Raw genomic sequence first — 144,179 nt, 5'->3', positions numbered from 1 at the left:
AAGCAGGGCAGGGCAGACAAACAGGCAGCTTGATCAGGTAATACACATGTTATCACTCTCTATCACACGCATGAAACTGAAGATTTGGCTGGCTTATAACAAGTTTGGCTTCCACCCAGAGACTGACCACATGAATCACCTTGCAGGTGGACAAAGACAGGGAGAATGCCATGGCCAAAACCAGGATGCTGGAATGAGGAGCAGGAGCGCTAGATGCTCCTGATACTGTGTTGCTAAAACAATCCCACTGTGAGCTGCAGTGTCTGTGATGAAGAGTATGTGAGACACAAATGAAGGAGGATTTGGATCAGTCAAATAAGGTAAAGTAGCTTTTTTGTTTACTTTATATGGCTTGTGCATCATATAGTAACTGGATTTGGTACTTGTTTTGATTGTCACCACTGGTCACTAGTAGTGTAGTGACTTTGTTAATTACTCTCCTGCTGCCTGTCCTTGGTTAGATGTATTGAATGTTGAGATCAGTGACATGTTATCCCAGTTGAGGTTGCCATAGAGAGGTGGTCAGGGGGCCCTCAGAATGTTTTTATGGGGCCCCATGGACAGTATTTACACCCCTGCCACTATCAATGGGGAATTTTCATAAGTAGATCCCAGTAAATGAGCAATGATTTTAGCACATTGTGAGATGTAATATTCAAATTAACAAAGCCCATATTACATCAGAAAATAAAATCAAGTTAACATCAAAATAGAAGCAGTCCTGTGTGTATGGAGGTGGGGCAGGTATCTTTTATTTTTCGTTCCTATAACCAGGGCAGCCATCACAAATGTTGAGGCTTCTTTCACAGCTTTAGGCCTGGGCTTCCCTGGGCTTGACCCCAACATTTCCCAGGGCCCACCCACTGGATGTCCCAACGAATCCCACAGCCCCATATATTCATCAAAGAAACAGCCCAATCCAGCAAAGAGATGGCCCAATCCAGCAGCAACATCCCCATATATTCAGCTACTAAACAGCAGCAACAACTTGTTGGCCTACATGTGTATGGACTGTCCCCCCTTGATGGTAGCCCTGTTTGTAACAAAATCAAAAAATTATAGCTGTAAATCAAAGATGATATCCAACATACAGTGGTATACTGTAATACCAAAATAAAATGTAGGTAGACCCCTGAATGGTGCATATTCAAAATTATACCAGGTTACAAAAAATAAACATGAAACATGGCAGAGAAAAGAGAAGGCATTTTATGGCAGAAAAAAAGTTCTCTGGATTGAAGTCGAATATTGCAGCTAAAACTGAACAAAGCCTTTCTTTGAAAAGGCTATTCATTTTATCTTGTTATTCTTTGCTGAAGTTTATCATGTGATTTAGGTATTCAGAGTTTCAGTTCCCCTTTCTTCACAATCTGATGTCAAATGTTTAATTTGAATATACCAGAAAAGTTTTGTAATTCCTAACAGATGTTTGAAGTTTAATTATTTCAGTAAGTATAGTAAGAATCATTAGTTTTGACAGTAACACTTCCACAGCAGATACTTCAAGAGGCTGTGCTGTCAAAGGTGTTTGAGCCATCCTCTGTACTAATTGGAGTTTACATTAAAAAGAGAAGGGCACTTTTGCTCTATCCAGGTCTATTTTCCTCTCTTAGAAGATTCTTTTTCATCCCCAAGACAATCTAGACAGAAGCCAATGTCTTGTCTTGGCCGAATGGATATCCATGGGGCCAAGACAACTTTCATACTCCTGCAGTAAACCAGAGAGATACAACAATTAGTCAAGGCTGTACTTGTAAGCAGTGGCATAGCATGAGTGAGGCCACAGGGGCAGTTGCCCTGGAAGCAAAATTCCTAGGTGAGCACAACCATATCTCCAAACCGTCCCTGAATTTGTGGGTTCATCCCATGATTCCAACAAAATCCCAGCATCCTGTGGATCCAGGCTGAGAACAAGTTCAGCACTTGGCTCCACAAAATCACCTGGTAGAGGTGTGCTAGTGCCAGACACCCAGGGCACCTGCCCTGCATCTCCTGCAGGATGTCCTGGGTCCCTAACTCTGTGATATCCCCATCTCCCCACCATCTGCCTGTAACAAGTCCTGTAGGCTCTGATATGTATCATGCACAAGAGGAGGACAAGTAGCCCCTGTATTGAGCTGCGCTGATCTAAAGCCTGTTTTATGGTTTCAGGGCTAGACAATTTCACTGGGGGACCATATGACCTGGGGGGGGACAGTTACCAAAATTTGTGCTGCGGGTGGTTTTATCCTGAGGGGAGCAATGGGAAGATGAGGGAGGGGGTTGGTTGATATGAAGATTTGTGCTGGGGGCGATTTGGGAGGGAAAATGATTTGTGCTAGAAGGGAGAGGGATGGTTGAAGGGAGAAAGATTTGTGCTGGGAGGGGTTGCAGAGATTTGCTGGAAGGGGTAGAGGATTTTGGGGTAAGATAAGGCACAGATTTTCCAACTATGTATCATATGAGGGGAGGCCAATAAGTTGTTACCCTCACCAAGATCCAGATGTGCTAGGGATCTGAAATTTGGTACATCGACTCTTCCTTCTCTACATATCCACCTCCTATGGTTGCACACTTCTCACATCTGTGGAACAGACCATCTGCATAGAAGTATGCAGATTTGGAGGAAAACCAGCTATCAACTTCACTAATGACTGCCTCATCATTGTGAGGGGTGGGTGATGAAGCATGTTACCATGTTTTACTCATTTCTTTAGTCTCAGGATCATATAATATATATATATATATATATATATATATATATATATACACCCAGCTTTCATCCATGGTCACTAATCTGTTTAAAAAGGCCTCATCATCTTTGTGGTACAGGTCCAAAATGCTTTGTGCACATTCCACTCGTTGCTGTTTTCAACTTTGTCCGGCATGACACCTACACCATTTCTCTTGGCTCTAACTATAATTCACCAAGACCTACAAAAATGGTCATGAACAATACTAAGATATCTACCTATAAACCTGCAAAATTTAATATCCCTAGCACATCTAGATCATGGTGATGTAAGAACTTATTGGCCTCCCCTCGTGTATACAGTGTGTGTGTATATATATATATATATATATATATATATATATATATATATATATATATATATTACACACACAGTTCCTTGAAAAAGTATTCATACTCCTTTAAATTTTCTAAATTTTGTCATTATACAACCAGAAACCTAAATGTATTTTATTGCGATTTTATGTGATAGACCAACACAAAGTGGCAAATTATTGTGAAGTGGAAGGAAAATGAAAAATGGTTTTCAAAAATGTTTACAAAAAAAAATGTGAAAAGTGGTGTGCATTTGTATTCAGCCCCCTGTACAACGATACCCCTAACTAAAATCTAGTGGAACCAATTGCCTTCAGAAGTCACCTTATTAGTAAATAGAGTTCACCTGTGTGTAATTTAATCTCAGTAGAAATACAGCTGTTCTGTGAAGCCCTCAGAGGTTTGTTAAAGAAGCTTAGTGAACAAACAGCACTATGAAGGCCAAGGAACACACCAGATAGGTCAGGAATAAAGTTGTGGAAAAGTTTAAAGCAGAGTGTTAGGTTATAAAAAAATATCCCAAACTTTGAACATCTCACAGAGCACTGTTCAATCCATCAATCGAAAATGGAAAGAGTATGGCACAACTGCAATCCTACCAAGACATGGTCATGCACCTAAACTGACAGGCCGGGCAAGGAGAGCATTAATGAGAGAAGCAGCCAAGAGGCCCATGGTAACTCTGGAGGAGCTGCAGAAATCCACAGCTCAGGTGGGAGAATCTGTTCACAGGACAACTATTAGTCGTGCATTCCACAAATCTGGCCTTTATGGAAGAGTGGCAAGAAGAAAGGGATTCTGGGAAGAAAGTTAGAAGAAGTCCCGTTTGTAGTTTGCAAGAAACCATGTGGGGGACACAGCAAACATGTGGAAGAAGGTACTCTGGTCAGATGAGACCAAAATTGAAAATTTTGGCCTAAAAGCACACTGCACATCACTCTGAACACACCATTCCCACCGTGAAACATGATGGTGGCAGCATCATGTTGTGGGGTTACTTTTCTACAGCAGGGACAGGGAAGCTGGTCAGAGTTGATGGGAAGGTGGATAAAGTCAAATACAGGGCAATCTTAGAAGAAAACCTGTTGGAGTCTGCAAAAGACTTGAGACTGGGGTGAAGTTTCACCTTCCATCAGGACAACGACCCTAAACATACAGCCAGAGCTACAGCAGAATGGTTTAGATCAAAGCATATTCATGTGTTAGAATGGCCCAGTCAAAATTCTGACCTAAATCCAATTGAGAATCTGTGGCAAGATTTGAAAATTACTGTTCACAGATGCTCTCCATCCAATCTGACAGAGCTTGAGCTATTTTGCAAAGAATGGGCTAAAATGTCACTCTCTAGATGTGCAAAGCTGGTAGTAACATCCCCAAAAAGACTTGCAGCTGTAATTGCAGTGAAAGGTGGTTCTACAATGTATTGACTCAGAGGAGCTGAGTACAAATGTACGCCACACTTTTTATTTATCATTTATTTTATCATTTATCATTTTCCTTCCACTTCACAAGTATGTGCCACTTTAATAAAGTACCAGATGCTTATCCGAGCATGCAGCCCTTTAGGTCAGGATGGGGGGGTGAGCGTGTTCCCCCCCTCTGAATCATAGCAGGCCACATGCCCTAAACATGGGGACAAGGATTTCTTCCTGACCACCCTAGGCGGTGGGTGTGGAGGTCTGCAGGCAGGGGGCTTATCAGAATCTGGAAGCCCCCTTTAACAAGCGATGTTCGGGCCAAGCTTTTGCTCGGCTCAAACTGTTTGCCCAACTCTAGTTCCTAGGCATTTTAGCCATGATATTTCGACATAATCCCCATGTGGAAAAATAATTATACCTATAGTGTTTTCATAAACAGTTTACATGTGTTCCTTGTTAAGTGTAACCATGGTATTTCCCCCATAACCCCATGTAGGAAAATAATTATATGTATATTGCTATCAGTAATAGGTTCAATATGTTCCTTGGAATGTGTAACCATGATATCCCCCCATAATCCCCATAAAGAAAAATAATTATACCCACGTTCTTATCAGAAACAGGTCAACTGTGTTCCTAGGCTTGTTTAGCCATGATATTCCACCCATAATCTACATGTAGAAAATGAATTATACCCATAATGTTTTCAGAAACAGGTTAAATATTTTCCTTGTTAAGTGCAAATGTGAAATTCCCCCAATAATCCCCATATAGAAAAATATTTATACCCATATTCCTATCAGAAACAGGTCAAATGCATTACAAAGGATGTGTATCCATGATATTCCACCCATAATCCCCATGTAGAAAAATAATCGTACACATATTTTTATCAGAAATAGGTTAAATATGCTCCTTGGAATGTGTAGCCATGGAATTCCCCCCATATTCCCCATACGGAAAAATAACTATATGCATATTCCTATCAGAAATAGGATATATATATGTTCATTTAAATATGTAACCACGATATTCCCCTCCCCCATAATTATCATGTAGAAAAATAATTATATCCATGTTTTTATCAGAAACAGGTCAACTGAGTTCCTAGGCATGTCCCTCCATAATCACCATGCAGAAAAATAATTATACACATATTTTTATCAGAAATAGGTTAAATATGTTCCTTGGAGTGTGTAGCCATGATATTCTCCCCATCATCCCCATGTGGAAAAATATATATATATGCATATTCCTATCAGAAATAGGTTAAATATGTTTCTTAGAATGTGTAGCCATGATATTCCAACCATAATCCCCATGTAGAAAAATTATTATAGCCATGTTCTTATCAGGAACAGGTCAACTGTGTTCCTAGACTTGTTTAGACATGATATTCCACCCATAAACCCCATGTAGAAAAATGATTATATGCATATTTTTATCAGAAACAGGTTAAACACTTACCCACTGGGCATTTAAACCCCCTTCCTAACCAGACCAATTTTCATCTTTCGGTACTCTCACATTTTGAATGACAATTACTCAGTCATGCAACACTGTATCCATATAACATTTTTGTCCTTTTTTCACACAAATAGAGCTTTCTTTTGGTGGTATTTAATCACCACTGGGTTTTTTATTTTCTGTGCTATAAATGAAAAATGACCAAAAATTTGGTAAAAAAGTGAATTTTTTTTTGTTTCTCTTATAAAATTTAGCAAATTAGTAATTTTTCATCATAAATTGTGGCCAAAATTTGAACTGCTACATATCTTTGGTAAAAATAACCCAAATCTGTGTATATTATTTGGTCTTTGTGAAAGTTATAGAGTCTACAATCTATGGTGCCAATCATTGAAAATGAATCACACCTGATGCACTGACGGCCTATCTCATTTTTTGAGACCCTAACAAGCAAGGAAAGTACAAATACACCCCAAATTACCCCTTTTTGGAAAGTAGACATTCCAAAGTATTTAGTAAGAGGCATAGTGAGTTTTTTCAAGTTGTATTTATTTCCCACAATTCTTAGCAAAATTAAGATTTGTTTTGTATTTTAACAAAATTGTAATTTTAACAGGTTATTTCTCACACACAGCATATGCATACCACAAATTACACCCCAAAATGCATTCTACTACTCCTCCTGAGTATGGCGATACCACATGTGTGAGTCTTTTACACAGCCTGGCCACACACAAAGGTCCAACATGCAGGGAGCACCGTCAGGCGTTCTAGGGACAGAAATTACACATATAATTTCTTGACTACCTCTTGCACTTTTGAAGGCCTTGGAGCACCAGGACAATAGAAACGCTCCAAAAAAGATTCCATTTTTTAAAGCAAACACCCCAACGTATATTCTATGAGGCATAATGAGTCTTTTGAACATGTAATTTTTTTTCCACAAGTTTTTGGAAAATGTGGAAAGAAAATGAAAACGCATTTTTTTTTTACACAAAGTTGTCCATTTATACAATATGTACATATCCAAAATTACACTCCAAAATATATTCTGCTACTTCTCCTGAGTATAACAATACCACATGTGTGAGACTTTTACACAGCCTGGCCACATACAGAGGCCCAACATACAAGGAGCACCATTAGGTGTTCTAGGGGCATACATTTCAAATCTAATTTGACTACCTATTACACTTTTGTGAGGCACTGTAGTAGCCCTGATGAGCACTGTAGTGGCATGGATGTGGCACAGATGAGAACTGATGTAGCATGGATGAGGCATGGATGAGCCGTGGATGGGGATGGCTGAGCATGGGTGGGGATGGCTGAGCATGGATGGGGATAGTTGAGCATGGATGGGATGGCTGAGCATGGATGGATAGATGAGCATGGATGGCATAGCTGAGTATGGATGGCATGGCTGAGTATAGATGGCATGGCTGAGCATGGATGGGCATGGATGGATGGCTGAGTATGGGTGGCATGGCTGAGTATAGATGGGATGGCTGAACGTGGATGAGTATGGATGGTGTGGCTGAGTATGGATGGCGTGGCTGAGTATGGATGGCATGGCTGGGATGGCTGAGCATGGATGGGTGGATGAGTATGGATGGCATGGCTGAGCATGGATGGATGGATGAGTATGGATGGCATGGCTGAGTATGGAAGGTATGGCTGAGTATGGATGGGATGGCTGAGCATGGATGGATGGATGGGGATGGCATGGCTGAGTATGGATGGCATGGCTGAGTATGGATGGCATGGATGGATGGATGAGTATGGATGGCTGTGAGGTATGGATGAGATGGCTAAGCATGGATGGATGGATGAGTATGGATGGCATGCAGTGGCGGTTAGTGACGTTTTAGGATGGGGGGTGCCAGACTCCACACCTCCTTTTTGAACCCTCCCACTTCTCATAAGCCCCACCCCTTATATAATCCACCCACTCCGTCCCCTGTATTCCACTAGCTTTCACCCATGGTGTCAGGAGTATTTAATGAGAGAAAAAAATCAATACAATGAAAAATTAAGAAATTTCTACATTGCTTTAAACAGCTTTACAAAACCAGGATCTGACATCATATGTGACAGAATCATCAAAGACTGCAAATAAAAATGTCACTATAAAACATCATACTCAAATTAAAAAGAATTTTAAAATGCTTTAAAATCAAATTTAATTTAAAGTAATTAAAATTAAATTACATCCAATTGGTTAAGAAACAAGTGGGGTATCATAATACAAACAGCAATGTGCAAAATACTCTAGCCCATAGCAACTAATCAATAAGTGCCTTTCATTTTTCTGGTATACATTATGCATTACATATTGTAGGTGCTCCTTTAAATGGCCATATATTCATTGGTAACAGTAATGTATGGCGGTGGGTGGAACATGTAGGAGAGGGTGTGGAGTGTATGGCGGTGGGTGGTACATGTAGGAGAGGGGTGCGGACTGTATGGCAGTGGGTAGTACATGTAGGAGAGGAGTGCAGTACCACCTTCTGAGCCACTGTTATACCACCTTGGTGGATCACTTTTCAGAGGGAGTATGGCAGGTCTGGAAAAGCTCTAAAAGAAAAAATCAAATTTTTTTACCGAAATCGACAGGGGGTCTCAACAAGGCAGTGTACAGGAGGTCAGCAGGGCACAAGATAAATTAAAAGCTGCTGAACAGTGTAGAAGTAAATTGTGCATCCCATTGTAATTTAGCTGATCAGCTGGACCTGTGTTGGGGGAGAGAGCAGATAATATATATGCTGAGCAGTTGGAACATTGGGATCAGCAGAGAGATAGGATGGTCTGATAAGAGGGGGAGTACAGGAGTGAAGGACTGCAGAGAATGGGAGACTAACCCAGTACAATCAGTGGGACTGAGAAGAGCAGAAGATTAGAGCAGCTTTGCAGAGACAGAGGGGAGCTATATGACAGGGAGAGCAAGTGGAGAAGCATCTGGAGGGAGGGGGGGAGTGGGGTGAGAAGTGGAGTGAGAAACAAAGTTAGAGAAACAGAACAAGTGTGAGAGAGAGAGAGAGAGAGAAACTCCGATCCCTGCACTCACCTTCAGGCTCTTGTTCACTGTGCTCGGGCTCAGCACTCTCAGCTCCACGCCCATCCGCCCATCAGTGGTCTGCTCCCCGCCTGACACAGGGTCCTGGTATTTCCACACTCAACTCTGACTCCACAACACTGGAAGTGGAAACTGGAAGTAACGCCATGGTGCCAAAAAAGCACTGCCTAGTTCTCCTCCGGTCCTGGCCAATTAAGATAAAGGACAGGAGCCAGAGACAAATGAGTAGGGAGTGGGAGTGTTTGCAGGCGCAGAGCTTGCGCCCTGAACACGCCCTGAATGCGGGCAAATCAGCTTCCCAGCTTGCAATCAGCTGACTGCAAGCATGGGAAGCTTCCTATAGACCACTGCGTGTCCGGCACCTGGTCACTCTTAAAGTGACCATTTTTTTTTAGAACAGCTTGGGGGGGCGGCACCCTGGCGCCCTTTATGAATGGGCTGCCACTGATGGCATGGTTGTGAGTATGGATGGCTGTAAGGATGGTTGTAAGTATGGATGGCTGTGAGTATGAATGGCATGGCTGAGCATGGATGGATGAGTGCAGGAATTGGCACAGAGCAGCGCTGTGGGCACTACAGATCCAGCCCACAGCGCTGCTGCAACGGATCTCTCCCCCTCTCCTCTCACACTGTACCTATCGGTACGGAGAGGGGGGAGATTAACTGGGCATGCCCCGGCTTGTTTGCAACTGATCGCTCCATCAGTAACGCTTATTCCCGGGTGCGCGCCCCAGGGGGCACACGGGAGCGTGATTCTGGGAGGACGTCATAGTATGCCCTCCCAAAGTTACCCGGCCGCCCTGCAGCTGTTTTTCAGCTATGGGCAGTAGGCAAGTGGTTAAATATGTTGCTTGGAATGTGTCACCATGATATTCCCCCCATAATACCAATGTAGAAAAATCATTATACATATATATTAGATGTACATATATACCTATCAGAAACAGGTCAAATGCATTACATAGGATGTGTATCCATGATATTCCACCTTTAATCCCCATGTAGAAAATAATTACAATTATTGTACAGATGCAAGTATATAAATCAGTGAGTGAACAGTTAAACATTAGCAACTGCCTCTTGCAACATAGTATCAAGCACTGCAGAAAAGAATAACATATTTTGAGTAACAACAGAGTCATTACCATATATGTGTGTAAAAAGTACGCTGACATCTAGTGAGAGTTCTGAGCATTGCAGCCAATAATCCCATCATCCCAATATGCAGTTTAGTACGTCCCCAAACTGAAGTTGAATACCCTCTTAGGTATTTCTTTGTTGTGACTGCTTGAGACTTTGCTATAACACCTCTGCTGAAGGGAAAATACTTATATTAAATAGCCACTCTTATATTATTGACTTTTCAGTGAAATATGAGGGCATAAATCATTCTGAACAGATAACCTTATTCCTGAGTATATTTGCCTTACACTTCACAGCTGTGTCCAAAGTAACAAACATCAGCATATCTGATGTATGGTGCTGCACTGGGACTTTCTGGAGAGGCACTCCAGCCAAACCTTTTTCATATCTATGGGTGGCTTTATGAAGCTCCAGGACATCCTGGGCACCAGAACAATGCAGCGTATATTTAGGCTGCATGGGCAATTACGCCCATGTGCATGAAGCATTTGCTCTCAGACAGGAAACTAGCTTATATTAATCTATGTTGATTCATTCCATCTGCCTGTTATGTACAGAAAAAGGGCAGATGGTTGTAAAAAGACTGGCTGGTAGGTTATTAATTGGCTCCTGTCTAAATTGGCGCTAGTATGTATATGTATGCATGTGGGGTAGGGAGCTTAGATTGTAAGCTCTTTGTGGATGGGGACTGATGTGAATGTACAATATATAAAGCAGTACATAAATTGTCAGTGCTATATAAATATCTGTAATAAACAGGAAATACTACATGGCTGCTACTGTACCTGCATATGTTCAGTAGTGTAGTGCCTCCCCAAAGGCTGCAATATTAAATGGGAGAAGTCTACATCTAAGGTCAGTTTTTCAATGTATACAAGTTGATATAAGGAGTTCATATGGGAGCTTTTATAAATCCATAATTTAATAACTTTTTAAATAAATACCTTTGAAGACAATCAAATTTGCTGTAGAAAAACCAAGTATTAAAATGTTTCTGATTAGTCATAAACAGCAAAGATATGCCAGGAGGCAAACAAATTATATACTGTATATGTGTGTTTTTTTTTTCCTGGCATCTTTTTGCTGTTCATAGCAACTAATCAGATTAATTCTAATACTTTGTTTTTCTACTGCAAATTTGAGACTGCAAGATTGTCTTTAAATAACAAGGTATGCCATGGCAATATAATACGGGACCCCCTGAAAAGATAAACAACAGTGGATTAATGCTTGCATTCCCCTTACTGCCCCCTGTGGTTTAAAGTGGAGTTCCAGGCTTTTTTTAGTTTATTAAAAGTCAGCAGCTACAAAAAGTGTAGCTGCTGTCTTTTAATAAACAGACACTCACCTGCCCCACAGTCAGGCGATGCGGCTGCACGGAGCCTCGATCCTCTCCCCCTCCTCCCTGCGGCGCCGCCATAGAAGCTGTGGGCACCAGCCGTGACAGCTTGCGGCGTCGCGCTGCGCTCTCGGAGTGGACAGGCAATCTTCTGAGATCTGTCACGTGTCCCAGAAGAAGTTCCTAGGGAACTGAAGTTGGAAGCAGGAAGTGGGACAGGGAGTTAAAACTAGGCACCTGCTCCCCCCCCCCCCCCCCCCCCAAAGAAATTACATGGCAAATGTGGCATGTAAGGGGGCGAGGAGTGCTTAAAGCGGAGTTCAACTTTTGGGTGGAACTCCGCTTTAAATAGTTATTAACAATAAACAAAGGCTCGCATCAGGGCATGGAATCTGCATTGTATCCAATGCTGCTGGACAGTTACATAGTGCTGCTTGAGTTGAAACAATGTTCTAATATGAGAAAAATAATCTCTTGGATATATTGTTGCTGTAAATGATAGTTGGTGCACTGAGAAAATACAATGGGGAAAAAACAGATATAAAAAGCCTGGGAATGTGGGACTTTTAAGGTGCTTATACTTTAACCTCTCTTAAATCTCTTTTCCTCCAGATGCAAAGAGTGGATCATTTATAGGCACCTTTGTCACATCTCTTCTTGGATGGGTGTTCTCTATTTATTTGTGGATATATCAAGAACTTTTGGACTTCTTTTTATATTTTTCACATGCACTTGTGATTTAAGTTTTTGTTCATCATTGATTGAATTGTTATATGTTTGCTCACTGATTGTTTTCATGTTACTTAGTGAGATCCATCTTTATTTTTATTTTCATATATTATATTAGCGCTGCACTTTGCTGTTTATTATGCTGTAAATGATAGTTGGTGCACTGAGAAAATACAATGGGGAAAAAAACAGATATAAAAAGCCTGGGAATGTGGGACTTTTAAGGTGCTTATACTTTAACCTCTCTTAAATCTCTTTTCCTCCAGATGCAAAGAGTGCCTCCCCCCCTTAAAGTGAATAGCTCAACACCAAGTTCACTATATGGACCACTTATGCATTTATACTTTCTGTCATATCCCCCTTAATCTCCTCTTCTCAAGAGAGAATAAATTCAGTTCAGCTAATCTTTCCGCATAGCTGAGCTCCCCCATGCCTCTTATCGGTTTAGTTGTCCTTCTCTGCACTTTCTCCAGTTCCCCCGATATATTTTTTGAGAACTGGTGCCCAAAACTGAACTGCATATTCCAGATGAGGTCTTACTAGTGATTTGTACAGGGGCAAAACGATCTCTCTACCCCAATATGTCCAATTTTCTCTTACTTTATCCACTTTCAGACGATCCCTGAAAACTCATCTCTTCAGAGAAGCCTATCTGGCCCCCACCTAACAACTGTACATTTATCTTCTCAATCAGCACATCGCCCACAGTTATTACCTCTTGTATCTCTTGACCTTCTCTCTTAGATTGTAAGCTCTAAGGAGCAGGGCCCTCTGATTTCTACTGTATTAAAGTGTATTGTATTTGTACTGTCTATCCTCAAGTTGTAAAGTGCTACGTAAACTATTGGCGCTATATAAATCCTGTATAATAATAATATAATAATAATAATAAGCACCTTAAAATCCCCAAATTTGCCTCATGTTTTTCTTCTATTTTTGACATTGGAATGTGGTGCCGAGGTTACCCAGCTATACCTAATTTTGTTTAGTATAATAGGACATTGTTGAGGCTTTACTGAGTGAGAGAAAATCACTCAATTCCCCAAATCCATCCTAACGGCCTAAGGGCCAATGTAATCAATCAGCAACCACCCATGGCTGCTTGAATAGTGACTGCATATGATAAGATGGAGTCACTGTTCAGCTGGCAATTATCCACCTGGCTCCTTCACTTTTTTATGGATTTCTGTCAAGCCAACTGGTGCCACCCGACCCACCAATGCATCGAATTTTGGCCGACTCAGCAGAAATCAGCCGAAATATGAGCTGCGTATGGCCAGATCTCCTTTACAACTGAATAGTTTAGCTCAGCACTACATTTCATAACTGTACTGGCTCATTTGGTGGGTCGTTTAAAATCTATGTGGTTGCACTTTGACAGCACCTAATGTGTTTTTCATGTGCAATTTCCACCATTCAAATTTAAAGACACCCGCAGGGTGATCATTTTAAAAAACTAGACATGTGCAATTCATTTTGTTATGAATCGAAATTCGGAGGAAATTTCCGTTATTTCGAAGATTTGGATGTATCTGAATTTCCAAATCACAACAGTAATGAATTTCAGCTAATCCAAAATAAATTATAATGAAAACAATAAAGTCATTTGGATGACATGATGCAATAGTTTGGGCCTTTTGTTGATGTTTGAAGCATCTGAAAAAACATAGCCTATTTTTTTTTGCATTAACATTTTTCATTAAACTATTGCAATAAATACAGAAAGGTATAAAAATGAAATAAGATGATTCCTAATTTTTGTGTTTGGGTTGGATGGAGGTGGATCCATTAGAATCTCCGAATCATAACATAAGGAATGAATCTGAAATTAATTTTGTTCCATTCTTTCTTTCGGATGGACGTGACTCAAGTCAATATTGTCCAGTCACCTCATTCCATTTCTCTTTGTGGGTCGGACTAGCAGAAGTTACTCAGAGTGCATAAGTAAGCCCCCAAAATAATGAATTAACACATTAAAATGAATATAGCCAATCTTCCGAAATACATTTTGAAAATATGAATTTATTCAAAATAAAGGATATATAAAACAAATCCGAATATATACAAAATGAATTATTAAAATGAATCATTCTAACATAACAAATATGACAAAACTAAATGATTTACCTAATGAATGAAAATGAAATTAAACACATTTTTCCATTGTGCACATCTCTAACAAAAGCTATGTAGATTGAGGCCTAAAGAAATGTCTTTAGGCCTCATGCATGCAAACGTCTAGAGGCTATGATGTTCAATCACGTAAAATCCTTGGCACTTAACCTAGTTTTATTGGAGCGCTTTTAAATTTTAGGAGGAAGATAGGAGGCTTATATCCAGTGAGCCATCATTTTCTGGCCTCCTGCCTCACATCAACAGGGGTTACGTCACCCACACCCCCCTCTAACCTCCCCCTGCCCCCCCTTTTTTTTTCTTTCCCCCCACCTTCCTTTTCCCCACTCCTTTAACCTTTTGGACCCCTTCTTCTCCTTTAAGAGCAGTGGAATACGGTTAACAAAGTCTGCACTCAGTGTACCACATCCCTTGGTACATGTGTTCCTGATTCCCTATAGTTCATACTCTTGTCATTATGTTTTGCATTATGACTTCAGTTTATGTTGTACAGAGTGAAGTCTGTGCCAAGTGAAAATCAACACTCTACAAACCGCCACTATTTCTAAACTGCAGCTGCGGTGATTAGACCCTGTTTTTCTAACACATTTAGGTGCGTGTAGACACTTTCAGGAGCTTCAAACATTTTTTTTTACATTAATTTTTATTGGTTTCATAAGAGAAAAGAAGTGGTACATACAAGGTACTAGGGTACCTGCTAGGGTACATATACAAGTAACCATAATAGACACAAATAAACAAAACAGAGATACAGAAATTGTAAAAAATTGCAAGAGAAAGGTCTTAGCTCAACAAGGTACAGTTATCATTAAACTGAAAATTACATGGTAAGGTTTATTATTCAACATAATAAAGGTTTGGATGAACCAACAAGAAAAAAGTATAATTAGCTTGCTAAAGTCTAATCAGACCATATCTTCCATTGTTTTTCACATGTTGTTCTAGTTCCTCGGGTATTAGCTGGCATAGCTTCATCTGTGATGCACTTTCACAATCTCAAGAGCTTCTGAGATATTTGGTGCTAAATCTGATTTCCATTTTACTTGTTATAAGTAGTCTAGCCTCAAGCAATATGTGGGTGACCACAGTACGGCAAAGGGGGGGGGGGGGGGATTTATGAATGCCGAGGTTAAGGATTGCCAATGCTGGGTCAGGAGATGTAGGTATTCCTGTGATAGCAGAAATAAATTTGAAAATGTTTCGCCAGAAGCTAGTGAGGTGTTTACATTTCCAGAATATGTGCAAGAGATGGCCGTTTTCCCCACATCCCCTCCAACATAATGGGGAAGAATTTGGGGAAATTTTTGAGATACGATGAGGGTAAGGTACCAGAGTAATGCAATCTTTTGGGCTAGTTCCCAATGATTAACACAATGTGAAGCACTGTATATAGATTTAAATGCTAAAGACCATTTGGTAAAAGAGTAAGATTTATGCATGTCCAGTTGCCATTTTTGGTAGGGGGGCAATTTGATGTAAGTAATGTAAGTGATGTAAGTAAGTTTATCCTGGAATAGGATGTAAAATATAGAAATGCCTTTGGGAAGGAGTAGTTTGGAATTTAGGAAGGCCCAGGCCTTGGAGTGTATAGAACATTCAAAGCTCTGAGAGGTTTTGAGGAAGTGAGATATTTGAAGGTATAGGTAGTAGTCAGAGAGGGGGAGGTTAAATGAATAGATTAGGTCTTCGAACAGTTTAGTTCTATCTTTATCTTGAATATATTAGAGCGATACCCTAATTGTGCCAATTTGTAAGGGAAATGTTTGGGATTACATGTTCTAGTACGCTAATGGGAAGAGGGATATTGGTTAGTGTAGAGGCAGGGCATTCAATTGCTCTTAATGCACTCCAAGCTAAGAGTGAGGCTTGTATTGTAGGTGGGAGTTGGTGTATAGGGTAGGGTTTTAGAGTATCTGCCATTAGAAGGGAGGGGAGCTCTGGATGTGGACCAATGAATGCTTCTATTTCTCGCCAGAGAGTGTCAGGAGAAGGAGAGAACCATTGTTTGAAGTGTGTAAGTATTGATGCATAAACATAATCCTAAAGATCAATATCGCCCATGCCTCCTGCAATTCTATGCTTGGTGAGAAGGGCTCTAGAGCATCTAGGGCATTTGGATTGCTAGAGAAATTGTTTGAGGATATTCTGGAGGTCTCTAATGTGACTAGGTTTAGGGGGGATAGGTAAAGTATGGAATATGTAAAGATTTTAAGCACAGCATTTAAGAAGGAGGCTAGGTGTCCAGACCAGGAAAGTTCTACTTTGACTAGTCATTTGGTTTCCTTTGATAACTTGACTATTAGGTAGTTAGCATCTAGTAGATTTGCAGGATCTGCTGTGAGGATAAGTCCCAGATATAGGATGTTAGAATTAGTCCATGTATAAGGAAAAGATATTTGGAGCATAGTTGTGAGAGAGGGATGTAGGTTTAAGGGGAGGATAAATGATTTGGAAAAGTTGACCTTATAGTAGGAAATATCTAATAGGGAAAACCATTCACACAGAACACACACTTGCAAGGACAGTAATAAGTACAGATAGTATGGAAAGAAAAAAAGAAACGTAAAAAAAAATTACAAAATTCAACAGTCAAGGTTCTTGGAAAGAGTACTTCTACATGACACCAACTTACGCAAATCAGTACAGCACAAGGAGAAATCACAGTAAGGAGAAAGTTAGCTTACCTTAGCCAGTTTCCAGCTTGTGTTGTCCTGTTCGGCATCTCAGCGGCGTCTGCAAAGTATCAGTTTCCGGCTCGAAGGACCAATTGACATGGAAAGCCCAGAACTTAAGGACTTTCAATAACGTTGACTGCTGAAGCCAAATTATAGATGATGTATTTAATATACAAGCCCATAGTTTTAGCTATAGGCAGGGAGAACAACACAGTAAGTACATGGCATACATTCAATATGATTGTTCTGAAATGGCTGAGAGCCTTAGTACAATTTATACATTCTACAGGGGTGGCACCTTGAATAGGACTCTTTTGAAGTACCATTCAACTCTTTGGTGATATTCATTGATATACAAATGGTCATTTCACATATACACGTCACTTCCCAAGTTCTGTGAGAAAGCCAGAGATAGAACTTTTCACAGCTGAAGGTGTGAATGGCATTTGATCACCAAAACAGCTGTTAACTCATATGACTTCTAAACATTTGTAAAAAGTACCTCTGCTTAATCAGAATACATGTTTTGATAATCATAACTAAATGTTTGATAAATAAATAGTTATTCCATTTACCCTATCAGTAGGAAATATCTCTGAAAGTGGAGAGTACTGTGTGGGCAGCTGGTAGGAAAGTAGACGGATTAGTTAGGCAGAGGATTACATCATCCGCAAAAAGGCTTATAGTATGGGTTCTCTTGGGAAAAGTTAGGCCTGTTATGTTTCGGTGGGATCTTATCGTTTTTGCTAGGGGTTCCATAAGGAGATTGAATATGGAAGGTGAAAGAGGGCATCCCTGTCTAGTCCCATTGGTTATATGGAATGGCCTTGAGAGAGTATTAGAGGTATAGACCTGAGTGCATGGGGTGGAATATAAGGCCAGGATAGCAGAGAGAGAGAGATTGGGCCCGAGAATCCAAATTTTTTAACTGTTTTTGTCACGTACCCCCATGTACTCTGTCGAACGCCTTCTCTGCATCCAAAGAGAGGAGCAGAGAAGGAGTTCGACAGATTTTAGAGTAGAGCATGTAACAATATATGCTTGTAGCATTTCAGAGGGGAATTTGGCAGAGTGCATCGCAGCTGAGTACATCGGTATAAGGAATGGGGTTAGGTTTTGTTGAATTTTTTTTATAATATTCATTTATGAGGCCATCTGGTCCTGGAGATTTTCCATTAGTGAGAGATCTTATTGCTATATCTAGCTCAGACACCATAATTGGCACATTTAGGGAGGTAATTTGTGAGGCTGAGAGAGAGGGTAGGTTAAGATTAGTTAGGAAGTCGTAAATAGCACTATCCGTGGGTTGTGGTGTTGTATGATCCTCGGATAAGTTGTATAATGAGTGGTAGTAATCGGCAAAGGAATTAGCAATATCTTTGGGATTCATAATTTTACTCTTGGTTGTGGGATGTATTAGATGCGAGATTTTCATCTGGGATTGGTGTTTTCTTAGTCTTTGGGCTAGGAATTTCCCTGCTCTGTTGCCCGAAGAGTAATGCGCTAGTTTTAGGTGAGTAAAGTGTTTATCAGATTGTTCAGTAAGGAGTAGTCTCAGTTCGGATCGTAATGTGGTTAATTTATGTGCCAGTACCGTGTCTGGGCTCCTTTTGTTTTGCGCTTCTAATAGTTTAATTTCTTTTAGCAAATCTTCTAGTTTCTGAGTCCTTTGTCTTTTTACCCAAGAGCTTAACTGCAGGAGTATGCCTCTGATATAGGCTTTATGGGCGCACCATAAGACAGAGGGGTCAGATACAGAGTGAGCGTTGTGTAAGAAGAAATCAGTTAAATGCTCAGTAATATATTTACTATGATCAGGTGCTTGTAGGATGTGGGGGTTTGCATGCCATATATATGACCGATTAGATAAATATTCCTCCTTCACAACAATAGAGATCGGAGCATGGTCGGACCACGAGATAGTGTGTATGGAGGAGGAAGATACAGATTGCAACAGGTTTCTGTCTACTAATATCAAATCTATTTGTGAATAGGTATTGTGCCTGGGAGAGCAGAGGTGGCTCTAGGCTTTCTGAGGCCTTAGGCAAAACTTAAACATGAGGCCCCACTCATGCCCATAATAGGACAAATAATTCAAGCGATAAAAATTAACTGTATAAGGAGGGTACAGGGGGACGGTAAGTGGACACAGCACAGGGGGAGGGTAAGTGGACACAGTACAATGGGAGGGTAAGTGGACAAAGTACAGGGGGAAGGTAAGTGGACAAAGTACAGGGGGCAGGAGGGAACAGTACAGGGGGAGGGTATGTGGATAAAGTACAGGGGGAAGGTAAGTGAACAAAGTACAGGGGGCAGGAGGGAACAGTACAGGGGGTGGGTAAGTGGACAGAGTACAGGGGGCAGGAGGGAACAGTACAGGGGGAGGGTAAGTGGACAGAGTACAGGGGGCAGGAGGGAACAGTACAGGGGGAGGGTATGTGGATAAAGTACAGGGGGAAGGTAAGTGAACAAAGTACAGGGGGCAGGAGGGAACAGTACAGGGGGAGGGTAAGTGGACAGAGTACAGGGGGCAGGAGGGAACAGTACAGGGGGAGGGTAAGTGGACAGAGTACAGGGGGCAGGAGAGTACAGTGCAGGGGGAGGGTAAGTGGACACAGTACAGGGGGCAGGAGGGTACAGTACAGGGGGAGGGTAAGTGGACACAGTACATGGGGCAGGATGGTACAGTACAGGGGGAGGGTAAGTGGACACAGTACAGGGGGTAGGAGGGTACAGTACAGGGGGAGGGTAAGTGGACACAGTACAGGGGGCAGGAGGGTACAGTATAGGGACAGTAAGATATAATACGGAGCTGCTCTCGCAGATCCTAGCTATTCTGGCAGGCTGTCACTGGGGAAAGAAAGAAAAGAAAAAGAACATCCATCATATAAGTGTGTACCACAGTAAAATGTTATATAGTGTAAAGATATCAATAATAATTAATATATGTACATTCCAAAGTGCTGGTACAATAAATAATAAGCATAAAACATACATGTCACACATAAAAATCCAACAAAACAGTGGTGTGATAAACTTGTGCCGATCCACTGCAAACTATTTGCTCGGACATCAGTGTACCATCACCAAAACAAAGCACATATCGTTTGCTTACCAAAAAAATTTGACTCCCTAAACTTATGAGGTCACGTGCACTTGTCATCTGCTGGATTTTTACAACCACTTCACTCAAAAAAACAACACTGCAGGCATAGTAGCTTGGTCCGGTACCAACCACAGGGAAATGCAAAGAATAAAGCAATACCAGGACAAGTAAACAATCTGTTGCTTTATCCTAGTAAAGTTTTCTGTAAGTACATTACTTTAATAAAGCAACACAGTATGTCCTGGTAATGCATACAGTATGTTTTATTCTTTGCATACACGGGGTTGCTGTGGTTGGTACCTGACCAGGCAGAGTGGTGAAAGGCTGCTCCTGGGAGAAAGTTACTATAACTGCATTGTCACTTTTTGAGTGAAGTGGCTGTAAATATCCTGTAGATGACAAGTGCATGTAACTTTAAGGAGTCAAATTTTTTGGTAAGCAAATGGTATGTGCTTTGTTTTGGTAATGTACACCGAAGTCTGTGCAAACAGCTTGCAGTGGATATGCACAAGATTATCACAGCACAATTGGAGTGTGTGTGTGTTTGTGTGTGTATATATATATAATTCTTGACATCTATCACATTGCACTTTAGGCACTTTCACATGAAGGATCCAATCGGGTCCACCTGTCAGTTTTTCAGGCAGACTTGAATGGACCCTCCATTCTCCTCTATGGAGCGATGGATGTAAATGGTCTTTTGTCCACTTATACCCACCTACCTTCAATCTGACCCAACAAAAACAAACTGAAGGGGGATCCATTACCCTCTGTCTGGGCTGATCAGGAAGAATGTCAGTTGGGTATAAACAGACAGGCGGTCCGTTTACACCTGACTGCCCATAGAGCAGTATAGTCTGTGTCTGTGTCCGCTTGTCATAAGTGGAGCAGATGCGGACCTGTTAACCTCTTGCTCTGCTCAGAGGGTAGTCAGCAGACAGAGTCCCTGCTGAGCAAAGCAGAGTCTGTCCCATGTGAAAGGGGCCTCATTGATGTCTTGTTTTGTCCCATCACCTTTGCTCTGTCTGTCCCCATGTATTCTCTAACTGCTATCATCTCTCTTATTCCCTTGCTCTGTCCTTATATGCTCTTCTCTGCCCCATCTATCCCTCCTCTATCTCTAGATGGTCCCTATTATGTACATGCAGCAGGCTGTGTTATCAGTACAGTCCGACATGATACAGCACCTTACCTCTACCTTCCTCTGAGGATCCATGCCATGCATGCTACTGTGTCTGCTGGCCCCTCCCCCTGGTCTCACTCGACCCCTCCCCCTCCTCTAACTTACCTCCAGTTCACCAAAGAGTATGCTGGAATGGAGGCGGTTCTTCTGGTACCGCCCACATGGGAGGAGATTCTCTTGGATAGAAGCTGCAACTGATCAATGTGCTGAAATGAAAGACCATCATCTGCCTTTCATGTGGGAGGAGGAGGGGCCACGGAAGCTAATGAAAGTTAGTGTGGAGGCTGAAGCTCACAGTGCCCGGCGATGCATGTTACCGGTCTGAAGCTCACAGTGCCCGGCGATGCATGTTACCGGTCTGATGTCTGCTTTGCTGAGCAGGTGTAAGCAGGGCAGTGCCAGCATAAGCACTTGAGGGACCGTCGGCTTCAGTGCCCCCCCTCTCCTGCCCCCCTAAGGTGGCCTTATACTGGCGCCAGCAGCCAGTCCTGCTGAGTGGCTCTAGCTGTGATCCGGAGCTATCAGCCTCAGAGGCGGCTCTATAATTAGACAGATCAGGCGGCCGCGAGGCCCCTCCCAGTGCAGGGCCTAAGGCGACCGCCTAATATGCCTAATTAGAGAGCTGCCTCTGAGAGTGAAAGGTAAAATCACGTTCTTTTGCATGTTGGCATCTCCAAGTGTCATATAAGTCGTCGTCATTCAGGAGAGGTTGTAAGGATGGTGGGGCTCTTTTGGCTTTGGAAGTGGTGTCTAAATGGTGGTCAGCTGTAAGGTTAAAGTCCCCACATATCATTAAGGCACCTTTTTTTAACATGAGGATTTTGCGAAAAGTTTTCCACAAGAAGCAGGTTTGGTGGTTGTTCAGTGTGTATAAGGTAGCAATTGTGTAGAGTTTGTTTAGTTCGCAGATTATAATCAGATATTTACCTTCTGGATCTGCATGGAGCTCTCTGAGGTCAAAAGCTACAGAGTTCTTTATAGCTATAAGGATGCAGAGGCTGCATATATATGTGTGGGAAGAGTTTGTTGTAATTTTGGAGTATGTGATTAACATGAAAATGAGTTTCTTTGACACATAAGATATCCCCTTTAAGTCTGAGCGCCTCTTTCCAGAGGGACGACCTTTTTGCTGGGTGATTTAGTCCATTGGCATTAAATGATACAACATGGAGAGCCATTGTTAGTGGGCGAGTATATGATTAAAAAAACACCTTTTACACTTGTGGAGAGTCCAAGGGTGTAGGCATCTCAGCATTGAAGACCCTCAGAGGAAGAAGTTTGTGAGTTGTTGGTGGTTGACAGACTTGTCGGAGGATGAGATATGGTTTTGTGAGTAGAGCTGGACCTTGAGCGTTGAGGACAATAAAATACAAGAGTATTAAGAGGGCCCTGCTCAGAAGAGCTTACAATCTAATAGGGTGGGGCAGGTGGTACAAAAGGTTGTAACTGTGGGGAATGAGCTGATGGAAGTGGTAGAAGATTAATTGTAGAGTTGGAAGTGAGGGATTAGTGTGTAGGTTAAAAGCTCCAAAGCATCTTGGGAATCGGGTTGTTGAAAAACTGCGTAGATATTGGGGTGATCACAAGTTGTGCTTCTTGTTGCGACATTTGTTGGAGACCGTCTGCCAATCCTTTTGGTCCTCCAGGCGGGAAGGAGAGGGTTGAGAAGAGGGTTCCTGCTCAGGGATTATAACCCAGGAATGCAGTAGTTTCAGTCCTTCATCTAAAGAGGAGATCACTGAAGAAGTGCCATCCTTTATAACAGTTAGCTTGGTGGGATATCCTCAGCGATACATAATGCTGTGGTTTTGCAGAGCTTTGGTGATTGGTAGAAGGGCTTCGCGTTTTGGCATTGTGTATTGCGACAGGTCTGCAAAAATTTGAATAGATGCATATTTGGCTGGGGGTTGCGAGATTTTACGGAATGCCATCATGAATTTATCTTTGACGTGGTAGAAATGCACCCGCATAAGTACATCTCTCGGGACTTTATCAGCAAGGAAAGAAGGTTTTGGTAGGCGATGAATTCTGTCTATCAAGAGCTCATTGTTTGGGGTAAATGGAAGATATTCTTTCATGAGTTTGCATGCATGCTCTCGCAACTGAGCAGGAGTAATAGTTACAGGGACACCATGTATTTTCACGTTATTTCTACGTGATCTGTCTTCTAAACCTCCTACTTTGGCTTTAAGCCAGGCCACCTCATCTGCTTGGTCATTATGTGCGTCAATTAGGGAATCGTGAAAAGAGGCAAACTCCCCCATTTTCGGTTCCACATGCTCCACTCTTTCTCCCATTGGACCCAGCTCAGTTTTAAAGTTCTGCATACAGGTCATCATATCTGTATGGAGAGAGCTGTGGAGGGAGACAAGCATGTCTTTCATAGTGGTATTCAGGAAGGGCTGATTGGTGGTAGGAAAGGAGCTGATAGGATCTATGAGCTCCCTTGTATCATCCAGAGTGAGCTGTGTACTAGGGGATGTAGCAGAGGAGAGGTTAGCCTCCATCCGGGGTTTAGGCTTTGCAGGGCTGCCTGAGTTGGAGGTAGGGATGCTGGGTGATCCCCGCTGGGAGTTAGGCCACGATCCCGTTCCCTGAGAGGATGCAGGGGACCCGCTGGAGACAATCGGTGAGTGACCGCCGGCGCCATTTTGGGCCTTCTCCCTCTCCGCCGGCAGGAAGAAATATGACAGTTTCTTCGGCTGGGGTGCAGTGTGCCCTTTGTGGGTCATAGCGGGAGGGTGTGTGGCTGATTAGGAGGCATATGGGGTAGACGATGGGTCCATCTCTCACCTCAGAAGCGGTGGATTCCCGTCGTTGGAACGGAGCTCTTGTCTCAGGCGGCCATTCAGCTGCGCGTTAGCCACCCCCCCCCAGCTTCAAGCATTTTAACGTTCAGTAAATTAATTGTCCAGAATATTAATTTATTCTGGCCATTGAAATGAATTAACGCTCAAGAGCTAAGTGCACCTAGCGTTTAGGAGTGTTTAGGCATGCCAGGTGTTTTTTCTGCACAAAGCACACTCTCCTGAATGCGATTTTGATGCATTCAGATCTCTGTTCCTAAACGCCCCTGCCTCTAAATGCCTGTAAATGTGTGCATGGACACCTAGGCTAACAGGAGCACTTAGGGTCAGGAAAAAAAAAAAGTCAAACATTTATGAAACGGGGATTTGACAGCTGCAGTGGGCATGAGGCTTAGGAGGTTAGCTACTGGCCAAATCACCATGTGAAAATAGAAGGGGGAAAAGCCAAAGAAAAGAAAACCAATGCAGCCACCACATCTAATGATCTGTAAACTGCAATTTATTACAATTTTGGTTTTAGAATGAAATACCGCTTTATAGAAAGTGAAATGGTTCTGTACAATTTTTAATATTTCAAATATTTTACACACTTGTGATTCCTCTTGTATTATAACTGTGCAATATTTATTAAGCTCTGTGCAAACTGCTGGCTCTATATAAATTCTGTACCATAATAATAGTGTGACTAAAGAAGCAGCAGTGCACAAAAAAAAAACCCAATACAACAACATGGGACTTCCCACATCCTGTCCCTTTAAACTAAGTCAGCTGACTTCTGCAAGAAAACAACCTGACTACGCCCAGACTGTCAGCGCAGCCTAGCCTGCTCATCTGGCCCCTCTAACCTTCATGATGTGTGGATGGCAAGAGGTGACTGATACACTTTGTAGTTGCCATGGAGATCAGAGGAGACAGTCAATGCATCATTGTGCAACCAACACATATCATATAAACCCTGAGGGCTGCAGCTGGTGTACACACAATGATGTTTTATGGGAAATATCAAAGAAGATGTGTTGTAGATCTCTGCACGGCACTTTAAAAACACATATGAATATTATTGTCTTTATTATGATTTTTAACAATATTGTTATATAGATTTTAATCTCCAGGAAGAAAAAATGTCTATGTTGATTCATATATATTATTTTAAATAAAATTGCAAATATTTAAATGGGTGCACACCTTTACGCATTTTTATGTGTCACGCCACACAAAAACTGCACTGAGAGTTCCATACAGTCTGAGAAGAAAAAGAACATACTTCGTTACCCCCAATTACACCAAGCATGAAAAATAAAGACACAAAAGTAAAGCAGCTGTAACGCTTATAAAGTTTTACTGGAGAGTGGATTCAATTTGTTAGTGTATTTAAATCTGCTAATTCCACCTCTCCTCCATAACCCCCCCAACTGACCATGCTGCTGTCCAAAGGTGCCCCCTGTGTTCCTTCATCCAGAATGAGCTTCTGTAGGGTCGGATGGTAGGGTCAGATTGGAAGTGTTCTTTTCCAATGCTTAATTCAGAGTGGAGGCATTCTAATAAAGGAGGTGTACTACTGGCCGGATCACTGGGTGAAAGCAGAGGGGAAAAAAGCCTAAAAATAAAGAAATTAAATCAGCCACCTCATCTAATGATTGATAAGCTGAAATATAATATTTTACTATAATTTTGTTCTTGGGTTTAATATTGCTTTAAACCAGGCAGTGAGAAGGCGATATAACTCCTCATAACCTGTCAAATGCCCTCTAAGATGAAATCTGAACGCTTTTTTTTTTTGCACGCTTTTTGCACAACACTCATTTGGCATTGAACCGATTTCAATGGTCTGCCCTACGTGTGACAAACGCAACACTTTGACACTTTTCCAACTTGTAGCAAATTTATGTGGCAAGTCTCTAGCAGGCACAAAGTTGCAGTGGTGAGTCTACAGCAAGAATTCAGCCACAGTGACCCCTGTGGTGGGATGCTAATGGAACATCATAGCTAATCAATCATAGCTAATCCAGAACTTGCAGCAGACTTGCAGAATGTTTGCAAAGAAAGTTGATCTGAAGTGATGCAATGTGGACAAATTTGTGAAGCCTGGAAAGTCTAGCAATAGCTTAGCAAGTTATTTTCAAACTTGCTGGCCAATTGCTTTCTATATGGGTTTTTGCTGTGTTCTGGTTTGGGTGTTTTTACTGTGCATTTTTCCCTATTTATTGCAAGTGGCTAAATGCATGTTTGCTTCCCTCGTTTGGGGTATTTATGGCACCTTGCACTCTGGGAATGCATGCAAAGATGCGCATTTCTGAATGCGCCCCAGGAACGCAAAGGTGTGAACAGAGCTCAATTCTTGGCATACTACATCCTGAAGGTAGCTGGGAATGCTAAAAATCTTCATTGCATACCATCGCTCACTCTTCACCTCCTCCATTCAGAAAGCGTCTTTCTATTCTTTTCACAGAATACAAGGCTTTCTGTGAATGGAAAAGTTGGGGGCCCTGATGTTCATCCAGAGAGTGTTGGATATGTTGTCTCCTTACCTCCTGTTTTAACCTTGACAATACTGTCCTACTTCATTGGAAACATGTACATTGCATGTGGTTGCAGCGCAGCCCCATTCGCCTGAATAGGTTGTGGTGGTACTGCCCACCAAACACAACAGGAGGTTAATTTTTTCTGTGGCCATGAAGCATGGGATGGGTACAGCCCTGAGCGGCTACATACCCTTGTTTAGGTGTGTGGTTAGGGAGCAGTAAAACTGCAGCTCACCTGCCTGCTTTTACTATTCCCTGGCCCTGGCTGCCTGTGTGAGTAAGCCCTAATACACCTGAACAAACACACCTGAAAATACACATTATGAGAATTGTAAAATGAAACGTTATCTAATCCCAGACATGTGACTGAATTCTTATGGACAGTCAGAAAGCCCCACAATTCCCACGGTCAATCCCTGTCTTGGCATTCTTACCACTGCTTCATAGACTGGTCATTTATGGCATTTTCCACATCAGATGTACAACTGTCAGAACCACACAATGGGCCTCATTCATATCTGAACTAATCTGCAGGTAGAACTGTTTTTATTGTTCATAGCAACCAACGTGCTTCTTGCTGTCATATCTAACCTGCACTAGAAACATAAAAGAGAGTACTGACTCGTTTCAAAATTCCTTAAAACGGAAACACACTTTTGCTTTCCGGTAATGTTGGCAGGTTGTTGTGCCATTCATTTTGAATTGTACCCCAACACAACTACGCTCCTATGCATATGCATCGCAGAGCACCAAAACATACTACTGCTTTAGAAACAAAATGCTACGTGTCTGGTTTTGATCTGATCCTGTGTGTCGGCAGCCCATTCAAGATGAAGAAGCTGCCTTAATACAATGCACATCAACGCACACACGTTAACACAACACACAAGAATGGGCCCTTAGACTAATGGCAAGCAGCCTCTGAATAGATCCCCATTGCTTTTATAGGTGATCCTACATTGATAGGAGTGAGAAGACCTCAGGCTTCAACCCTCTTGACAGTGTGACTGCATCTTGCACAATATTATCTCTGTTTAATATGTTGCAATCCAGATGTTTTTTTCAGGATCATGTTGCTGACATACACCTAGCACTGATCATATTCCAATGCCTGTGTCTTTATATATGCAAAAGTAGAGTGATGTATCACCCTGGTGGACAACCATTATCGAGGAAGTTCTGAAAAGACAGAGCAGCAAGCATTTTGTAAAACTGCAGGACTGCTATAATAGTGCTACAGAGACAGGACTTGGCCCATGGTGTACAGGGTAGGTAAAAATCACCAAGCGGGGTATACAACCGCTTTAAGGTGAAAAACCTTCTGTTCTAAAGGAAATTGAATAAGAAAATTGCATAATGTATGGCCAGCCTTAATCCCAAATTTTGGGTTGTCACCAGAACAGGACTAGCGTAGAAATGTTCCCAGTTCTGCGCAATCTGTTAGCGCTATATAAATCCTGTATAATAATAATAGTTCTGGTGACAACCAGGTATTTCCTCACCTTGGGGGGCTTGCCTCTCACTTCCTGCTGTGGCTATAGGACAGTAAGTGAAGGGAAATCTCCCAAATTGGACACTCTGGTAAAAAAAAAAAAAAAAAAAAAAAAAAAAAAAGGACCCATGGGTTCTAACCTTTCCGCTACTCTATCCAAAAAAAGTTTTGCCTGCAGTTCTGCTTTTACATATGCCTGAAGAAATACAACATAAGGTCCTATAGACCAGACAGCAATACATTATTATAATCATGTTAGCTGAGAGCTGAGCCCCACTCAATATGGCCGCCCCAGGCTGACATTGTTTCCCCCAATCACCGTGACTTCCTGTGCCGGCACGGCCCAATCAGAACCCGTCTCTTTGTTAGCTTTAAACTGCAGCCCCTCGCTTCTGTCCAATGGGCTAGCGTGCCTGGACAGAGGTGGGTGTGGCCTTGTCTGCCTTGCTCGGTGGAAGTACAAGTTAGGTGGCCTCGGTCGCCTGTGCACAGCTGTAGAGGCTGTGCTTGCTGTTGTTGAAGCTGCACGTACAGGAAGGACCGGGGACAAGGGATCGTCACAGGAATGTCCCTCCTGCTGTCCCAAGCTGTCCCCAGCAGCACGTCAGGCAGTATGGAGTCCCAGGTAAGGAGAGCAGAGAGGGGGCACATTCCTGTACTGAGCCTGCTAGTGTCACTGTGTCCCCAGCCTGCTTGGGATGGAGTCCCCTGTGTCCAGACATGTCTTCTTCTGTGCTGGGGGGGTTTGTGATAAATAAGCTCTGTGTATCCTCTCCCTTTCCATCAGGAGTCATGGTTTTGTTTTTCTGTATTGATCCAGCCATACACTATACAATCTGATTGTAGATTCACCAACAACTTTCTGTTGCTAACTAATGCAAACTAAAATGATCCTCAAAAAATATGTTACATTTGTCTTGCTTTGACCTTGTTTTGTATGTGTAGATCTTAGGAAGATCGTACAATCAGATTGTATAGGCTGGCCATATATTGTTTAATATTTACAAGCAAATCAATCAGTTTGGGCAAATACTAATTGACATAATGTGTGACATTGGGAACACTGAGCTCAGGGTTGGGCTATATATTTATTATTCAGCACTTTAAAGAATTTGCTGTTATTATTCTACTTTCTGTGAAAGTTGCACAGAGTACACCAACCGTTCTCACCCAGAGGAACCCTTGTAATAACGCTGGACACCCCTTCTAATAATTATTATACTTTAGATATAAATTACTTCTACTTCAATATAACAGTAAAGTAAAGATGAAGGAATGTGGAGCGCTTAAAGTGATTGTAAACCTCAGACATGAAATATGAACAAAGCATATCCCTCCATAGTGTGTGCTTGTCTTAATTGAGAGCACTGAGTGTCATTTCTATCTGCTACTTCATTTCTCTGCTATCGGCATGAATCACTTCTTCTGACAAGTTTCCTGACACCAAGAGAAAAATGGTGACAGGAGAGCGATGTCCAGCTGATTGACAGCCTCAGGAGGAGGGGGCGGGGTGTGTCCCTTCCCTCCAATCAGCTCTCAGAGCCCTCCTCACTGAGCTCTGTAGGGAGTGACTTCAGCTGTCCGCCATCACCCGCAGAGGTAAGTGAACTGACTTTATAAGCCTTGCAATGCAGGGGGCTCAATTGCAAGGGTAATTCCCAGAGGTCAACTTTATCTTAATGCACATTAAAGTGAAGCTCCCCCAAAAGGGGAAGTTTTGCCTCGAGATAGATAGATAGATAGATATATATATATATATATATATATATATATATATATATATATATATATATATATATATATATATATATATCTCTATCTATCTATCTATCTATCTCCTAGTTTTGACAGGTTCCCGCTTCTGTTCAGATTGCTTAGGTGATCCGTGGGCAGCCAGCTGTGAAGCTGAAAACAGCATAGCCGGCTGCCCACAGTTAGGATGCTGGTGTCAGGAACATGAAGACTAGTGAAGAATTAGCCCGGGTGCGGACAGTGCTGGATCCCTTGACAGATATGTGTCCTTTTAATAAAAGTGAACAGCTACAGGATGTGTAGCTGCTGACTTTTTTTATTTTTTTTCTAGAGTGAACCTCCCCTTTAAGGTGTGACATAACGTGGACTTGGCTGGGTGTGAATGAAATCCACAATAGCATCTATGTCCCTAGAACCACAGGTTCTCTTTAAATGTTGCTACAGTCCAGAGCGAAAGATGGTGGGTAGTGATGTCCAACAGCAATAGGACTGCTTTTACATGGTGCCCTCCCTTTAGTCAGATCCTGGACTGAGTTGGATCCAAATGGAAACCAATGCTGTGTATGTGACAACTGTGTCATTTCAATTTTCCCTTCATATTATCATGAAATCCCTATGGGTGGTCAGATGTAAGAGGACGTGCTTCTGTCAACATCTGCCCACATCCATTCAGGTCAGTAAAAAAAGTTTTTTTTCTTCTTCAGATATGCTTCAAAATATAACTTTAAAGCAAAACTTCTTTTTTATTATTGCTTATTTTAAAAGTGTTGAGGACATTATAAAATATTTTTGTGAGAGCCAGTGAAGGACACTTGTTCCCTCAGGGACATTTAAAGAGGAGCTCCAGTCAAAAAAAAAAAAAAACGCTTGCCATATTTACTGCAGCAGGTCAGCTCTATTGCATGAAATTGTGGTACCTGTATGCCATTTTGTGCAATAGCCACTGGGGCGGGGCGCGCCACTGGAGGCGCGAACGCACGCTGATTGGACAGGGGCTGCCAATCAGCGGGTTTGGCAGACCCAAAGTCCGCCGACCACCTGCGATCATTCCTGGGAGAGGCAGAATGGCGATCTGACAGGGGAGAAGAGGGAGATCTTGTGTTCCTGCTAAACAGAAACACTGATCTGTCTTCACCCAGTCAGGCCATCCATCACAGTTAGCAAGCACCAGCTAGGCACACGTTTAACCATTTGCTTGCCCCTGATGTTAAACCCTTCTCTGCCAGTGTCATTAGTAAAGTATCAGTGCATATTTTTTATCACTGATTACTGTATTAGTATCATTAGTGTCAGGTGTCCGTTTTGTCTGCTGCAGTCCTGCTAAAAATCACTGATTGCCACCATTACTAGTAAAAAAATAAATAAAAATATCAAATGCCACAAAAAGAAATCTCTATTTGGGGGGAGGGGACGACATCAGTTTTATTTGGGTACAGCGTCGCACAACCATGCAATTGCCAGTTAAAGTAACAGTGTCTTATCTCAAAAAATGGCCCTGGTCATTAGGGGGTAAAACCTTTTGGGGCTGAAGTGGTTAAAGTCAGCAGCTATGAAAACTGTAGCTGCTGACTTATAATAAACAGACACTCACCTGTCCCGGGATCCAGTGCTGTGCACACTCAAGCTTTTTGTTCCAGTAGTCTTCAGTCCTTGGCAGCGGCATCTTAACTGTGGGCATCTGGCAATGATAGCCTGCGGCTTCACAGCCGGCTGCCCACTGTGCATGCATGAGGCGCGCTGCACTTTGTGAATGGTCCCGCAGTCTTCTGGGACCTGTGACGTGTCCCTAAAGCTGCTGGGAGGGGGGAGGAGGAGAACTTCAATCTGAGCGGAAGTGGGAGCGGGTACTTGTCAAAACCAAGTACCCCTCAAAAAAAGTGCCATTATTAAGATAAGAGGAGCGGGGGAGGACACCTTTAAAACGCGTAAAAATGCGGTTTAACGACCTGCTTTTACTGCCTCCACCACAAATTTGAAACCAGATCTTTGTCAGTGACGAATAATAACTTCAGATGAACTTTTTTTTTTTTTTTTTTTTCTCTCGTAACGCACAGCAGCCCCTCCTCATGGCAATGTTATGGTGTGAAGAAGGCATATGGAGAACAATTGTTTTCCGTGTTCTTTGCATATCAACACAGCTCAACTGAACTGGTGTAAATGAGTCCTTATTCCAAAAGTGCTTCACTTCCCAAATCTAATTGTTCTACTTTGCCCTGAAATAGTTGCTCATTTTCATAATGTAATATAATTTGGAGGTCACATCGCAGTCATTGGCTAATGCAAATATCTTGCATCAGCCAGTTCTGGAACTTTGAGATAGGACTTGTTTGATTTATAATAATGTGGCAAGGTTTAAATCTGTTTGTCAGTGACGCTTTAATTCCATATTACATAATGTCCAGTACTTGGTGCGTGCTGAGGGATCCATGATTGCAGTTTAATTTTTTTCCATGATCGTTGTTGATGTTTTAGCAAATTAAATTACTGATTTGCAGTACTTGGAATTCTTACCGCCTCAGTTAATTCCTGTTAAATGTCTTTGAGAGAGAACGGTTTCACTTTAGTTAGTAATTGAAGATGAGCAAATCGTATGATAAGTTGGAGAAATCAGCCAAATTTGGCAAATCTCATAACACAACTTTTTTTTATTTTACCCGACTATGGGGGTTATTTACTAAAAGCTTAGGCAGTGCAGAATCAGGGCTCACTTGCGCATAGAAAACAATCAGCTTCAAACCTCAGCTTGTTCAATTAAGCTTTGGAAATGAAACCTGGAAGCCGATTGGTTTCTGTGCAGAAGTGAGCCTGATTTTGCACCGTCATATCTTTTTCCGAGGAGAAGTCCGATCGTGTGTACGAGGCATTAAAGAAATTTGCAGAAAAGTCCTGAATTCCCAATGATTACTAGGTTTTTTTTTTTTTCTCAATTTGTTTATCATAAATGGTTGAAGCCAACAGTATAATATTCTTACACCTAAATCAAATATCTAGAGGTAAACTGCAGCGCTAGAAGTGCATACGTCAATACACACTACCAAGACAACGCTGCATGCTATTGGTGCATGTGCTGATGAAAAGTTAAAAAAATAAAGGATAAAGAAAAAAAAAATAAAACACATGTGCTGATAGTAATGCAACATTTAAAAAAAATAAATAAATAAAAAATAAAAAGTCCACGGGTTAGACTGAGTGTCAGACTATGCCAAGGTGCAATCGAGAAAGTCCTCCAATAGTGTTGAGCTCTTCACACCATACCACACCACATGTGCACACACCACCTCTTCCCCATCAGATTTGAGCTCTCCAAATAAATATGCCTCCCCTTCTCATGTTTGGCAATAAAGCAGTTATCCACAAAGGCTTAATGTTACACCACAACTCTGTAGATCTGGATCAAATCGCTCACGTATGGGAAGAAAGAGGAGAGCTCCACTAGTGCAGTATGTCTTGAGCGCAATTTATTTAAAAGCAACTTCAATCATTACACTTACAATGTTTCAATTAAAAACAAGCATGCATGCCACATGTATCCACACCATTTTAGCAGTTAGACCAATTGCCAAAAGACAGTGTCTCACCCGACTGGAAAGGGCTGCTGGAACGTCGCTTCTGGTTTCACATCCTACGTCCCTTCCAGTCTGTGCAGCCACCATCCAACCCGTTTCATCGAAGGCCTTCAGCTTTTACATCCAGTTTAGGTATTCAAAGCCTTATTTCCTGGCTGTCTCCAGCTTCAGAACTTTAGATCCTGTATCTGGAGAGTTTGGGTGAAGGCAGAACTGATCTTGTTGACCAGAAAGGTGTGGAGGGCAACTGCATTACAGTGATGGCGAACTAGAGTTTTGGAAGGAGAAGTTGGCAGTAGCTGACTACATTTTTGCTCAGTACAGATTTGTGCCCCTTTCACACTGGCTTTCCGATCAGGTCCGCCTGTCAGTTTTTCAGACCTGATCGGATGCTCCATGCACCTCCTATGGAGCGGCGGATGTCAGCGTTGACATCCGCCCATATCCTAGCCATGAAATCCAGATGGATGAAAACCCTATTTTCCAATCCGTCTGGAGAATCGGATCAGATGAAAATGGACAGGTGGTCCGTATTCATCCGATCTCCATAGAGGAGAGCGGGGCTCTGACAGGTCCGTATCCGCACAGTGAGCAGAGACAGACCTGTCATCCGCCTGCTCAGCGGGGATCAGTGGAGCGATTCCTGCTGAGCAAAGCGGAGTCCGTATACGGACAAGCCCATGCGAAAGGGACCTTAGGCACATTGGACGTTTTTACAGTTGCTGTGTTTTGGCTTAAGGGTTTTTTTTTTTTCTGCAGCCAGTAAACTCCCCAGTATGTTACCCTGTGTGTCCATGCACACATAAGCTGTTATCAGCGTTTTTTGTCAGGGACTTTTTCTGGCTGGGAAAAAAAAAACAAAAAAACAGGAGTTTGTTTTTACAGCTGAAAATCTAAGCCTTCATGTACACGGGACATTGTTCAACCTCTCCTGAATGGTTTAACTCGACAGCTAGAAACTGGCATCCCAAAACGGCCATTAAGCCGAGTTTACATGCGAGTTTAGTCGCGTTTAGCTGTGTTTGCGTCTAGAAGCGTTTGAAAAAAAGAAAATATTTTTTTTTTCAAAATAGGCAAAAAATGAAAAACGCCTGTAAACGAAATGCAGCTAAACACGAGTTACCGCATTTAGCATTTGAAGTGCCTCTAAACACAGCTTCTGAACGCCTTTTTTTTTTTTTTTTCTTTCTTGGGGTTCCAAAAAAAGCCTCTAAACGCAACTGCCTAGAAACCACTGTAAACGACCCTGTGTACATTTACTGATAAGATAACAAAGAGGAGAGTTCAGGAATAGTTGAAAAAAATGCCCAACTGCTCCTTAAATGTCCATTTACCAGCAGCAGTGTACATGAGGCCTTGCGCTGATAAAAGCTTAAAAACACACACAAAAAAAAAGTGACTATTCTGCGTTTTTGAGCCAAAACCTCTTGTGGGAGTATAGTTTTGCTAAAAAAAAAGGCAAAAAAACTCATTCTACAGTTACAGCTTTCTACAGCTAAAGCTACTGGCATTTTTATAATGTCCAGTGTGCATGAGGCCTTATGCCGCATACACACAAGCGTTCGATGGGAGCTTGTTGTCAGAAATTCTGACCGCGTGTAGGCTCCATTGAACATTTTCTGTGGGAATTTCTGACAAACAAAATTTGAGATCTGGATATCAAATTTTCCGACAACAAAATCCGTTGTTGTAAATTCAGATCGTGTGTACACAATTCCAACGCACAAAATTCCACGCATGCTCGGAATCAAGCAGAAGAGCCGCACTGGCTATTGAACTTGAATTTTCTCGGCTCGTCGTACGCATTGTACGTCACCACGTTCTTGATGCTCTGAATTTCCGGCAACATTTGTGTGACCGTGTGTATGCAAGACAAGTTTGAGCCAACGTCTGTCGGAAAAAAAGCATGGATTTTGTTGTCGGAATGTGCGATCATGTGTACGCGGCAGAAATACAGAACCTGTCTTTATTTTACTTGGGTGTAAAGGTGCGGGTTCTAGGGTCATCTGACCGTGGCTTTGCTATACTTGGAACAAGTACTCAATTGGCAAAGTCTGGTCTTCTGCCATACATGCTGGTTTCAGATCAGTGGTTCACTAGGCCAGTGTTGCTTAGGGCACCCCAACAGGTCATGTTTTCAGGATTTCCCTCAGATGAAACGGCTGTGGTAATTACTAAGGCAGTGAAACTGATCAAATCGCCTGTGCAAAATAATGGAGGACCTGAAAACATGATCTTTTGGGGCACCTTGAGGACTGGATTTGAGAAACGCTGCACTAGGCAATTAAACCAGCATTGCACCTTTGTGGCAAATCGGCAGTGCAAGTCTTGGGAATGAAAAAAAAATGTAGAGGTACAGAGTGTATTGGAAAACGGACAGGACCTTCTACATCCATACAGGTCCCTGGCTGGCCCAGTGTCATGCACGTTTATATGCATTCAATGTGCAAACAACAAATACTTTGTATGTGTGTCTCTATTTTACTTTTGTTTTAAATCGATTGAGCTGCAAACTCTTAATCGTAATCTTGTTTTTCATTAGAACCGGGCCATATAGAAAGTTATGTACAGCATGGTTTCAGTAAGAAGATTAGAAAAATGTTTTGCAGAAATCTATTTTCACTCTTAAGGGATTATCTTATTTTACAGTGGCCTGGTGTTCACTTTTTCACTGTCTTAACAAATCTATTAGGGAGGCCTAAAGAGGCTTATTACCTAGTGCGCAAACAACAAAGGATATGGCGGCAGGTCCCTATGTGCAGAAAATAATTAATAACTATGCTACTTAAAGTACTGTATATACTTGAGTATAGGTTGATCCGAATATAAGCCGAGGCCCCTAATTTACCACAAAAAACTGGGAAAACTTCTTGACCCGAGTATAAGCCGAGAGTGAGAAATGCAGCAGCTACTGTAAGTAGAAAAGAGGGTCAACAATTCCCATCTGCAGCTGCATGCCTCTCTGTGTCCTGTGCATGCCTCTGTGTGCCGATCTGCAGCCACCATTGCGCCGATCAGCGTGCCATAAAAACATACGGCGGCCATTCCAGTGTTCAAAAGCCGCGCCTCTTCCTCGTCTGTGATAGGCTGAACACTGACTGCTGGGAAAATTGAGTGTTCTGCCTATCACAGACGAGGAGGAGGCGCGGCTTTTGAACACTGGAATGGCCGCTGTATGTTTTTATGACGCGCTGGCTGCCGTCTGTCTACATGACACGCTGATCAGGTAGGCAGAAGGCGGTGACTCGAGTATAAGCCGGGGGGGGGGGGGGGCACTTTCACCCTATATATATAAAAAAAAAAAAAAAAAAAAAAGCTGAAAATCTTGAGTATATACGGTAATCCAGTCCATCCAAAACTGGGTGCTTTACATTGATATATGGAGCAAAAAGCTATATAAATAGGGGATACCTGAAAACTGCACTAAACAAATATTTCAACCCACAGGTTTTTGCAGTTGAAGTTATATGCCAATCTTGACTTTACATCCAAAAGTCAAGTTTTGAGTTAGAGACTCGCACACAAACTAAAAAAAAAGATTGCAGGTAAAAGCGAAGGGGGGGGGGGGGGGGGGGGGGGGAAATCAACTCGCTTAAAAGGTTAAAGTAATGTATAGAAGGTAGGGCCTGAAAGTGACTCAAGCCCAGGGGCCCCCACCACCCTAAGTCCTGCCCTGCCTGTAATAGATGGCCGAACCAAATCCGAAAGTAATAGTCACTTGAGTGACAGCTCTGAGTTTGCTGTGGCCCCAGACAACACATCCAAGATGACAGTGCCCTGCAGTAGTCCCAGGGCTTTTGGATGTCTACACAGGAGGGGCTTTTACAGGTAAATACCATGCCTAAAAATTTAAATACACTTGCAAAGTTATGGGAAGATTGTTCCTGAAATGATAATTTAGGCAACAGGGTCTCTTTTAATAGCCTTGCCAAAAATAAAAGTAATTCCTGAAAAATCAATACGTGGGACTGGAACGGTTTGTCCATTTTCAAAGATAACTGCAAGCCCTGACATTATTGTGGTATTTATATGTCACTATCTCATTAGTATTTTTAAAACCTTTTTGGTCCAATGTCTTATGCCAGTGAGATGTAACTACGTCCGATCCCCTTGTCTGGTCAGTCTCATTAGGAGGTGAATCCATTGGCCTAAGTATTGTTTCTCCGCGGGTCCGAGTGCCCTTTCAGAAAAGTCTCTCTTCATATAATGTCAGTTTATTTAAATTTCTTTTTTTTTTTTTTGTAACCCAGAATTTAAGAGTCCATGTAATCAAAATTTGGCATTTTTCTAGAATGCAATGGGAAACCATTATCTAATGTGAATTTTATTTTTGGGTTTCTGTCATAGTCTAGTGTAGGGTTAAGATAAGCTAAAAGGGATGGGGAAATGGGTTTGTATATTGACATTCTTAATTTATTTGCCTGGGAGTGAAGATAACCAACCTTGATTGATGTCCTTCCTTTGTTTTGGGTGGGATGATGTGTGTGAATGGCCATTGTGTTTAAAAAAAAAAAAAAAAAAGCTTGTTGTACACCTAGGTCATGGTAAAGGCTGGGAAACACATTGGAAATGGCAGGAACCAAGAGATATGGGGGATGTGTAGGAAACTACTGAGCATTGAGGGATTTGTGGAATAGGCAATTCATTGTGTTTGTGGGTAATAATTGCCTAAAAATGACAAATCTGGGATGTAAAGTTGGGTATCTGCATAATGTATTGGATGATATACAGGATTTTTTTTTTTTTTTTTTGCAAACCTTAAACAAATACGTATCTGTTTTGGTACTGATCACATGACTCGTGGCTCTGAAAAGACGCAGCACTAATGGTAGCCTTGCATTTCCCAGGATTTAGGGTATGTTGCTCCAACATGTCATATTCCTAATATGTTGTTAAAAAAAATATCCTGTTTTATTTGCATTGTTTTCTTCATGTGAAATTCTTGGTGATCCAGTTCTCATGCTTTCCTATTTCAAACTGACCTTGGTAGGTATGAGAGCACATCCATGCCAGTATGGCCTGTTTTCAGGCTGTGCTGAGAGCACAGCCTGCCTGTCTTCCAATGGCCAAGACTTGTGCTGACACCCCCCCCCCCCCCCCCCCTTTCCCACACAGCTCTTCACTGGAAGATCGGTGTACTGCTTTCTCCTTGCCTCCTGCTGATACACACGGCCCCCTCTGCAGTCTCCACCTCTAGCTCATTAAGGTCCTTATGCTGCTGAGAATAAAGGTCATGTGATCACTTATAGAAAAAGGGGGGAAAAAAGTTAGTTATTATTTGAATATATATTCATGTACAAATGTTTGTCTTGCATTTCTATTTTAAACCATAATGGGTTGTTTTTACAAGGTAGGGGTTCACATCTACTTTAAATTAGGTAGTACGCATTTTGACTTCTTATTGTAGCATACAGACTGAATTAATTTTAAGTTGCTTGTTCCAGGTCAGTGATTCAGAAAGTATTAGGTTGAGACTACTGGGCAATAGCATTTCCAGGAGGATATGTACTATGACAGGTTCTATATTTCTCTCCAGTAAATGTTTCTTTAAAGGACAGGTTTGTTTATAACCCCCCATATTCTGCATGCCTTGGCTGGGTGAGGAATTCTGTCTTGGGAGTCGAAAGAGGTACCAAGTACTTCCAGATGTGAAGGAGTGACTCTCCACATGTGACAGTGCTTATCTAATCTATCTATCATGCTTCAAAGGTCTTCTAGATAGTGTGGAAACATCAGGATCCCTACTCTTCTCCAGCAGTAGTAGTCTTTCTCCTGGACTGATTGGTGCTTATGTCAGTGCTGTTCAATGCAGTAGTACTCTGAGCCCCAGCTGGCGTGATGACTCCCCATAGGATGGGTCCATAATGGCCTGATCTCCCAAGAAGTGGGTGAAATGATGCTGACCATCATTCATCCTGGAAGAAAGGTGACATCTAGTGGTGGAGAGGGGGATTGCTGCAGGTTTATTTATTTTCTTTCACTGTACAGTTCCTTATTTTTACCCGAGGTCCTGCTCTGAGTGCACATTTACACTAAGCCCCAGTTCAAGCTATAACTCGCTTGTAAATTGCACAGGAACCCCACGGCATTCCTTTGCAATTCACATGTGATTCAGTGCTGTGCGATTTGAGCCCATTCATTTTAAATGGGCTCGAATCGCATGCACCTTTTTTGGAGCTGCACCACAGCCAGATGGCATGGTGGTTTTTTGTATCATGCAATCCGCGTTTGCAGTCCTTTTTGGGGTGTCATTAACTTTGTGTTGGTACCCGCAGCAGATCACAAGCGACTGCGCTTTCCGCACTGCATACGTGTGAACCTATTCTAAATGCTCATGTATTTTATTTGTAGTCTAAAGGTCCCTATGCACGATAAGAAGATTGAAAGAACAATTTTTTTGTATGACGAATGATCGGCTGATTATCTGATCGTTTTTAGTATAGTGCTATCGAAATTTTTATCATAAGTGAACGTCTGGTTTTTGTTTTTAGTTCATACAGTTTTCGTCCAAAACAGCAAGACTACGCATGTTTGGAAACGAATACATTCTAAAACAATTAAACACATTACATCACTTCGGAAGTTTTATTCTGTCGTATGCAAATTTTCAAGAAGTTGAGCAACCTCCTAATTTTTGATATGAGACTAGCATGAAAAAAAAAATGATTATTCGTTCGATAATCTCATTGTGTGTACCAGGCTCTAGATTCCGGTTTGATATAGACAAGACATTGCTTTGTTGCTTGGGTGCTCAACCTGTGGCCCTTCAGCCGTTGTGGAACTACAAGTCTCATGAGGCATTGCAAGCTGCTGATAGTTACAAGCATGACTTCCAAAGGCAGAGGCACGATGGGATTTGTAGTTCCACAACAGCTGGAGGGCTGCAGGTTGAGCACTCATGCCTTTAAAGAGGAAGTCAACTTCCATCTTTGAATTTTACCTATAGGTCAGCCTATAATAAGGCTGACCTATAGGTAGTGTAAATATCTTTTAAACTTGCACACTTTAGGAGATATTTACTGTACATGCAGCCAGTGACATCACTGGCACATGCACTCTGAAGGAACGGCCACCCATTCCGTTCCTTAAGAGCCCTGTACCGTGACCGGCGGCGCATACATGCGCAGGAGTGAAGTCATCGTGGCTCCGGCCAGTCACACAGCCGAAGTCCCTGAGCCCGGAATCAAGATGGGTGAAGATGGAAGCTGTCTCCAGCAAAGACATTGCATCGCTGGAAGGCTTCGTTTTCAGGTAAGTTTCACATAATGTGCTAGTATGCGATGCATACCAGCACATTATGCCTTGGCCTTGCAGGTAAGAAAAGAAAACAAAAAAAAACGTGCAGTGGTTAACAACCGCTTTAATGTTATTATTTGTTTTACTGTAAGCGTAATTTTTTAGCCCCCTTTTTTTTTTTTTTTTTTTTTTTTTATTTTGGTCCCATTGGGGTAGTTCCTCTCACCTTCTGTGGTGGCAACCACCTCCTTGTGTGCTTATTTATCAATCCTTCACTCTTCCTCTTTCCCTTATCAGCTGAATTTTTTAGATAACATGAATGTTCCAATGTACTGAAAATGGATGTGTGGTGTGAAAAGGGTTTTGTCTTCTAAGACAGGATGAATCGTGGGAAGAGATAGCAGGCTGGGCTGTTCATTGTTCTCCTTTTGCGGGGAACCTGGGAGTTGTCTATGATTAGAAACTTCTAATCTGGAAAGGGAAATCTCAACCAAAGCCATCAGACGGAAAAAAATAACTTATGGGTTTCTAAATATTCTCTCCTCTATTCAAAGGAGAAGAGATATAGTTTTGACTTTGTCTGTACTTTTGATATCTGCAACTTTTGACAGGTTTAATTTTGGGAAGGTGAGGCATGGGATGCCTGTCTGTCAGCTCTGGCACTCGCCCGAAAGGCTCAACTCTCCGAGACAAATTTTTTGGCTGGTGTACGATCCTGGGGGATGATCAGCTCTGCATTAATAAACCGTCATTATTTACTCGATTCTATCCACACTGGAACTGTATCTGTCTTTTGCAATTTCCTTCACTTAAAGGAACATTCCATCTTTTGCAAAAAAAAATAATGTACCCATTGTCAATTTATAATTATTTTGCATTTACATTACAACTGCAATCAGTGGATTATTGGTGCAATGCTATGGCTCCTGCAGACTTTCAAGTCCTGAGCTACTAGCCAGGCCTTAAGGGTTACTCGCCACCAGTTACCCCAACCATGTCCTGCTCCTAAACACACCCTCATAAATTCTCTCATGAAATGACACTTAATATTTATTTTTATAACTTAATTCTGCATAAAACATTTAACAGCAATTTTACCTGTGCCCATTAGTACAGCCTCGCCTGTGCAGAGGAAGAGTCGAGCTGGCTGATCATCAGAGCGGGGATTGCCCACTGTAACAGCTTTCATTTGAATTGCTGGGTTCCCGGCGGTGCTCACGTAACACAGTCCCGCCTCCTCACCCTGCGTCGCTCATGTCACTTAGTCCTGCCTCCTTACCCGGCGCCTCCCGGCATTGGACCGGTGTTCTGTCTATCAAATGCGCCAGGTGAGGAGGCGGGGCTGAGACGTGAGGGGCGAGGAGGCGGGGCTGAGACGTGAGGGGCGAGGAGGCGGGGCTGAGATGTGAGGGGCGAGGAGGCGGGGCTGAGATGTGAGGGGCGAGGAGGCGGGGCTGAGACGTGAGGGGCGGGGCTGAGACGTGAAGGGCGAGGAGGCGGGACTGTGTGATGTGAGCTGCACAGCTGTTATAGCGGGCAATCCCCGCTCTTTTTGATCGGCCAGCTCGACTCTTCCTTTCCTCTCCTCCCCTGGCTGGGAGAGCAGCTCCTGTTTAACCCCGCCTGCTGGCGGTGCTCTCCCTCCTTCCTCCTGAGGCAGCCCATGCTCACAGCCCTCATTTTCCACTTGCAAAATGCGAGTAGGCGAGTGGAAAATTTGAGGGCTGCTTTATACTATAGTATATAGTGTAGAGTACTTGTCTCAATTAAGAGCACTAAGTGCCGTTTCTGTCTGCTGCTTTGTTCCTCTACTATCAGCATGAATCACTTCTGACAAGTTTTGCTCACACCAAGAAAAAAGGTGACGGGATGGAACTTCCAGCTGATTGACATCCACAGCTCTGTATACTGTGTGCTATGTGGAGGAGGTGTGTCTTTAATCTCCAATCACCTCTCAGAGCTCTCCCCACTGAGCTCTGCAGAATGAAACCTCAGTTCTCCACCCCTTTTTTTTTTTTTCCTGAACCCTCACACGAGCTTTAAAGGGGTTGTAAATTCAGAAGGTTTTTTTATCCTAATGCATTCTATGCATTAAGATAAAAAGCCTTCTGTGTGCAGCAGCCCCCCTAACACTTACCTGAGGTCCCTGTTTTCCAGCGATGTCAATGAGTGTCTCTGCCTATCGAGATTCTCCTTAATGATTGGCTTAGACACAGCAGCGGTGCCATTGGCTACTGCATCTGTCCATCAAAGTCAGCTAGCCAATTGAGAGAGAGAGGGTGGGGCCGGGTCAGGACTATGTGTCTGAGTGGACACAGGGAGCTGTCAGCTCGGGGGGGGCCCATAGCAAGCTGCTTGCTGTGGGGGGCACTTGGCCAGGAGGGGTCAGGATCATAAAAGAGGGCCCTGAGAAGAGGAGGATCGGGGCTGATCTGTGCAAACCCACTGCAACAGAGCAGGTAAGTATGGGATGTTAGTTATTTTTATAGGGGGAAAAAAAACGAGGCTTTACAATCACTTTAATAATGCAGCACTTTGAATGGATACAGAGAAGAGGACTGCAGATAAACAGGTACAACTAATGTAGGAGGATTTGTTTTATCTGTTTATCACCGAAGGCAAGTCACTTCACTAAGTATATGTAAGGGTTTACAACCACTTTTTGAGAACTAGAGGAACTGTCTATGGCCTGCAAGTGTGCAGACATCATTATCCTTTTCCTGTATTGAAAACTGTGGTCCCTCTGCTACTGTGGCAGATGGGACTTGTAGCCTTTTTATTTACAACTCTGTATATCAATGAGGCTGTTGTGTGTTGAATTCCAATCTGACAGTAATCGGCTGCCAGATTCTGTAAGGAGGGGTGTTTTGAGGGCGAGGAGCTGTGAACTATGACCTTGGGGTTGATTTACTAAAACTGGAGAGTGCAAAATCTGGTGCAGCTCTGCATGGTAGCCAATCAGCTTTTAACGTCGGCGTGTTCAATTAAGCTTTAACAAAAAAAAAACCTGGAAGCTGATTGGTTTCTATGCAGAGCTGCATCAAATTTTGCACTCTCCTGTGTTAACCAGGCCCCATGTTTCATGTTGCACCCTAAATATGAGTATAACTTGAAACATGGTGCAAAAGGTGCAGTTGGCCTTTAAAGTGTATGTCAGAGCATAATGTCCTGCAGCTATCTTGACCACAGTGCGCAACAAATGCTTGCTATGGCTGCAGTATAAATTTGTTGCAACATGAAGAAAATGTGAATGAAAGTGCATTGTAGATGGCACTAATGTCTTTAGGGTCAGAAATAGAGGTCGACCGATATGGGTTTTTCTCTGGCCGATGCCGATGCCGATATTTACAAATCGCGGTGGCCGATGGCCGATATGTGATGCCGATTTTTTTGGGCCGATATATTAGGCCGATTTTTTTTTTTTTTTTTTTTACCTTCATCTCATAAAATCTAACAGTTAGACCCCTTTCACAATGGGGCGTTTTTCAGGCGCTTTTGGGCTAAAAATAGCACCTGTAAAGTGCCTGTCAAACGGCTCCCCTGCAGTCTCAGTGTGAAAGCCCGAGTGCTTTCACACTGAGGCGATGTGCTGGCAGGATATTAAAAAAAGTTCTGCAAGCAGCATCTTTGGAGCGGTGTATACCACCACTCCTGCCCATTGAAATGAATGCGCACCGCTGTCGAATCGCCTGCAAAGCGTTTCGGCAGCAGCGCTTCAGGGGTGCATTTAACCCCTTCCTCGGCCGCTAGCAGGGTTATAAGCGACCTGCTAGCAGCCGAATAGCGCCGCTAAAATGACGGTAAAGAGCCGCTAAAACTAGCAGTCTTTTACCGTCAATGCATGCCCGCTCCAGTGTGAAAGCAACCTTCAGTGATACGGAAATTTTTTTACATTTAAACATTTATTAAACAAAACAAACCTCCAATCAGTTCACTTGTATGTAGAATTTAGATTAAAAAAATATAAAAAAAACCTCTCTTAAATATTAAATACACAAAAACAGGTAATCAAAACTTCTGGATGAAACAAAATGGGCTAACTTTACTGCTTAGTTTTTTTTTTTAATTTATTAGTGTATTTTTTTTTTTTAAATTACATTTGAAAGACTGCTGCGCAAATACCGTGTGACATAAAATATTGCAACAACCGCTATTTTATTCCCTAGGGTCTCTGCTAAAAAAAATATATATAATGTTTGGGGGTTCCAAGTGATTTTCTAGCAGAAAATACAGGATTTTTACTTGTAAGCAACAAATGTCAGAAAAGATTTAGTCTTTAAATGGTTAAACTGAGAACTTCTACACACAGAATTTAGTTCATTCAGAAGTGTAAACATTGTATCCTTCAGGTTCTTTTTATCAGATTTGGCAGGCTGCCCAGAGAGGGGGAGAAGTCGCTTCACACAGGCAACTTACACTGACTTCTATTACAGAAGTCTTTTGCAAGTCGCGCTGAAGCTATATCGGCTTTTTTATCAGCACAATCGGCCGATGCCGATTAAGTAAAAAACACCAAATATCGGCCGATATATCGGCCGGCCGATATATCGGTCGACCTCTAGTCAGAAATGACAATGTATTGAGGGCACAGATTGTAAGGCTTGGCAAACGCATGCTAAGCGCCCAGTACAGTATGGAGTTGGTAGAGTCTGACTTTCTGTTTTTTAAATAAGGGATAATGACTCTAACCACTCTATAGTCTCTGCTTTAATTGGGGAGAGCTGTGTTGAAAATTTTCAGCTGTGTCTAGATGGCTTCCTAATGGCAGAAAAACAACTATTGTGGGTTTGCGGCTGGCTTTGCATGGGCACAGCAGCCCATTCGTTTGAATGGGCTGCCGTGCCTGCATTGCTCAGACAAACATTCATACATCAGTTTGGAAACGCAACGGCTGGTAAATCACATAGTGTTTTGCACAAGGAGTTTTCCCTGTGGTTCCTTCACCCGCAAGCATGCTGCGGTTTGAGATGCGTGGAGATGCCATTAAGAATGAATAAAGCGTTTTTAAACAGCAGCACGTTTTGATTAGGGGTGCGGGAATCTGCAATTCCCACACCTGCAACTACCCTCAATAGTGTGAACCAGGCCTTACTTTGCATAGGCTGTTCATCAGGCAAACTTTCATGGGCAGACTTCATGAAGGCTTTGAAGGCCTCACCTGGTCCCCATAGCTCTTTGGGGATTTAAAAAATTCTTGTAAAATTAATTTGTACTGTAAGAAAAAGATTTATAGTTTGGTTAATACATATAGCATGCTTCCAGTTGTTTTTCCGACTCTGGTGTGTGTGTGTGTGTGTGTGTGTTTGTTTTTTTTTTTTTTAATTAAATGTTTAAAGCCAAAACAAATTTTAAAAAGATAATAAAATTAAATTAGACCCTGCAAGTACAAAAGAATACCTGTTGACCTGCCAGAAATGCTCGTGACTATTCATTTTCTATTGTAAGCTGACAACACAGAATTTATATAGAGCTGAGTTGTGGCAACCTTACCTGGTTTTTCTTTTACTAAGCTACTCGGCCACTCTGTCTTTATCTCCAAAGCATGGACACTAACTGACTTGTAGTCTTAAGTTAAACTAGGAGTATCAAAGCTAAAACCACCCCATTGCAATGTCTCTGCAGTGAAGAGCACCGAGGTTCTGTTCACAACTAGTGTAATTCCAAAGTCGCGCCATTTCGAGTGTGACTTTGGAGTGCGACTTTCATGTAACTTATATACGCTCTGACACTTAAAGCGGAGTTCCACACAAAAGTGGAACTGTTGCTTATATGCTTCCCCACCTCCCTTGGTGTCACATTTGGCTCCTTTCAGGGGGGAACGGGGACCTGTTTATGAAAAGTTCCCTTCCCCCACTTCCGGGGGAAGGGCTGCAGCCCCATCTCCTGGAAGTTTGGTCCCCTCCTCCTTCCCCCGCCGCCAGGCCAATTAGAAAGCGCAGCACACTTCGCACATGCACAGTAGGGATCCGGGAGTCAAAAAGAAAGGCTTCATTGCCTGGTTCCCTTACTAGGAATGGCGGCAGCAGCACGCATGAGTTGATCTGAAGATCGGCTGGGGTGCTAGCATGGCGGGCTCCCTGGACAAGTAAGTGCCCTAACAGTAAAAGTCAGCAGCTACAGTATTTTGTAGCGGATGCTTTTTTTTTTTTTTTTTTTATTTAATCTATTTATTTATTTTAAATTTATTTTATTTTATCTCTTTGGCTGGACCTCCTCCTTTCATTTGCAAGAAAGTCACATCAAAGTAGTGCAGGAGCCTTTTCAAAGTCGCTGCGACAAATCAATGGGCTGTGATTTGTGATGCGACTTTGTGTCCAAAGTTGCACAAGTGTTAATGGAGCCTGAATGGAGAAAAGGTAAGCATAAGGTATCCCAGCACATCAGCACTAGTCCTCCCAGTCTACACCAACAGTTGTGCAGTTGGCGCAACTTTCTGGTGTGAACAGGCCCTTGGTGAAAAAGAGAGAGGAGTTTTTATTTTATTTTTTTTCTCTCCCTGCGCTTTGCAACTGGGCCTTTTGCAAATCTGTTCTGGATATTTGGGCAACCAGATGAAAATAGATTTGTGTCCATTCACTTCAGGCTACATCCGATCCATCACACTTAGGCCTGGAAAAGTTGAAAAAATAGTATTATTTTTTTTTTTAATGATTTCTCCCTGGACCTGGATGGGCTTTGAGGCAAACAAATGCACTTGAATAGGTATTGTTTGGTGGTGGTTCTGCCCGCCATTTGCAGCAGTGGGTTATTGTTTTTGCAGTGGTCATGAAGCATGTTTACATCCCTGTCTGGCCTCACCCCCATCCCAACCACAAGTATAGATGAGCCCTTAAGCCTGGTACACACTATGAGCTTTATCCACTCCAGTTAGAGCTGCTATACTAACGATGTGAAGTTAGTACAGCGATCTGCCTTGCTGAGCTTTTGTGTTCTGACAGAGGGACGGTGTTCTGTCAAATTAGCCAACTCTTCAAACTCCAACCACGTCACTTCCGGTTTATTTAAACCATCAGTAATTGGAGATTTTGACGAATTGCTGTTTGGACACAACACGGCAACCGAATACAGTTCGGTACAGAAAGATTCAGCTTTTTTGACAGCACAGCAGTTAACGAGGACAAAGTTGTCACCGCCTCAGAGGCGGCCATTTTGGTGGATAGTATCGGAGTGGAGTAACAAGCTCCGCTCATAATATCGTGCATAGGACTGTATTCAGTTGCCGGTGTTCTGTCTAAACAGCAATTCGTCGATCTTCAATTACTGATGGTTTAAAGAAACCAGAATTTAAGTACAGTAAAAACCTTGGTCTAAGAGTAACGTGGTTTGAGAGCGTTTTGAAAGACAAGCAACATTTTTAAATTTTTGACTTGATATACAAGTGATGTCTTAATATACAAGTAGAGTCAAGTTACAACTGAGTATAAAAGAGAAGAGAGGCACTTCTACGTTTAGCAATATTGGTTACATTTGGTTTAATGAAGGTAAAACATTTAGCAACTTACATGGTTGATGATTAAAAGAGGCACATCTAAGAATGTAGGCATCATATTGCTACACTTAGAGGCGCCTCTCTTCTCTTTTATACTCTGTAGCTCCTGATGGATTTTGCTTCTAATCCCCTTGTGGAGGCTTCCATTTGTGGATGGACATTTTATGGTTACACAGCCTGGTTACATTGCTATAATCCTTTTATATGGACTATAAACTGAAGGATTTATGAATAAATGGTTGTGGAACGAATCATCTGAGTTTGGGGAAATTTGCTTTTGATATACAAGTGCTTTGGATTACAAGCATGTTTCTGGAACAAATTATGCTTGCAATCCAAGGTCTTGCTGTAGTTGGAGTTTCTGACGAGTTGGCTATTTTGACAGAACAACCCCCCCCCCTCCCCCTCCCCCTCAGAACACACTGATCGCTCCCTGCAATTGGCTGAGAGCGCTGATTGAAAGTCAGTCGGCTGCTGATTTTCCAACATGCTCCTCCGAAATCGGACAGGGTGGCACACACGAGCCGAAAATTTTATTTTTATTTTTTTATTTTATTTTTAATTTTTTTTTTAACAGGCCAATGTCTCCTGACATTCCGCCCGTCTGTACAGGGCTTTAGGTTTTGAACACAACGTCAATTTGTAGATGTAGATCTCATGTAACAATGAGCAGGGGAACTCCTCCTTCCCAGCACAATGACATATTTAAATGTTGCACTGTTTGTGGAGACCATTTGTAACTATGAAAATGGTTGACATTGCAGAGTGAAAGGTCTGCTGTTTGCTTTGTGGGGTTTGTCCTTACGTCTCTGATAATTGAATTGATGTACTGGTTTTCCTTTGTTTCTGTTTCCTGTTTTTCAAATCCTGTATGCAGTACTTGCTTAGCACAATCATACATTTTATATTTAAAATGAATTGGTCACATATAAATCGGTGTGGTAGAGCAGACAAAAGCGATTGTAGAAGTTCTGTTTACACTCAAGTCATGCTGCCATTGCTTCGCCCCGGTTCACACTTCTCCGACTTAGAAAAACGTTCCTGCACTACTTTGGTGCGCGGGGGGGGGGGGGGGGGGTGTGGGGGGTGTGGGGGTTGAAGATTAGATAAGCGGAGCTTCCCTGTTTTGGGTGGAGCTCCACTTTAATTAATGTAGGAGTCTGTCTACTGAATGATTTAAACCCTAATTGAACAGGGAAGTATGTGCCCAGGGATGATGCCCACGAAGTCTTCGTATTGTATATTCATCCCTGGGTGCATACTGCCCTAAAGGTTCATACTGCTAGGTGAACTATCCAGCCACAGCAGCTGTCAGTCTGTCGTAGAGTATGACAGGCTGCTGTTGGTGGGCTGAACATTGCATCGGTGCCTTTTTGCCTGCAGCTAACATCCAAGCTCCATTAATCGAGGCTAAATGCCCAGTGTGCAATGGACCTTAAAGCGGTGTTCCGCCCAAAAAAAACAAAAAACTGAAAGCCAGCAGCTATACATACTGCAGCTGCTGGCTTTTAACAATAGGACACTTACAGTGCCTTGCAAAAGTATTCACCCCCTTGCCATTTTTCGTGTTTTGTTGCCTCACAACCTGGAATTAACATGGATTGTTTGAGGATTTGCATCATTTAATTTACAGAATTTTTTTTTTTTTTTTTTTTATTGTGAAGCAAACACATAGGACAAAATAACAGAAAAAGTCAATATGCATAACTGTTCACCCCCCCCCCCCCTAAAGTCTGGGATTTTTGCCCATTCCTCCTTGCAAAACCGCTCCAGCTCCTTCAAGTTGGATGGTTTGCGCTTATGAACAGCAAACTTTAAGTCTGACCACAGGTTTTCTATTGAATTGAGGTCTGGGCTTTGACAAGGCCATATCAACACATTTAAATGTCTCCCCTTAAACCACTCAAGTGTTGCTTTAGCAGTGTGTTTGGGGTCATTGTCCTGCTGGAAGGTGAACCTCCATCCTAGCCTCAAATCACACACCGAGTGGTACAGGTTTTTCTCAAGAATATCCCTGTATTTAGTACCATCCATCTTTCCCTCAACTCTGACAAGTTTCCCAGTCCTGACTACTGAAAAACATCCCCACAGCATGATGCTGCCACCACCACGTTTCACTGTGGGGATGGTGATTTTTGTGTGATGTGTTGGGTTTGCGCCAGACATAGCGTTTTATTTGATGTCCAAAAAGTTCAACTTTAGTCTCATCAGACCAGAGCACCTTCCACATGCCTTTTTTGCAAACTCAAAACGTGCCATTTTGTTTTTTGCTGAACGTAATGGCTTTCTTCTGGCCACTCTGCCATAAAGCCCAACTCTATGGAGCGTACGGCTTATTGTTGTCCTATGTACAGATACTCCAGTCTCTGCTGTGGAACTCTGCAGCTCCTCCAGGGTTACCTTAGGTCGCTGTGCTGCCTCCCTGATTAATGCCCTCCTTGCCCGGTCTGTGAGTTTTCGCGTGCAGCCGTCTCTTGGCAGGTTTGCTGTTGGTGCCATGTTCTTTCCATTTGGTTATGATGGATTTGATGGTGCTCCTAGGGATCATCAAAGATTTGGATATTATTTTTTTTATAACCTAACCCTGACTTGTACTTCTCTCCCTTATTTGTTTGGAGAGTTCCTTGGTCTTCATGGCAGTGTTTGGTTAGTGGTGCCTCTTGCTTAGGTGTTGCAGCCTCTGGGGCCTTTCAAAAAGGTGTGTATATGTAATGACAGATCATGTGGCACTTAGATTGCACACAGGTGGACATCATTTCACTAATTATGTGACTTCTGAAGGTAATTGGTTGCACCAGAGCTTTTTATGGGCTTCATAACAAAGGCGGTGAATACTTATGCACATGCCAATTATCATTTTTTTTATTTCTGAAAACTAGTTTTATGTATATATTTTTCTAATTTTACTTCACCAACTTAGACTATTGTGTTCTGATCCATCACATATAATTCAGATTAAAAAAACATTGAACCAAAGGCCGTAATGTAACAAAATAGGTAAAAAGCCGGGGGGGGGGGGGGGGAAATACTTTTGCAAGGCACTGTACCTGTCCTGGAGTCCCGCGATGTCGGCACAGCAGCTCCATCAGCTGTCGGGTGCTGCCACCGCCATTGCGGGTAAGGGTACCCGGCAGTGTAGCCTTACGGCTTCACACTGGGAACACTACTGCGCATGCGTGAGGCCCGGCTCCTCTCTCCTACTGGCCCGGCGACAGGGAGGGAGGAAGAGGGAGCCCCGCGGTGATGTCACGCGGCCCGGACTCCCAAAAGTGGGAACAGGTATCCTGTGCCCCCCCCCCCCCCAAAGGTGCCAATTGTGGCACTGGAGGGGGGAGAGGAGACAAATGAGTGCAAGTTCCACTTTTGGGTGGAACTCTGCTTTAGGTGATTATTCATACCAGGTGCAGTGGCAAAGCACATGTGAAATCGCGTGTTTTCTTGCATACATGCACAGGTGCAATTAAAATCTTAATGGCAAACACACGTGCGTTTGTGCCTGCAAAAACGCATTGTACCATGTGTTTTGATGTGGCGCGATTTTAAAAATCGTGCCTGCACTATTTTTGCACATTTCATGTTTGAAATTAATGGGCTGCCGTAAAAGTGCAAAATGGGAACCCACACCTTATGGTGTGAATGAGCCCTAAATAATTTCTACAGGGTAGAGAGTTGAAGAACTTGAAAGAAATCCATGTCCTTGTCATTTCCTAAAAGCTTAAACGAAATTTCAATGTGTAAACTACTAGTCCCATCAGTCTACCATGTAGTGAAGATAAACACAGACAGGCATGTTTGAAGTCCTGCCTGTGGACATTCATGGCTGCCTCCATAGATACAGTGGAGAAGTGGTTCTCAACCTTGTCCTCAAGTATCCCCAACAGGTCATGTTTTGGGAATTTCTCTTAGATAAAATTGCTGTCCAAAATACCAAGCCATTGACTCTGATTTAAAGCACCTTTGCAAGATAAAAAAAAAAACCTGCAAACATGGCCTGTTGGGGGTACTTGAGGACAGGGTCCAAAACCACTGCAGTGGAGAAATGCGTGTAGACATTAAAGTGTTGCTAAACCCTGGACCCTGCATTCACGATATCTGGTTTCCCACAGTACAAAGAACATGCAAATGTAAATATAAACTGCTAAATCTTTTCTCATCAGCAGTATATAGCAGTCTTGTGACTTCTGACCAGTGTCTGGCCGAGCTCTGGTTAAAGCTTGTAGAAGGAGTTTTCATTCTCCCCTGTCTTATGAGGCTGACCCCTGACCCTCTGTCTGGACAGTGCTGAATGGCCCTGTGCTGATCATTCACTCTCCCAAGAAAAAAAAAAACTCTCTAGCAATAAACACCAAGTTGAGCATATGCAGCTTGTCTCCAAGGCTCTGTTCTATCAGCAGATAGGTTGGGGACAATGCAGAGGTTTAACCCACAGTTATACTCCACAGTGAGTATAACAAGCATGCTTTACTGTATATATACACACTGATTTTACTATTGTGGGTTTAGTAAGAATTTGAACTATAACTAAAGGCAAAACTTGTGTTTTTGTTTATTTTATGTTTTAGAGTGGAGAGAGATCAGAACTGTCAGGTTTTTAATTCTGTCTGTGTCCCTCGGTAGGGAGATTTGTCCTGTTTACTGTTATAACGAAGAGTAAAATTGAAAAAATTCCACCTTTGGGATTAGCAGCACAACAAGAGTTAAGGGGATTTCTTCCAATGGGGACAGTTCTGGTCACCCTGTTGACTCTCCCTTTTGGATGGATGCATTTCCTGTTTTTGCTATGGTACAAGAAATTGAGGTGGAATTCCAGTCGAATACTATTTAAGCCTAAACCTACTCCCACACCAATTCTAAGCCTATTCGAACTACCCTGTAAAGGAAAGATGTCTATACTTGCCTATTCTGAGGGTTCTTTGGTCCAGTCACATGATCTGCTCCCAGCACCAGCTTCAGTGTAGAGGAGGGACAGCCGACAACGGATGCCCCATAGTAAGCCTATGGGTGATGTCATCGGCCAGACTCTGCAGCTGTTGTCGGGTATCTCTCCTTTTCACTGAAGCCAGCTGCTGGAGACAACACCTAACCGGACTGGATCACCCTCCGCATAGGTACGTATAGACACCTTTTAATTTACAGCAGGGGTAAAAAAAAATCAAAATTCAGGACGATCCGTTCAATCAAATTTTTCTTCCAGCAGAGGTCCGCATCACATGTTTGTGCGATGTCTCAGACTCTTCCCCATCACAGCCCCCTTGTTTTTATATTGCAAATCTGTTCTTACATCTGTGTCGTCCAATCCCCCGCACATCACAGACCACCACTTCACATCAGTTTCCCCTTTACATTGTTGCCCACTGCCTCTTTCACATTAACCCCCCCCCCCCCCAAGCACTTTCCCCCATTTACATCACATCTCCTCCCCCCTGCACACACAGCACTGCACCCCCCCCCCCCCCTAACAAGGCATTGCCCTTTTCAGATCTCCTACCCCCCCCCCCCCCTTTTTTAAAACCAAGTGCTCTTTACTAATGCTCTCCTACCTTACACAGATCGGAGAGCAGGAGGCACAGCTGCACTGAATGGAGGAAGCTCCCGGGGTTAACTTTTCATATTAACCAGCTGGTGATTGGTTGCTACGACTGCCCGGTGTACTAGCAACTAATCGCCTACTAGTTTATCTGGAGAGTTAACTCATGCAGCTCTCCTCTCCCCCTCCCTCCCCTCCCTACCTGTCGGCTCACGACAGTGCCCGCCTCCGCCCCTCCTGCTGCTGAAATAACATGTATATTGTCATACTATCCACTCTGTGTCCTAATGCTGTGTCCCCATGTGTGTGTGACTTTATAAAATAATGCAGATTATACCACATTTCAGAGCGCCGCTTGGTGCTCACGTGACCGTTCGGCTCCTCTCCTCGTCCCACCTGACCTCAGCGAGGGAATCTCGGCCCCGCCCGCTGCAGTGCGAATCGGAGCTCTGAAATGAGATATAATCTGCATTTTTTTTTTTTTTTTTTTTTTATATTTTTTTAAATATAGGGGGACTCCGCATTAGGACACAGAGTGGATGGTATAAATTAGTCACAGTGGCTTAACAACCACTTGAACTATACTTCCACTTTAAGGGAAATCTCAATACAACACAGATGGGGAAAGACTATGAATTCAGCCACCACATCTAAGTACTGGTAAACTGCAATATAATTGTTTGCTTTTGGGTTTAGCAAAGCATAAAACCTATAAATTGCCCCAAAACAAACACACTTTACGTATTTAGAAGTCTGTGTTGGATGCAGAGGAGCATGGTTTTCTGTACAACGTGGCTGAACTGCTTTACCTTGCATTAGAAGCCATAGAAGAATATCAGCAGCTGCAACCTGAAATCTGCCTGTAGCATTGGGCTGCTGGACCACAGTCTCCCAGTGCACAAGTCTGAAGATTTGCTGTTCCCAGAGTTCTTAATTCATTTTGTTCTGCTTATTCTATCCTTGACTCTTGGAGCTAAAAGTTCTTGACTATGAGGCTGAAAGACTTTCTCCATTTACATCGGTTTCACTTGTTTGTAAAGCTGCCCCGGGCTATTCCACACATTGGTGCCGTGATATGACTGAGGGCTTATAGCCAACAAAATCCATTTGCGGATAAATCCACCGAAGGAGAACTTTCTGAAGTTTTTATTGCTTCCCTCGCCCAAACACAAATCATTATTTGCAATAGACCTCAACTTGAGAATGATTTGTATTCTGTGTGGTGTCACTTTTTTTTTTTCTTCTTTTATATGGTGACTACCTTAGGGATGGATCCGCATCTCTGAACGCAGACCATTTACTTCCAAGGGCACACATGCATTTCTAATGCTCCATTCAAAATTTGTATGTGAAAAGCAACAGACGATGTCTACCTGACATTGATGATTTGTACTGGTTTTCTGTCCATGGCTGCTCGGCAAAACCTGGCCATACCTAATAAATATACTTATCTGGGTGATGTACGGCATGATCCCAAGACTGATGACTTTTTTTTTTTTTTTCTTGTTAGTCAAGTGTGTGTGTGTGTGTGTGTGTGTGTGTGTGTGTGTGTGTGTGTGTGTGCCTTTTATGTTTAAGAGACACATCATAAAACAAAGATATATTCTACTTACCTGCTCTGTGCAACGATATTGCACAGAGCATTTCTTGCCTCCTGTTTTACATTCCCCCACTGGGGATGTCTGCTCGTACGAAGGGGGCATCTCTGCGTGCACGTTGCTGAGCCAGGCTGTGTACATCCATAGACACACACAGAGTGGCTCGGCCACGCCCCCCCCCCCCCCCCCCCCCAGCTTCCTTCTCTCAGGATTTGATTGATCTCAGTAGGAGCCTATGGCTTCTGCTGATCTCAGTGTCTCCTGTTAGACCAGGAAGTGAGGGGAGCAGTGCTGCAGCCGGGACAGTGCTGCATTAGTGAATTGGTAAGGCCTCATGCACACTTGGCATAAAAAAAGTCTGCTTATACAGGCGTTTGGTGTTTTTTTTTTTTTGTTTTTTGTTTTTTTTTTGTTTTTTTTTTTTTCTTTCTTTCAGCCTGTAGAAGCAACACTTTGTTGGCCTATGTGTCCATGCAGATTTTGGTATTTTACAGGCATATTTGTAGAGGAGCGTTTACAGGCTGAAAAAAAAATAAAAAATCATAAGTGTGTTTCTGAGAGGAGCGTTTGGGCAGAAAAAAGAACAAGTAGTGGGATGTTTCTTACTGTAATGCAGGAATTGCATTAAGGTTTTGGGAGGGTGTCAATAGATGTCCTCCCAGAGCGCCACCCCCTGCGTTCCTTCTGGAGCGCGCTCTGTGAATGCTGTGTTCTTCAGACACAGCTGGTCACAGATCGGGGTAAAGGGCCAATCACAGTGGCTCTTTACCATGTGATCAGCTGTGTGCAATCACAGCTGATCACATGTGAACAGACTTTTCGGTTATCGGCAGTCCTTTCCTGCCATGCTGTGTCTGTGGGAGGAAAGGAAAGCTGTTAACCACTTTAAGACCAGGCCTCTTTTTTAGATGTGGTGTTTACAAGTTAAAAACAGTTTTTTTTGCTAGAAAATTACTTAGAACCCCAAAACATTATACATTTTTTTTTTTTTTTTCTAGCATCCTAGAGAATAAAATGGCGGTCATTGCAATACTTCCTGTCACACCGTATTTGTGCAGCGGTCTTACAAGCACACTTTAAAAAAAAACAACACTTTTTTGAATTAAATAAGACAACAGTAAAGTTAGCCCAATTTTTTTTTAAATTGTGAAAGATAATGTTATGCCGAGTAAATTGATGCCCAACATGTCACGCTTCAAAATTGCGTCCGCTCGTGGAATGGCGACAAACTTTTACCCTTAAAAATCTCCATAGGCGACATTTAAAAAATTCGAATGGTGGCATGTTTTGCGTTTACAGAGGAGGTCTAGGGCTAGAATTATTGCTCTTGCTCTACCGATTACAGCGATACCTCACGTGTGGTTTGAACACCGTTTTCATATGCGGGCGCTACTCACGTATGCGTTTGCTTCTGCACGTGAGCTCGGCGGGACGGGGCGTATTTAAATTTTTTTTTTTCTTATTTATTTTACCTTTTTTACTTTTTATTTTTACAATGTTTTTAGGAAAAAAATGTGTCACTTTTATTCCTATTACAAAGAATGTAAACATCCCTTTTTAATAGGAAAAAAAGCATGACAGGACCTCTTAAATATGAAATCTGGGGTCAAAAAGACCTCAGATCTCATATTTACACTAAAATGCAATAAAAAAAATAAATAAATAAATTGTCATTTAAAAAAATTAAAATGACCCTTTAATATCTGTGGGCGGAAGTGATGTTTTGACGTCGCTTCCGCCCTGCAGTGTCATGGAGACGAGTGGGGGCCATCTTCTCCTCACTCGTCTCCATGTCAGCCCAGGAGACAGATGCGATCGGCTCCGGTAAGCGGCGGAGGGCACCGGATCGTGGCGGGAGGGGGGTCCCCTCTCCCGCCACCTATAAAAGTGATCTTGTGGTGAATCCACCGCAGAGACCACTTTTATCTTGTAGCGGACCGCCCGCTGAAGACGAGGATACTGGGGTTTGGGCAGCTAGCTGCTGCCATAACAACGATATCCTCCTTCAAACAGCCGCCGTATAACGACAGTGGGCGGTCCGTAGGTGGTTAACCGGCAAGCCTGTCAACACATCGTTTACACCAATAATCAGGGCACTGGTCATTTAGTGCCACTTCACCAGTGCCGCCTCATTTAGTGAAGAAGAAAACATTTTTTATTTGCTAAATTTTATAACATAAACTGAGAAGAGTGAAGAGAAGGGAGATTAGTCAAGGGCTACTCCAAAAATTGCCCTCGATCGCCAATGGTGGTTAGGACTCAAAATCTCAGTACCCAAATATACAATAGGAAATTTATAAAAATAGCATTTATTACAAAATATAAAAAAAATATATACACAAATTACAACAAAGACAGATAGTTGTTGCAAAAATTCCACATGACAATAGCATTTAAAAATGATAATTTGAGAGCCCCCACAGGTAAGTAGAGGCACAATGATGTTTGTGTAGACGTAGTCCTCAACAAGTTTCGTGGCCAATGCCGCTTCTTCAGGAGGCGTCAACCAAAACATCTATAGAAGGATATCATTACATAGTTACAATATCATAGAAATATGAAGTGTGGCTGTGCTGCCATTAACACATTTGTATTGGAGTATTAAAAGAAGTCCAGCATGACTCACCAATGGAGGCCCAATTGGGCAGCAGACGGCATAATTTGAGACACCCGCTAACGGGCGGTCGTCTCCCCCCCCCGGGGGGATATTGGGACGGACTAGAAATATAAATATATAAATATATATATATATATATATATATATATATATATATATATATATATATATATATATATATATATATATATATATATATATATATATATATATATATATATATATATATATATAAATAATAATATTTGATAGAGCAAGGGTTTCGACACAGAGCCAATGCACTAACAGGAAAAAGAAGAAAATGTGCAAATGAATGTTAGAAGTTAGTGCATTGGCTCTGTTTCGAAACCCTTGTTCTATCAATTTAATTATATCCTTTTTATATATTTCTAGACCGGCCTAATAGCCCCTCGCGTCCACCCCCGGGAGAATCACCTGTTAGCGGTTGTCTCAAATTATGCCTTCTGCCGTCTCGAAACTTGTTGAGAACTATGTCTATACCTACATCATTGGTCTCTACTTATCTGTGGGGGCTCTCAAATTATCATTTTTAAATGCTATTGTCATGTGGAATTTTTGCATCAACTATCTATCTGTCTTTGTAATTTATGTATATATTTTTTGTATATTTTGTAATAAATACTATTTTTCGAAATTTCCTATTGTATATTTGGATACCAAGATAGTCCTAACCACCATTGGCGATCGAGGGCAATTTTTGGAGTAGCTCTTGACTAATCTCCCTTTTCTTCACTATATAATTATAGGATGATGGTACCCACCCCTACTTACCCTATTAACCCATTGAGGCAATACCTTTCAATATAAACTGAGAAGATAAACTTTTTCTTATTTTATTTTTTTTCCCCCCAAATTTTCGGTCATTTGTCGTTTAGCAAAAACATTAAAACCCAGTGGTACCACCGAAAAAAAAAAAGGTCCATTTGTGTGAAAAAAATTGATAAAAATTGAATATGGGTACAGTGTTTCTTTCTTCTTCTTCCATTTGTGTGAACAAAAATGCTAAAAATGTGACAGCGTTAAACGGCAGGAAAGGGTGGTGAAAGTGCCGGCATTGAAGTGGTTAAAATCGCTTTTAATTTTGGAACTGTTATTTGATCTGCTTCTATTACTCTCCCAACTTCTCTGCCAGGTTCACTACTTCGCAGGAGAGATTCATGCGACAGTTCTGTTGGAGTTGCTACAAATTCATATAGCCCTTACCAACACGTACAGGAATCTATTGCAAATTAGAGTGCTAAAGATTATTGATGACACTGTTCTTTGGTTTTTTATACACACACACAAACGAACACACAGTAGGGCCCTGAATTCATCAGACACTGGTGCTTACTCTGGAGAACTTTGGTGCGGTAGCGTGGATTGGTGAGTATACCTTGTCTAGTAGAGGGGTGGACTATTGGCAGACACTGCGGCTTTGCTTTGGATAGAGCGACAGTGCCACTTTGACGAAGACCGGGATACCATATATGTTTGTGAGATGTCATGTAGTATTGGAATATTGCTGATCAATGTCAGACATTTCCAAATTATGCATATCTTCCTATGTAGTTATTTGAAGTATAGCTGTTAGGAAAACACAAGTGAAAGTAACTGAACACTAAGGTCATGAATAAACGAAACAGAAAGGTATCCAGGCATCACATTTCTGTACTGTTGATATGTGGTCAGAGGGGTTTTTCTTAGAACAGGTTCCTTCCAGTGATCACACAGCACTGCATGCTAGAACTCCTGTTTTAAGCATGCAAGCTGCTGTAGGTCCAGGATCAGTAAGCTGCAATACGATGTGCGTTTCAGTGCATCACACTGTTTACTTTTTTTTTTTTTTTCCTACAGTAGTGTGACATGCGGTGCCTTCCAGTGCACTGCAGTAAAACACCATGTGTCTTCATTTTACTGCAACTTATTGCAACGCACCTCCCTGTAGCATTGCAGCCTCTACAGGGCACAGAGAAAACAAGTGTCTGAGCATTTGTGAACGCTAATGCAATTCGGAAAAGCCCTAGGTCACTGCAATATGTTTAAACGAACCTTTAGGACTGGTTCACAATAGCCTGCATGGTAGCGATTTATGTTTCAGCGCTCCACACTGTTTTTTTTTTTGTTTTTTTTTTTTTTTTAACTGTATTAGATGTGTCACTTAGTGATTTTACAGGCTTTAAAAATAATAATTTTATCAGTTCTTCATAGCACTTCATATAAAGCAAAGTGCACCAGGTGATTGTTGCTCAACTCTAGGAAATCTGAGAATTCTCCCCTGCTGTGGGGCTGCTCCCACACTGTTAGTTTCTAGGTTTAGGGGACGTAAACACTTTTACCTACCTGGCTCTCTGCTTCCCCATGTTATGGCAGTAGACGTTCCTTTGTGTCCTCCCATCCAATGCAGGGCTTTGAACCCAGCATTCGTCTTGATGATGTCTGGACTTAGACCTCTGGAGCAGGGGGGAGAAGACTGTGCAGGCATGGTGAGGATTGGGTAAGTAAATCTACTTTTCCATGCCCCCCAGACCTAAATGGGCAGTTAAAGTGTTACTAAACCCACAACGGTAAACTCAGTCTGTATATGCAGTAAAGCATGCTTGTTATACTCACTGTGGACCCCAAGAGGTTAATTCTCTGCATTTTATAAAATGTTTGATCCTGTCTTCTCTGGTTCTCCCCTTCTTCCACAGACTCCAATAATATCTATATTTAAAGATTCCATACTGAGGTTTAGACATCATCTGCACAAATGCCCCCCCCCCCCCCCTCCAAAAAAAAAAAAAAGCATTCATTTGTTTGATTTTACATTTAAAAGAGGCCATTTTTGTCTTGAGGCTCATTCACACCAGGAAATGCGAATGAATGTTGAATTTTAGGTTTCTTACATTTTTTAATACTTTAATTTATTACCCTCCACATCCAACGTACCCTTCTAAGCTATTGTCTAAAACATTGCAACACAACTTGTTGGTTTAAATATACTCTGTTCAAATAAAAATAATATATGTATGTAAATATATTTTTTTTTCCCTTGGTCCATTCATTTTATCTGTACTGAAAAATCCACTTGCGTGACAATACATCGTCTATTAATGAGCCCTTAGAATATGGGCAAATGATTGATGTTATGCAAGTGTGCATGTTCCATGTACGGGGATTGGGTTCCTATTGTATAACACGTCTGACATGTTACTGATCACAGACCTTCTCATGGCGTACCATCCCGCAGTGCCGCTCATACCTGAAGCCCAATCCTGACCACATTATTAATGATACTGCAGTTGTGAATCTAGCCTAGAACCAATGTTTCCAAAAATAGCATTGTATTAGATCTCATCCCATTATGATGGTAGGAACCATTCCTTCTCACTCAATGGGGGTGTTTCCTTTGTCTGTAGGAAGGCCTGGAATTTATTTCTATGAACATTTCCCCTTGAAATGGGGTATCTGTGTTCCTCATCATAGTATTTATAGGACTTTGATATACTGCAATTCGATCATGACTTCCTTTTTTATGATCATCCTATTTTAACAAGTTTCGTCCAGGTTTTTTTTTAATATTGTAGGTGAAAAAAAAAAAAAAGATTATGTTGTAATAAAACTGAAGGTAACATGCCTATAAAACAGATGTTCCCATGGTGTTTATTTTTCAAGACCCAGGTGCATACCTTCAAAATCCAGGAATGTCCATGCATATCGGAAACAGATCACCACTATGCAGATTTCTGAAATAAAATTACGGTTTCTTATACTTAAAGCTGGAGTCCGCCTAAAAAAAAAAAAAAAAAAAAAAAAAAAAAAAATATCAAAAGCCAGCAGCTACAAATACTGCAGCTTCAAATACTGACACTTGCCTGTCCCAGGGTCCAGCGATGTCGGCAGCCGACGCTGATCACTCGTTCGACTCTTGGCAGCTGCCGCCGCCATCCTAGGCTTTGCGGCTTCTCTTCCCGGTTCCCTACTGCGCATGAGCACGTTGCGGTGCGTGTCGTAACTGGTCCCCGCTATCTCCTGGGACCTGTGTGTTTCCCAGGAGACAGCGCGGAGGGACAGGAAGAGGCGTAGACTCCCGTGGGGGTCTATGCCAGGAAGTGGGTGCAAATACCTGTCTTAGACAGGTATCTGCACCCCCCTCCCCCTGAAAGCTGCCAAATGTGACACCGGAGGGGGGGGGAGGGTTCGGAAAAGTGGAAGTTCCATCTTTGTGTCGATTTCCGCTTTAAAGCTAAACTCCACTGCATCTCAGCACCACAAACCAATATGCTATTTAATTAATTTTTAATATTCAAAGCAACCCCCATCAATTGAAGTCTCCATGCTTTATTTTGCTGAGAAAAATAACTTTAAAAACACCCCCTAGCATTTCTGGCTGCAGCCATGCTGGGTAAGGGAAGGTGATTCATGTAGCAATTACTTCCTGGAATTCCTCTGCCCTTATGTCAGGTTTACAGGCAGGAGGGTGTGTTTGGCTAAGAAAACCCCTACTGAAGACTGGGATGTATATCATGTGCCTAGGCCTGGAAACCAGGAAGTAGTATAGTGTTGACTGAGAGGTTGAAGTTCTGCTTTAAAGTGGAAGAAAAGCCTACATTGAAGTATTCTTAAACATTCCCCCCCCCCCCTTCTACCTATCTTGCCTAACATAAAAAATGTTGTATATGCACCGTTAAGGAGCTATTTACTTTAACAGCGCCAGTGATGTCACTGCCGCACTGCACTCTCAATGGATGGCGTGCCGTCCATAGAGAGCTGTGCTGCCGACATAACTCAGCCAATCAAACCCCAAAGGAAGACTGGGTGAAGATGGAGGCCCTGTCAGCGGTGATTATGTGATTATGACATTAATTTGCAGGGAGAATTTTTTTTTTTTTTTTTTTTTTTTTTTTTTCGCAGTTTACTACAACTTTAATTTAACTACAGCAGATTTCGACTCCCTGGCCTGTAGTTACCAGCTTCTTCTTTATTGCCTTTCTTGTGGACAATTTATAGTTGTCCAACAGCCATGGGAAACTTCTCAAGTTGGGCAGGCCATATAATATGTAATTTTGTTTCCACCATGGGTGGAAGTAAAGAAAAATGCTTGATTCCCCCATCAACGCAGTCAGTGTTAATGGGAGAATTCCCAATGATTAGTGTTGCCAGCTATAGCTGGCGGCACTAATTATTCAGACAAAACTGGACAGGCTGATTTGTACACTAATCAATCAATACATTGACTCGTGTACAACATGGATCAAAATTTGGCTTGTTCAGCAGACTGGCTTTATAAGAGATTTGAAAAGATCAGTTAAAGTGGTTGTAAAACCTGAAATAAAATAAAATGATAATAATGAACAAAGCCTATTCATTTGTAGTGTGTACTAGCCTCAATCCAAAGGACCTAGTGGTGGTGTTGTTGTTGTTAAAAAAAAAAAAAATATATATTTTTGTGCCCTCTCCCTCTATGTACATGAGTTGCTTATATATTATGTAACCGAATACCAGGGGATTGCCCCACCCTCTTTCCAGTGCACAGAAAGTGATTGATAGCCTTAGGCAGGCCATAAATTGTGTGCTTTTCTTTCCTGCAACCATAGGTTGCAGGAAAGAAAAGTCCATAAATGGTTTAACCCTCCGCCCAGTTCCTGCTGAAGCGGCCGAGATTCAAACTATCTTTGGCCAGCTTTAGCTGTGCATGTTTCCCTATGAGACTGTATAGAGGCCGGTATGTCCTTCCTCTCCACTCAGATCTGAGATTACACTTGGCTTTGTGCCGTGCAATGTATGACATCAGATCGCCACCCCCTGCCTTCTGGACCCTTTGATCTGTGTGCTTTAGAAAGCTGTAGAGAAGAGTGGGTATATTTTAAAGTGTTTGCATTAAGGTAAAAAAAAATTTCAATTTACCTGTGCCCCCCTTCCACTATACGAAGAGTAAGAGAGGGGCGATGAGATCAGTGCTGTGCACGGCTGCATCTATTCTCCTCTTGCTTCCTCTTCAGGCAGCATTTGAGAAGCAGCAGGAGCCATTGGCTCTTGCTGCTGTCAATCTTTTGCAGTGAAGAGGAAGTGGGGGGGCGGGCCTAAGCGCTGCTCCATAGACACACAGGTCAGGAGTGCACAAGCAACGTTTGTACCCATAGCAAGTGGCTGGCTATGGTGGACAAAAAAAGGAGGAGGAGCCAACATCACAGCCAGGGACCCCAGAAATGGATGATCAGGGCCACTCTGTGCAATACCACTGCACAGAGCAGATAAGTATAACATGTTTGTTATTTTATTTTTTTTTTTTTAATCTGAGTTTAGTAACCCTTTAAGGGTTTACAACCACTTCATAGGTCCAACAGCTATACCCTCTGGGATGCATACCATCAAGACCTATTGTTGTATTAAGCTTTACCCAAACCAGTTCCTCTGCTACCTCTGTTTCAACAATTCCTGAAAATAAACATTCTTCATTAGAACCAACATGATCTTCCAGCTTTTTTTTTTGTTAGTGCCATTTTATTTCTGAGAAGACTGAACAGAAGTAATTGATTAAATTAATTTGGTATATCCAGGTCTCCCTCAATAAATGTTTTGCTCAGTTTTCATTTAGGTGATCCCGAGGTACTTATTCCTTACTGTCACTGATGTAAAAGTAAGGAATTTTACCTCTCTTCTTAATAGTTTTAGTCATATCCTCCTCTTTTTGTGCTTTTGGTAATATGGATAATGTGTTTGACATCCTTTTTTGTCTGTTTTTATATGGGCGGCACAGTGGTGTAGTGGGTAGCACTCTCGCCTAGCAGTAAGAAGGGTTGTTGGTTTGAATCCCAACCACGATACTACCTGCCTGGAGTTTGCATGGTCGCCCTGTGCCTGCGTGGGTTTCCTCCGGGTACTCCGGTTTCCTCCCACACTCCAAAGACATGCTAGTAGGTTAATTGGATCCTGTCTAAATTGTCCCTAGTATGTATGAATGTGAGATAGGGACCTTAGATTGTAAGCTCCTTGAGGGTAGGGACTGATGTGAATGTACAATGTATATGTAAAGCGCTGCGTAAATTGACAGCGCTATATAAGTACCTAAAATAAAATAAATAATTAATATCGGCTACATTTTCTGTTTTCTTGTATCCTGATTTTTTTTTTTTTTTTTTTTTTTTTTTTTCTACTAATCTAATCCTCCTGGATAGTAGACTTCAGTAGTGCCCACTGATTACTGACTCCTGCCATCTTTACTTTTAATAAATGTGACCATTTCAGCAAAATGTCGTTTTTTTGGGGGGGTTTTTTGTTTTAAATCCAAAACATTTGGTATGATTATTTTTTCTTTTTATACTTATACTTTTATACTTTTTTTTTTTTTTTTTTTTTTTTTTTTTTTTTTTTCCGTTCTTGTTTTTATATTAAAGTCATTGGTGATTTGATTACTACAACCCAAATTTTCACCCACCCCAACATCAACAACCAATCCCCATTTATCAGAACTAGCTCTAGAATATTATCTAATGCCCCTTTCCAACATTACCCCAACAGTCATTAGAGGACAGTTCTAAAAAGAAAAACAAAGCCCTTTCCCCGTTTCAATATAGCTGCCTCCACACAGACACTGAGTGAGCAAGGCATGGTAATTGAGTAATGGGGAAAAGATCAACCACCCCTTGCTTGTCTTTTTTTGGGTACAGCTGCCACAGTTCAGGTCCTTTTTTAGGGCTCTTTGCCAGGTACAACTATTTTCACATATTATTTTAACTAAATTTAATTCTTTTTACCCAAAATAATGCCCTTTAAAAAAGGCATAGTCCTTTAAATGATTACATAAAACCTGCAAAGATAGATGGAATTTTCTTTTCATGTCATTTGCTGTGAACGGAAGAAAAGACATTGCCAATGGTTCATACCGTAGGCTGGGTTGCCAATTGGTTGTACAGGCAATCAAAAAAGGCACTGGGCTGGAGTGTCAAAGGACAGGGACTGGACCAGTCACATTGTATTTTGAGGATGCAATGGTGACATGTCCACAACTGGATACTTGCACTCAAGAGAGAAGCAAGCTCAAGTTTCATATAAGATTGCTTGACACAACTACTTTTGATTGAGGGATGACTGCGAATTTAGGGTATTGCTATACATGCACTATGACAGAGTTTCTCCTCTCCCCTTAGTTCACTTGATGCATTCTTTTGGGTGACCTACGCATGCTTCTTTAGGAGGAAACCTGTTGCCGCAATGGAAAGAAGGTTGCGTTGTGCCTACACATCAATTCATCCACTAATATTTGTTGATGTGTCAAAGCTGGCCATAGGTCAGCAGATCTTCTAGGCAACTATTAAGTTTGCCAAACCTTGAGGCTCCATTCACACTTTGTGTAGCCAAGAACATATTTTTAAAGGCACGTTTGCTGTGCAGCAATCGCGGTATAATTGTGCCATGTTTGGGGTGCCATTTAGAATGAATGGCCCCAAAACACGCGATGCACATTTTGCAGTGATTGCCACACGATTTGAAATCTCGGCAATTCCGCCCACAATTTCAAATCGTGTGAATGGGGCCTGAAGTGGCTTCCAGGTTCCAACTCCTATAGCATTTTGCTCAACCCCTGCACAAAAACTAGAGTTCTCCTTTTTCCATGAAGTAGGAATCGCATGACCATCATATGGTCAACTTTATACCTACTGAGACAAACTGAGGGTGGGAGGAGAAATTAAAAGCTGTGTGCAATGATATGCCAGTCAAATTGAGACGTGTATCTAAAAGTGATCTCCAGCTATCCTTGGTGTGTCAACGTTTATTTTTACATTCTGATTCATTGTAATATTCCTTCAGCATTTCTTCCTGTGCAGATGTGCTGTGTAATTAAAGCAGAGACGTAATCTACATCATGTGACCTTACCATCTTGTGTCTGGTCATTGTCTTGGAATTCCTCCCACTCTTTTGTATGAGGAAATGTTATTGCAATAGCTAGAGTGTCTGCTTCATCATTGCTTACTTGATTAGTGAGTGTGCTTAGGTTAGTCAGTGATGCCCTGACCCTGTTCTTTCCCAACACACGTTCCTGCTTGCACGTTTTAAGGAGCTTTAAAATTTTTCTCAGTTCAGCAGGTGCTCAGTCAGTACTTTGCCTTTTGTAGTGATGGTGTTTTGTTTCATCCCAACCCAAGAATCAAGTTGTCGGTTGCCCATACTTGTGTGAGTTTATTCCATTGTGGTCTGTAAACTCACTTATAGGTTAAATGTCAGATACCCAAACTGACTCCAGTGTGCATCATGTGTGGTAAGACCATTAGTAAACTCTTTTTAAAGTGTAAGTTCTCCTTTACAGAAAATCTGTAATGTGACCTTACACTGGACCCCCTCTCCACCCCCCCCCCCCACCCCCGGTCCCACTGTACCAGAGTACCGTGATCTGGGGGGGGTCTGGAGTGCGATGGAGTAGGGCGCTTTTGTTGAGAGCTCTGCTCACACTTGATCCTGTATATCTTATCCTCTCCGAAAATCTGTGGGTTCTCGTTACTCACCTGTTCCTTGTGGACTCCTGCACCCTAACGGATCATGTCTCCCCTGAAGAAAGCTCCTGGCACGAGCAGTCAGCATGCTAGATTCTGATGGCTGGACAAGGAACAACAAGCCGAAGATGGTGCTGGTTCTTCCTCTTGAGTCCACAAGAACCGCAGCTGACACAACAAAGGTACTAGAAGCTATATCAATCTGTCAAAGTACCCTTGCTACTAAAACAGATATGTTCAAACTCAGTGACCGAGGCAGAAACCCGGTTTAGAAAGGCAGAAGTCCTCTTGCATCCCCTGCAGCATACTACGGAAAATGCCCAGCGCCAGATACAGCAACTCTGCACTAATCAAGATGACAAGGAGAACTGACTCCGTAGATGCAATCTCAGATTTATTGGTCTTCCAGAGAAAGTGGAGGGGTCAGACTCAGTGGGATTTCTAGAGGATCTCCTCATTACCTCCTATGGGATGGAGGCCTACGCTGTTATGTATGTTGTGGAATGGGTACACCGCATCCCTGCGCGGCCCCCTCCCCAAGGAGCCTCTCCCCGTATGTTCCTTGCAAAATTCCTTAACTTTAGAGACCGAGACAAAATTCTTTGTCTCACCAGGGGAAAAGGCAACATTCCCTTTCAGAGTGTGCATGTGGCCGTGTTACCTGACTTTTCCAATGAAGTCTAACACCAGAGATTCTGGTTTCAAGATGTTAAGATGCGCTTGCGTGTTCTACATCTGACATACGCCATGTTGTATCCTGCGCGCCTGAGGGTAGAAGATAATAGCCATGTCCATTTCTTCGAGTCCCGCAATCCCCCGTTGTCAGACACTGGGATGCTGCTTCCCCAAGCCGGGGATTGGATTTCTCCATGGCTCAATTTCTTATCTGTATATTTGTGTCACTGGAGAAGAGGCATTCTAATTAGTCAGCACCGTCACAAAGGGTGTCATTTGTGGTTTGCTGAGAAGCCATACATATGTAGAAGAATAAAAAATAAAAATATCGAGACCTGTGTGTAGTCATGCTTCCTCTTCAGCATTCCATAGTTTAGCAGATTAGATATGGGAACAAGAAAATTGTTCCTATAATTCAGTACAATCTTTCCAGAAACATGGTATCTGCTGACTATCAACAAGGACAGAGTGGGTATAGACCACCAATTCTGTTTGTCTTCTGCATATGACTTGTCTTCCCAGCTTCAGACACAGATTACATTTTTACATCCCTTAAACCGCTAGAAATATCTTTACAAATAGAGGCTTGATTAGGCACCAGTTGGTACCACTCTAAATCTATTTCTTCTAGTCACTTTGGAAGCCATGAAAAATGAGGGATACTTGCAATGTGTGACTTCCTGGTTGTTAATTGTTAACCCAACTTGGTGTAAGAAGAAATCCAATGGGTACCTTTTGACTGGATATAAGCATAGCCTTAAAATTGGAAGCCACCTATTCTGTCGTCGGACTGGGTCCCTCTGCATTGCTGATGCTGACCAGCAGATGTCCCCACTAAGAATAACTTTTATGTTTTTGTTCTTTTTCTGGTTTGAAACTGCAGCTTCTTATTTTTTTGCTTGTCACAGTGCCGCTTCTTCTGTTTAAAACTCAAATAAAGCATTACATATACAGTGGCTTGCGAAAGTATTCGGCCCCCTTGAACTTTTCAACCTTTTGCCACATTTCAGGCTTCAAACATAAAGATATAAAATTTTTATTTTTTGTGAAGAATCACCAACAAGTGGGACACAATTGTGAAGTGGAATGAAATCTTTTGGATTTTTGAAACTTTTTTAACTAATAAAAAAATGAAAAGTGGGGCGTGCAAAATTATTCGGCCCCCTTGCGTTAATACTTTGTAGAGCCACCTTTTGCTGCGATTACAGCTGCAAGTCGCTTGGGGTATGTCTCTATCAGTTTTGCACATTGAGACTCTGAAATTCTTGCCCATTCTTCCTTGCAAAACAGCTCGAGCTCAGTAAGGTTGGATGGAGAGCGTTTGTGAACAGCAGTTTTCAGCTCTTTCCACAGATTCTCGATTGGATTCAGGTCTGGACTTTGACTTGGCCATTCTAACACCTGGATACGTTTATTTGTGAACCATTCCTTTGTAGATTTTGCTGTATGTTTGGGATCACTGTCTTGTTGGAAGATAAATCTCCGTCCCAGTTTCAGGTCTTTTGCAGACTCCAACAGGTTTTCATCCAGAATGGTCCTGTATTTGGCTGCATCCATCTTCCCCTCAATTTTAACCATCTTCCCTGTCCCTGCTGAAGAAAAGCAGGCCCAAACCATGATGCTGCCACCACCATGTTTGACAGTGGGGATGGTGTGTTGAGTGTGATGAGCTGTGTTGGGTTTACGCCAAACATATCGTTTTGCATTGTGGCCAAAAAGTTCGATTTTGGTTTCATCGGACCAGAGCACCTTCTTCCACATGTTTGGTGTGTCTCCCAGGTGGCTTGTGGCAAACTTTAGAGGAGACTTTTTATGGATATCTTTGAGAAATGGCTTTCTTCTTGCCACTCTTCCATAAAGGCCAGATTTGTGCAGTGTACGACTGATTGTTGTCCTATGGACAGAGTCTCCCACCTCAGCTGTAGTTCTCTGCAGTTCATCCAGAGTGATCATGGGCCTCTTGGCTGCATCTCTGATCAGTCTTCTCCTTGTCTGAGCTGAAAGTTTAGAGGGACAGCCAGGTCTTGGTAGATTTGCAGTGGTCTGATACTCCTTCCATTTCAAAATGATCGCTTGCACAGTGCTCCTTGGGATGTTTAAAGCTTGGGAAATCTTTTTGTATCCAAATCCGGCTTTAAACTTCTCCACAACAGTATTACGGACCTGCCTGGTGTGTTCCTTGATCTTCATGATGCTCTCTGCGCTTTCAACAGAACCCTGAGACTATCACAGAGCAGGTGCATTTATACAGAGACTTGATTACACACAGGTGGATTCTATTTATCACCATCAGTCATTTAGGACAACATTGGATCATTCAGAGATCCTCGCTGAACTTCTGGAGTGAGTTCGCTGCACTGAAAGTAAAGGGGCCGAATAATTTTGCACGCACCACTTTTCAGTTTTTTAATTGCTAAAAAAGTTTAAAATATCCAATAGATTTCGTTCCACTTCACAATTGTGTCCCACTTGTTGGTGATTCTTCACAAAAAATTAAAATTTTATATCTTTATGTTTGAAGCCTGAAATGTGGCAAAAGGTTGAAAAGTTCAAGGGGGCCGAATACTTTCGCAAGCCACTGTAGATTTCAGTAAATATTGGTCATAGCATTGCATACATTAATTGAATGAGTTCTGTTTAATTGCTCTGCTCATAGCTTTGAACACAGCCCATTTGAAAGTGTGTTTTGTATTTTTGTTTTGACCCCTTCTTTACTTTTGGATAAATGAAAGCAGTGCAAGCCAAGAAAGCCCAGAGAATAGTTGCTATTTAAAGTAGATGATCTGAAAATGTTTGATTTGATGTATGAATTTAGCATATAATGCTTACTAACCATATTGGTGATTTTCTATCTCTGTCTTTACTGCTAAAGTTTATGGCTGTAACATATTTACTGGACAACATCGTTATACAGAAGTGGACAAACTGATATACAGAAGGATTTAACAATGTTCACACAATAAATTGTTGATCTTCATTTCACATGATGGTATAATTGAAGGCATTATTCACAGGTGTGAACCTTCCCAAATACTTAAGTAAATGGGCATTGTGATATTTATTTAAGTCTCAGACCCAGTTAAAATCCAGGAAAAATAAAAACCCTCTTTTGAAGTTGGGGCTGCCTTCACACTACAAAAGTTAAAAGCTTGTTTAGGGACTGAAAGAACAGTTTTTTGCTTACCCAATTCTCTACTCCCCCGACAGCTGGTTCTCCTCTACACTCCAGTGGTACTGTCCAGAGCATTGCTCTTGATGACATCAGAGGACCTGCAACCACTGGGAACTTAAGTGAGAAGAGGTTGCAAAGACAGGTTTTAAGCATGGAAGAGCCTGCAGGAAATTGGTTGTAAAGGCTCAAGATTTTTTTTAACCTTCATGCATTATATGCATGAAAGGTAAAAACCTTTTTGTGTATAGTAGCCCCCCCCCAATACATACTTGAGCCCCATCTCAATGGCGATTGTGCATGAGAGCAGCAGCTTTCCCAGGTATCGTCTTCCGCATTCGGCTGAGACAGCATCGGGAACCATTGGCTCCCGCTACTGTCAAGCACAGCCAGTGAGGAGAGAGTGGGGGTGGGGCCAAGGAGTGCATAATGACTCCTTATTATTAAAATAAAATGCACCATGCAAAAGAGCGTTTTATACTCCTATCCCACTGCTAATTTGTAAAACCTTCACTTTCTTCAGGCAGCTATGGCCTTCAGCATCCAGCGCTGCTGAAAGTTTTAGATTATTATTATTATTATTATTATTATTATTATTATTATTATTATTATTAATAATAATAATTTATTATTATAATACATGCTTTATATAGCACCAACAGTTTGCGCATCGCTTTACAACATGAGGGCAGACAGTACAGTTACAATACAGGAGGAATTGGAGGGTCCTGCTCGTTGGAGCTTACATGCCTTTGCCCTCCCCTGACATGCACTGTGGTTCCACAACCCCCCCCCACCCCAAAACCCCTGCATCACTACAGGAAACTGTCACCTAGAGACTTGTGGAAATATACATAGTGGGAGCCCAAGCATCAGAGATAACACAAAATGCTGAATATTCTTTGGAGGCCATAGCTTTTGAAGAGGGTGAAGTATGGGAGATATATATATATATATATATATATATATATATATATATATATATATATATATATATATATATATATATATATATATATATATATATATATATATATATATATATATATATATATATATATATATATATATATATATATATATATATATATATATATATTTTTTTTTTTTTTATCCCATAATCTTACTTAACTAGGTGGATGCAGCTGTTCCCCAGCGCCTCTGCACTGAGAACCGAACGATCGAACACCGCCGATGGCTCAGTTCTCTCACCTCCCTGAGCGGAAAGCTGCTGCCTGTCAATCAGCAGCTCTCCTGCTCTGCTCCTCCACGCTCATTGGAGTGCTGAGCTGTGGAGGGGCGGTGAGCGGCTGGCTCGCTCGAGAGGCTGAGACAAGCATCAGTCCAGGCACCTGGCGGATCCAGACTTGCAGAGTCGGGATGACATCAGCAGAGAGAGGACTTCAGCCTGCTCTCTGCTGAAAAAACAGGTCACCACCAGAGTGCAAAATTAACCACTTGCCGCCCGCCATATAGCAGAATGACGGCGGCAAAGTGGTTTCAATATCCTGACTGGACGTCATGTGACGTCCGCAGGATATTGGGGCGCGCATCGCGGCGATCGTTGTTGCGGGGTGTCAGTCTGACACCCCGCAGCACTGATCCAGGTAGAGAGTCTCTGACGGAGACTCTTTACCACGTGATCAGCCATGTCCAATCACGGCTGATCACGATGTAAATAGGAAGAGCCGGTGATCGGCGCTTCCTCACTCGTGTCTGACAGACGCAAGTAGAGGAGAGCCGATCGGCTGCTCTCCTGACGGGGGGGTCTGTGCTGATTGTTTATCAGCACAGCCCCCCCTCGGATCCTACCCAGGACCACCAGGGAAGCCGCCCAGGACCACCAGTGAAACCAGCCACACTGGACCACCAGGTATGCCCCCTAGACTCCCAGGGAAATACTAACCAGTTCTTAGATTGTAAGCTCTAAGGAGCAGGGCCCTCTGATTCCTACTGTATCAAATTGTATTGTATTTGTACTGTCTACCCTCAAGTTGTAAAGCGCTACGTAAACTGTTGGCGCTATATAAATACTGTATAATAATAATAATAATCAGTGCAAAGGCAGCTGCCAATCAATGCCCAGGCAGCTGCCAATCAGTGCCCACTCCAGTGCCGCGTATCAGTGCCACGTATTCATGCCCAGCAGTGCCACCCATAAGAACCCATCTTTGCAGCCTTTCAGTGCCCATCAGTGTCGCCCATCAGTGCCACCCATGAGTGCCCATCAGTGCGTCCTATCAATGCCCATCAGTGCTGTATATCAGTGCCCATCAGTGCTCGCTCATTGGTGCCGCCTTTATCAGTGCCTGTCAGTGCCGCCTTATCAGAGAAAGAGAAAATTTACTTATTTACAAAATTTTTAAACAGAAACAAAAGCAAAACTTTTATTTTTTTCAAAATTTTTGGTCTTTTTTTATTTGTTTAGCAAAATATAAAAACCGCAGAGGTGATCAAATACCACCAAAAGAAAGCTCTATTTGTGGGAACAAAATGATAAAAATTTAGTTTGGGTACGGTGTAGCATGACCGCGCAATTGTCATTCAAACTGCGACAGCACTTAAAGTGGTTGTATAGTCTTTTTTTAACTTTTACCTACAGGTAAGCCAATAATAAGGCTTACCTGTAGGTAAAAAAAAATCTCCTAAACCTGTACGGTTTAGGAGATATTCCCCTTGCTATGAGCCGCTGACTGCAGCGGCGCATGCGCACAGGGGACCTTGCTGGGTAAGAAATCTCCCGCACGCATGCGTGGGAGTGACGACATCGCGGCTCCAGCCACTCACAGCGCTGGAACCGCGATACCCGGAAGACACGCCGAGGCAACATGACCGCTCCCTCGGCGTGGACCAGGTAAGATACCGACACCTCGTTCTAAGGTAAATATTTCATAATGAGCTAGTATGCGGTGCATACTAGCTCATTATGCCTTTTGCTTTACAGGGGTAAAAAAAATACAACCGCTTTAAAGCTGAAAATTGGTCTGGGCAGGAAGGTGTCTAAGTGCCCTGTATTGAAGTGGTTAATTGCACTCCTGTGAACCTTTAGAAGTGCAGCCAAAGAAACTCAGGCTGAACTTCTCCTTTAAGGAACAAGTGGTGAGACAGGCAAGTATACTTCTTCATTTGCATGGTGCTTCTTATTAATTTTATTTAGATTTCAACAAACTTACGTGAAATCATTTTCTGATGTACTGGGCTGCAAAATGACAGGGAGACGTAGCTTTTATCAACTGAAGAACAGCTGGGCCCTTGCTCATGTTGAACTGTATGCTGTGAAAGTAGTGAGAGGGCCAAATGCAGTCCAGAAAACACTGGATTGACGTTCCTCTTATGTGTAATTACTGTAGGTAATAAAAGTGCATGTCTTTTGGTTGCTTCACACTGAGGATTTCTTAGAAATGGCTTGAAGACACTTGGTCCCCAGGCTGTGTGCATTCTACACTGCATACCTCTGCCACACTGACAGTTGACAGTTGAACTTGCGCTTTATCGCAGTAAAAGTGGCCATTAAACATTTGTGCAGGGGGGGTGCCTTGGTTCTACTGCTTCCTTTTTTCCTTTATTTATTTATTTATTTATTTATTTTTTTATATGGTTTTCATTTGTTGTATGTCCGGTTACCCTGAGTATACATTCCTGTTCACAAGCTGTTCCTATCAAGAATAACTTCCCTTGTACAACATTTTTGAGATTGACATTCCATCCATACACAATGTGTACTCTGTATATTGTTGGCTTAGGCCCTCTGGGCCATTTGTTCTTTTCTTCATGTTCCTGTTGTTATATTACAATAAAAAAACATTTATCAAGACACTAACCAAAAATGACAGTTCTTTACCCCCGCCCCCTCCCCCAGTTATACTCTCCTTACCACTACCGCTGCCTTGGTTGCAGCTGATACAATACCCAGTGCTTCCAGGTACATGGGAGTGTGTGACCACCTCCTAGTGTGACAGTGCTAGTGCTCAGGTCTAGCAGCCAATCGCTAAGCCCAAACATTGTTGTATGGCAGGTGGAAAACATTGCTCTCTATAGTGTCCAGTACAAGACAAAACTTGGATATATTGGTGGCCCTTTGCAGACACTATCACTTTGCCCTGCATTTCAGTATTCAGTTGCTTTAATTATTTACGTGTATAGAAATAATAGATATTGTAAGCCTTTGTCATTTTAAATGGTTAGGGCTTCTGACTAGCAGCACTAGGGCCACCGATTCGAATCCCAACCACAACACTACCTGCCTGAAGTTTGCATGTTCTCCCTGTGCCTGCGTGGATATTCCGGCTTCTTCCCACACTCCAAAGTATATATGTATGTGTGTGTGTATATATGTGTGTGTATATATATATATATATATATATATATATATATATATATATATATATATATATATATATATATATATATATATATATATATATATATATATATATATATATATATATAATATCATTTTCTGTCCAAGGTCCCCAACTCAATAATATTTATTAGAGCTGCAAAGAAATCTCTCTGCTCTTCTGAAGCCACAGCTGTCAAAAGAAAGGAAGAATAAAACCGGGCAGTCTGCCAAGAATCAAAACATTCTTTAGCAGTTGAACTTAAGTATAAACATTGTAACAATTTGTCAACGGAATAGACATTGTGTGTAAGTGAGGAAAGTTTAACCACTAAACCTTTTTCTGACGTTTGTTGGTTTCAAGTTAAAATCCTTTTTTTTTTTTTTTTTTTTTTACCAGAAAATTACTTAGAACCCCCAAACATAAAATATATATATTCAGTAAATTTAGCCCAATTTTTTTTTGTATAATGTGAAAGATTTAACGTTGCGAGAATCGTGATCTTTTTATTCTAAGCAAAAAAAAATTGTGATTCTCATTTTGGCCAGAATGATGCATATCTATCTATCTATCTATCTATCTATCTATCTATCTATCTATCTATCTATCTATCTATCTATCTATCTATCTATCTATCTATCTATCTATCTATCTATCTATCTATCTATCTATCTATCTATCTATCTATCTATCTATCTATCTATCTATCTATCTATCTATCTATCTATCTCTCGAGTTGGGGACCTTGGATTGTAAGCTCATTGAGGGCGCGGACTGATTGTGTGTAATAATAAAAAACACACACTCTATATTACCAAAAGAATTGGGATGCCTACCTTTTACAGGCACATGAACTTTAATGGCATCCCAGTCTTAGTCCGTAGGGTTTAATATCGAGTTGGCCCATCCTTTGCAGCTATAACAGCTTCAACTCTTCTGGGAAGGCTGTCCACAAGGTTTAGGAGAGTGTCTATGGGAATAACCATTCTTCCAGAGTTCATGTGCTTGTAAAGCCAGGTGTCCCGATACTTTTGGTGTGTGTGGCGCTGCAGATATCGGCTGCGCTATATAAGTACCTGTAATAAATACATTTTAATATATAGAAGAGTAGAATATATAAGTAAGCAAATTTGTTAGTATTGTTTTTTTTCCATTTTTATTTGAGCTGCGATTAGTTTTTACATTATAGAAGCCAGAAGGCCAGGAAAGTGAACAAAAAAAGTAAGTCACCAGGTTTTATTCTCCCGGCATTTTTAGCAATCCAGCTCTTGGGATTTTTCAGCCTTCAGTAAGGACCAGTTCACATCTGTGCATTTGCCCGCGGTGTAGCATATGGTCTTTAATGCAGGACGATGCGGTGAAGGTTCAAACAGAGTTCTTGTGAATACTGTTACAATCCCTTGGTTGAATTGCAGAACTAGAAAAAAAATTGCTGCTTATTCGCGCATCAGAGAGCCAAAGAAGCGAATGGTGCTACATGTACACTAATGTGCATTTTATTTTTTGGTCTTGGTATTTTCTCCCTCACTTTGCAGGAAGCACCAAGAAATTTGTTGGGGTGGGTGATCGATAGGATGGCTACCTAGATTTTTGTGGAAATCCAGTGGTGATATTTGCACAAAGTCATTTGTGAGGTGTCCTCTCTCTAGGTTCAGTCTGGATAGGATTTGACCGCATCATTGGCCTTTGTTCTGGTCATGGCAATCTGGTAGAACCAAAAAAATCTGGTCTGTATGATCCTCTATTGAAGTGGCTGATACAAATAGGAAGCTAGTATTTAATTATGCTTGCCAGCATCTGCAGGGAATTGAAACATGTTTGGTCAAAGTAACCCTTTTATTTCACTCTCCGTTTAATTGGTGAACCCATGTTACTGAATGTTAACTCAAGTTACGTGTTTACCAATCAGAGGCACTGTGACTGGTTGCTGGAACTCCATAAACATACTTTGGGTAACTTGGCTTATAATTATCAGAATTCACAGAAATATTCCAGTAATGGAGCTTTGATGTAATCATTACATCTGACCCTGCTATCTTAAAGTTAACCTGGCATAAAAAATAAAACATTTGCCTTTATCTGGGCCTGCCACACCGGGCTCAATTCACTAAGAGGTAATTACTGAATGATTATTTGAGGTAAAAGAACTCATGCAGTATTTTAAAGTGGTTTTAAAGCCTGAACCTTTTTTACCTTGCATCAGCATCCCCCCTCACTGCGCCTTTTAGTAATGCCCCGTACACGCGATCAGCTTTCAAAGCGATCGTACGATAGTCGGATCGTTAGTACATAGCCTTCAAGAGCCGATCATGACAGTTCATCCGATATTATTCTGTCGGATGTGCATGAAAATATTTTTCATACGATGCCAGATCGTACGATTTTCGTTCTATTCAGTACAGCTATCGTTCGGAAATGCAATACAAATGCATTACAACACGACATCACTTCCGATTTTTTTTATTTTTATTTATTTATTTATTTATTTATTTTTTTTCTTTGTCGTACGGGAATTTTCGTGACTTTAGTAAACTCGTCAGATTCGAACTGAGATTGGCATGCAAAAAAAAAACGGATGATCATTCGTCTGATAATCTCATCGTGTGTATGGGGCTTTACTCGTTTGATCCTGTGCTGTGCAAAAAAAGTTGGCATGAGGTCCCCCCCCCAAATTCCATACCACATCCTTTATTTGAGCATACAGCCTGGCAGGCCAGAAAAAAAAGCATTGGCTCCCACTTTTGTGACATCATTGACACCACCTCCATCAATGACACCACAGAGTGTCTTGCCCCCCTTGTGATGTAATTGACCCCACCCCTGCGTTTTACTTTAAAAAGCTTGTCGGTTGATTATATTATTTCTTTTTTTACCTTGTTTACTTAAGTAGAGGGGGAGCAGCTGTCAGTTGTCAGGAGCCAAGTGCCGTAAGCAGAGTGTTTTTGTTTATTGACAACTGGTCAAAAACTGTCTGTTTTTGTTTTTATTTACACTAGCCATTTTTTGAAGTGAATGAATAGGGGTATATGGTACCCCATTCTCATTCACATGGGGGGACTGGGATCTGCGGGATCCCTTGTTAAAGGGGGCTTCCAGATTCTGATGAGTCACCCCACCCCCTACAACCACTAAGCCAGGGTTGTGGGGAAAAGGCCCTTGTCCTCGTCAACATGGGGACAAGGTGCTTTGGGGAAGGGGGCCTTCAAGACAATTTTTGCTTTTTATTTTTTGGGAGAGGCTCCCCCCCCCCCAAAATGGACTGGGGGGGTCCCCTCCTTCCCCTTATTTTTTGTTTATATTCTGCTGTCCGTGGGGAATCCACTGTGCAGTGCTATATAATTACCTGTAATAAATGCATCCTTCATAATCTGTGCATTTAAAGGGAAGGATTGGTTTCTGCTGTAACGGAGTATGCCCTCGGTCAGCCAGAAGAACTTGTCACCAACCAGGGTACCCAAAGGTAGAATCAAGCCACAAATTGTCACCTATAAATATGCACAGGTGAAGTGTATGCATTTAAATGTGGATGTGAATGTTTATGTACTCCCACAGGTTCATGTGTACGTAATTAGTACCACATGGGTGCAGCATCACGTGTATAGAGCAGCTGCATAGTCAAGTGAAAAACACAGCGCATTACTAATAAACACATTAGAGTGGCATTTATAGGCAAGTGTTATTTCATCAGCAGTTTCTTCTTCCCTTAAAGCACAGAATTACTGATATAACCGGTTTCATGTCCTCCTTGTACCCTGATATATTCCTCTTATTTTGTTGCTTGAAAAATAATGTAGTGTCTTCCTGCAGTCTCTTTACTATGATCAGTAATCCATGTAGTCACACTTTTCCTCCCCCTCGCTTCTTCCTCTGTAATGATATGATTTGCATTTAATAACTGCATCTGAATGTTTGCACTTGAGAGTTGCAGAAGCGAGTGCTAGCAATTATTATTGTTACTAACTTACTATTTTAATGTACACAAGAATTCATGTCCGATGTAAAGCATACCTGTGCTTTGCTCCTTCATAGCAGGTTTGCCTTAATACATCCATTCCCAGAAGCATATTCTTTTCCTTCGCTCCCACCATTCTGTTCAGCACAGAAATCCAAAGACAATATTTGGTACTTGCAGGTTTGAAGGAGCATATGGGATCTCACTCCTTGTGATAATATTGATTGGAGTCTATAGCCTCTCATAACTTATGAAGGGCATTCCTTTTACTCCTGACCACAGAACAGAGCATCATGGAGGCCTGCAATGAAATTCATCTTAAAGTAAACCTGTCATGGTAGAAATAGAGGCTGTCATTTCTGCTCTTCTGAAAATGCTAGTTACCTGGCTGGTATGCTGCCATAAAAATATGTATAGGGCTCTCTGGAGGATGTTGACTGTATATATGATTACTGCAAAGGGGTCGGGGCTTTCTCTGATTGCTGCAGAATGGTCAGAAACCGCATTTGGGTTAGCTGCGCAGGGGCTGGCGGAGCGTCTCTGCGGTGGCTGCGCAGGGGCTGGCGGAGCGTCTCTGCGGTGGCTGCGCAGGGGCTGGCGGAGCGTCTCTGCGGTGGCTGCGCAGGGGCTGGCGGAGCGTCTCTGCGGTGGCTGCGCAGGGGCTGGCGGAGCATCTCTGTGGTAGCTGCACTTCTTGTAGTCCTGAGTGTAGAGACCATGATCCGAATACTCAAAGCTTTCCTGCTCTGCTCTGCTCTGTCCTGTCTTGGGTTGGTGTTGGTGAGGATGTTGCTGTGCAGATGTACTCTACCCCGGAACTAGCACAGCCAAGTTCAGCAAGCAGTGCTCGATGGAGCCATTGCCATGCATGTTAACACCCCTCTTGACCAGCTTAGTTTAGAAAAATCGCTAAAACCAGCTGAGAACACAGCCGTCTGGTAATACAGAACAGGAAAATGAGTTTAACTTGTTTTTAGACAACGCTATAATTCTAGTACTCTACAAAAATTCTACACTTTTTTTTTTTTTTTTCCCCATTTTTTTTATCTGTATAATTTTTCCAGTCCTTTTGTGGATTGCATTGATACATAATATTTTTTCAGGCTTCCTAGGAGGTTACATTAATTTCTCAGCAAATGTTTTGCTAGGAGTAAAGTAAAGCATTATTGTGACTACACCATTGTTTGGTGCATTGATGTAACTGAAAACAAGAAGACTTCTCCCAAGTCAAGCAGGAATCTATTTACACTCCTTACAGCCTGGCTGTCTCCGAATGTTACAATATTACTAGTTTCTGTTGTGGAATAACAATGTCTGTATTCCAACAAGCCCGACTGATCAAGATATCTGACTTTAGAAGCGATTGTTATCACAGTGGCTGTGGATCTGACCCAAGGGAGGCAGCAGGGGTGTGCTTTATCGCGTTTATAAGCCATTCACTTCTCTTCAGGATTTAGTGAATATATATTTTCTATTATTCAAGAATAAACCTCTACAATGGAGAAAAAGACATTCCAGCCAAGAATATAAATCCCCCCCCCCCCTTTTTTTTTTTTTCTTTTTTTTTTTTTTAATTATTTGAAAAATTACGAAACTTTTTTTTTTCTGTTCTTAAAATTAAAATACAGTTAAGGGGGGGGGGAAGTATTTGAACCCCTGCTGATTTTGTATGTTTGCCCACTGACAAAGAAATGATCAGTCTATAATTTTAATGGTTTATTTTAACAGAGACAGAATAACAAAAAAAAAAAATACCAAAAAAACGCATTTCAAAAAAGTTCTAAAATTGATTTGCATTTTAATGAGTGAAATAAGTATTTGACCCCTTCACAAAACATGACTTAGTACTTGGTGGCAAAACCCTTGTTGGCAATCAGAGGTCAGATGTTTCTTGTAGTTGGTCCCCAGGTTTTCACACATCTCAGGAGGGATTTTGTCCCACTCCTCTTTGCAGATCCTCTCCAAGTCATTTAAGGTTTTGAGGCTGATGTTTGGTAACTCAAACCTTCAGCTCCCTCCACATATTTTCTATGGGATTGAGGTCTGGAGACTGGCTAGGCCACTCCAGGACCTTAATGCGCTTCTTCTTGAGCCAGTCCTTTGTTGCCTTGGCCAGGAGTTTTGGGCCATTGTCATGCTGAAATACCCATCCGTGACCCATTTTCAATGCCCTGGCTGAGAGAAGGAGGTTCTCTCCTAAAGATTTGATGGTACATGGCCCTGTCCATCGTCCCTTTGGTGTGGTGAAGTTGTCCTGTCCCCTTAATGGAAAAACACCCCCAAAGCATAATGTTTCCAACTGCATGTTTGACTGTGGGGATGGTGTTCTTGGGGTCGTAGACAGCGTTCCTCTTCATCCAAACACAGCGAGTTGAGTTGATGCCAAAGAGCTTGATTTTAGTCTCCTCTGACCACAACACTTTCACCCAGTTCTCCTCTGAATCATTAAGCTGTTCATTAGCAAACTTCAGTTGGGCCTGTACACATGCTTTTTTGAGCAGGGGGGACCTTGCGGGCGCTGGAGGATTTCAGTCCTTCACGGCGTAGTGTGTTACCAATTGTTTTCTTAGTGACTATGGTCCCAGCTGCCTTGAGATCATTGACAAGATTCTCCTGTGTAGTTCTGGGCTGATTCCTCACCCTTCTCGTGATCATTAAGGCCTGGTTCACACCTATTGTATGCAGGTTGCAGTCTGTATATTCCAGGTGCATTTTGCGTTTTTTCAATACACATTTTTAATCCATTTTAGCCTATGGAACCAAAAACCAGAAAAAACTGGCCCTTTCCATAAAATGCAGAAATGTGAACATGACCCATAGGAAACTAATGTTAAATGGACTGTAGTGCATGTCTGCAAAACTGAAAATGCAAACAAAAATGCATAGGTGTGAACTAGGCCTGAAACTCCACAAAGTGAGATCTTGCATGGAGCCCCAGACCGAGGAAGATTGACAGTTAATTTGTGTTTCTTCCATTTGCGAATAATAACACCAACTGTTGTCACCCTCTCACCAAGCTGCTTGGCGATTTGGTCCTGTAGCCCATTCAAGCCTTGTGTAGGTCTACAATCTTGTCCCGACATCCTTGGACAGCTTGTTGGTCTCGGCCATGGTGGAGAGATTGGAATCTTCTGTGGACAGGTGTCTTTTATACCGGTAACAAGCTGAGATTAGGAGCACTCCCTTTTAAGAGAGTGCTCCTGATCTCAGCTCGTTAACTGTAGAGAAGACCTGGGAGCCAAAAATCTTGCTGATAGGGAATCAATACTTATTTCACTCATTAAAATGCAAATCAGTTTATAACTTTTTTGAAATGCGTTTTTTTTTTTTCTGGATATTTTTGTTGTTCTGCCTCTCACTGTTAATAAACCTACCATTAAAATTATAGACTGATCATTTCTTTATTAGTGGGCAAACATACAAAATGAGCAGGGGATCAAATGCTCCCCACCCCCGCAGTAAGTTGCTTGGCTATGATGCTGGTCGGTGTCTTGAATACTGAATTTCCGAAAAGAAACAAGTACGCTGATCAGGAATTGGGATCACTCTGAATTTGTTTGCTGAAGACCAAACAAAAAAATAAATAGAATTCTAATCTGAACATGTTAATATCTGAGCACTGCTTGTAACACTGCCCCCAACTGGCTGATCAGTCACATGTGATCAGTGCTGTAAAGCAGCTCCAAGGCTACTTACTTGGTGCATGCTGAGCCAGTAAGGTTTAAAAATGTAATAAAAATGCCCAAAAATCTCTCTTTTTAAAGCCCTTAATGTACACACTCATGCATTATGTGCACGCATATGAAACCGATGAGTGTGTCACACATTTTAGATGTCCTTCATTCATACTTAATCAATGAGTTGTAAATTACTTTAAAGCTTCATCTATAGCAGCCTTTCTCAACCCTTTTTTAGCATTGTGGAATCCTTCAAATAAATTTCCAGTCGTAGGGAACCCCTGCTAAAAATTACTATATCTACAGCTCCATGATACATTAGTGTGATAGTCAATGGGATAATGCTCCTTAAACTTGTGGTCATTGCGAAGAATGACCCCCTTAAAGCGGTTGTAAACTGCTGGACTTTTTTTTTCTTTTTACCCTGCAAGGTAAAGCCATAATGTGCTAGTATGCATCGCAAAAAAAAAAAATTTTAAAATCCCAAAATCACAGCTCTCTGTCATCAAGAGCAGTGATTACGGTTCTGTGTGTTAAAGCCCAGCCCCCTAACGGTTAGAATCACTCCCTAGGACGCACTTAACCCCTTCACTGCCCCCTAGTGGTTAACCCTTTCACTGCCAGTGTCATTTACACAGTAATCAATGCATTTTTTATAGCATCGATAGCTGTATAAATGACAATGGTCCCAAAATAGTGTAAAAAATGTCCGATGTGTCTGCCATAATGTCGCAGTCCCGATAAAAATCGCAGATCGCCGCCATTACTAATAAAAAAAAAAAAAAATTCCATAACACTAGCCCCTATTTTGTAGACGCTATAAATTTTGCGCAAACCAATCAATATACGCTTATTGCGATTTTTTTTTTTTTTTTTTTTTTTTTTTTTTTTTTTTTTTTTTTTTTTTTTTACCAAAAATGTGTAGAGCAGGGATTAGCAGACCTCCAGCTGTTGCAAAACTACAAGTCCCATCATGCCTCTGCCTCTGGGTGTCATGCTTGTGGCTGTCAGAATCATGGGACTTGTAGTTCTGCAACAGCTGGAGATCCGCTAATTGCATATCCCTGGTGTAGAGTACATATCGGCCTAAACTAAGGGGAAAAACTGTTTTTTATATATATATTTTTGGGGGATATTTATTATAGCAAAAAAGTAAAAAATATTGTGTTTTTTTTGTTTGTTTTTTCAAAATTGTCGTGTTTTTGTTTTTTTTTTGTTTTTGTTTTGTTTATAGCGCAAAAAATAAAAACCGCAGAGGTTTTTAAATACCACCAAAAGAAAGCTCTATTTGTGGAGAAAAAAAGGACATCCATTTTGTTTAGGTAGAACGTTGCACGACTACGCAATTGTCTGTTAAAACGACGCAGTGCCGAATCCCAAAAAGTGCTCTGGTCAGGAAGGGGGTAAAATCCTTTGGGCTGAAGTGCTTGACCTCAATGCTGTCAGTGGGAACTTATCCAAGAGGCAGAAATTGTTCATTGTTTAAAGGGGTTGTAAAGTTATTTATTTATTTTTTTTAAAATAACAAACATGTTATACTTACCTTCACTGTGCAGCTCGTTCTGCACAGAGTGGCCCCGAACCTGGTCTTCTGGGGTCCCTCGGCGGCTGTTTTAGCTCCTCCCCGCAAGCATTTACCACCTTCATGCGAGCTCCCTCGCACGGTGGTGAGTGCTTGCGGGCGCGCTCCCGTGATACAGCCGGCGGCTATAGCCGCTCGCTGTATCACTCGGCCCCGCCCCCCGGCGCGCCGCGTCATCGGATGTGATTGACAGCAGCGCGAGCCAATGGCTGCGCTGCTTTCAATCCATCCACTGCAGCCAATCAGCGACCAGGCTGAGCTGCAATGAGGACGAGCAGCGAAGATTCGAGGCGTCAGGTAAGTAAAACGGGGGGGCTGGGGGCGGCGGTACTGTCAAAAGTTTTTTCACCTTAATGCATATGATGCATTAAGGTGAAAAAATTTTTACCTTTACAACCCCTTTAAGGAACCCCTAGAGTTCTCCTAGATTGTAATCTCTAGCAGGGCCCTCTGATTACTCTTGTATTGTAACTGTACTGTCTGCCCTCATGTTGTAAAGCGCTGCGCAAACTGTTGGCGCTATATAAATCCTGTATAATAGGGTTCCATGAAACCCTGATTTGTAGACTATATTTTGGGTACTATAGTTTTTGCCATTTCATAAGCATGCAGTTTTAAGGCTTGACATGTTTGGGACAATTTTTACATTTTTTTTCACACACAGGTTAAAATCCTGCCCCCTTTTTTTTTTTTTTTTTTTTTGCTGTACTTCTGTGGATCACAGGAATGCAGTTTTTTTTTTTTTTTTCTGCGCTCCTGTGACCCGTTTTCAGCAGACAGCGGGCTGACTTCACAGAGCCTGTCAAGGCTATAGAAAGATTACAACAATATGGTCGGAATCCGCCCTGGACCAGCACCCGACTCAGTGAGCCAGTGAGAGCCTGAGACAGATGCCCCCTCCACAGCCCAGTGCTCTAATGAGCGCTGGGGAGGGGGGGAGGGGTTATGCCAGAGTAGACAATGGTGACTGACACCATTTCCATAGGCATGTCAGACCTATGTGCACGTTTGCATTTGCACAGGGCACAGGGTTACTTTGGAAAAAAAAAAAAAAATTGTATATTTTATTTTTTGTATTTTAAAATATTTTTTGCACTTTTTTTTAAAAATGTTTTATTTTTTTCCTTTTACTTTCACATAGGGACAAATAGGCCCCATTGTGATAGCTTTTTGGCAGTGACAGGTACTCTTTATGAAGACATCAGGGGTCTATTAGATCCTGACATCTCCCCTGCTGTTCAGAGCATCTGATGAAGCACAGGTCATGTTTGATCAGATGCATCCCTGGATGTAACGGTCAGGGAAAGATATTACTAAAACCAAAAGTGACAAAATCTTCGCTTTTGGCTTCATTCGTCACAGAGGACGCCTTACTGCTTACCGTGTTCGTGGGCTCTCTCATTCCACTGGCGCTGGGAGGGGAGGAGGCCTCCAATGCTGTGTGCAAGTGATTAGAACAGCCAATCAGCGGCTCAAAATAAAAATAAAATACCAGGGTCGTGGCTGCAGCTACCGAAAAAATTGTGTTTTTAAATTTTTCGTGTAAGCTGAAATTTGTGTATTACTGAAAATATGTATTTGATAAACTTTTGTTCTAATATGTAACAAAAAAGTAGCTGCCACCATTTGTGTTCTACAGGGTGTAATTTTCAGGTATAAAATGTGCTTTCTGTGTATTCTGGCAACAAAAGGGTTAAAGTTGAACTCTATCATTACATTTAGTCCGGCACAGTTGTACAGGCTCCTCTCCTCCTGTACTGAAAATGCTTGTTTCATTTTCACTGCACACTGTGGACTTCTCACTGTGTGCATTAGAAGCTGCAGCAAGTCAGATAAAGCCCACAAAGATTTTGGTCCATATTGACATGATAGCATCATACAGTTGCTGCAGATCCACCACATCCCAAAGGTGCTCTATTAGATTGAGATCTGGTGACTGTAGAGGCCATTGGAGTACAGAGACCTCATTGTCATGTTTAAAGAAACCTGCAGTGAGATGATTTGAGCTTTGTGACATGTTGCATTATCCTGCTGGAAGGAGCCATCAGAAGATGTGTACACTGTAGTCATAAAGGGATGGACATGGTCAGCAACAATACTCAGGCTGTGGCATTTAAATGATGCTCAACTGGTACTAAGGGGCCCAAAGTGTGCCAAGGAAATATCCCCCACACCATTACACCATCACCAGCCTGAACCATTGCTGCAATGTAGGATGGATCCATGCTTTCATGTTTACACAAATTTCTGACCCTACCATCTGACTGTCACCGCTGAAATGAAGACTCCTCAGGCAACGTTTTTGGCCAATTTTGGTGACCCAGTGTGAATTGTAGGCTCAGTTTCCTGTTCTTAGCTGACAGGTGTGGTTTTCTGCTTCAAGGTTCAATGTGTTGTGCGTTTAGAGATGGTGTTCTGCATACCTCGGATGTAACACGTGGTTATTTGAGTTACTGTCGCCTTTCTGTCATCACCAACCAGTCTGCCCATTCTCGTCAGGCACCAACAACCATGCCACATGGAAAGTCACTTAAATCCCCTTTCTTTTACATACCGTATTTATCGGCGTATAACACGCATTTTTTTTCCCCCTTAAAATCAGGGGAAAACCACGGGTGCGTGTTATACGCCGATCCCCCTGCGATCCTGAGCTTCAAAATCGCCGACCGCGATTTGAAAATGGTGGTGCCGAAATACACAGAGCCGGTCCTCGGCTCTTCTCGGCCACTTTTGGCTTCACTTGAGCGCCGCCCGAACCTAGCCGAGTGTACTCGGCTAGGTTCGGATAGCTCCGCTCACAGCCACGCCCATCCCGGGCGGGACTACGAGTGGAGCCGAAAGGGAACGAGAGCCGCCGAGAAGAGCCGAGGACCGGCTCTGTGTATTTCGGCGCCATTTTCAAATCGCGGTCGGCGATTTTGAAGCTCGGTAGCACCGCCATTTTCAAACTGCAAGCTGCAAGGCTGCACTAGGGCAAGGTTGCACTGGGATAAGGCTGCAATGGATACTGGGCAAGGCTGCACTGACAAGGCTGCACTGGGGCAAGGCTGCACTGAGAAGGCTGCAATGATGGGCATTTAAATGTAAGGTTTTTTCCCTTAAATTTCCCTCCTAAACTTGGGGTGCGTGTTATACGCCGGTGCGCGTTATACGCCGATAAATACGGTAGTTACATAGTAGATGAGGTTGAAAAAAGACAGAGCTAGTCCAACCTGTGTGTGTGTGATTATATGTCAGTACTACATAGTATATCCCTGTGTGTTGCGGTCATTTAGGTGCTTATCTAATAGTTTCTTGAAACTATCAATGCTCCCCGCTGAGACCACCGCCCGTGGAAGGGAATTCCACATCCTTACCGCTCTTTTCCATTCTGATGTTCGGTTTGAACTTCAGCAATTCGTCTTCACCACGTCTAGATGCCTAAATGCATTGAGTTGCTGCCATGTGTTTGGCTGATTAACAATTTGTGTTACCAGGCAATTGAACAGGTGTACCTAATAAAGTGGCCGGAGAGTGTATAGGCAGATTAAACTTCATCTTTAGCCCCCTTATTTTTTATAGACTGGCATTAACCCCTTCACATATTGGTGGTTTAGAGAAATAATGTAGGTTATGTTGTCCTGGCCCTGAAACTGTTAATAGCTGTTTTGGCCTGTGAAGTGATGTCATTTCCAGCTTGGCAGCCGTCTCAGATTTGTCATGGTAGGGAGGGGGGTACAGCTAGTGCAAGCTGTGTCCCGGGACCCTGTTTACTTAATGTTCCCTGCCAATAAAGGCCTTGTTTAAATAGGACGGCAGCACGGCTGCCCAGCATAGATGAGGAAACCTTGCGGCTGGAGCTCTTTGTCAGATGAAACGCTGCTGTGGAGAATGAGCCTGCAGGATGCCTTTTCTTCTAGGCCTGAGACAGGTAAGGCCCCCCTGGACGACAAGCCCGTCGGTTGAGGAAGCCGTCTGGGTGTCCCAGGGTCGGTCACTAGGAATTTAGACTTCAGAGAAGTTAATACAAAGATAGTACAGCAGACAGACATGTGCATGGCTGCCTCGTGTCTGCCAGAACGTTCTAATGCTCTTCAAGGAGAGGACTTTGTATAAGGACAGAAATAGTCTTTTTGTAATGGACAGCCGAATCCGAGACCCATAGGGCTTTCCGAATTGATTTGCCATGAATTTAAAATCCTGTGACCTCAAATTTGTGAGACTTTGATTTCATGAAATGGTCTAAAGGGAAAAGATTATGGTCACAGGAGGATTTTTTGCAAGCAGTGCAACTTGTTTTCATCCATATTAGGCTCTTGACCATATATGGGCCATTAATAATGTTTAAAATGTAAAATATATCTGCTCAAATATTGATTGGCAGGGATAGAGTTTGGAACAGGTTGGGTCATCTGCACCCATGGTGTAGTGGTACTGGGCTGCCCAGCCTGTTCATGTAGGGGCAACTATAATCCGGTATTATATGAGTAAAACAAAGTGGTCACCAGTGTGCAACAGCAGTTTGGAAAGTGCAGTAGCCAATTAACTCATTGTAGTTTTATCATTGAGAGAGTTCTGGTTGTTTGCTACGGGATACCACACTTTACTACCCATGAGCAAATCCAAGTTGCTGCAGAAAATATTGTAGCCTTTTGCTATTTTTTTTTTTTTTTTTTTAGGCTAAGGCAGTGTTTCTCTATAATTTAATTTTAAAAGAAGCCTTGACTAATAAGTTTATCTCAAGGCACCCCAGTCTAAACTTAAAAACAAAACAAATAGTTTTACATAATGCAGCAACATCCATATGTAGGGCACCCAACGTTAGGGGTGATTTCTTCTTCCATAGTACATGCACCTTTATACTCTGGTACTGACTTGTATTCCATAATTTCTCTCCCTCACTCAGCTATTGTGACCCCAGTGCTGATGGAGATGGGCGGGAGAGGGGCAAACAAGGATGCTGTGCAGGCGCCCGACGTCCTCCTTGTCAACTGATGACATCATTGGTTGTTAGGATGCTGGTGGCTAGAAGGCTGCAATGGTGCATAATGAAAACCCATGGCTTTGTGTAACTAAAAGGCAAGTTTGATCCACCTGCTGGCTTGTATACAGTTTTTAGGCATTTTGCCAAGGCCTTCCTTAATACATCTGAAGGTGTCCTGGTTGAAAGTCTAGGCTAAGGCAATAAAGTGTGCAGGAACCGAACACATCCATTCAGAAATTGGGTCTTGATCTGACTACAGTAACCTGAAATTTGTCTGAAATGGGCTACTGACATTGCACATCACCTGTTGTGCTTGGCACATCCTGTTGCACTTTGCTTCGTTTTACCAGATAAGGCAGCTGGCTGGGCTACCTACTAAGCAAATTATGGTCAGTTCATTAGAAACCTGTTGAAATTGGAACTATGTATGGCCGGCTTAAGACCCGTGCTTTGGAAATTTGTCTGTGGGCTTGAGGATGATTAGCAGCTGCTGTGAATGCTTGGTGATCCTTTATTAAAGTTCTTTCAATGGAATTTGCAAAAGATCTGCCTATTCAGAACAATAAATATAGTGATAAATAAAACTGTCCATACACCACTCGTATTTTGGCTGATTCCTGCTGGCCAGGTTAAAATTCAAGCGGCGTATGGCCCTGCTAGCTTCTCTTTGTTCAACAAAAGTTGATGGCTCAATTGACTTTAGTCAAAGGAGTATGTTGGATAATTGTATGCCGAACAATTCCTCCATCCTGATCAAATGCAGGCACGGTTTGGGTGTTGTGACAGCCGGTGGAGCTGGCTGTCAGAATGCAATAGCCCAGCAGGAGGATTTATTCTGTGGTTAGCACGGATGGAGAAATCTGGGCAGCACTACTTTTAGCAACCAGTCAATGGTTGGCTTTTGTTCCTTCCAACTTCGCTATACCACTGATCTATTCCTGACTGTTCAAGGATTCATATCATCAAATTTAACATTCGCAATAAAAATCCTGTGTTCTAACATCCTTTTATACCTAGTTCTCTGTCTTTCAATCTGTTTTTAAAAGAAGGCTGCCTCTACTAGGACTGAATAAATAGTGAGTTTTTCGGGTCACCCTGAAGGACCTTGCACTGTGCTCACTTTGACTTTCCTGTGAGCTCAGCAACCACTATCCAAATAAGAAAGTAAATAATTTTACAGGCAGCAGCCCGAAAGGGGGAAACAGTAGCTGGACTCTGCTGGTTCCCGATTTGGGATCCAGAGCCCTGCCAAGTATTTGTCCTGAAGCTTCTCTGAACTGCACACAGCGCAGCAATGGCCTTCTATCCGGCATGACTTTACTGACATATGAACTATAAACCTCAGCAGGCTATCTTCATTGTGGGCAGATCTGACCTTGTTTCTCCGATTTGTTTTAAAATGCAGCTCTACCTGCTTGACAAATGAGAGCTGTAAAATAATCAGGTATTGAAAAGCAATCCCGTTAATGTGTGGGCTCTTTAAGCACCGGTTCCTAAAAAGTCAGATGTTGCTTGTTGCTATCAGTATCTGGCTAGCTGGCTACAGTTAGACCCCTTTAACACTGGAGGTCTTTTTCAGGCGCTACAGCGCTAAAAATCGCACCTGAAAAAAGCCTCAGCTGCAAACCCAGTGTGAAAGTCTGAGTGCTTTCACACTGGGGCGCTGCGCTGGCAGGGTGTCACAAACAGTCCTGCCAGCAGCTTCTTTGCAGCGGTGGAGGAGCGGTGAATACACTGCTCCTCCACTGCACCTGTCCATTGAAAACAATGGGGCTGTGCTGCTATACTGCTGGCAAAGCGGCGCTGCAGCAGCGTTTTGCGGGCTGATATAACCGTTTTTTGGCCACTAGCGGGGGTTAAAACCACCCTGCTAGCGGCCGAATGGCGCCACTGAAACGACTGTAAAGCCGCACTAAAAATAGCGCCGCTTTACCGCCGATGCCCGGGCGCTTTCAGTGTGAAAGCACTCTTATTACCTGAAGGGTTTTGATTGTCCAAATAAATGTGGTGTTCTGTTATGTGTACAGTTCCTCCATGTCAATATACACAACCTGGACATACCTGTATGAATGTTTTACAGAGAACTTTGACTCTTTTTATAACGAGCATAAAATGGGTAAAACGATTTACAGATGTTGCTATTTCAAAAATTTTAAGTGGTTGTAAAGGCCAAAGTTTTTTTTTTTTTTTTTTTTTTTTTTTTTTTTTTTCCAGTCACACATTCTATGCATGAAGGTAGAAAAATCTTCTCTGTGTAGCAGCCCACCCCCAAAACCCAAGCACAATCTTCCTCTAGCGCTGTACATGAGAGCCTTGGCTCTCTGGGCACTCTCCCATCTCATTGGCTAAGAAAGCGGGAGCTATTGGCTCCCACTGCTGTCAATCACAGCCAGTGAGCCAATGAGGAGGGAGGGGCGGTGCCAAGTCATGGCTCTGTGTGGCTCAGTGGTTTGGGAGGGGGGCCATGTATAATGTATAGCAAAAGGTTTGTTTTTTGCTTTTTTGTGTGTGTTGGTTTTTTTTGTTTGTTTTTTTTTTTTTTCCTTTTAGTATGGTCCTGTGTCAAGAAGAAGGTGACTATGACTGAATTGGCACTTTATGGTGCTCCCTATGTAGGGTAGAGGTTACCTGTGATACATGAGTCAATGTCTATGCTCATTTTAAACTTTAAAGGCAAAACTTTTTTTTTTTTTGGATAGAGTGGAGAGGAGTTAGAACCCCTGTCAGTTTTTTTTATGGCTGTCTGTGTCTACAAAAAGATTCACCTTCCCTATTTGTCCTGTTTACCATTATTATTGAAAGTGAACGTAAAAGAAAATTGCAAATTAGGAAAGTAATAGAGGGGAAATCTTCCAGAGGGGACACTAGTTTTGGTGACCCCCAAGGGGATTCCCTTAATTTTGCAGGGATTTCCTCCCACTTCTTGTTTTGGTTATGGGACAGAAAGTAGAGGTACCCCCCCAGTGGGACACAGATGGCAAAGAAAAAACAAAAACCTGACAGGTTATAACCCTCCTTTACTCTACTTTTGCCTCTTTTCTTCAATCGGGGAAAAAAGTTTGAGAAAACCATACAAGAATGTACCAGAGATTCCATACGTAGTGAGATGCATTAAATAGGAAAAATGGTTCTGGACAGCTGCACTCCGGAAAAATGCCTTTTATTAAAAAAAACCACACAATCCAAAAATACATGCCACAGCAGAACAGGAAACTGATGCAATGCATTTCACACTACAAACAGTGCTTAATCACAGCTATGATTACGCACTGCTTGTAGTGTGAAACGCGTCAGATTTCCTGTTCTGCTGTGGCATGTATTTTTGGATCTAGTGGTTTTTTGAATAAAAGACATTTTTCTGGCATGTGGCTGTCCAGAACCATTTCCTATTTATTGCTATTTGCATTGCCAGCACCTGTGGCTTCCTAAACTGGTCAAGAGTCTTATCGGATGATCCTCCTGGAGCGGTGACACTCTTTCTCTATTTTGATTTCTGGACTTTGCAAATAGTGAGATACATCGTCAGGAATTGGTTACTGAACAAAATCATGACATTTAAAAGATTTGCCTTTTTTTAGTCTCCATTCACATTTGTGTGACTTGTCATGCAACTTTGGACAGCAAAGTTGCATGTCAAGTTGTTTTCCAATTATAACAACCATTCATATACAGTTGTGCTCATCAGTTTACATACCCTGGCAGAATTTATGATTTCTTGGCCATTTTTCAGAAAATATGAATATCACAAAAAACATTTTTCACTCATGGTTTAGTGTTTGACTGAAGCCATTTATTATCAATCAACTGTGTTTAGTCTTTTTAAATCATAATGGTAACAGAAACTACCCAAATGACCCCGATCAAAAAGTTTACATACCCTGGTGGTTTTGGCCTGATAACATGCACACATGTTGACACAAAGGGGTTTGAATGGCTATTAAAAGTATCCATCCTCACCTGTGATCTGTTTGCTTGTAATTAGTGTGTGTGTTTAAAAGGTCAATAAGTTTCTGGACTCCAGACAAACCCTTGCATCTTTCATCCAGTGCTGCACTGACATTTCTGGATTCTGAGTCATGGGGAAAGCAAAAGAATTGTCAAAGGATCTGCGGGAAAAGGTAGTTGAACCGTATAAAACAGGAAAGGGATATAAAAAGATATCCAAGGAATTAAGAATGCCAATCAGCAGTGTTCAGACTCTAATCAAGAAGTGGAAAAATGAGGGGTTCTATTGAAACCAAACCACGGTCAGGTAGACAAACTAAAATTTCAGCCACAACTGCCAGGAAAATTGCTCGGGATTTAAAGAAAAACCCACAAATAACTTCAGGTGAAATACAGAACTCTCTGAAAACATGTGATGTGGCTGTTTCAAGATGCCCAATAAGGAGGCACTTGAAGAAAGATGGGCTGCGTAATCGAGTCGCCAGAAAAAAGCCATTACTAAGCAAATGCCACAAAGTATCCCGCTTACAATACACCAACCAGCACAGAGACAAGCCTCAAACCTTCTGACACAAAGTCATGTGGATTGCTGAGACCAAAATTTAGCTGTTTGGCCACAACTATAAGGGCACTTTCACACTGGGGCGCTGGCGCTATTTTTAGCGGTGCTTTACCGTCCTTTCGACGGCCCTGCCCATTGATTTCAATGGGCAGGGGAGCTTTCGGAGTGGTGTATACACTGCTCCGAAAGCGCCTCAAAAATGCTGCTTGCACTCCTACTGTAAAACACGGAGATGGATCACTGATGTTTTGGAGATGTTGAACTACAAAGGCACAGGAAATTTGGTCACAATTGATGGCAAGATAAATGCAGTATGTTCTCAAAAAATACTGAAGGAACATTTGCATTCATCAGCCAGGAAGCTGCGCATGGGACGTACTTGCACATTCCAACATGACAATGATCCAAAACTCAAGGCCAAGCTGACCTGTCTTGTGCTCCAGCACAATAAGGTGAAGTTTCTGGAGTGGCCATCTCAGTCTCCTGACCTCAATATCATTGAGCCACTCTGAGGAGATCTCAAAGGTGCAGTTCATGCAAGACAGCCCAAGAATTTACAGGAACTGGAGGCTTTTTGCCAAGAGGAATGGGCAGCTTTACCATCTGAGAAGATAAAGAGCCTCATCCACAAATACCACAAAAGACTTCAAGCTGTCATTGATGTTAAAGGAGGCAATACACGGTATTAAGAACTGGGGTATGTAAACTTTTGATCAGGGTCATTTTGGTAGTTTCTGTTGCCATTATGATTTAAAGAGTAAACACAATTGATTGATAATAAATGGCTTTAGCCAAACGCTAACCATGAGTGAAAGAAGTTTTTGTGTTATTCATATTCTCTGAAAAATTGCCAAGAAATTATAAATTCTGCCAGGGTATGTAAACTTATGAGCACAACTGTGTGTGCGACTTTAAAGTTGCAGCGCCTTCAAAGTAGTTCATGCACTGCTTTGGTCCGACTTTCACGCAACGTGAGGGCCATAGACTTCAATGGTAACCCTCAAAAGTTACATGAAAGTCGTACCTGAATGTTACAAGTTAAACATTCACTGGTCAAAGCCAGAATCGTATTCAAGTTGCACCCATCCAAAGTTGCACTCCTAAATCTGCGCAACTTTGGAGTCGTACAAGTGTGAATGGAGCTTTCGTCCTTCAGGAATTCTAACAATTTTGCCAAAATAAGGTGCTTTGATGCTCTTTTCTGCGCATTACTGAAAATCAATTGGATGATCAACTTTTAAAATATCGCATGAAGCTAAATTGTATAATTTGTGATTTGCAGACTAGACGGTAACATGATGTCTATTGTTTGCTTATTGTGTTGCCCTGGGCTTGTACATTTTGTTTGTTTTTTCTATCTCAGGCGTATCTGGTTGCAGGAAGTGATTAGTGAGGGTAGTCTCTGTCTAGACATTCTCATACATAGCACCTGAGTAAATAACAGGACAAGTATACTATAGTGTGACCCTAAAATCTACAAATATGTAATGTGCGGAGTTCTTCTGTTTTAGGACAGTTTTGCTGATGCTTGTTTTAAACTAGTATATATGAGAATTTTGACCCCGCCCCCTCTGACAACACTGGGAAAGCCACAGGGAAGTCCCGTGACTTCCCTGTGCGTCGTCACCGCGTGGCCCCGCCCTCCGTTATGTAAGAGATGTCAGAATTAGCGAAGCGTCACGCGGCTGAAGACTTCCACTGAGGCAGATTGTGGGGACGGAGCGGAGAAGAAGCCTGGAGGAAGATGCAGGACGAGAAGAGCGGAGAAAAAAGAAGATGATGAAGAAGATGAAGATGGTGGAAAAACAACAACAACGAAGGAAGGCCAGAAGAAAGAAGATGGAAAAGAAGCGGAAAGAAGAAGAAATAAAGGACTTGTCAAAAACCGTCTCTTGTGTTTTTTAACCATTTTGACACTTTTTTTGTGAAATGGTAGGGGTACATTTGTACCCCATTACCAATTCACACGGGGGAGACCCGGGATCTGGGGGGCTTCCAAATTCTGATAAGCCCCCTGCCCGCAGACCCCCACAACCACCGGCCAAAGGTTGTGGGGATGAGGCCCTTGTCCTCATCAACATGGGGCCAAGGTGCTTTGGGGGGCTACCTCAAAGCACCCTCCCGATGTTGAGGGCATGTGGCCTGGTACGATTCAGGAGGGGGGGCCCTCTCTCGTCCCCCCCTCTTTTCCTGCGGCCTGGCTGGTTGTGTGCTCGGATAAGGGTCTGGTATGGATTTTTGGGGGACCCACGCCTTTTTTTTTTTTTTTGGCGTGGGGTTCCCCTTAATATCCATACCAGACCTGAAGGGCCTGGTATGGAATTTAGGGGGACCCCCACGCCATACTATTATTTTTGTTTTTTTGTTTTTTAATTTTGGTTCGGGGTTCCCCTGTGGGGAAATCCCATGCAGTTTTTATCAATGAACTTTTATGTGTATTGTCAGACTGACAATTCATTAATAGCCGCAAGTAGTTTTTAAATTACTTTTTTTCCTTTTGAAATGTCATTTTGCTATCAGACTGTTCTAAACACTGGAAACCTGCGCCCCTTTTACAGGCATACTATGGACACCCCCCAGGTACGAAATTTAAAGGAATATTACACTTTTATTGTTTCACTTTAAGCATTATTAAAATCGCTGCTCCTGAAAAAAACGGCCATTTTTAAAAATTCTTTTTGCATTGATACATGTCCCCTGGGGCAGGACCTAGGTCCCCAAACACTTTTTATGACAATAACTTGCATATAAGCCTTTAAAATGAGCACTTTTGATTATTCATGTTCGTGTCCCAGAGACTTTAACGGTGTTCGCGTGTTCGAACAAATTTTTTGCAAGTTCTGCTGCGAACCGAACCGGGGGGTGTTCAGCTCATCCCTACTTGTGAATATTTAAAATCATATTTGCTGTTCCGATGGTACACTTGTACTATAGCCTTTCTGATCCCAGTAAAATGAAAGGATGCAAATGTGAGACCACTATATGTCTACTTTGTAGAAGATGCAGACTTGAAGCTCTTATTCCTTTTTGTTTCATGCATTTGTCAATGTTGGGCTCCATGCACACAGGAATTTCAAAAAAGTCTTTCTGGATGTCAGATTGCTGGCAGGAAAATTCTGCTTTAAAAACGCGCTTTTAACAGCATTTTAAAGTGTGTTCAGGCTACTTTTTAAGCGGTAAAAACGCCGATAAAAGCATGTTTGTGCACGTTTTTCAGCATTTTTACGGTCCGAAGAACTGCTCTTGAATGCGATTTTAGGGCATTCAGACAACAGCTCATAAACGCCCCTGTTGATAAATATTGCAAAAACTTTGAAAAAAGTTTAAAAAAAAAATCACTGCAAAGATACTGGCGTTTTCATAATGTTATTTTAACAGCCTGTGTGCATGAGGCCTCAGTTTTACCAAGGTGTATGACCTATGACCTGAAACTCTTCCACAACCTCCCATTCATAGTAGAGTTTGGCTGTTCCTCACCCAGTTTTAAGACTTCTAAGCAGCGGTTTTCGTTTCGATTAATGACTGTTTCAACCTACATAGAAATTGATGATCATTACACCTGCTTGGTATATTGGTTAAAGATGAAGTTTACCTTTTGGGAACATGTTACACGTTCTATCTGTTTTTAGTGAATTGAGTGATTTTGTATAATAGCGTTGTAAATTTCCTGCATGTAGAAATGTTTCTGTCTTTTAACCCCTTCCCGCCTGCGCTATAGCCAAAATACGGCTACAGCGTGAGCGTAAAATGCCTGGAGTGCGTCCATGGACATCCTCCTGTGGTGATCACAGATTTGGGTAAAGGGCCAACCACAGCGTCCCTTTACCACGTATTCAGCTGTTAGCCAATGACAGCTGATCACACAATATAACCAGAAGGCGGCTTTTTTTTTTTTTTTCCCTACCACTGACAGCGTGAGGAGAAAAGGGGAAAGATGATATCCGGCTTCTGTTGAGGGGACATCGGTCCCAAATTTGCTGCCAAGTGCCCATCAGTACCTCATCTGCGTCAGTTAGTGCTGCCCATCAGTGCCGCCTCATCAGTGAAGGAGAAATATTACCTGTTTGCAAAATTTTGTAACAAACTATGAAAAATGTCTGGTGTGTGGTGGTGGTGGTTTTTTTTTTTTTTTTTTGGTCTTGGCTTATTTTTTGCTAAAAAAACAAAAAAAAAAAAAACAGTGTTGATTAAATACCACCAAAAGAAAGCTCTATTTGTGTGAAGAAATGGTAAAAAAATTTCATATGGGTACAGTGATGCATGACCGCACAATTGTCATTCAAAGAAAAAAAAATGTAATTACTGCATATGGAATAAATATGCAGTAAATAAAGATTGTTGACATCTCCTGGCAAGCAATGTCTTGTGTCTGGGCTAACCATGTGTGCAGCAGATGTATGGTCAGTGTCAACGGGCTTTAACCTCTTCCCGTCCGCGCTATAGCCGAATGACGGCTACAGCGCAGACCTACATTGCCGGGAGGCCGTCAATAGACGTCCTCCCCATTGCACGCTCCCCGGCGCGCTCTGTGTCAGTGAGACTCGGGTGATCAGAGATCGGAGTAAGATATATGATGTAACAGCGCTCAAGTCCGTGGATATAACAATAAAATGACGTTAAAAATAAGTAACAGTGGCCCAAAAAAATATATAGTCCAGAAAAGAGTCTATAATAAGTGGATCATCCGTAATATAGATGGATATGGGAGCCAGGGGGATCTATGCAACCAGGGTACCAAGGGCAGCTTCCTGTTGAGTGAAGTCAATTCTCCATGTATGCATAAAAAATCCAAAGAGAAAGCGCCTCTTAAATATCAAAGATTTATTCAAGTGATAAAAGCATATATAAACACTTACATAAAGACTGATGAATGACAGCTTCCATAGAGAACTAATCCCGGTGTTCGTCAAAGGAATCCCAATAGTGTGGGGCTGGATGGATGCCGAGCAGATGGCCGCGGACCTCCGCTCGGAAGCGCCGGCTGTGTGTGCGGTGTAGTGAGGGAATCACTTCTGCGTTCCAACAGGTCACATGGGCGATGACGTCACTCGGGTAGTTCACTACACACATGGGCGATGACGTCACTCGGGTAGTTCACTACCCGAGTGACGTCATCGCCCATGTGACCTGTTGGAACGCGGAAGTGATTCCCTCACTACACCGCACACACAGCCGGCGCTTCCGAGCGGAGGTCCGCGGCCATCCGCTCGGCATCCATCCAGCCCCATCTGAACTACCCGAGTGACGTCATCGCCCATGTGACCTGTTGGAACGCGGAAGTGATTCCCTCACTACACCGCACACACAGCCGGCGCTTCCGAGCGGAGGTCCGCGGCCATCCGCTCGGCATCCATCCAGCCCCACACTATTGGGATTCCTTTGACGAACACCGGGATTAGTTCTCTATGGAAGCTGTCATTCATCAGTCTTTATGTAAGTGTTATATATATGCTTTTATCACTTGAATAAATCTTTGATACTTAAGAGGCGCTTTCTCTTTGGATTTTTTACAGATCGGAGTAAGGGGGCAATCCCAGACCCTTACCACTTGATCAGCCGTCAGCCAATGACAGCTGATCACGTGATGTAAATAGAAGCTCGGCAATCGTTCCCTTTTTTTTTTTTTTTTTTTAAAAAGCCGATCACCGGCTGCTGTTGAAGGGACATGGGTCCCGAAGAGGAAGAGGCACAGCTGCCTCATCTGTGCCAACCAGTGCCCACAGTGCCATCAATTGGCCACCAGTGAATATCAGTGCCACCTATGAATGCTCAAGAGTGCCACCTATCAATGCCCATCAGTGATTCCAATCAGTGCCATCTATTAGTGCTGCCTATCAGTGTCACCTACCAGTGACCATTACTGCCACCCATTAGTGGCAGCTATCCATGCCTATCAGTGCCGCTTTTTAGTGCCCATCAGTGTAGCCTCATCAGGGTACATCAATGAAGGAGAAAAATTTCCTGTTTGCAAAATGTTATAACAAAATCTAAAACCGTTTTTGTTTTCAAAATTTTCGTTCTTTTTTTCATTTTTTAACAAAAAATAAAAAAACTCAGAGGTGATCAAATACCACCAAAAGAGCTCCATTTGTGGGGAAAAAATAAAAAATTCTTTTGGGTACAGTGTTACATGACCTCGCAATTGTAATTCAAAGAGTGAGAGCGCTGAAAATTGGTCTGAGCAGGAGGGGGGTTTAAGTGCCCAGTAAGCAAGTGGTTAATAAGCAAATGCTGTGTGACCTGGACACGTTGGGTCACATGACTTGCAGCAGCTCTGCATTGTGCTTACTGATTATTGACAGAATTTTCAGTTTCAATTTTTTTTTTTTTTTTTTTTTTTTATTACATTTCTCAAGTAAAAACGAAACACAATAGCAAAACAATCTCGTAGTACTAAAAAACACCATGCAGTGTAATGGGTGTACAGTTTAACTGTAATATCAGAACTGGAATGTTCAATGAACCCAGTCTGAGCTCAGGAAAATGTAAGTAAGTGAGTCCATTATTGTAGAAGATGATCCAACCTCTGTGGAGAAATCAGCAGAATTTTCATTAATTTTTCTTAACCACTTGCTGACCGCCGCATGTACATTTACGTCGGCAGAATGGCACGGCTGGGCAAATGGGCGTACCTATACGTCCCTTTGAATTTGCCGCCGTGTGGTCGCGTGCGCTCCGCCGGTGGCGCGTGTGACCCTGCCGCGAGCTCCGCGAGTAGGATACCCGCGATCGTCTCATGGAGCTGAAGAACGGGGAGATGCTAATGTAAGCAAGCATCTCCCCGTTCTGCCTAGTGACACTGACGCTGATTATAGCTCCCTGTGATCGGGAACTATGATCAGTGACATGTCGCTCGTAGCCACGCCCACTGACAGTTAGAATCAGTCCCTAGGACACACTTAACCCCTTCCTAGCCAGCTAGTGGTTAACCCCTTCACAGCCAGTGTCATTTTTACAGTAATCAGTGCAATTTTATAGCATGGTCCCAAAAATGTGTCAAAAGAAAAAAAATTAATTAATAAATTAATAAAAATGCCATAAAACTAACCCCTGTAGAAGAATATGTATCGGCCTAAACTGAGGGAAAAAATTGTGTTTTTTTGTGTGTGTGTGTGTGTGTGTATGTGTGTATATGTATATATATATATTATATTGGGGGGGATATTTATTATAGTAAAAAAATAATGCTTTTTTTTTTTCAAAATTGTCCGCTCTATTTTTCTTTATAGCACAAAAATAAAAACGCAGAGGTGATCAAATACCACCAAAAGAAAGCTCTATTTGTGAGAAAAAAATTACATCAATTTTGTTTGGGAGCCACGTCGCACGACCACACAATTGTCCGTTAAATCGACGCAGTGCCGAATCACAAAAAAACGCTCTGGTCTTTGGCCAGCCAAATGGTCCGGGGCTTAAGTGGTTAAGATCTGTTGACATCAACATCGCATTGTATGGTTGTTATGGCCTTGAAATCATTTTCATTAACCTACATTTTTTTTTTTTCTTAAAATGTACTTTGAATGGATGGTGGTGCTGAGACCGATTACAAGGAATGTGACTTGCTAGCTCACACGTTTTCTTTTACGCTTCAAAGATATTTATTGAGCTTGATAAATGAGAAGTGAGCAAAGCTGCACAGGCCCAGTTCCCCTGCTTAGGGGACAAGAGACATGGGTTTAGTTGAACATGTGATGAAAGTAAACTGGATAAAAGAACAATTTGACTGATTGAAATGTGACCATGACACAAGAGAATATTGATTTGGCAGCTTATTCTATCTAACCATGGTATTAAATTAAATGATTTTAAATGGGAAACTCTTTTTAACAAAATAAAGGGCCAGGTGAGGAACATTGGAAAGCTTCAGTTGCAATAGTTTAATGAAAACCTCCCTAGACCCTGATTGCCTCAATCTTTTTAACCACATAGTTTTAATAAGTGTAAATATAATGGCATATGTGGATAGGACGTTGAAGGATTTCCATTTACAGGCAATGCAAACTTCATCTGTCATTAAGGGATAAGTGACCCCAAGAACAACAATACAATATATTGCATTTTACAGTCCTTAGATGTGCTGGCTGCCATAGTTTTCTTTTCTTTTTTTTCTCAGGCAAAGAACATTTCCAGCAAATGTATAAAATGTCTGTTAGCCTTGTCAGAAATGCAGTCCTTGTTATTTCCTGTGACCTGTACAGAAGAATATCTTCCTTCCTAGTTTTCTTCTGTACAACAGCCAGTTGCCCTGCACAGTCCAGCCCCACTGTCAGCAGCCTGTCAAACTGAGAGTCTGATGGCTGCTGTGGCTGGACTGTACACTCAGCAGGACTTCCAGTAGCGTGGTATGCACCCAGGGATGAATGCCCACAATGCATACTCCTTGCATTTTGGGCATTCGTCCCTGGGAGCACGCTCACCTAAATATACTTTCTGTTAGGTGCCCTGCCTAGCCCCATCTAGCCACAGTAGCTGAACAAACTTTCAAAAAGTTTGACAGGCTGCCGTCGGCAGGATTGGACCGTCCATCTGCAGGATTACCAGGTAAAAATAAATCAAAAGAAGCCTTAAAATGCAGCCACTATACCAAGGACTAGTAAGCTGCAATATATATTACATTTTTGGGTTTAGATAGATCTTAAAATTAATTGAGTTATGCTATATATGGGGATTATTAAAAGGGAGTGGTGCCAAAATATAAAAATCTTTATTTTCCATATACTGGCCATGTGCATGTTGTATGTGGCCAAGATAGCTTGACAAAGGTCCTTCAAGAAGATGAACGTCTTGTGGTTATCACCACAAAACACTCCAACCGATATAATAAACGTATGGTGCTCACGGCGGACCCAGGCCGCACGATCCCCAACATGTTTCGTCACGAAGGACTTACTCATGGGAATCCCATAAGTAAGTCCTTCGTGACGAAACATGTCGGGGGCGTGGCTATACGGCAACCGAAAGTGCATGACGTAGGACGCTGTGACAGGGAGCGCCATACGAGGAAATGGGGAAGCGGCTCCAGGAGATTCCAGGGAACGGGTGAGAGTGTCACCAGTGATCGTGCTGCCTGGGTCCGCCTTGACCACCATACGTTTATTATATCGATTGGAGTGTTTTGTGATGATAACCATGGTTGCTGTGCCTCTTTGCTTGATTTAATTTGAGAAATGTGAGTTCAATGGTGGAGGAGAGTGTTGTTTTAATACATTTTTATTGCGTTACTGCACTATTGGATCGCTTTCCTTTTTTTCCATGTGGAGAGAGCTTTGCTTACGTACTCTGGATATTTAACTGGGAATCATTGGAGGTCACCATCTTGCCCCCTTCTGTGTGGGGAAAAAGCCTTAAAGCCAAGCACGATAGTGTAAGGCAAGAGGAGCTGGTGAGTTTATTCGCCTAAGGGGAGTGGAATCACAAGTCACAGAGGTGTGGTGAAAGATTGAACTATTGAAGATCTGCACTATATTACGTTATGGATTACCACTAATACCACTACGTTTCACTGAATATTGGACTTCATATGTTTGCAGAAAATTTATGTCTTTTATAGGTCCTTGTCAAAATAATTTTTTTTGTTTACACAGAGATTTCATACTCATTTAATGAACATTGATTTTGGACACAGGTCACGTTGTGTTGATACAGTTTGGTGTAAATTATTAGTCACATATAATTTTATATATATATATATATATATATATATGTATGTATGTATGTATGTATATGTATTTATTTAATTTTTATTTGCGTACTTTTTTTTTTCCCATGAAAGTGGAGTTACCCTTTAACCACTTGCCGACGGGATCTCATAATATACTTCGGCAAAGTGGCACGTTCCCGCAAAACGGCGTGTGGGTACGTCGTCCCCTTTAAGAGCCGCCGGAGGCACGCGCCCGCTGTACGGCAGGGAACCTGATACGCATGGCTGGCAGGCCCGATCACCGTCATGAGAGCCAGAACGGGGATTTGTGTGTCAGGGGAGAGGAGACAGATCGTTTGTTCCTAGTAAATAGGAACAGCGATATGTCTCCTCCCCCCAGTCAGTCCCATCCCCCCACAGTAAGAAACACACCGCCCCCTAGTGTCAACCCCTTCCCTACCGTCAACCCCTTCCCTGCCAGTGACATTTACACAGTAATCGGTGCATTTTTATAGCACTGATTGCTGTATAAATGTCAATGGTCCCAAAAAAATGTGTCAAAAGTGTCTGATCCGTTCACCGCAATGTTGCAGTACCGCTAAAAATCGCAGATCACCGCCATTACTAGAAACAAAAAAAAATTAAATTAAAAAAATGCCATAAATCCTTCCCATAGTTTGTAGCCGCTATAACTTTTGCGCAAACCAATCAATATATTGCAGTATTTTTTTGGGGGGGAAAAAAATGTGGAAGATTATATATTGGCCTAAACTGATGAAGAAATTTTTGTTTTTTTCAAAACATTTTTGGGGATATTTATTATAGCAAAAAGTAAAAAATGTTTTTTTTATTTTTTTTATTTTTTTTCAAAATTGTCGCTCCTTTTTTAGTTTATAGCGCAAAAAATAAAAACCGCAGAGGTGATCAAATACCACCAAAAGAAAGCTCTGTTTCTGGGGAAAAAGACGTCAATTTTGTTTGGGTACAGCGTCACATGACAGTGCAATTGTCAGTTAAATCGACGCAGTGCCATGTCGCAAAAAACGGCCTGGTCGTTAAGCAGGAAAATCTTCTGGTCTGTAAGTTGTTAAACTTGCACCTACAGGTAAGCTTATCATAAGTTTTTTTACCTGTAAGTATTAAACTTGCACGAATTAGTATGTGTTCCCTGCTGATGGCTCCAGCTGATGTCTGGTGCAGACAACAAGGGTCCTGCATGAGTTTGGTGTGAATGCGGTGCGATTTGAGCCATACAAATCCATGGCTCAAATCGCACCCCAGAGGCACCGCATGTAATCCCGCACAGGCATGTGCTGCGTTTCCTGTGCGAATTGCACCCGGTGTCCCGCACTGCATCAGTGTGAACCGGGGCTCCGTTTTAAAATACACCCAGGATTTTTTTAATGTTTCAGGCTAGGTTTGTTGTGTATGATGCTAGGTATTATTTTGCGATAATGAAGAGCCTCCCATTTTGGCATATTTAGTAGTCATGACTCACTGCAATGAGAAAACACAGCCTGTCCATAGGTTGTAAAAGACTTGTGCAAACCCAGGGATGTAAAGCCATTAGTCCTCTGTCCCGGTCACGTGACTTGGTGCCATCAGAGAAGAACAGAGTATAATGGGGCGTGTGTGGCAAATGTTCATAAACTGTTTCCCTTTTTATTCTAAGAGTATATTCCTGTATACACATTAGTTATATGTATTGTGGATTGCAGATTCACTTTAAGGTCAGATGAGCAAGACACTGATGGGCACAATTCAGAGTGGAAGTTCCCAGTGAGAGATATCTCGCTTATCCATCCAGCAACAAGTGACACATGAATGTACAGTTGGCATTTCATTCCTTGTTTGACCCTGCATAGCCATTCTGTTGCCAACAAGCTCTTGCCATTGACAAGATCACTAGTGTGACATGGCCCTAACTAACATACCGTATGTATCTTTTTAGGACAAATGGTCCAGGCATTCAGAAGCATACAAATCTGACAGCGCTATGATCTTGTAGATACAATATTGGGGTGATGACAAGTCCTAATGCTTTCGGCATTTGCTCAGTTGACTAGGAAAGCAGCAAGTACATTCCGCTTTGGTTTTCAGCGAGCCTTAAGGCCCATACACATGACCGGACTTTTTGACAACAAACATGCAAATTACCTGTTTGAAGGCAACATCTGACCATGTGTACGTTCCATCGGACAAACTTTTTCGGTTTTCATCAGACAAATGTTGGCTGTGCGAACAGACAAACTTTCCTGCAGCAAAAGTCCTACGTTGGCTAGTCCGATCGTGTGTACACAAATCCATCGGATTTTAGTACAAAGTACAAACATGCATGCTCAGAACCAGTGCAAAAGATCAGACAATACAGAAGTTGTCCAAAGGGTGGCGGTAATAAGCTGAAAACCACGTGATTTGGTGAAAGTTGGCTGAAAAAGTCCTGCCGTGTGTATGCATACCAAGTTCACGGCCAACGCCCTTTGGACAGAAGTCCACAGAAAAGTTTGTTTGAAGTCCGATCATGTGTATGAGGCTTTACAAGCAGCACCATTCTCTGCAATGGACCTGGCTAGATGAAGGGCTCTAAAGTACACAAGCTGAGACGCACCCAGTGCCTGTCATAGCAGTACTATATACAAAGTGTGTGTTTCCTTAGCAGGCCCTGGCATGTACTTTCATTTAGCACTTTGATCACCATCTATTAGGTGGCATGCTCTGGTACATGGCACATTGATTTATACCTAGAAGAGACTCACCTAGTATTGCAGCTTTTACGGTCATTGCCCATTGTAACAGCTGAATGTTATGGTTACAATGTGCCCATCCCTACAGCTGCTAAGCTGTCTGACATTATTTTAGCAGTAGAAGACATTCTGCCCTTTATCTCCATGTTGCTTTGTGTGCATTGAACTGTATTTATCATTGCTGCTGGAAAAAAAACTGACCCAAAGGGGGAGATTTACTAAAACTGTTGCACACAGAATCTGATGCAGCTGTGCATATTAACCAATTAGATTCTAGCTTCAGCTTGTTCAATTTTAGCTTTGACAATAAGCTTAGGTTCACATTGATGCAATTTGGATTGCAATTTGACATGCCAAATCAGCGGCTATTGCCGGCAATGGCACCATCCGAATCTGACTTTGGGGGCGATTTCAGAGACAGCTGTGTGGGTTTCTGCACAGATGTCTATACAAAATCGCACCCCGAAGTTGCCAAAAGTAGTACAGGAACTACTTTTGGGATTCGGTGTGGTGCCGCAAAGTTGGCGCTGCACCGATTCCCAAAAGTAGTTCCTGTACTGCTTTTGGCGACTTCGGGGTGCGATTTTGTATAGACACCTGTGCAGAAACCTGCACAGCTGTCTCTGAAATCGCCCCCGAAGTCGGACTGACATGCGGGTATGGAATCGTGTGAGTTCAGCTGAACTCCCACCAAAAAATGAATTCAACAGCTACAAATACTGTAGCTGCTGTCTTTTAATATTAGGACACTTGCCTGTCCAGGGATTTCGTAATTTCAGCACCCCAGCCGATTTTTCAATCCACTCTCTGGTCCTACCGCCGCCATTCCTTGTAAGGGAAACCAGCAATGAAGCCTTGCGGCTTCACAGCTGGGTTCCTTACTGGGCATGCGTGAAGAAAACTGCACTTTCTTAATGGCCTGGCGGTGTTGAAAGGAGGAAGGGGGCTGAACTTCCAGGGGACCCTCACCGAGAAGTGGGAACGGGTACCTGTCAGAAACCGGTACCCGTCCCCCCTGAAAGGTGCCACATGTGGCAGCGGAGGAAGCAAACAAGCGGAGCATCCCCTTTTTGGGTGGAGCTCTGCTTTAATAATTTTATATGCAAAGGTTTGCTTTAAAGCATGTAATCTTGTAAACCTCTCTACAGAGGTTCCTTTCATTCAGATATCTGGTCTGATGTACAAGTTCTAATATTAATCATTTCAGAACCACAGCTTTTGTTTGTTTCTATCTCTTTTCTCCCTAACTTCTTCAATATATATTTGTGCACAAAATCTTGCAAAATTGAGCAAACCTGGAATGAAGATTAGAATATATACATCCTGTATGTTTGTAAACTATGCCTGGAGGGGGGTATATAGGATTACAGGGGGTCCCCTACTTACAAACATCCGACTTACAAACGACTCCTACTTACAAACGGAGGGAGACAACAGGAAGTGAGATGAAATCTACCCCTAGGAAGGGAAATTCACTCCTGTAACAGTTAATATGGGAAAAAGGTGTCTCCACTGATGCTTTATCACCTATCCTTATTTCCCTAATAACCCCAAATTTTCAAAATCCAATTGTCATTGGGACAGAAAGTGAGGTGAAATCTTCTGAACAGGGGCACAGACAGCAAAACAAATGTTACAGGGGTGATAACCCTTCCCTATGCTATCTACAAAACTTAAAAATAGATTTTTTAGCTGGAGCTACACTTAAAAAATTTACCTGTTCCGACTTACAAACAGATTCAACTTAAGAACAAACCTAAAGTCCCTATCTTGTTTGTAACCCGGGGACCCCCTGTAGTTGGGTAGCAGCAGTGGTGTCCTAATGGCTATAGGCAGAGCTAATGTCCTGTGTCCCCCAATGGATGATCAAAGATAAAGATGAAAGTGTTAACTGGAAAAACTAGATGATGGCTTTTATCCTCTGCAGAAATGAAAGTGAGAATCTGAGAAACACATGTGTATGTAGAATCCATATTTACAAATTTCTCTGCGTCATTTAGACCCACGTTGAAGAATTAAAGGATGGAATGTTGGACTTTTACAGCCAGCACAGTGTCCAGGGGGAGTAGCAGATCATCTCCTTCCTGCGCTTCAGTATAATTGGATGACGACACTGGGAAATGCTCTTGTTTACCCATAAAGTGACTTGTGTGGCCATGTGGGATTCTTGTTTTCATCTTAAAGTCATTTCATCTCAAATGTTTTCGTCATCCGTTTCCCAGAGATTAAAAATAGAACAAATGGTTTGTCTTCAGTGGGAAAACATGGGGAGTATGAGTTGTGGCTGTGAATTTAATGAGAAAACAAGTACTAGATTAGTGGGGAATATAGGCCTGTTTATTGGAGTGTTGCTGAGATAGACCATGTATTTTATAGCAGTGTCACCAGTGATGTGTTCTTTGTCTTTGGTTCCCAATAAAACAGGTCATGTATATCAACTTAAAATAAAAAAAAAAAATAATTTTTGCCCTATGCAAACTGCTGGAAGTGTCAATACAAAGTTAATGACTCCCCAAGAGAGAGAGAGAATATTCTCTCTCTGTCTCTCTGTCTCTCTGTCTCTCTGTCTCTCTGTCTCTCTCTCTCTCTCTCTCTCTCTCTCTCTCTCTCTCTCTCTCTCTCTCTCTCTCTCTCTCGTTTGCATAGGGCAGTGTGCGATGCGGGAACCCGCAGTGGATTCGCAGGATTCCCGCATCGCACCAAAGTAAAGGAGACAGAACAGGAGCTGATCAAGGAAAGTGGGGAAAAGAAAGAAGAGCAAAGCAGCAGCTGAACATAAAAGAGCAACAGGCTGTGAACCAACAGGAGGGTGAAGGAGAGATTGGAAACTGTTCATGGCAGGAAGTGGACTGAGGCGAGACCCTTTGGCCATAGAACTTTGGGAGAGACAATTATTAAAGTAGAACTATAGGCAAAACTTCTTCCTTCGTGTATTTTTTTTTTTTTTTTATACTTTGGATTGAGCGAGGGAGGGTTATAACCCCTGTCGGTTTAAAATGTGTCCCCTTGGGGAGATTTACCTTCACTTCCTATCCTTTAGTCACATACGGAAGGGGGAGGAAATCACTGCAAATTAAAGAGGAAATAAAGCCTTTTTTTACTGACTTTTACCTATGGGTAAGCCTATAAATGAGGCTTACCTATAGGTAGTTCAAATATCACCTAACTGTGTATCGTTTTGGAGATATTTACATTACATGCAGCCAGTGACATCACTGGCGCATGCGCTCTGAAGGAACTGCCACCTGTGCCCTTCCTTCCCGCGGGAGTGACGTCGTCCTGGCTCCAGCCAGTCACAGAGCCCGCAAGACGGGTGAAGATGGAAGCAGCTGCAGCACTGACAACGCTCCGCTGGGACAGGTTCGTTCTTGGGTAGGTTTCACATAATGTGCTAGTATGCGATGCATACTAGCACATTATGACTTTGCAGGGGGGAAAAAAAAACATCCAGTGGTATACAACCGCTTTAAGGGAATTCCTTGGGGACCCCCAGGTCACCAGAAGTGTTCCTATTGGAAAATTTTCCCCCTCTTACTTTTCTGGGGACAGCCCCGAAATTTGGGATTTTCTTTTACTTTCATTTTCAATGATAAGCAGGACAAATAGAGAAGGTAAATCTCCCTAACAAGGACACAGATAGCAATAAAAACTAATAGGTGTTCTAATCACTCTCCACTATCCAAAACTAACAAAAAAGTTTTCCCCAGTTGTCTTCCAGGACAGCCCTTGAGAGATGGAGTCCCTCCCATTGACCCAGGAAACACATTGCCAACAGTTCAAAAGGCGGTCCCTCAGGTCCCTGGTCAGTCATTTTGTGTTTCCTCCGTCGGAGGAGCATGTTGCCAGGAACCAGGAGAGGGACTCTATCTCTCAGGGGCTGCCTGAGGGGAGCAGAGCCGCACAGGGGGACCGGGTCCTATCCACCGGCTCCAGGTTAGTCCTACCTTAAATCTTTTGGGCTCGGGTACCGTCCGGCTGAAAAGGAGCAGACCCACCACCCCCCTCTTTCCAGTGCCGAGGTGGCCAGTGGCAGGTTGGTGCAGGTTCCCCCCAGGAGCAGTGAAGATGGATTCTCCCATCACAGCTCCTTGCTGCAATAGCGGTGGGGGTCGGAGATGCCGAGCGTCATTTCCGGCGGAACCGCGTCATCCTGTGTGCCGAGACTTCCGGTTCCGGGTCTCTAGAGGCACAAGGAGGAGGGGAAATCCCACGCTGGGCCTACAAATCCCGACCAGCGTCCAGCTATACTGGACTAGCGGCGGGATCCGGAGCTCGTGAGGGGGACCATGGAAGCTATTTCCCAGGACACTCCGGTGGATGCAGGCACAAGCCAAACCCAGGTAAGCTGCTGGGCAAGCCCTTGCTGTGTTTTTTTTCTGGGTTTTGTTGTAAGGCTGGGATTTGTAGTACCCCATGTTGGTGGTTACCTCACAGTCCTGGGTTTATGCAGTGGTGGTTGCAGCACAGGTGTTTTTAATGAGAGTTAAAAAGGTTCTCTGATGCTAAGATAGTTTATTCTTTATTTAAGGTTAAGGAAGCTCCAAGGGAAGACAAGTCAGGCTGCAAAAAATGCCCTAATTGTGGAAATAAGTTGTCCTCAGGCTCTAACAAAGCCCTATGCAAGCAGTGTATTGCAGGCTTACTTAAAACAGAGGCAGACTCTCCCTTGGCAAAATTCCTTGGCTCCTTTAAAGATGAAATGGCATCAACCTTTAAATCTCTCCGCGAGTTAATCGCAGATGTAAACACGTCCGCTTCCACCAGTAAAACAGCTGCGATTCCCTCCTCACATGCCTTACAACACCCAGTTCTGGGGAGCCCCGTGTAGTCAGGGAGCATAGCCCCGTGTTAGTTAGCCCTGAATCCTCTGACGCAGATCAGGATGAGGATCAGGCTGTAGCTAACAAAGCAGCAAAATACAAGCTGTCTCTGGAGGATGTAGACGAGCTGTTGAGCGCTATTTATGATACGCTGGAAATCGATGAGGAAGAAACTCAATTGACCAGACATGATAAAATGTATGAGGCTCTGGGGAAAAAGAAAGCTAAGGTATTCCCTATACATAATGTGCTTTCTGACCTTGTCGGCAAGGAGTGGGCCGAGCCGGAAAAAAAAGTCTTCTTTCCTAATTCCCTCAAAAGAAGATTCCCCTTTGATGAGAGCCTAGAGGCTGTCTGGAATAAGAATCCTAAACTAGACGCCCCTCTGTCCAAAGTCTCAAAACAGTCTGACCTTGCTTTTGAGGATATGGGTCATTTAAAGGACCCAATGGACAGAAAAACAGACATAGTTTTAAAGAGGGCCTGGGATGCTTCTATGGCAGGCCTAAAACCAGCTCTAGCCACTTCTTGTGTTGTTAGGAATCTGGAGTTCTGGTTGTCTCAACTAGAGGAACACTTAAAAGCAGGCACGCCTAGGGGGGAGCTCTTGAAAACCTTCCCTATGCTTTTCAAGGCAACAAGTTTAATTTCTGACGCTTCCACCGACGCCGTAAAATTTACGGCTAAAGCCGCAGCGATTTCTGTCACAGCCAGGAGGTCAGTATGGATGAAAACTTGGGGGGGGACACGGCTTCCAAAACACGCCTGTGTAGTGTCCCCTTTACAGGAGACCTAGTCTTCGGGCCTGAATTAGATACCGCCTTAGAGAGAGCGGCAGATAAAAAAAAAAACCTTTCCCATTAAAAAGAAAAATTTTCAAAGAAAATGTTTTCGTCCCGCAAAGGAGAAGGAGTTCAAACCCAAAAAGCACTGGACAGGACAAAAAGGGAAAGGAAAAGGGGGCATACTTTTTAACCGCCCCCAATTCAAACCCTAAACCCCAGTGACATCAGGGTTCCCGTGGGAGGAAGGTTAGTGAATTTTCTCCCACAGTGGGAAAAGATAACCTCAAACGAGTTTGTCTTAAACATTATAAAAAGAGGGTATGCGCTGGAATTTCACAGCGATTCACCCTCAAAGTTTCTTGTGACAAAGCTTCCAAGACACTCAGAGAAGGCCAAGGCCTTACCTCTGTTAACAGGGGAAATGGTGGATCAAGAGGTATTGACACCAGTCCCTATTCAGGAACAGGGGGACGGTTTTTACTCGCACATTTTTGTGGTAAAAAAGCCATCTGGGAAGTTCAGACTAATCATGAACCTCCGACCTCTGAACCACTCCATCCGATACAAAAAATTCCGGATGGAGTCCATTTACTCCATCCGGAGTACCATTTACTCCATCCATTTACTCCATATAAGGAATCTTCTCCAAAAAGAGGTGTTCATGGCTACCCTGGATTTAAGGAACGCCTATCTGCATATCCCGATAAGGAAGGAATGCCAGAAATGTCTTCGGATGGCGATCCAGATAGACACCAAAATTTATCATTTCCAATGCAGAGCACTTCCCTTCGGACTGTCATCCTCCCCGAGAATCTTTACCAAGGTTCTCGGGGAGGCATTAGTTCCATTAAGACTACAGTCAGTCTCGATTATTCCATATCTAGACGACATACTCCTCACGGCCCTTTCGGAGAAACAACTTCGTCGGGACCTAGAGTTTACACAGCTCAGCCTGAGGCAGTTGGGGTGGATAGTCAGTCTGGAAAAGTCCAAGACTACCCCAACACAGGAAATTTTGTACTTGGGGTACAAGATCCTGTCAGTAGAGCAGAGGATAGTCCTGCCGGAAGAAAAGATATTGAATCTGTGGCAGAGAATGTCTTTTCTTCAAAGCAGCGCCAAATGTACAGTGAGGGAGGCGATGTCGGTCTTAGGACTTATGACAGCAGCCATTCCAGCTGTACAATGGGCCAGGTTCCACCAAAGAGACCTTCAGAGGTTTCTGTTGGAACAATTAAAAGAGAAGGATCTGGAAGAAGAGGTTTCAATCCCCACCAGAGTAAAGCGTTCCCTCTGGTGGTGGAAGGAGACAGAGAATTTAAACAAAGGGGTTCTCTGGATCTCTCCTGTCACATCCATACTAACTACGGATGCGAGTAGCTGGGGCTGGGCAGCCCACCTCAACTCAGACTGGGCACAAGGCAGGTGGATGTCAGAGGAGAAACTTCTCTCGTCAAATTGGAAGGAGATAACAGCTGTCCTCAGGGCTCTGTTATTCTTTCAGAATACAATACAAGGTCATCATTTAAGGGTCCATTCAGACAATATGACGGCTGTAGCTTATATAAACAAGCAAGGAGGCACCAGAAGTCATCGACTAATGTTGGGACCAGTCACATATTTCAATGGGCAGAATCCAATCTAGCATCCATCTCTGCAATTCACCTGAAAAGGGAGCTGGACAACACTGCGGATTTCTTGAGTCGACAACGAGTGTCGAATCAAGAATGGTCTCTACACCCGGAAGTGTTCAACTACATAGCAGCTTACTGGGGAAAACCAGTAGTGGACCTGTTTGCAAACAAGGAGAATGCAAAAGTTCAAAATTTTTGCTCGCTACACCCAGGAGATCAGCCCTGGGCAGTAGACGACTTACAGACCCCATGGACCTTCAGCTTAGCGTATGCATTTCCTCCGCTTCACCTCATCCCAAGGGTTTTAGCGAAGTTTCTAGTCGAGGAAACGTGTTTAATCTTAGTGGCACCGTATTGGCCCAAGAGACCATGGTTCACAACTTTGCTACGGTTGACAGACCAACCTCCTCTGAGCAAGGGCCTGACTGATAGAGTGATTCAGACCCTGCTACAGAGTAGAAAACCTGTCACTCAAGCCATTTACAGGAAGGTATGGAGAAAATTTAACAGCTGGTTGAACAGCCGAGGTGAGGTAAACGGATACAGCAAATATCCTACAGTTTCTCCAGGAGGGGATAGACAAAGGGCTAACTCCTAGTACTATTAAGGTCCAGATAGCGGCCTTAAGTGTGTACTTAGAGAAAAGGTTGCAAGAAGATCCTTTCATTGCTAGGTTCTGTAAATTAATCTCCAGACGCAAACCAGTTAGAGTTAACATCGCCCCATCCTGGGATCTATCAGTCGTTCTAAAGGCATTTTTGGAGTCACCTTTTGAACCTATCTCAGAGGCCTCTCTAAGACTGGTCACTTTCAAGACAGTACTACTTGTGGCAATCACTTCAGCACGCAGAGTTAGTGAAATCCAAGCTCTCTCTGTCAGAGAGCCATTCCTCCAAATTCTAGAAGACAGAGTCATCCTAAAGAGAGACCCTGGGTTCTTACCAAAGGTGGCATCTAATTTCCATAGGTCACAAGATATTGTCCTCCCTTCTTTCTGTCAGGAGGCTTCAAACGAGAAAGAAAAGCGTTTTCATTTATTAGATGTGAGGAAGTGTATCCTAGAGTATCTTAGGGTAACCAATCCATTCAGAATCTCAGATTCACTTTTTGTTCTTTTTTCCGGACATCGTAAGGGGCAAAGAGCTTCTAAAGTCACCATAGCTAGGTGGATTAGGCTAGCTATAGCAGAGGGTTATAAGACAGTAAACAAAGATCCTCCTGGGGGTATTAAAGCCCACTCCACAAGGGCATTATCAGCATCCTGGGCAGAAAGAGCTGGTGCCACCCCGGAGCAAATATGTAAAGCAGCCACGTGGTCAAGCTTTTCCACCATTACAAGGCATTATCGACTAGACTTAATGTCCAGTCAGGATCAGGCTTTTGGGAGAAAAGTTCTCCAAGCCGTGGTCCCCCCCCTAATCTGGTGAGTACTTGGGGATCCTCTCAAGGGCTGTCCTGGAAGACAAATGGGGAAAACTGGAGTTACACTTACCGGTAACTCCTTTTCCAGTGGTCTTCCAGGACAGCACGATCCCACCCTTTTTTTGTTTATGTTAATATACTAACATTATTACCTGTTATGGTTTTGTTTTTACAGTTCCATCCTTCGGTTCTTGGTAAATGACTGACCAGGGACCTGAGGGACCGCCTTTTGAACTGTTGGCAATGTGTTTCCTGGGTCCATGGGAGGGACTCCATCTCTCAAGGGCTGTCCTGGAAGACCACTGGAAAAGGAGTTACCGGTAAGTCTAACTCCAGTTTTCAATCCCATGGCGTGTATGTCAACTTCTGAGCACCAGCTACCCAGTCCATGCAGGTTAATTCCGGAGCACTTGATACCCAATATATGTGATTTAACCTCTCTGCGCCTATTCTTCTATTTTTATGTGCATCAATCTCTCTGATACAAGTACCCAGTCAGCGTTTATCTACCCTCAGCCCCCAGCACACATACGATAATCTCTTACATTTATTTAGTGCGCCATGCCAGATATCAGTCTTTCTTCTCCGCTGACCCTGGTCCAGTGGGAATCTCAGGTCTGTTGCTCCATTCACTGTTTCAACATACTCCAGCAACCCAGCCCTGCCTAATCTCCCATGCCCACAGCCCTACCTCCACTGTTCTGGATTCTTTCACATTGTCACTGCTAATAACCTGATTACATTTTACACTCTTTATCATCTTCCATTGCCCCCAATTCCACTGACACACTCCTCCTCCTGTTTCAGTATCCTCCCCTCCACCTCATGTACACTGTTGCTGGTAAACGGACGTTTAGGCCCGGTTCATACTGCTAAGATGCCAGACATTGCGCGTGATTCGCAGCGCACTGCTGTTCACATCACATGCGATGTCTGTGCGATGCGATTTCAGCCATACGCATTCGGTCCAAAAACGCACAGGACCCTTTTTTTGTTCGGACCAGAATCAGATCACATGTGTGTTCACACCTGTGCGATCCGATTCATGTCCGAACTGTCAGTTCGCAGTGTGATTATGCAAGCTGATCTGGGGGTGTCGTTAGCAATGTATTGACACTCCCCAGCAGTTCGCATATGGCAGCGTGAACTGCCGTGCGATGCGGGAGCCCCCAGTGGATTTGCAGGATTCTCGCTTCGCACCACTGTGAACCGGGCCTTAGCAGTTGGGCGTTTTTTTCAGCTGCCCCTGAACTCTCCTCTGTTATCTTATCAGTACATAAAAAATATACACAGGGTCGTTTATAATAGTTTCTAGGCAGTTGAGTTTGGAAAGCAAAAAAATGTGTTCAGGATAGATTTTCAGAGGCATTTGAAACGGCAAATGCCTTTGAGAAAAAAAATAAACGCTTCTGCTGCTGTTCTATAATTATTTACTTTTGTAAATGGGTGCCAGATGCATTATGGGATGCATTTCTCTATCCCGGTCATTTCACATATTTGGCTTTGACCTCCATATCCCATTCCTGTAAATACTGCTCCCTGTCATACCCTCCACTCCAGTCTCCTGAACATACTGCCTACTGTCATTCCTTCTGCACTCCTTTCTTGCACATACTGTCTGCTGTCACTCCCTGTGCACTCCCCTCTTGCACATGCTGTCCCTTGTTAGAGGAGCTTCAGGCTCCCCCTCAAAATGTTAAATCAGCAGCTACAAATACTGTAGCTGCTGACTTTTAATATAAGGAAACTTGCTTGTCGAGTGATCCAGCTAAGTCCTCACCCGAGCCGTTTTCTTCAATCGGCTTTGGGTACAGGCATCGGCATCTCAAGTAAGGTAAATAGGCACTGGAGCCTTACAGCTTCCCAGCCGGTTTCCTACTGCACAAGCCGCGCTGTGCCTTGTAAATGGTCCCATAGTCTGCTGGAACTTGCAATGTGTCCCAGAAGACTGTGGGGAAAGGACTTTCGACTCAGACCGCCAAATGTTGCAGTGGAGAGTGGAGAATTCAAACAAGCGGGCCATAGATGTATTGAAATTTGGCTGGTTCAGCAGAGACCAGCTGAATTTCAATCCATCTATGGCTTCCCATTTGAGAGAATTCAATTTGATGGACTTCTCTTGAGCAGGACTGTTGGAATAATTTCACTTGATCAGCACCTGCAGACAATCGGCTGGCTATATTGGTGTTGCATTCTAGGCAACCATGACATGGACTATTAAATGGCCAATTCTGTGCTATTTTTTGCAAAGGCCCTCCTGAAGCTCTACTGCAGTATTAGTTTTATTCCTTTTTTAGATGTTCTCAGTCCAAAATGGATCCTTCGCTGTACAGAGGTGACCAAACTCAGGTTAGAAAAATAACGCTTGTAAGTGTTGTGGTAGCCACAAATGACCCAAGGTAAACACCATTCTGGGATAATGCAGTGTATTGCCTGTTGTTCCCTAGGAGAAAACCAGAGTCCAATCAATACACTGCCCCAATTTTAGTGGCAGTGTGAAGCTGTAGAAGCATGCGTCTTTTATATTCCATTTGTTCCTACAAAAATATACAATACAGAAAGTTATGAGTCCTGTTGGGTTCTCCTGGCACAGAGACTAAACACCCAACAATGAGAAATGCTGTCTGTATCTAACTGTGCCGCTAGCAGTCTTGTTATGATCCCCTATAAAGTTGACACTGACAGATTTAAAGGGCAAAAATTGTGGATTAGAACTTGCAGCACTCTTCATGTAGCCCACAACTTCCACTGTGAACTCTTACCTTGTGGTGTTGTGAAACTCCTAGTACTCTAGTACTCTGTTAATAATTTATCTTTGTACTTGGAGTCCTCTAATATGCATGTTTTAGGGTACATAGACATGCCTCACTTACAATGCATTTGCTGCAAGGTAAAAGCACACTCATGAAATTAGGTGCCTTCTGACATCTGATGATCACCATGTTTCAAGTGTGCCACAGGGTAGGTGTTATGATGTGCATATCATTAGTCGGACATTCTCAAGCCTGCCTTTGGGTTTGTACATGACTAAATCCATAGATTTGTGACAAGGAAGGGTTTGTAGCCTTGTGTTCAATGTTTGTTTCCAGCTATGGGTTTTTGTGTTACAGATTAGCAAAATTTAGCCTGCTTTAAATTACCTGGCTTGTACCGAAAATGCATAGTTAGTGTGTTTTGATGGCCCAACTTCGTGCAAACTAAAGGCACAACGTGTTTTTGTTTTTTTCTGTAATCGCTCTCTCCATTGTTCGTGTAATGAGGCGTCACATATTAAAGGCTAAGTTCACCTCCCCCCCCCCCCTAAAGTACAGCTTTCCTATGAACCAATATACCATTCATGTACCACTGTTGCAGAAAAGAAAAAGCTGTCCCTATGTTCTGGAGCTGGCCTCACCTCAGCCTCTATAGAAAAGTCCTCCGTGTCTTCCTGGTATCCGTCTTGCAGGACAACAGAGCTGTTAGTAGACTGAGGAAGTTCTTCAACAGTTCACATCGTTAAGCTCTTGCCCTCCTCTTCCAGGAGATTTTTCTCCCCACCTCTTGAATAACTTGGTTCAGCCCAGTGCTGCGGTGCTTTCTAAAACCTTTGGAAGTATAGATTGCTACATTCTATCCCAAAGACATAAAGACCTTGGTTACTAGTGAAAATTGAGAGGATAAAACTCAAGAGTAGTTAACCCCAACCCCCCCCAGTTTTCTACTATAACAGCCTCCACTCTTTTCGGAAAGCGTACCACAAGATTTTGGACTTTTGTCTGTGATCATTCATGCTCTTTCACCCAGAGGAGGATTTGTGAGGTTGAGTTTTGATCTTTGATATATATATATAGATATATATATATATATATATATATATATATCTATATATATATATATATATATATATATATCTATATATATATATATATATATATATACAGAGAGAGAGAGAATTTGCAAAGCTATTCACACAGAGAAAGTGCATGTTCATTTGTTCTCTGCAAATAGTGCAAATAAAGGAATGTAAATAGGCCATATCCTGTGCTTTGCAAATCTAAATGTTTTATTCGAAAAAATGCTGCATTTGACCACTAGATGGCGCTAGGTATTGTACAAAATTCCTAGCCCCATCTAATGGCTAAATGCAGTATTTTCAATTCAAAGGCTAAGTGTACCTTTTGAACATTGTTACAACTGCATTTCGCAGCCATGGTCGCATGTAAAATCGGCTTGGCTCTGTGAAGCTCCGCCCACACAGCCCCATCATTTGTTCACAGGGATCTATGAATGAACAAATCCCGACTGCCATCGTGGCAGACAACTCCACTGATCGCCGGTGCAATGCTTTGCAGGCTCATGTAAGGAAAAAAAATGCACTTTTTTTTTTTTCATTTTCTGCAAAAATGTTTGTATTTTTTTTTGTTTTTTTTTTTCATAAAGATGAACTTATCCTTTTTAAAGCCATTATTTTGTAACAGCACAGGACATAGACTGTTTACGTTTTTTTTTTTTTTTTTTTTTTTGTTTTTTTTTGTACATGCATTTTCACTGGGTGAATGACAATGCAAATTCTTTAAGCCCATGGTGTTTTTAAACAGCTTATTCAAGTAAACAATTACAGTTTCATAAACACTATTCAAAAATAGATGTTCGTTACCTGACCTTTTTTGTCTTTTATTTTTTTTTTACTTAGGATAAGGAAACCTGCATTGGACTAAACAATCAGAGTTACATATGTGACACGGGTCACTGCTGTGGACAATCTCAGTGCTGCAACTACTACTATGAGCTATGGTGTAAGTCTGCATTTGTTTCATTTTCTATTTTTTTTTTCTGCATAGTATAAAACAATGATGCCCAGGCAGGCTCTCTGATGTCTCTATGGACCTCTAGTGTAAAAGATTACCACTGTATACTTTCTTCATATTTGTATGTCCAGCTTATTGTTCAGATATTACTTCTTTATCTAAAAACTAAGCATTGCAAAAAAAGCATGGTCTGCTTAGCTGTAGAACTTTAAATCTGAACCCTAGTTTTGCCTAAAATTACGCATTTGTGACACAGTCTGATATTCCACATGTGCTAAGGTAACCATTTTTCAAAAGGAAATGGAGACACTATTGACCTCGCCCACTGTTACCACACCCAAAATACGCACCCCCATTTGAAGCCACACTGCAAAACTCTGAGCCCATTTTTAACATGCCCTGAAACAATTGGTCACAGACTTTTAGAACAAGTCAGTCATTCAAGATATAAGGACAAAATGCTTTGGGCACAATGAGAAGGACAATTGTGGGTGTGGTTGAATTTTACTTGCTGTAGGAGGGGCTTAAAGGGGTATGGGTAAATAAAATCTTAGCCTATGCTGCTATGAGTCGAGAGTGTGTAGGGAAGAGTGTTTAGGAGTCAGGAGTAAGTAATGCAGAGAAACTAGAGATCAGAAGTATGTAACACAGAGAGTGAGAGAAGTAAGCAAAGCCGAGGTCAGGAATATGTAATGCAAGACTGTAGGGTTAGGAGTAAGTAATGCCCAGAGTGCGGAGCTCAGACGTAAAGCACAGAGGTCAGAATTAAGTAACACAGAGTGCAGGGGTCAGGAGAAGTAATGCAGAAGTTGGTAGTAAGAAATGCAGAGAGAGCGGAGGTCACGTCAGGAGAATGTGGAGAAAGTAAAGCGCAGAGATCAGGATTAGGTAATGCATGGAAAGCAGAGGTCAGGAGTAAGTAACACTCAGAATGCAGAGGTCAGGAGTAAGTAACACTCAGAATGCAGAGGTCAGGTCATTAAGTAATGCACAGAGTGTAAGATAATAAATGCAGCTGCATTATATTTAACAGTGGCAGCTGGTGCTCAATGTTTTGCTGGGGGGGGCAAACAAACCTGCCCCCCTCACTCGCACTAATGACACAACCCCCCCAGCCGCCCCCCCCCCCATGGGAAAATGACGGAAAGGCAGCGTTCGGAGGCCTTACCTTAGGAGGCAGATGACAAGGAGCCAGGGTAGGGCTGCTGCTCCTCGCTCAAGCTTGCTGAAGGAAGAGCCGGGGCCGTTGCTTCGCCTCCTGGCCAAACAAGAAGTGGGTCCTGTGACCTGATTGCCAGCGAGTCCTAAGACCCGCTTCCTGATTGGCTGGGAGGAGAATCAGGAAGACAATAGTGAATATTAATTTCCTATAGTCACACAACTGGGTGGGCTTAGAGCTCAGTCCTCTGCACCCCGAGTCCACCCTTTTTTGAAGCCAATTAGAGCTGTAGGCTCTAATCATATGCTTAAAAAAAAAAACCCATTCACATCCATGTGTCCAGCGCCCTGCATGTAGATTAGGGGCCGGGCGCATGGATTGGGGGGGGGGGGGGGGCATTCCTTATGAATGTGACGCCACTGATATTTAAATCCTAAAATACTCATCCCTTGGCTTGTTGGCTCACTGGTTACTCCTTGTTTCCCCACATGAAAGTCCAGTGTCTTTATTCCACCCTCCCCTATCTCTTTCCCAGTCAAACCATAAGGTAGACATCACAACTGTGTGCATCCCCACCATTGTCCCTGGGCACCTTGCAACTTGAGTGCCTTGCAGTGTGCAGGCAACAGTTCAACAGTCAGTTGTTGAAGTTCTGCTGTACAACACTGAGAATCATAGACCGACTCCAGGAAAAAAATGATACAGGAGGATAGGAAAGCTTGCAATCTAAGAGTTAGTGTCGCGGACGCAAAGTACGTTTCCCAGCTGCCCGTTGTGCAGTAGGTCAGAATGTGCAATTTTCCCCATGAAGTGCACTTTTCTAATCCAAGCTGGAGATGCTTTTTAGCAAAGGTTCCTAGCACAGGTAAACTAAATGTAATCATTAAAAAATAAAACTTGCATGTCTTACACATATAAGATACATTTCCAGCTTTTATTAAGAGCAAGCAGCAGAGTAGTTACATCACCAAATCTCCTGAAACTATATGAGAGGTAGCAGTACCTTAGATCTCACACTTCAGATACACAGGTATGAGGCTGTAGGGACCTAGGAGTACCCAGGCATCCTCACATATCAGGAATCACACTGCTATTATTCAGAAGGAGTTTCAGATGAAAGGTTACTGCTTAGGGCAAAATTAACTAAAGTGAAAATCTGCTAAGTTGAAAGGAACATCTAGAAATGTTAGGTTCTCCTTTTTAAATGTAGGGAAGATGGCCAAAGCAACTACATTTCTGAAAATATCCCACAGTGTCCTATTTGTCTCTCCCCTTATTCTGCAATGATTTTGGACCTCTGGGGTTGTTGGTTTTAGAAGGGGGAATGCAGAGTTTGGTAGAACGTGACCTATGTAACATGATGAGCTGTTAAAGACAGGCAGCAGTTCTTATAAACAGACTTTTTCTCCAGCCGCCTTGCGTGTGTGGTGGGTGTAAAAGTATTTGGATGTTCAGTTCTGGTAAACAAGACTTGACAGTTCCAGACATCTCTCCTGATCAGCAAACTGTTTCGACTTGCTATAAACATGTTCTCAGGAATAATATTCGATTGCCCTCTGCAGTTATCACTGGCACTCCAGTTCACATTCATGCGGCCAGGGATTAAAGAATATGATACAGCAGCAGGTGGGGAAGATGTGTATAAAAGTAGATCCTGTGCTGTATGTGGAAGAATTTCCTCCAGCTCCACCAGGACTAGGTTGGAGGGGCACAATCAGTGGAATGTATGAAATACAGGTTCACCGAAATGTCAACCTGGAACTCAATCATTTATATTTATAATGCAAAGATATTCAGGCTGCTTTCCCTAATCCAGGATTCATCAGAGAGGAAGGAGTCTGTTCTTGTATGTAGTAAATAATGCAGATTTACTAATACTTTACCATGGAGCACAATTCCTACAAAATTGCAGTTGCTAGAAAAGTAGTTGTGCTTTTTCCTCTACTCTTTTTACAGAGAATATATAGAATGGATCCAAACAACAAGATCAGTTGCTGTGTTAAAAATGGAAATACAGTAAGCAACTGCAGCTGTGCAAAAAATGACTCTTAAGTTAAAGTGATATTAAAGGCAGATTTAAAAAAAATAACAAACATGTCATACTTTCCTGCTCTGTGCAATAGTTTCTTTTTGTGTCCCTCACCCCGGTGCTCCTGCCGAGTGTCCCCATAGCAAAGCAGCTTGCAATGGGGGTACCTGAGCAGGCTCTCTCCTGAGTCACGGTTATGTGCGTCCATTCACACATTCTCACATGCTCGGCCCCCTGCTCTCTCCTCATTGGCTCACTGGCTGTGATCGACAGTAGTCTCAGCTGATGAGGAGGAAGAGACCAGACAGAGCTGCTGCTCTTGTGCACATCGCTGAATCCAGACGGAACTCGGGCAAAAATGGGGGGGGGGGGGGACTGCTGCACACTGACTGTTTTTTGCCTTCATGCATAGAATGCAATAGGGGGAAAAAACCTTCTGCCTTTACAACCACTTTAATGATGATTACTTATAGTAAAGGAATTAGCATACCAATCTAATATGCATATTAGATCATCTAATGTTATCAGGAATAAAGGGCACTGTATCAGCCCCAGTGTATGCTTCCTGGCTGCTGATAGACTGCATATTACAGCTGCACGATTCTGTTTAAAATGAGAATCATGATTTTTTTTTTTTTTTGCTTAAAATGAAGATCACAATTCTCGCGGCGTAACATCAGCTTTCACATTATACAAAAAATTGGGCTAACTTTACTGTTTAGTTTTTTTTTTTAATTCATTGAAATGTATTTTTTCCCAAAAAATTGCATTTGAAAGATCACTGCGCAAATACTGTGTGACATAAAATATTACAACAATCGCCATTTTATTCTCTAGGGTCTCTGCTAAAAAAAAAAAAAAAAAAAAAAATTTATATAATGTTTGGGGGTTTCAAGTAATGTTCTGGCAAAAAATACTAATTTTAACTTTGTAAGAAACAAGTGTCAGGAAAAGGTTTAGTTTTTAGTTGGTTAAGCTTTCCTCTTCTACAGACTGAAGTTCATTCCTTTGATCTAAGAAGGAAAAGTTACAATGTTTATAGTTTTCTAACAGCATGGACAATGTTGTGAAGAACTTGGCAGGCTGCCCGTTTTTTTTTTTTTTTTTTTTTCTTTTGACAGCTGAGTGAGCAGAGAACTTGCTACGCTTGTTACATGAATGAATCAGGAAATTCTGCATAGAGATCGTGATGGGGGTTGAATCGAGATCACAATGTTTTTTGTTTTTTTTTAACGATTAATCGTGCAGCTCTACTGCATATTGTGCAATGGCTGGTGAGATCAACTTGCTGGTCTGCCCCCTTGTACAACATGGCCACATTTCCATCAGAGTTGGAAAGAAATTGCAGTGTCTCCTTGGCTGAGAGTGAAAGTGACACTTGACTTTCAGCTTCCTATGACCTCGTTCTCCCTGGTATTGACAGACCTGCAATGATACAGTATGTGTTTTATATGAATTTAAAGGACATTTCTAAGCATAAAAATGCATAATAATTTTTAATGGTAAAAGTCTCACACTGTGCTTTCACGTGTGTGTGTGTGTGTGTGTGTGTGTGTTCAGTTTAGTTGGGTTTAGAGAAAATAGTTTTATGCATCCAGGGTCAGATTACTGTGAACATATTTAAACATATGTATAGAGAGAGTCTGCGCTCAGGTTCCGTACCTGTAAGCTGCTGGTACTAACATTTGTGATACCAAAATCAACCAACTAATAGGGAAAAAGTGCAATGGTAATCAAATCTAAACGCATGTTAACACGTGTGTAAAATGCATTGAAATACAGAAGAACTTGATTTGGGAATATTCCAGATCTTTTTTCCTGTGTTTATAACCTAAATGTAGGATGCTAGTTTTGAATGTAGCCTAGGTTCACATATATGCATTTTCCTGCGGTCTCACCATTTGAATGGGCTGCTTTACCTGCAGGAAATGCAGGAAAAAAGTCACTGACCTTTTTTTTTTTTTTTTTTTTTTTTTAAAATACGGCCACGTCCACGCCATGACAGTAGAAGTCTCTGCCCTTCCTCAACAATTTACACCAGCATAACTTTTACACTTTTCAACAATATCCACCCATCTATACCCTAAATCTGTGGTGATACACGTGATTCAGCCAGACTCTGTGTTCTGGGGCCCTGGGTATCAAAGCAGTACCTTCTATGGCTGAGTGGCTTTGGAGAGTTGCTCACATCCCAGAAATAGAAGAATTAAATCCACATATCACAGGATAAGATGACCAAATATATGCAGATGTGGGCTTGCTTGGATGTGTTTTGTGGAGACTAATTCATACTGAAATCTTTTGAGTGCCATCCCCTAATGACCTATCTAGTAGTTGAGAGCCGGTTAGATTCCCAGATCGGATTGCGTTGCGCTATAACTTGGGGATGGTACACTTATGTGTCTACACCTGAGTCAGCGAAAAAATTGCAGGATGGAATTTTCATGGAGCCTGGGTTTAAGGGGAAGACCACAGTGAGGTTCTTTATGGCTTTTAAAAAGCATGCAAATGCATGTTAGCGCACGTTTGTTTATCCACACCTAACGCACACTTTGCAGACCCTAAGACCACACCCAGATATGTAGCTGCATGGGTATGTAGTTTCAAATGCAAGATGTATGCCCACTATGGAATGTCCTCCACCCCCTGTAGACCATTTATATTACAAAATGAGTGCAGAGCATCATGGGTAAATCATTTTTACAGCTTTCTCTTGCAAAGGCATCATTGATAAAAAAAAAAAAAAAGCCGGGGATTTTTCAGGGGCCTGGAATTAACTTTTAGGGAACACCCCAGATATGGTACCATTGAGATCGTAACTTTCAGCCTTGTACATGCATTGGGAGCAGACTATTGACCATAGTTTCATGGTTTTTAGACCCTTAAAGGTTTCTAATCCTAGTGCAGGTCTACAGCTTACTGAGTATGTTGTAACATTTACTGAGGATGTTGTGTAATATCTCCATCAGTTTTTAAGCCCATATGCACACTAGGCATTTAGCATGTGTGTGGCTAATCCTGACAGTTTAGTTCGCCGGGAGGCACAGCTGCAGCATCCAGCCCCACTACCTGGAACCTTTCAAACTCTGACAGGCTGAACACTGTACTGAGTGGTGTTCAGAATTCTTGTGTTATTGTCATTTTGGCCCTGAACACGTAAGGCCCTAAAAGGGAGCACCACTTGGTAAAGTGCTTAGCCTCATCCAGCTGCAGCAGCCTTTAGTCTGTCATAGACTTTGACAGGCTGCAGGCAGTGGGTAATGGACAATGCAGCTGTGCTTTCCGGGTGCACTAAATGGTCAGGATTGGCCACACACAGGCTTAAAGTGGATGTAAACCCAATGTCATCCTTTCTAAACTACTGCCATAGGGGTTATCTATAAGGATATACACGCCTCCTGCAAGTATCTTTACCTGTCAAATGTCTCCCCTCTCTCTGTTATGAGACCCGAAAAACTGCAGATTCTGTGGGTGGGTCTGTTGTCTGGAGCCTGGTGGGTGGAGTCGTGATGTCAGTAGACTCCCCGCCCACCTCTACACTCCCCTTGTCAATATGCATTTTCTCCTGTGTATTTCTTACACTGAACTTCTGTTATGATCTCTAACATCCAGTGAAAAGACAGGAAAGTAACCACATGACTTCAGCATGCCAAATCATACTGAGGTGTGGAACAGCCAATCCTTGCAGAGCTGCTGAAGAAAGGAGTGGGGGAGGGAATTAAAAAATAATGCATGTCTTAGGCTAGTGCACGAGATATGTAAATAGTGTTGCCACCTTTTCTTCAAGCCAAACCCGAACACTTTAGCGGCACACAGCATTTTTTTTTTTTTTTTTTTACGGGGGAGCACTGTGGACTGTTGTATAAAATGGAACTCTGATGTAAGGGGGTTTCTGCTTACCAAAGCCCCCACTAACATCAGAATTCCCAGCATTCCCAATTAAATCAGGGTTCCCAAAGCTCCCCCTTACATCAGAGTCCACAGAGCACCCCTTACATCTGAGTCCCCCTTACCTTAGTGTACTCACTTGCTCAGGGGCAGGACAGAGAAGGGAAGGAGGGGGCCTATGTACTGGGTGGGTACTTTTGGTTAATGGTGAGCATAGGTGTGTGCAACCCGGGCAAGAAGGGGTAATCGCACTGGGTGAATAGGGTGTGCCCTGGCACGCCTAATTTGGGGGGTTGCAGCCCCATCTGAATAATGTGTCCAGGTTTCAGACAGTCTGAAACCTGGACACATGATTCAAAACCCGGACTGTACGGGCGAATCCCGGACAGGTGGCATCCCTATATGTAAATCACTTGTCACTCACAGCAAGGGGGGGGGATTTGACAAAGTTTTTCTCATTGTTTGTCCAGTTTTATCTCACTGAACAATAAAAGAGGATTGCTTAGAGATGGATTAACTCTGTGTGGCAAGACTGGGCTCAAATGATAGGAAATCTTATACTCTACATTATGACATAAAAATAAAAAAAAATTGGGTTTACATCCACTTAATGCCTAGTGTGCATGTGTCCTAAACCATAGCAGTCATTTCCTTATAGCTATACAGTATGTATGCAAAACAAAAGCCCGTATCTGTGTATAGAATAGAATTGTAAACAAGCTATATTTGCACATGCCATATGTGGCAAGGATTTTGTCTCTGGATTTTTTTTTTTTTTTTTTTAATGAAACTACAGATGGCCAGTAGGGGGAAATTCTGTAATTTAATCATGAAGACACTATGCTACAAGCATGCAAAAATATTATGGTTCCCTTTAATTACAGCTGATGTTGCATTAAGGCCCCTTTCACACTGGGGCGGTGGGGGCGTTGGCGGTACAACAGTGCTATTTTTAGCACTGCTGTACCGTCGTTCTTGCAGCGGTATTCGGCCGCTAGCGGTTCGGTTTTAACCCCCGCTGGCGGCCGAAAAAGGGTTAAATCCGCTCGTACAGCGCGGCTATAGCCGCGGTATTACCGCGTTATAGCCGCGCTGTCCCATTGATTTCAATGGGCAGGAGTGGTTTAGGAGCGGTGAATACACCGCTCCTTCCCCGCTTCAAAGAAGCGGCTCGCAGGACTTTTTTTACCGTCCTGCGAGCGCACCGCTTCAGTGTGAAAGCCCTCGGGCTTTCACACTGAACAAACAGCGGAGGCTGTTTAGGGGCGGATTTCAGGCGGTATTTTTAGCGCAATACCGCCTGAAAACCGCTCCAGTGTGAAAGGGGCCTAAAGGTTAGGGTTTAGGCACTTGCTTTATTGCAGAATTCTGCCTAAAAAGCAAAAGAAAAGGAGCAGCTCTGTACATCTATTCTAAGACTGACATATGTACATTGTATGCATTGCGTTGTCTCCTGGGCTGGCTTCCCTTAGGCCCGGTTCACACTTGTGCGATGCCAGACATCGCATGTAATTCGCAGCGCACTGCTGTTCATATTACATGCGATGTCTGTGCGGTGCGATATACAGATAGTTTTGCTGATATCGCACCGCATTCAGTCCAAACACGCACAGGACCCTTTTTTCTGTTCGGACCAGAATCAGATCGCATGTGTGTTCACACATATGCGATCTGATTCATGTCCGAACTGTCAGTTCGCAGTGCGATATGCAAGCTGTACTGGGGGTGTCGTTAACAATGTATTGACACTCCCCAGCGATTCGCATATGGCAGTGCGAACTGACATGCGAGTCGGTGCGATGCGGGAACCCACAGTGGATTCGCAGTGTTCTCGCATCGCACAAGTGTGAACCGGGCCTCAGGCCTGATTCACACCTATGCATTTTTAGTGCTTTTTGCATTTTGCAGATTTGCACTACAGTCCATTTAACATGATTTCCTGTGGAACACGTTCTGTAGTGCAAATCTGCAAAAAGCACTAAAAATACATAGGTGTGAATCAGGCCTTACATTGCTCTGTGCAGACCAGCTCAGGCTGGGAATACATACACACATACTGACAGCCATTCCAAAAACCATCTGTCCATCCAAGTCCAGCTGTCTGACTGTAGGTCATTCCAAGGCCAGATTCCTCCAAGTATTACTCTGCAGTATGGCAGATGCCAGGCTGGAAGACTACAGGGAAAGTGCCCAAAGACTTGAGTTTGTTTGTTAGAAACCCTTGGATCCAAAATACACTTATTTAGAAACGTGAACATCTTTGCGAAATAGAAGCTCTAAAAAATGTGCACAATACTTCTACTTCTTAATATTACTTGTTTTTATTTTCTCATACAGGGTTTTGGCTGGTGTGGACAATAATCATAATACTCAGCTGCTGTTGTGTTTGTCATCATCGGCGAGCCAAGCACCGTCTTCAGGCACAGCAACGGCAACACGAGATCAACCTCATAGCTTACCGCGAGGCGCACAGCTACTCTTCAGTGCCATTTTACTTCCGTATGTTACTGATCTATCTATTTATAGACCTGTTTGTATGCCAAGGGTCACCACCTGTCTAGGGTGTGGCTCCTGCTATGTCTGTTTATTTCTGAGGTCAAGTAGAAAGGTGGATGGGTGCATTTAGAGCAGCTCTGTACATTTCATCGAAGGATGTTTGCATAATAGATCACAAAACTGTGAGTGTTACTTACTTTACCCTGCCCCTATTTTTATTGCTGTAAAATTATTACACATATACTACATAGGTTATTTCTTGCAGTAGCTAGGTTGCTTCCATTAAATAAAAATCCATTCACAAAGGTTACACCACTTTATTTTGGTTCTGCAGAGTGACCTTGTCACTAAAGAGTCACTTATTTACAGTGACGGGCTGTAAAATATCAAAAGCTTTAAAGTGGTCATAAAGCCGTTTTTTTTCACCTTAATGCAAGGTGAAAAACCTTCTGTGCTGCAGCTCCCCCCTCCAGGCCCCCCTATTTTCTTACTTGAGCCTGATCTGATCCAGCGATGTGCATGAGTGCAGCAGCTCCATCTGCTGTAGATCTCCTCATTGAACAGATTAATAGCAGTAGGAGCCACTGGCACCTGCTGCTGTCAATCAAAAGCTGGGGGGCGGGGCCGGGACTTGCTATCAGTGTCAATGGATGCAGCAGCCAATGAAGAGGAGAGGGGTCTGGAGTGCCAGTGGGGGACCCCAGAGGGAGAGGATCGGGGCTGCTCTCTACAAAACCATTGCACGGAGCAGGTAAGTATAGGCATGTTTGTTGTTAAATCACTTCCTTCAACCCAGCGGGTTGACAGCTCAGGTCGGAGCCGCTGTACTAACAATGCGATGTTAGTACAGCGATCTCCCCTGCTGGGCTATTGTGTTCTGACAGGACGAAGGCCCCCTCTACCAGAACACTCCGGTCAGCGCTCTTAGTGATTGGCTGAGAGCGCTGATCAGGAACCGTTTGGCAGACCTTTTTCAGTCATGAGCCGTCAACAGAAGCTGGCTTCTGTGGGACTAGCTGCCATACACACGGGCTGTATGTTGAGTGGTTTCTATTGAACCAGCCTACGTTTGGCCCGTGGGTACTAGACTTTACTCACCTTTACAGTGGCCCATACCACCGCTTCACTGATTGATGGCACCGCCGGTATTCAATCCTTCTGGTGCACATAAGACCTATAACCTCCACATTATGCTGTGGTTTCTCATGCCAGCTCCACATCCAATAGTGAAATATGAGCTCATAAGAAGAGCCATTGGAACACAACAATTGAACCAAGGCGCTAAGCCTGTAAAGCCAATGTTCAACTTAATCACAATAGTCCTGCTGGCAGGAATTCCCACATGAGGATAGGAAAAAACAAACCGACACACAAAATCCAGCACAAGGACAGTGGGTGAGTGTTGGTGGCAATATCCTTATGGATTGAACTGCTTGACTGTGTTGGAGAATATTGAATTTAAGCCACTGCCATGTGATCCAGTGCCACATAAGTGCTCATCTGCATGCCCGATCCATGAGTGGACTGTAGTGATGGTTTTGGACATTTCTTGCAACTGGACATTCTGTTGCACTAATATATTACCATCACTACAGTGCACTCATGGTTCAGGCATGCAGGTGAGCACTTACGTGGCATTGGATCACGTGGCAGTGGCTCAAATTCAATATTGACCAACGCAGTAAGCAGTTCAATTCATAAGAATATTGCCACCAACACTCATTATATCCCCACTGCACTTGCGTTGGATTTTGTGTTTTGAGAAGAGCCACGGCATACGATAAGGGAGCTGGTGTTCCACAAACCCAGAAATGGGGAATAAAGAGCCTGGTTTTGTTTTTTTGTTTTTTTTCCTGCCTGGGCTTTGTGTATAGGTCACCCTATAATGCTAGGGTCACTTTCCCTAGCTTCTGCCTGGAAATAAATTGTGAGGTTCCTGTTGGGGAAGGCAGGAAAATGAAGACCTGGTAAAAGCAAACATGGTATTTTTGGACTTATTGGTTTACTAAATAGATTGTAGTGCAAACTTTTTTGAGGCATGCTGGCCTCTTATAACAAAAAGTCCGAGAAGTGATATCAGTTCTGTTCACATAGGCTACAGTTACACTAGTGTCATGCGTTACATTTATTAAAATGCAGGGGGAACTATTTGGGCAGTATAAACAAAGAAAACCACATGCTTCCCAGATCAAGTTCTCCTGCATCTGAATGTCTGTGTAGATGAATTCAGGATATCTAATCTGCCCCAGAACACAGAGTTATTTTCTATAAACTGTGCTAAACTGAATGCATCTAAATGCAGGAAAATCCACTGTCATATAAATTCATGTCAGGATTTTTTATCTTTTGTATTATAATGCTTTATGAACGTACTATATTATTATTTTTAAAATGATTACAGGCATGGCACTAAATACAAAAGTTCAGACCCCCTTCACTTTTTTCAGTTTTGTTATGTTGATTTTGATACTACGGTTTTCTAAATTCATTTTTAATTCTCATTAATCTACACTCAGTACTCCGTAATCACATTGGCATAAGTATTCAGACCTTTTGCAACAACACTTAAAATTTAGATCAGGTGCCTCCCATTTCTCTTGATCGTTGCTGAGCTGTTTCTACACCCTGATTGGAGGCCACTTGTGGTTAAATTAAAATTATATTGATTGGACATGATTTGGAAAGGCACACACCTCTCTACAAAAAGCCTCACAGCTGACAATGCATACTGTATCAGAACAAAAGCCATGAGCTCAAAGGAACTGCCTGCAGAGCTTAGAGACAGGATTATTGCAGGGCTCAGATCTGGGGAAGGCTACAAAAAATGTCTGCTGCACTGAAGGTTCCCAACACAGTGACCTCCATAATTCTCACATGGAAGAAGTTTGGCACAAATCCTTTGGAAAAGCTTGTCGCTTTATACCCCAAAACACTCAAGGCTGTAATTGCTGCCAAAGGGTCTGTAACAAAGTATTTAAAGGGTTACTAAACCCACAACAGTAAAATCTGTCTGTATATGCAGAATAGCATGCTTGTTATACTCACTGTAGAACTTAAGGGGTTAATCCTCTGCATTGTGTAAAAAGGCTCTTTTGATCCTGTATGGACAGGTCCTCCCCCTCCTGCAGGGTCACTCTTGGCAAGGCCAGATAAGACAGTGAGGGGTAGTACTGCTGCACATGCTCAGTTTGGGCCCTATTGCTGGAGAGAACATTTCCTAGTTTGAGCTGAGCTTTTCAAGTTGCATGGTATGATATCACACATTTGGGCCTGTATACAGATCCTAAATGACAACCCAGCCCCCCTCCTCCTTCATGCCCAGTAACTAAAAAAAGAACACAATGAGTGGCATGTCACAGCATGATTCATGGATGATCAGCCTCCCATAATGAGCATGAGCTCACAGGCTATAGTGGAAATCTCCTCCTTCCTAACACTCAACACTCAGCACTCAGGCAGACCCTGCAGTTTATCACGTGACCGTGGTATACAGATCAGCCAAAAAGGTGTATATAGTGGCAGAATTTGAATGTAAAATGATTTATAAGCTGTAGGCACTGGTCTGAATACTTAAAGCAGTAGTAAACCGCAGTAAAAAAAAAAATAAAAAAAAAAACTTCCCCTGCAAGGCATAAAGTGCTAATATGCGTCGCATACAAGCACCTTATGAGAGACTTGCCTTAAAACGAAGCCCTCCAACGACTCGCTAACAGGTCTTCTATCTTCACCCGGTCTTCCTTCCAGGTTCATGGCATCCAGCTACATGAGTGGCCGAGGGTACAATGAAGTCACTCCCACGCATGCGCGTGGGAGCCACAGTTTACAGCACGGCCTCTGAAGGTGCAGCACGGTATGCCAGAGTGCATGCGCTGGTGACATTACCGGCTGCATGCAGTGTGAATATCTCCTAAACAGTGCAAATTTAGGAGGTATTCACAGTACCTACAGGTCTTATTATAGGCTTACCTATAGGTACAAGTGGTAAAACTGCGTTTACTACTACTTTAAGTACATGTGGCATTTCTGGGTTTTTTTTTCCTTTTAATAAATTCAGACATTTCTAAAATTCTGTTTTCACTTTCTCATTATGGGGTACTGAGTGTAGAATAAAGAGAAACAAATTTTAAACAACTAGTATAGGGCTGCAACATAAAAGTGAAGGGGGTCTGAATACTTTATGAATGCACTATATATAGTTGTTTAGAAGTTTTCTATAGACACATATAAATGCATGTTTGCCATTGCCAATGTTAATGAGGTCTTACAAATATTTTTACTAATGGTTGTATTTGTCTTTGCAGGGTTTCTGCCAAACTATTTGCTACCTCCTTATGAAGAAGTGGTGAACAGACCTCCAACACCTCCTCCTCCATACACTGTCCTACATCAGCAGTGCGTTGCAGCATGTTCTAGTGCTGTAGCCATCGACCCCGTTAGGACCGGGCAGCATAGCCAAACAAGTTCTCCAGCTGCAGCAAGCTGTAGTGAACCACGACCTCCAAGTATTGTAGATTGTGAACCTTCAACAACGTGTTTAGAGAGAGTAGCATTCAAACCAAGCAGCCTTGAGTCTAACGATCCAACCAGTGGTGCAGAGTTGGACGAGATGGCAGATCAAGTGTCCTTCTTGGACAAGGAGTCAAAAGAATTCTTGAAGGACTATAGCTCTGAAAGCTTTGATCAGAGCGGTTTCTTTGATGGCAAAGACAAAACACCTGGCAGACACCGAAGATTTACCGGTGACTCGGGCATTGAAGTGTGCCTGTGCAGTCGGAGCCATCATGATGACTTTAAAGAACTTGACGATTTAATTGATGACACAGGTGAAAACTTCTGTGACAGCTGTACGTCATGTGACACTCGCCCCCACAGAGACGAAGAAGAAGGGATATTTGATCATGCAGAGGTCTCTCATGATCTGGATCATCCACGACAGCCTTTGAGCTTACTGAATACCATCAATGAACAAGACTCGCCAAATTCTCACAACAGCAGTAGCTCCCGTGGCTAAAGGATATTCCGTTCATGCTGAAAAGCATCAATGAATGATCCCATACCACATACCTATTTTTTTTTTTTCATTGTCCTGTACGTTAAACAAAAAAAAAAACCACAAAAAAACTGTTCAACCAAAGCTGGAGAGAAAACAACATAAGTACACACCCAACGCTTTAACGAATGCCTTTCCTAAACTGGGCTTTGGTATGGATGACTTTGGTGATGGAATAGTAGGACAATAAAAGCAAAAGCTGGAGCTTAATGCGTACAGGTGGAGGCTTCAGCATGCAAAATGTCCAGATTTTGTTGCATTTGTTTTATATGAACAAGATCTTTTCTCCTTGTTTCATTGCTCCTTTCCTATAGAAGATTTTTTTTTTATCAGAATACCAACATGTTGGATCTGATAGACTAAGAGCTACCTGGAAATGCTGAGATTAGATGGATGAGAGTGGAGCATTACTCTTGTCAACTGGAAGGACTTTGGCAAGAGAGAGAAATACAGAACATGCGCCAGTATTGTGATGGAAGGATGTGAACAAATAAAACCACAGGCTGGGGGGGTGGGGGGGTTTCAGTGTTTTTGTAGCATGGGGTATGTAAAGTGTTTGCCTTTACAGATTATAGGTGCAAGCAAACACTAACCCCAAAAGTTTTTCCACTACTAGTTGACATCCCAATGTTACATGGTGGAATTCAATAATTCACCTCAAGGGGGTGGGGGGAGTCTTGTGTATCGTTCTCACTATTTTAGAAAATGGGTAATTTTCTAGCCTTAAACATGTATAAGCTTTTTTCCCCCCTTTTCCCTTTTTTGTAACTAAAATGGGAAAATAGCAATTATATTGATTTCTGTTTATTCTTTGGTTTTTTTTGGTTTTTTTTGTATTTTTTTTTCGAATGGACATAATGAAAAATCCAATTGTGCAGCTGGTCTGCTCAGAACATACTGTAGTTGCCTCTCCTACCGCTGTTCAGAGGCCGCTGTAGCGCACATAGATTATTGCATGAGTTGGAAGTCACAAATGATCAGCAAGAGCTGTCCCAGGTGCTTACTTCCAGTGGACTTGGCACTAGTGGTATGACATGCAGTAGAACACCAGCTCCTCCATCCATTGTCCACAATGAGCACAGCTACTTTGTATGAGCAGTATTTTCATGTGTTATGTTGGAATCAATTCAGTTTCCGAAATTACCACTAAAAGAAAATGGATATGGTCACATGATTTTGCCTGTGGGAATGCATGCTTGTGTAAGTCTGTATTCCATACAGTATGCTTTGTGGTGGTAATGTTACTGCGGTTTTAATTTACAAGATTTTGTTTAATTTTTTTTTATTTTTTTAAACCAGTTGAACATTCCCTTGATTGAGACAAAAGGGTCAGGAATGGTCCTTTAATCTGCTAGAGATTATATACTTGTATTCAGATAGTGACTGTTCAACCCATATGTTACTGTTGACTGACGCTGACGTAAAGTGATTTTTAGGTTTTTAACTCGAATTCTCTGACTGAGACTCCTCTGTGCAGATAGGTAGTGATCTTTCCCTTACCCAGCTTGCAAGGATTTACCAGCATCAGGACCTGAAATTTCAGATTTGATCTGCCATCTGTAGATGAAAGCTGGTATCAGTGTGACTATAAAAACAAAAAACAGGGGGTCCCCTAGGCACTGTAAAGAACATGGGGTCCCTCTGCTGTCAGAAGGGTTATTTGAGGGTATTACATAGATGGGTCTCAGGCAATCAGGGGATTTCCATTGAAATTGGAAACCCTTTTAAGTGTGCCTTTCACTCTGGCCATTAGAGGGAGCTAGTTTGTAGGTTGAAGCACGTTTCCACAAATATATAGGGTGTCATTTCCTTAGAAATGAGCGAACGTGTGTCCACGCTATCATTTCACTACTTACTGGTGAATTGGTAGGCTTTATTGGCTCAGCCCCAAGATGGCTGCCTCACTGTGTGCATGTAATGAATACATTTTTAAGAAGGTTCAATGCTACCAAATCTACTCTTGAAGTGTACATTTTTTGAGCACTGACTGCTCTGTGCTTAGGGAATATTTTTTTTGTAAGATTTCATTTTGGTAAAATGCAAAAAAAATGTGCACTTCTGTTACAACAAAATATCTATGTGGCAACACGCATCGACATTGACAACTTTCTTGAACTGGATTTTGTCATTTTGTTGATTAATTAAAGGAAAATTTTGAGAATAAAATGCTGTGTGTCCACTGATTGTGCTTATTGACATCACATATTTGCATAGTTAAACTTTTTGTACTGGAGATCTTTTGCTGTAGATTTGCATATAGTTTTGACTCTCCTATATAACATTTAAATGCAAGTATATTCCTTTGAACACCTGTTGGTTTTACACACTTGACCTGCTCTAGAAAAGTGAAAGGTGGAATTTTATTGCCAAGTTTATTAAAGCAACCCTGTTGTTGCTAAGGCACAGGGATTGATGATGGCATACCTGTAAATTGGGTCACTATAAAATTGCCTTTCCTGCTGCTTTTTTCCTTGTCTAGTTTAAAGAATTGTATTGTAGGGGTAAAAGAAACTGAAAGTTTGCAATTTTTCAGAAATTTTGCCAAAAATCAGATTTTGACCCATATTTTGCCATTTTAGCAAAATTCACTGGATTCAGTATTCAAAAAATAAAGTTTGTTTTAACTGTGAATTGGGATTTGAATGGCTCTTGAGGGTTACAAAAGTTACTTTCAACTACTGTAATCCCACTGTTTTGCCCCCAAAAAATTTTTTTTACATTTATTTTACTCTTTTACAAAAAAAGACAGTGGAGAAAAAAGTAAATGTAACGCTTTTAAATATTCAAAAATGGAAAACTCAACTAAAACTACAACTAAACTACTCTAAATGCAGTATAAACACACCCTCTAAATAAAGTAAATCCTTTTTTTTTTTCTTTTTTTTTCCAAGCCCATGCATCAATAGTTCAGAGAAATGGCAAAATCAGTCATTTTGCACTAAAATGACCCCACTCATCCTTATCATTGTAAGGTAATTGCTTGCAGAACTATTTACCATTACTTTTTAATATATTTATAAAGGATATAGTGTCTGGGATTGAAAGTACAATTTCAGTGTTTGTAGATGACACCAAGCTATGCAGTGGAATAACGTCCTTACAGGATGTCTCCAACTTACAAGCCAACCTCAGTATATTGTTTAATTGGGCAACTATCTGGCAAATGAGGTTTAATGTTGATAAATGTAAAGTTATGCACTTGGGGCTAAGAATATGCACGCATCATACATACTAGGGGGGAGTACAACTGAGGGAATCAATGGTGGAGAAGCATCTGGGGGTTTTGGTAGATCATAGGCTCAATAATAGCATGCAATGCCAAGCTGTGGTTTACAAAGCCAGCAAAATCCTTTCTTGTATTAAGAGAGATATTATTTTGGTCCTGTAAAAATTAGGAAGACCTCATCTGGAATATGCAGTTCAGTTTTGAGCACCAGTTCTCAAGAAGGATATCGGGGAACTGGAGAAAGTGCAGAGAAGGGCAACCAAACGGAGGCATGGAGGAGCTCAGCTATGAGGAAAGATTAGAGGAGCTGAATTTATTCTCTCTTGAAAAGAGGCGATTGGGGCGGGGGAAGACATGATCAACATGTACAAATACATAAAAGGTCCATATAGTGAACTTGGTGTTCAGTTATTCACTTTGAAGTGGATGTAAACTCTCACATATACCCAGTGAAGTGAACAGCCTCAGATGATATACAGAGATGAAAAATCTCTCTACATAAGTTTTACATGTACATTTGCTGTCTTCAGCTTTATATATTCTCTAGAAAGTGCACATTGTGTTATAAATTCTCTCTCTGTTCAGCACTGGGAGTGAAGTTTGGGCATACACTGTGTGACAGTTGATTGGAGGAAAGGCGCTCACACCCACTCTGACACAAATTTCAGGTTGCTTTTATCTCGGTTGTCAGAGAACTTGCTGATAACAGAAGAACAGAGCAGCAGAAAAACACGGGACTTAGGGCTTTGAAGCGAGATAAGAAAACACTGCAGATATGTGCCTAGGTCAGATTTCATGAATCACGTTTACACCCACTTTATTAAGGTCATCACAGAGGACAAGGGGACACTCTTTGTCTAGGGGAAAAGAGATTTAATCTCCAAATACGAAAAGGTTTCTTCACAGTAAGAGCTGTGAAAATGTGGAATAGACACCCTCAAGAGGTGGTTCTGGCCAGCGCAGTAGATTTCTTTAAAAAAGGCCTGGATTCTTTCCTAAATGGACATAATATAACTGGATACTAATATGTATAGGTAAAGTTGATCCAGGGAATATCCGATTGCCTCTTGTGGGATCAGAAAGGATTTTTTTTCCCCTGCTGGAGCAAATTGGATCATACTTCACTGGTGTTTTTTGCTTCCCTCTGGATCAACTGTGGGTATAAGATTGTGTATATGGGATTGTATGATTTTCTTTATTTTATTTTCATTTTTTTTCTTCTCCCTTTTATTGTTTAAACTAGATGGACTTGTGTCATTTTTTTCAACCTAACTATTTACCTGTGCCTTTTTAGCTGGTTTGCTGTGTTGTTTGGAATACCTTTATTCTTTTTGTACACAAGTATTTGTTAAAGTGATTCCCCCCCTCCATCTTCACTAAACATCACATTGACATACAGCTCTGCGTGCTGTTGTGAAATTATCTTACATTCAATTAAACTTTTTTTTTTAATTCAGTCTGGTTAGATACACAAAAGGAGAGAATGAGTCTATTCAGGTGAAGATATGATTCTACATCACAGGTGATCTCATACATTAAAGTGTTACTAAACCCACAACACTAAAATCTGTCTGTATATGCCGACTAGTATGCTTGTTATACTCACTGTGGAACTTAAGGGGTAAATCCTCTGCATTGTGTAAAAAGGCTCTTAGACACTATATGGGCAGATCCTTCCTTCCTGCGCTGTCTATCTTGGCAAGGCCATATAATAAAGTGAGGGTAGCCGTCCTGCAAATGCTCAGTTTAGTCTCTATTGCTGGAGAGAACATTTCCTGTTTCAGTTGAACTGTTCAGGTCGCATGATATTGACCTCACACATGTGGGTGTGTATACAGGCTGTAGTGGAAATCTCCTACCTGGAAACTCTGCACTGGACAAACTGTGAAGTTTATAATGTGACCGTGGTATACAGATTATCCAAAAAGATATATAGTGGCAGTATTTTAATGTAATAAAATGTATAAGCTGGGGGGGGGGATCAACTATTTTCATATTTACTGGGATAAGTAACACTTTAAGAGATGCATAGGGAGTATTTCCTTTCCAAGATCCAAAACGGGTTAATAGAACAGGATATTATTTCCAAGACATGTATGAAAGAAAATTCCACAGGGAAAGAATTCCAGGGTAAGGAATTATAAACCTAGTATAAAACTGTGTATCTTGTTGTAGATGGTATAAAATGAACTGGGCACCAATAAAAAATACATTAAATAGAAATGTTAGGAAGGTTGGGCAATAAAGAGGAGGGGAAATAAAGCAGGGTATAAAAATAAAATAAAAAAAATGGAGAAAGGGGTAGGAATGTCTGAAAAAGTAAGGGAAAAGGCATAGAAATGGGGAGCGTTGGAGTAAGGGGGTGAAAGAGGAGGGTCCGAAGGGGCAAATCCAAGTGTGAATAAACTAGGCTTATTTCATCAAGCGGTGAGAAGATCTTTAAATTCCTGAGATTCTCTGACTACCCTCCAGGAGATCCAAGTTTGAATAGATTGTCCATAGATTGCCATTTTCTGGGCCAGGAACGATTTCATATATGCAATATGATCACTCTCAAAAGCCCATTCTAGAAGGGTAGGAACTTGTGCTAACCATCAGTGGTGTGGAATAACAGCCTAAGCTGCTGTTTAAAGTGTCTTAAATTGCCCTTTTTCTTTCTTATTCAATGGATCCAGGAATTCTAGATAGCAGTACCACTTGTGGAGAGTTTGGAATGGACAAATCTAACTTTGGTATATAACTAGAGAATATGAGCTTAAAATGTTTTGTTAGGAGGGGCAGTGCTAACATAGATTGGATACGAAGGGGAGAACACGGCTCCTATATCAACAGGATATGAGTTTAAAGCTGGTCTCTTGTGCCTTGCTGGCCAAGGATGAACAATGACCAAAGCTGGGTATACACGTACTAAAATTCAGCTAGACTTCTGTTGAACAGAGAGGGATACGAACGTATTAAAACCCCCTCTGTCAGAATACAGTAGTGCGGGGGGGGGGGGGGGGTGATGCCTGGATCCCGATGAGGATGCAAGGATCTGTGAGGTGTTTTTTTTTTTTTTTGTTTTTTGTTTTTTTTGTTCAACCTGTTTGAATGAAAGAAAAAATTCTACATGTAATACCCTGCTTAAGTGTTTTCCAGCGAGAGAGTAGTCACGAGATCAGCTCCCGGTTAAATAGTATAGTCTTGTAGGTCTGGATATGCTTGTGACTGAAAAATATTGAACAGTTAAGCGTATGGGCAGGTGGAGAACCTTGTAGTAACATGTTCTCCATGGGTATCAGGTCTGGAATTCGGCTGTCAGGTCCCTGTTTGAGATTGACTGGAAAAAGCATACTGTTGCCTGTATCCTAGCCCCTGTAGGACCTTTGATGAGGACTGAGGAAAAGGACAGTAAAGATCTGGGCTATATTGAATGAAGATTTGCCCCAGGTCAAAAATTTTGTGCCAGACAGGGCAGGAAGGAAATTCAGATTTCCAAATAAAGGCTCATTGAGCCTATAAGGGAAGATAGATAATGCCTGTCCAATCTACCCCATATGTTGAGAAGATGGAATGTTAGAAAAACAAAGAGGGAGGACCTCGGTAAATAGATTCTGTCCAAGGAAGTGCTTGAAGGTCACAAGGAGTTAGGGCCTGTTTTTATAGAGACCCATTGCTTAGATTGGTATCAGTGGAACCAGTTTACTATCCTGACCAAGACTGAAGCAGCATGGTACAAAGATGGGCTTTAGGCTTGGAGAGCGATGGGGTTGATCTGCACAATCACAGCCTACGTTTGCTCATATGACGTTTGCTTACCCATATGAGTATAGTCAATGCAGTTTGTAGCACTTTAAAAAATGTGTGGGGAGCTGCAATGGGCAACATTTGGAAAGTGTATAAAAATCGTGGGACAAGATCTATTTTTAAAACCATTCATCCTACCAACCCATGAATACGATGTCATAGGATTTAAATCTGCTAGGGTCCTTTGGATTAAGGGAGAATTTTTGCTTTTACTTTAAAATTACTGTTCCGCTTCTGGTTGAGTGATCTGCTGGTGATGCGGCCCTCACAGCTGCATCCTGAGCAATTCATGTAACATGTTCCAGTGCAAAGTTACAGAAGTATAGGAGACGATGGATGAAAATGACCACCGTGAGAATAATGGGGAAGAATAGAAAAATAAGGTATGCAAAGAAAAAAAAAAAGCCTTCAATTATCTATACAGCAGTTAGCCAAAACTTTATGATCGCTGACAGGTGAACACTGATGATCTTGTTACAATGGCATCTGAAAGTCAGTTGAGTTGGATAATTTAGGCAACAGGTAAACATGTTATCCCTGAAGATATGTTGAAAGCAGAAAACTGGACATCGCAGTTTGTTGTCTATGGGGCTGCATAGCCGCAGACCAGTCAGGATGCCCATGCTGACCCCTGTCCTCAACTAAAAGCACCTACAATGGGCACATGAGCATCAAAACTGGACCACGGAGCAGAAGAAAAAGGTGGTCTGGTCCATCATGTGGATGGCTGTGTGTGTGTGTGCGTCACTTTCCTGGGGAAGAAATGGCACCAGTATGCACTGAGGTGAAGGCAGTGTGATGCTTTGGGCAATGTTTTGCTGGCATGTGGATGTTACTTGACATACACCACCTCCCTAAACATTGTTGGTGACCAAGTACACCCCCTTCATTAAAACTGTATTCTCTGATGGCAGTGGCCTCTTTCAGCAGATAATGCAACCCTGTGAAAATGGTTCAAGAATGATTTGAGGTACACTAACAAGTTTTAGATGTTGATTTGGCCACCAAATTCTTCGGATCTCATTTCAATCAAGTATCTGTGGAATGGCTTCGAAAAACAAGTCCAATCCATGGAGGCCCCCACCTTGCAACTTACAGGACTTTTAAGGATCTGCTACTGACCTCTTGGTGCCAGATACAATACCAAAGCATACCTTCAGAGGTTTACTGGAGTCTATGGGAGTCCCTGGGTCAGGGCTTTTTTGCCAGCAAAAGGGGGACCTACTCAATATGTGGGTGGTCATAAAATTATGGCAAATACATTGTATTAAAACACATCACCTAAGAATGCAAACTATGAACAAGTCTTAAACCATTAAAAAGAAAAAAGGCCAAAGGTCCATAAAAACATAAAAATAGTCCTTAAATCTTCCAATATGTAAAGGGTAACACTGATGGTGTCTGCAAACTCTCTCTTCCAAAGATAGTTCCAGACAGAAACGTGTTGACATGCCCCTTTAGCATGTGATGTCATCGAGGTGGTCTGACCCACTCTGGATGCTTCTTCCTTGCAGTTCACAGTGGCTTCCTATCCTGTAGACAAGAGGCTGTAACATCCACAAATACTGCTTTACAGAGTAGAGACTTCCATCTGCTGGAATTTGATGTACATGTTCATCTGACTTTTCACGAGATGTGGGTGCCTATTTGGTTTTCCTCATTGATTTAATAAATGCTGCACTGAACAGGTGGCTATTTTCCTAGTCTTGTTTTTTTTCACATGTTCCTAAAGTTATGGCTGTGTAAATAGCTGTGGATTGATATTTTTAAAGGTGCCTTCATTGTAACTTTTATGATAAGGGTGGAGTTCCTCTTTAAAAGGATTGTTTTTAATGGTTTTTGGACATATTTTTGTATATGCAGGTTTAAAATAACTGTTCACAGAAATATTTTCTTTATTTTTAATTCTCTAAATGTGAAGTATCACCTATGATTATCATGTATGCTTATAGCCAGCCAACAGGTGAAACTTTTTAGGTTAATTTTTACATGTCTATCATCGGTTTCAATTTGAAAAATTAAAGTGGAGCTCCACCCAAAAGGGGTTAGTTCTGCTTTAAGGACTTGTCCCACTCTCCTCTTAAAAGTGCCACTTCTTCAAGGAGCGGGAGTGGAGCGCGTATCCGATTTTGACAGGTACCCACTCCCAGGCTTAGGCGATCAGCAGCAGAAGTGCTCCTCCCTCCCACTCCCCCTGCAGTCTTCTGGGACACGTGATAGGTTCCAGAAGACTGCATCCTCCATTCACGTTGCACAGCGCTGCTTAAGCATGCATAGTGGGCACTTTAGCTGTGAAGTCGCAAGCTATTACAACCAGGTGCCCATAATTTAGATGCCAGCACCAAGGAAAGACAGCGGGTGAAACCAACTGAGTGCACATACTGCTGGATCATGTGACAGGTGAGTGGCTGTTTTTAAAAGTCAACAGCTAGTTTTTGTAGCTTCTGACTTTTATT

General features: G+C 42.4%; 1 protein-coding gene across 2 annotated transcripts; it reads left to right on the top strand.

Moving 5' to 3' along the window:
- Positions 1-28,571: 28,571 nt before the first annotated feature.
- On the top strand, positions 28,572-136,877 carry WBP1L (WW domain binding protein 1 like). Of its 2 annotated transcripts, none has more exons than XM_073596140.1 (4): positions 28,572-28,758; positions 119,975-120,077; positions 129,503-129,664; positions 133,963-136,877. In XM_073596140.1, the coding sequence occupies exons 1-4, from the start codon at positions 28,699-28,701 to the stop codon at positions 134,670-134,672; spliced, it is 1,035 nt and encodes a 344-aa protein (XP_073452241.1). In that variant the 5' UTR covers positions 28,572-28,698; the 3' UTR covers positions 134,673-136,877. The 2 variants fall into 2 exon arrangements, with proteins under 2 accessions (XP_073452241.1, XP_073452242.1); XM_073596141.1 differs by lacking the exon at positions 28,572-28,758 and adding an exon at positions 88,553-88,697.
- The last annotated feature ends 7,302 nt before the right edge of the window (positions 136,878-144,179 follow it).

Source organism: Aquarana catesbeiana, linkage group LG08, assembly GCF_042186555.1.
Source record: "Aquarana catesbeiana isolate 2022-GZ linkage group LG08, ASM4218655v1, whole genome shotgun sequence".
Taxonomy (NCBI): Eukaryota; Metazoa; Chordata; class Amphibia; order Anura; family Ranidae; genus Aquarana; species Aquarana catesbeiana.
The sequence above is the reverse complement of the archived record's forward strand: the minus strand, read 5'-3'. Positions and strand labels throughout refer to the sequence as shown.

Bases quoted from the DNA above. Each gene is read 5' to 3' on its own strand.
- WBP1L (XM_073596140.1), top strand. From the start codon at position 28,699: ATGTCCCTCCTGCTGTCCCAAGCTGTCCCCAGCAGCACGTCAGGCAGT. The intron at 28,759-119,974 runs GTAAGGAGAGCA...TTTTTTACTTAG, and splicing joins CAGGCAGTATGGAGTCCCAG to GATAAGGAAACCTGCATTGG. The intron at 129,665-133,962 runs GTATGTTACTGA...TTGTCTTTGCAG, and splicing joins TTCAGTGCCATTTTACTTCC to GGTTTCTGCCAAACTATTTG.